The sequence below is a fragment of the Leucopleurus acutus genome (assembly GCF_964270905.1).
Source record: "Leucopleurus acutus genome assembly, chromosome: 11".
NCBI classification, from domain to species: Eukaryota; Metazoa; Chordata; class Mammalia; order Artiodactyla; family Delphinidae; genus Leucopleurus; species Leucopleurus acutus.
Window position 1 is genome coordinate 8207500 of NC_139152.1, and position 144179 is coordinate 8351678.

Below are 144179 nucleotides of genomic sequence, written 5' to 3' on the forward strand. Positions count from 1 at the left end.
CTATCTAAGAGGCTTGTGCAAGCTTCCTGATGGTAGGGACTGGTGGTGAGTAGAGCTCTTTCCTGTGTTTAAATAACAGCTTGTTAGCTGACTGACACCCGGCAAGTAATTTATCTACAGCTCAGTTTCCTCCTCTGTAAAATGGGAGTAATAGCACATACCTCAGAGTACTTAAAAACTTATCTAGAGGAATGAATTACAAATTAGCATGAGGAAAAGCTTTGGGGGTGATGAATATGTTCAAGATCTTGATTGTGCTGATAGTTCATGGTTGCATAAATCTGTCAAAATTCATCAGATTGCACACTTGAAACGTGTGCAGTTAATTATACACAAGTTTTACCTTAAGAAAACTGTTTTTAAAATACTATTTGGCATTTATAAAATATTCAATAAATATTAGCTATTACTGTGAGTAGATATCCTGGACCCTTCTTTCCAGGTTTCTAAAATTCCAGTCCCATTTGGGGCCTCTGCCATGTACCTGGGCTCTTCTGTCATCCCTTGGCCCACCCCTGAGTAAGGGTGGAGCCTGCACCGACCTAGGCAAGGAAGTGTCACCTTCTGGTCAGAGAGGAGAGTATACAATGGTGTCTTCTGCATTTTCTAAGTGTTTAAATTTTCTGTTTTGTTTCTTTCTTTTTTAAAGAAATCATTTACTTTGGAATAGATAAGACATTCTGATGTAGAAACTTAAGGGCACAAAAAGACACCTTCCACATCTCTTCTCTCAGTTCCCTCCTCAGGAGTAACTGCTATTAGTTTTGTCTAACGCCAGCTCCCTGAAAATATTGCCCAAACACCGACTGATAAGGCAAAGCTGGGTTAATTCAAACTGTGGTAAGAGAGCATGTTGCCTTGAAGGCATCTTAGTAGCGTCTGGGAGGGGAGGGCTAAGTCAGGAGATTGATGAGGCTCTGGGGTCTGGGTTAAGGCGGTGGGGGGGGTGGTCTATCAGTGTAGTGTTTGATTAAGATTGGGTAAAGATCTTGTTTTAGGATTGTGGACACAGCAAGGTGAGGGTTTCAAAAAGTCTTCAAGAATAAACAATCATTTGATAATTGACTATGGAAAAGCAGATCAGTTTAAAATGGTTTTTCTGGATGTTTCTGAAATGAACAATATGATTATTTGCAACTTTTATTTTCTGGGCAAGAGGTTCCTGGAATACTGAAGTCATATTAATGAAAATAGTGGAATGGTAAAGTCAAGTTTTATGGACAGCAAATTTTGTGGGTGTAAATGGTTCTCAGTTTCTTTCTTTTGGTTTGTGTTTATTTTTGTTTTGTTTTTTGTTTGTTTGTTTTGGCCACAGAGCATGGCATGCGGGATCTTAGTTCCCTGACCAGGGATCGAACCTGTGCCCCCTGCAGTGGAAGTGTGGCGTCTTAACCACCGGACCGCCAGGGAAGTCTGGTTCTCAGTTTCTTGGATATCTTTTCAAAAATATTCTGTGCATATTCAAACCATACATGTACAAATTTAAGAAATGTCATCTTTTACCCTCTAACAGGTGTTTCAGAAATCCAGAGACTGGGTATGAGATATTCCTTACATAATAGCTATCCAATATCATTTACTTTGTAGTTATACGTGATGTACTTTTTTCAGAGTGTGAATTTTTTTTTTTTTTGCGGTACGCGGGCCTCTCACTGTTGTGGCCTCTCCCGTTGCGGAGCACAGGCTCCGGACGCGCAGGCTCAGCGGCCATGGCTCACGGGCCTAGCTGCTCCGCGGCATGTGGGATCTTCCCAGACTGGGGCACGAACCCGTGTCCCGTGCATTGGCAGGCGGACTCTCAACCACTGCGCCACCAGGGAAGCCCCAGAGTGTGAATATTTTAATCAAAACATGACTGAATGGAATTACCGTTTGAAGTATGTATTCGAGTAGTTTATCCCCCTTCAGCAATTTATCTAACAGACAATGGTTTTGGCAAAACCAGTGGGGCACATTTTCTCTCATTCTTGGTTTCCTCTTTTCCATCACAAAACACATTACAGGACTGTGTGGCAGGGGAGAGAAATACTTACTCCATAGCACTGAAATAGGAATGCGATTGGAGAGGCCTTCACCTAGAGCCTAGTGAGGGAAGTAAACACTGAACATATAGTTATGAGTGAAATAAATATAACAAAAGATGGGAATTATGGGAGCTCAACCTAATCTTGGGGCCAAAGTAAGATTCCCAGAAGTGATTCTTGTGCTACAAACTGAAGGATAAGCAGGAAAGATATAGCTAAAGGGGTGACGAGTGGGAGGGATGTTCTAGACAGAAGAAGTAGCTTATGCCTTCTCTGGAAACGGAGGTTATTTTTCTCCATTTTCTTGTTTTCTGTGTCCAGCCGTTTGTTCTATGCATCTTGTGATCTCCTTTCTAAACACTTTGAATAGGAATGTACACAAAGAATTTTCCAGTTCAAAGTCATCATCCTGAATACATAAGACTCTATCCTGTGATGAGGTCCCTCATCAGCACAGGCCTCTCATGTTAGTGGTCCTAGGGAGAGACAGCTCTGTACTAGTTTTTAGTTTTTAGGAGATACAATGAAGATTATTTTCTGAATCTTGGATAAAGTTCAAAAACTGCCCACAATTGGCAGAAGATAGACATAACTTTTTAGAATGGAAAGTGTCTTTAGAAATCACCTAGTATGATCTCTTCAACTGAAAAATGAGGAAACAGACTCAAAGTACGGAATTCTTTGTGATATCCGAGACGAGCAGCACGGGAGACCTGAGGGCTGTGGAAACCAAACAGGTTGTAATCTCACAGAAAATCTGATGTGCTGCTGTGTCTCCCCAACAATTAGACTTCTGCAGCGTGTGGGAGGTGGAGATGATTTCAAATAAAGGATAAGATAACTAGGATCCTTTTTTTTTTTTTTTAAACCAGAAAAATTGGTTTTCTGGAGAAATTCCAGACAAATGTTCAGAGGGTCTCTTACCCTAGGGATAAGGAATTTCCTTAATTAGGTCTCAATTCTGTTCCCCGGGAAGGACTCAGCAGTTCATGTTCTCTGTGGCTATGGTTCTACCCTCTGGGAGCTCTTTCTTTGCTGATTTCCTCCTTGCCCTCATCTGAAGAGGGCATTGGACCACTGAGCAGGTTTTACATCACCTGAAGAGGTCTGAGTCCAGGAGTAATTACTCAGTCTCAAATATTCACAGATTTTTCTTTTTTTAAATTTAATTTTAATTTTTTATTGGGGTATAGTAGATTTACTCACAGATTTCTTAATCCAGGGTCATGGTTTCAAAATTTAGTCAGCCTCTTATCTTTTTATTCTTGTCAGCAGCCACATCTGTATTTCTTTCTTTCAAGACTTACCTCTTGAGACTTCTCTGGTGGTCCAGTGGTTAAGACTCCATGCTACCAATGCAGGGGGCACAGGTTCGATCCCTGGTCGGGGAACTAAGATCGTGTATGCCACGCAGTGTGGCCAAAAAAAAAAAGACTTACCTCTTAATTTAATTGTGGGTACTGTAGGCCTGAGGTTTTGGCAACTAATGGGACTACCATAAGGTCTAATTGGTCTTCATTATTCAAAAGCTTTTCCACACAGCTGTCTCTCCCAATCCCATAAGACTCCATTTTTCTGCACTCTTTCCCCTTTCACTCCTGATTGAAAAATGGCCAGTTCTTTGCTATGGCCATTTCTTGCAGTACCTATTCAAATGCTGTCAAATGCAATAACCAATACACACTACTGATATTCTATTTTCCAACTTCTTCTGGAGCTATAATATCATCAAACTCGTTATCTGACTTTATATTATTATAGACAAAATAATATCATATTTTCCCAGACTTTCAGTCTCCAGCAAGTTTCCTCATCACGTGCAGACTTGTCCTTAAGCCACAGTTACATATTTTAGGAATTTAATGAGAAAGCACCTTACTCCTAGAACTAATGAGCCAGCATTGGTTAGGTTAAGTTGTAAAGTAACCTCAAAGATGAGTGATTAAAGTAAAAGCTTCATTCCTCATTCTACATGTCCATGGAAGGGTGGACAGGGCTTCTGCTCCATGCTGTCTTTATTCTAGGACCCAAGGTGACTGAACAGCTGCTGTATTGAATTACTGCTATATGCTGTAGCAGAGGAAAGGAGAGAATAAGGTTAGTTGTGTGCACTGGCTCTTGAGGCTTCTGCCCAGAAGGGATGCATATCATATCCACCCACATTTCACTGACCAGAGCAAGTCACACGGCCATACCTAACTTCCAGGGGCTGGGGAAGTACAATCCTATCATTTGCCTAAAAGGAGAATGATCTGGAACATTTGTGACAAATTTTAAGGCTGCCTCAATATGGTAAAAACATAAGAGATTTAGAATTCGACATGAGAGCCTTAGTCCCTCTTCTCGCTAATGTTTATGTTACCACAAACAAGTCATTTAGCATATCAGTTTTGGTAACCTCGTCTATAAAAATGGAGAAAACAGTCATTAATTCAATGAATGCTTGAGAGGAGCCACTAAGACATCACATGTGAAATCATTTAGCCCAATATTAGTTTCCTTCTTTTCCTCCATTCACTGCCCAGCGATAATGTATCATACGGTTTCAGTTACATTCAGTAAAGAAAAATTTGTATGTGTTGGTTGGCTGCTGCAATGTACATGAGTAATTTTCTTCTACCCTACCATACTACAAGCTTTTTGAGAATAGGGACAATGTTTTATAGTTCTTCTGTATCTCTTACATTGCCCAGTACAGTGTTGAAAACATGATTTGGGTCACATACATATTGATTATTTTCTCCTGAAAAGTGTCCTACTTCTAGGGAACTGGGTTAACTTTCAAATGAAGCTTCCAATAAATTTCAGTTTCCTCTCCTAGCACTTGTAGCTTTTGTTTTACAGCCTTTTCCAACTGATTATTTTATTTTATACTTAAAATATCATGGGGACACAAAGGAGATATTATACTCATTTACAGTTAAAGAGTAGAAATTAGGGGAGATTTCATGAGTTCACCCCTACAGTTCACCTTTTGACACAAGCAACCTTAGAGGTTTATAATCCAAGAAACCACTGACATGATTTGGGCCGTGCTTGCTGAGGGAGAAGGAGACCAGAAAAATGGATAATGTGCTACTTATTTGCAGTGGTTTTTCTGGATCTGGCTCTCTCTAAGGACTTCCAGGAAGCCAGACCAGGGACAGAGTTTGAGTGCAGGCTCATTAATAACCCCCAGATCTAGACAAGACACTGTTGACCTGAAACAAATAGACTCTCAGATATTTCTCCACCAAAGATGGATATATTCTGGATCAGCCCAGAACTGCAATTCGGGGTCTGCAACCATGGCGAGTCAAGTGCAAGTCCCTGCACAGCAAAGGAAGGAGAACACCTTTATAGAGAGGAAAAGAAAGTTGGGAGGGCTATAGTAAACAGAGTCCATGGGTTTTCATCGGCCAAGTCCTTGCCAGGAACAAAGAGGAGTCTTTCTTCTTCCTATTGGGCTCTGCTATGGCTGTGGGGTGTGAGATCTCCCCCTTCTGGTCTCCCAACTCTATTCATTTGTGGTTTCTGATGATTAATTTTTTTTATAACCCTGTAATGATGATCTCTCAGGATCAATGTGAAGATTAAAGGGATAAAAAGTAAAAATCATCTGGCATAGTTGGTTAATATAAATGACTGTTGAGGTTGTCATTTGGCCAGTTTGATCAAGAGAGAAGATTCTTAAAAATGTTCCTTCTGATTCCTTCATATTCTGACCAAACACTACTCCAAATATTATCTTTCTCTTTTTTGTAGGAAGGGCAACTCCTTTGGAGACCAGATGCGACCTTTGTATCTTTGAGTATGTATAATCTTTTTACACAGTCCTAATCACAATCTGCCTTACACTCCAGTTGATAATTAATAATAAAAATAATAACAATCAATATTTTTTAATACTTACCAAGGACAATCAATGGGCTAAATGCATTCTATGTATTACTCACTTAATTTTCACAACACTCCTGACAGGTAGGTAGATCCCTCATTTTACAGATAAGGAAAATGAGACTTACAGAGGTTGTATTACAGGCCCAGGACCATGTAAATGGCAGAATTAGTAAGCAGCAGAGTCAGGATCCAAACCCAGGTCTCAAAGTTCATGCTCTTTTTTTTTTTTTTTTAAGTTTTTATTGGAATATAGTTGCTTTACAATGTTGTGTTGGTTTCTACTGTACAGCAAAGTGAATCAGCTATACGTATACATATATCCCCTCTTTTTTGGATTTCCTTCTCATTTAGGTCACCACAGAGCACCGAGTAGAGTTCCCTGTGCTATACAGCAGGTTCTCATTAGTTATCTATTTTATACATAGTAGTGTATACATGTCAATCCCAATCTCCCAATTCATGCCCTTAACCACAGACTTAATATATATACCTGACTTTGTTTCCTAATTATTAATTTGCTTGAAATGAATGAATATTCTTGCTCATCTTAGTACATCCATAATGCCTAGCAAAATACCTTGAACAGAGTAAAATAATTAAATCACAGGAAATATTTACTAATTCTCTAAAGGGTGTTATATTTGTGCAAAGAATTATAGATTCAGGTATATGGATTCAGGTTTTATAAGGGATGCATCTGAAAGTTATTAACATATGCCACTACAGGGAATTCCCTGGTGGTTCAGTGGTTAGGACTCAGTGTTTTCACCGTTGTGGTCCAGGTTCAATCCCTGGTCAGGGAGCTAAGATCCCGCAAGCCGCATGGCACGGCCAAAAAAAAAAAAAGAATATGTCACTACGAAATATGCCACTTTGATATAAGGATTGTTTTCAGCTGAAGGCAATTGAGAAACCACAGATGTAAGAAAAGCTCTCCACACTCTCCTTATGTCTAAAATCAGGGCATAAATGTCCCTTTGTGAAGGCATCCCACTTCCTCTCCCATACCAGGAAGAACAGAACAACTCTCAATCACTAGAGACAATAAGAGAAAGATGGCATCAAGATGGGTCTACACAAACAAATCTTACTAAAGTAACCCTTATTGGGAATTCCCTGGTGGTCCAGTAGTTAGGACTCTGCACTTTCACTGCAGAGGGACCGGGTTCAATCCCTGGTTGGAGAACTAAGATCTTGCAAATTTATTGGTGGCAGGGCCAAACCAATAAATAAATAAAGTAACCCTTATTTTCCATTGGTTTCCTCAATATATATACCTTCTTACAATTTACCGCCCCTAGAAGCCCAAATCTTTTTTTCTTTGTCTTATTTCTCTACAAATCTATTGTCCTTTGTTAAAATGGTATATAAGCTACCAGACCTAACTGCTTTTGGGGATTTTTCAATTCTTTTCTGTGAGCCCTTCCTGTCATGTGCATATGAAATAAACATTTTCTCCTGTTAATCTGTCTTTGTCAGCCTAATTTACAGGTTCCAGTTACAGAACTTAAGAGGGTAGAGAGAAGTTTTTTCTCCCCTACATATTCAAAATAAAGAAATCAGACTACCTATATGACACTCAGACAGTAAAATAATCACCTTTAGCAGGACCACCAAGCCATTAGGCTACAGAAGCCACACCCTGCCTAGGATCAATGTTGTTGCTTTCTCTACTTGGGTCATCATTACATACTGTTCTCGGTACAAAGATGAGACATACTGACCATTCATGTGATATTACAGTTAGTGGCTTCAAAAATCTAAACTTCTCTTCATCTATATGTCAACTTTGAACTTATTGGGCAAATGGTTGAATCTGTTGTAAAGTATTTATTTTTATGTAGTATTTAGAATTACTAAAGCTGAGCATACCTAGATAGCTCCTGGAAGCAATACTCTCAAATTTCCCGCTAATACTGTTGATGCCAGAATCCATGTGGGCTTGCCTTTTCATTTAGCAGCTTTGATTTATGTGCAGGTTTATGGGCAGAAAACTCATTCATGGTCAAATAATATACTTCTAACCCTAACCAGTATCTTGTAAATGTATCATGTTGGTTCAAGAAAAACAAAAGGCTCAGCATAAATTTATTACTATAAACAAAACTATCAAGGAGGGACCTCTCTGGCGGTCCAGTGGCTAAGACTCCACGCTCCTAATGCAGGGGGCCCAGCTTCGATCCCTGGTCAGGGAACTAGATGCCACATGCCACAACGGAGATCGGGAGCAGCCAAATAAACAAATAAATATTGGGGGAAAAAAAAAACTATCAAGGAATTCCCCAGCGGTCCAGTGGTTAGGACTCCGTGCTTCCACGGCCAGGGGCCCAGGTTTGATCCCTGGTCGGGGAGCTAAGATCTCACAAGCCGTGTGATGTGGCCAAAAAAGAAAAGAAAAAAAAAAAAACTACCAAAAGTGTGTACTCTAAAAAAAAAAAAAAGTGTGTATTCTATTGATAACACATCATCCTTTTGTGGGAGGTATAGCTTAACTTTAGTTAACAAGTGTCTACAGGAGACATGTTTTCTGTGTGTGTGTGGAGGTAAGTGGATTGGTGGGAGTGTGCATGGAGGGTTAGAAAGGCAGAGAGAAAGAGAAAAAAGTTAAAAAGATAGAAAAAGACAACTATAAAATTACAAGGCTTAGATAAGAAGTCATCTAAAACTGAGGTTTTTAAATCGTTTTTCTACTATACCATGAATGAGATGACATTTCCACATGCCATCCTTGCCCTGACTCATCTCTATAAGGAGACCCAGGATTATCTCTAATTCTGGCTTCCAGCATTAATTTACCCACTTAACAAAATATAAGAGTACAACCTCTATGGACAGCAATTTTGCAATAGTTACTGAAATATAAAACATGCACATATTTTGACCTAACAATTACACTTTAAGGAATTCATTTTACAGTTATGCTTGCATCTATGTGTATTGATACATGTTTAAGAATATTGTGGCTGTAAAATATTACAAGTAACAAAAATGTTTACCAATGTATCTATATTATATAACAAAGATGCCCATTCAACATAGTTACACAAGGGAATACTATGCAATTGTTAAAGAAGAATATGGCAGCTCTATGCAGCCTCTTATAGAATAACGTCTAAGGTCTATTCTTAGGCAGCAATCCTTGGAGGTACCTTTGTTTTCTTTCTTTTTCTCACCTCCCACATCCATTACGTCAGTAAATCCTATTGGCCCTAGCTTCAAAATATATCCAGTACCTGACCACTTCTCACCTCTTTCACTGTTATCACTCCACTCTACCGCAGATGCTTCCTGACTGGTCGCCATCCCTGTCTCTCATGCCTGTTCTTATCACGGCAGCCAGAGCGGTCCTGTTAAAAAATGTAAATCAGATCATATTACTCCTCTACTCAAATCCTCCCAACATTTCTCAGCCGGAGTAAAAGCTGATGTCAGGTTTTACAATCATGATTTGCTTCCTCCCTCCCTCCTCCAGTCCTCCCCTGGCACTCCCACACTTTGCACCTCTGACCTCATCTCCCTCTCCTCTCTTCCTGTCTCACTCTGGTCCAGACACACTGCGCTTGCTCTTCCTGTAGGGGAGGGAAAAGTTTCCTTGATCCTTTTGAGATTCCTGGCTGGGTCTGAAATTTAAACTGACAGATTAACAGAAGAAAAGCATACACGTTTATTTAATATAATTTTGATGTGACTAGGGAGCCTTCATACGGAAATGAAAACCTGTAGAAATGGTTAGCCCCACATTTTTTTTTTTTTTTTGCGGTACGCGGGCCTCTCACTGTTGTGGCCTCTCGCGCTGCGGAGCACAGGCTCCGGACGCGCAGGCTCAGCGGCCATGGCTCACGAGCCCAGCCACTGCGCGGCATGTGGGATCTTCCCGGAGCGGGGCTCCAACCCGCGTCCCCTGCGTCGGCAGGCGCACTCCCAACCACTGAGCCACCAGGGAAGCCAAAACCCACACACTTTTATGCTAGGTTTGATGAAGAGTGGACAGTCTAGGAGAAATCCGACAGGTCAAAGGGTATGAGGGAAATGTCGAAAACTGGGAGGAACTCAGGAAGACCTGTTTGTTCGGCCCCTTCTTGGCATCCCTGGCTTCAGAGGTAAGGATGTTCCTTTCCTCCAGGTACAGTATAGGGAGAGCGCTTCTCAAATGAGGGTTTATAACCTGTTTCAAGGGAGAAGGGCAGGAAGAAGTTCACTCTGACCTTCTTGTTTCTGCTGTTTCCTTCTTGTTTTCTGCTGACCTTCTTGTTTCCGCCTTCAGCTTAAAATATTCAATATGCCAAGATGTCGTATTTTGGAGTATCGTTCCCTGAACCGCATGGTTCCTCTAACGCACTGGCACATGATCCCTCTGCCTGGAGCAAATATACACATGGCTGCCTCTCTTCCCTTCATCTCTCTTCTTAAGTACCGTCTTCTCTGTGAGGTCTTCCCTGACAACCGTATTTAAATTCTAGCCCTATACCCAAATTCCCCCAACCCTTTTCCATTTAAAAATTTTCCTCTATTGCACTTGCCATCATTAACATTCCATAGATTTTAGATTTTATTTGTTTACTGTTCTTCTCCCCCACTAGAATGCAAGCTCCATGAAGGTAAGAATTCTTGCCTGTTTTGTCGACTGATGGACATGCATGAGAGAAAAAAGTGACTGCGTTGTAGTAGGTCCTCAAACTATTTTTTGTTGAATACTTGATATATGGAGGACTTAGATGTAGGGTATAAACTACAGAAAAGAGTTAAGGATGATTCCAACACGTCTTCGTCTTGACATCTGGGATTGCCATTTTCTAAGCTGAGGAAGTCTGAGGGAAGAACAGGTTTGCTACAATTGTTGGTGGTCTGCCATCTATGTCTCGAGAATGCAGTCAGGAAGGAAAACTCAGGCAGGGAGCTTGGATGGGGAGATCTGTTCTCCCTGACTTTGCCAACTCTGACAGTTTCTTTACTCAGATTTATAGTTGTCAGAAAGATGATTCGAAAATTAGAAATAGAGGGAAGAGGTTCCTAGGTGTTCTTTCAGTTTAGTGCTGGGCTTGGGCCTTGCATTGATTTCCTATTGACTGACTTATTTTACAACCCTGAAGAGGCAGAGGTTAACTCAAACCTGCAAATAGTTCCTGTCCAGTAGTGGAAAAGATATCCTTATTAAGGTTATGGTTCATGGTGGAATATGACATTAACCAATTTTCTATTCAACTCAGCAATCTTCTCTAACATACCTTTATTAAATTGCCTCTAAACATCCAGCTTCTTGAATGCACTTTTAACTGATTTTAGTACCTCACCGGTTCTTTCATTAATTAACAAGTTACATGAAATCTTTGACACATGTTCATTTTATTTTATTTTATTTATTTTTGGTACGTGGGCCTCTCACTGTTGTGGCCTCTCCCATTGCAGAGCACAGGCTCTGGACGCGCAGGCTCAGCGGCCATGGCTCACGGGCCCAGCAGCTCCATGGCATGTGGGATCTTCCCGGACCGGGGCACGAACCCGTGTCCCCTGCATCGGCAGGCGGACTCTCAACCACTGTGCCACCAGGGAAGCCCTTCATTTTATTTTTGTATGAGAGTTATGATTCTACCTTTTTGAAAATTACACTTGAATGGCGTTTTCACAGAACTGAAAAGCTGCCACTCAGAATGATTCCTGAGCACTTTCTCCTTGATTAGCCCAAGCATGTGATACAATAACTTCTCCAGTTGTTAGCAAACAAAGGTGTAAAGAAGTTGGCAGCTGGCTGGACTTTCGGCAGCAGAAAAGGTGTAAGATTAGTTTCTGTTTTTTGAAATACCGGTTAGCTTCTGTGTTCACTTTCTATTGCTGCTGTAACAATGTGCCACAAGCTTAGTGGTTGAAAACAACACAAATTTATTATCTTACAGTTCTGTAGATCAGAAGTCTGACGTGCATCTCACTGGGTGAAAACCAAGGTGCTATCAGGAGGCTTTTGCGGATGCGCTAGTGAAGAATCCATTTCCTTGTTTGTTCGTTTGTTTCCAGCTTCTAGAGGCTTCCTGCATTGCTCAGCATATGGTCCCCTTTCACCTTCAAAGCCAGCAATGGCAGGATGCGTCCTTCTCCCATCACATCTCTCAACCTGTCTTCTGCCTCTCCATTAACACTTTAAAGGGCTCTTATAATTACATTGGGCTCATCCAGATAATCTTGGATAATCTTCCTATGTTAAGGTCAGGTGATTAGCAACTGTCAACCAATAAAATAATGTAGGAGGCTGCAAATAAAAGTTTATTTGGGATCTTAAGAATTGCAATTCAGGAGACACAGGTTATTCTGGTAGTCCCGAAAGGATGTTCCAAGGAAGAGAAAGAGTCAGGGTTTTTTAAAGACAAAAAGTCATGAGATTGTTAAAAGTTGCCTGGTGAGAATTGTGATTGGCTCTGATGCAAGTCAGAAAATCACTGTCCTTTAGGAATCATGAGTTGTTTTAGGGTGAGGGTCCCATAAGTATCTTGAGTTTCTAGCAGGTGTTTTGGATGACCTCATCAGGTCAAAAGGTCAAATTCCATCCAGGAGGAGATGTGCATAAGTCACACTTCTTTAATGACCTCCCAGTTCCATTTTAGAGAGCTCTCTTAGCAATAGCAACCCCATTTTGATTTTCCTTTCATACAGCATTATACCATCTGCAGCTTTAATTCCCCTTTGTCATACCATAACACAGTCGTAGGCTTCATGGACGAGGACATCTTTTGGGGCCATTACCTGCTTATCATAGTTTATAAGCCGATAAAGGAGAAAACAGAGAATTTAGGAAAGTGATATATACGTCTCTCTTCTTTATTTTTTGCTTCGACATCTCCCCAGTATCTATGTAGACTGATCGCCAGTTATTTCCCTTGTTACCAAAGGCAGGTGGGCCTTCCATTAAGGGTATTTATGATGGCAAATGCCAAACATCTTTGTTCAAATGTTTATGTGTGTGCTAAGCATTTTAAATAGATCTTTTGCACTATTCTATTTTTCACACTGAAAGACATGATGTAGTTGAGCCTTGGAGTCAGACAGACCTGAATTTAAATTCTGACTCAATTACTTACAACTCCCATGAACTTTGAGCAATTTACCTGAACTTCCTAGCTTCAAATTAAGGATAAACTGTAAATTAAGGATTAACAATAGCTACCAGAAAAGGTTATGGAGAGGGCAGGAGTAGTTCCATCTTGGGCCTAGAAATTTATTTCAAAAGATTTATTTAGTATAATTCTGATGTGAAACGGGAGACTTCATAAAGAGATGAAGACTCAAAGAAACAGACCAGTATATTTTTAGGCCGGGTTTGATGAAGCTGCGACAGGCATGGAGGGATAACTAGGTTAAAGAGTACGAGGTGATTGTAGCGACTGGGCGAAATTTAGCAAGGCCTGTCTGTGAGGATTCTTCTTTGTGTCCTTTTGTCTTCAGAGATAAGGATTCTCCTTCCCTCCTAGGGCGCCTCTCACATGAGGGTTTTATGATCTGTTTTAAGGAAGAAGAGAGAGGAAAGAAGGAGATCAGACTGACTTTCCTGCTTCTGTCATTTTCTCAAATTCCTTCAGCTTAAGATACTCAATATGCCAAGATGCTATATTTTGGGGGTAGTGTGTCCTGAACACCACTATGGGTATTAGTGATGAGAAGCAAGAGGAATTCTTTTTCTTTTCTGCTTAACAACAAACGTTTATTTCTCAAGGTTCTGAAGGCTGGAAGTCCAAGATCAAGATGCCGACATACTCAGTGTCTGGTAAGACCCATCTTCCTGGTTCCTAAGACAGTGTCTTCTCACTGTGTGAGAGGTATTCTTATATCTTTTAATTCCACATATTTTTTTTCAGTTGAGAGAAGGGCAAGCACCTAGAAAATTAATTCAGTTAATCAATATTTATTGGATATCTTCTATTTGCCAGGGATTATGAAATGCCCCTCTTCTATATTCATCTTTTAGCCTTCAATTTTTTCCACTTAAAATTGAGGGGCTTGCATAATTTTAAAGGTTTTTTTGCTTTAAAAATATTAGCGTCTATGAATTTTCTTAATCTTCATTTTCTCCCAACTAGACCTAGAAGTGGCATACAGAATTGTGGTGAGATAGGGGTGGGATGTGTATGGAGGTTCACATCCACAATTGGCTAAAGTAAAGTTTGATTTTTTCCCCTACTTCCTCCCATCCACATTTGCATAAAAATGAGATCACACATGCTTACTTACTTGGTTATTTGTAAATACATGACAGTAACACCTCTCTTCCTTCACAATTCATTGCACATTGCTGGGCTTAGATGAGAAACTTGAAGAATGCTTATTCAATGTTCAGTTGATGTGCAAAATTATATTACTTTCTATTTGTTTTAGTTGCTGCCAAACAGTTGATTTCCTTCAAGTCCTGATCTTTCTTTATTCAGAAAAGTTTGCAGGGGGAGGGCTTCCATTTCTACACACCAGATAGAATGCATTTCCTTTTCACCTATTTAGGCTAATGGCTTTGCAGTGTTATGCAGAGTAAAGAAATTATTTGGCTTCTATTCAGAAGACAATTTGGTTTGAAAAAGAAAAGGCTAATTCCAGCATAATCATTAAATGAAAATGAGAAAGGTTAGCACAAATTAAAAAAAAAAACAAAAAGAAAGAAAGGTCAGTTGAAGATTTTCTAGGAATCACAAATTGTTCTGCTCTATTTAGGTTTAGATAAGCTTTTCAGTATTTCCCAAGCTGATAGAGTCTTTGACAAGGATTTCCTTCTGGGTGGAGGTTTTCCTAATACTTCACTTTGCTGTTAATAAAGCTGAATTTGTCTTTGGAAAATTGGTTAGACTTATGACCCTGGAAGTCTGGTCTGCCTTGGAGGGAGAAATGAACTTGAAAAGAATTACTGTGAAGTGAGGGATACAAGCCTTTAACATAGAAACTTAAAATAATGGCCCATAATCAATACAGCATGCTTTGTGACAGAGTATTTGTAGACTAGATTTATATCAGAAATTCAACAAAATTACACATCGTCACTACCTTATCCCCTAACATCATCTAAATGTATAACTTTTAGTAGATGTAGGGGTCCATGACCCACGGGGGGGAAAAAAATCTTTAGAGACGGAATGAAATTATATGCAATAGTAGTGATTCTGTTCCATTTCTAATGGAGGCTGAAATGGCCATGTACCCTCCAGGTACGAAATCCCATAGGCTATTGGAAAGATGAGTGCATACCCTCTGGCATCTAGATTCCTTCTCCTTGGGATATATTTAAACACTTCTTTAAACACTTCACAGTGATAATTCTCCCATAGAAACATGAATAATGTTCCTTGACCTGAATGTCATATAATCTAAAAATTGTCTATAGATAGAACTTTTTCACTGGTGCCAGGAAGTCAGCTTAGGCTCACTATATCCATTCTAAGCTTACGAAAGAGAGCTTTAAACTTCTTTGGCATGCCAAAAATGTAGGTTTGAATTAAATGACTAATGCTTTACCTAGTTTTTACCATGACTTCTCTCTGCCAGAATCTTTTCAATTCATCCTCAGCCAAAGCTGTCATCCATCCTGGCAACGTACCTTTTCACCTCCCCACACCTCATGTCTTTGCTTTTCCAGTCCTTTGGCTGCCCTCCTGTTTCTTCCTTCACATACCTGTCTGACTGGTTCCTAGAAGCTTGGCTGAGATTTTTCTCTGCCATAAATCTGGCTACCACAAATTAAGGGCCCGGTGCCCAAACACACCTCTCTCAATGAAAATCTAAATAGATCTAATATATAAACAAAGAGAATACTTCTATTTTCTTTCTAAAAATAAATCATGCCTTGGCTTTTAAAGGAGAGAATGAAGAGCAGGTTGACAGAGAAAATAACTGGTTAGAACAGAAGTTAGGAAAAGACTTGAGGTAAGAATAGTTACTCAACCACGATAATATCAGAAAAAGCAACAAACTTATTTATCCACAAGGCAGTCCCTCGCCCCATCCGTAAAGGCTAATGAGGGCAGTTATCTTTTTTCTGTGCACTGATGTAATCTAAGCCTTCAGAACCGGGGCTGCACATAGTAGGTGCTCTAGAAATATTTGCCGAATGTTCAAAGACTAAGAGAATTAAAAACTGATAAAAAATGACAAAGGCCACAGCTTCACCAAATGTTTAGCCTTCCCAAACACAGCCCCATTGTTCTATTCTCTTTATACCCCTAGCCTTCTCCCTTGTTTCTGTCGTTCTCTTTTACATACATATTTAAATCTAAGAACACACACACACACACACCCAAATCCCTGAAATAACAGACTGAAATGTGTTATTCAAAGCAAGTTATATTGGGCTGTTGCTTTTAAAGGAATGTCAACTCCTAACGGGTTTACTGTTTCTGTACAGCTTTCCCGCCTTCTCCGAGTGGAGGTGAGGGATGAGGAATGAAACAATCAACATTCTCTCTCCTTTTCCTCAATCTTTTTCTGTCCTTTTCTCTCCTTTCCTCGGCTTTATTTCCTTTTCCCGTCTGCCGTTTCTCTAGGGTTGTTGCTTGGTTTTCTCCCGCTCAGCCTGTTGGTCTCTTTGATCCTTTCTTTCTATCCCTTATTCCCAGAAGCTCCAGAAAAATACCTTCTTTTTTCCCCTTTTCCACGTCACTTCCCTCCCTTCTCCCATCTCCCTCTCCCTCTCTGTGAGAGGTGAGTTCCCCGCTAGAGGCCAGCACTTTCTCCGTTTCGTCCCTCCCACCGGCGAGCAGAACTCGGAGAGAAAGAAGGGGAAAAAAGAGGAGAAAGAGCGAGAGAGGGGAAAAAACACACAAAAAACCCCGGGGCCTAAGCGCGGAGGCCTGGCAGCAGCGTCGTCATGGCAACGGGCGCCGGCAGGAAACGAGGGACTCGCGGGAGGGAGGGGGGAGGGCGCCGAGGGGAGGGGGAGGGACGGGGGAGGGGTCCGACTGCCCCGGAAGCACCTCCCCGCCAGCCCCCTCCTCCAGCCCGGCCCGCAGCCCCCGGCCTGCAGCCCCCACCCTCTCGGCCCGGCAGGAAGTGACAGGCCCCGAGCGAGCCCCGAAGGCCTGGCGGAGCCGCGGCCGGCCCGCACCCGGAGCGGCGGGAGGGGCGGGGAGCCGCGGCCGCGCCGGGCGCCTCCCACCCCGCTCTCGGCGCCCCCGCCCCTCCAGGAAGGGGAGGAGGCGAGGGGAGCCCGCCGCGGAGGCCGAGCGAGCCCCCCGCCCAGCCCGGCGCCGGGGGACCCCGGCACGTGAGGTGGACGCCCCCCCGAGAGCGCTCGGGTGCAGAGCCAGGCGCGGAGGTAAGCGGGCGGCCGCGGGCCGGGCAGGGGCAGGACCTCCGGGGGCTTGGCTGCGCGGGGATGTTTCTTCCGCCACCTCGGGCTGTGGAACGCCCCAGGTACCTCCCCCGGCGTCTTTCCCTGCCTACCTCTGGCGCTCGCTCTGCGGTCCTTCCCTCTGCCTGTCCAGCCTCCCGCTCTTCTGTTCATTTCGCTGTGCTCACTGCTGTCCGTCCGTCACCCTAGTTGCTTCTGACCGCTCATTCTCTCATTCATTTTCCCGTCTCTGACTTTGGCTTTCCCATCCAAGCATGCTGTCTAGTTATCTCCCTGCTTTTTCTGGTCCGCTGGGTTCCTCAGCTTCCAGTTCCTCGACTTCTGTCTGTCTCCCCGCTCTCAGTAAGCACATTTCTCCGCTCACTTGGGTCGGTTCACTGCTGGCACCGCTCAGTCGACCCCCGTCCCGCGGTGTGATTGATCCCTCTTGCGAACGTCGTTCTCATCCAGGTTCTAGGTACAACAAGGACCCCTGGGGCGTCTCCTCTCCCTCTTCTTCACATGGCTTCCATTTCTTTGGCACAGCCTTCCCCGAACCACCCCCCTCCTCCCGCCCCCCTTCCTATGCCCCATCCTTCCTACGAGACAGTTTCGTGCTTGGGGAAATTGATTTCCTCCAACTCTTGGCTCGGTAGGCCGAGTACCAGGTCCACTTCAATATCCTCTTCCAGCTCCTTGCCAAAGGTCTGCTCCAACCCAACCACACACGCCCAAATGCTGCCTTTCAGGATGACCGTGGTTTAGTTACTTTGGGGACCTCTATGGGTCAGCTTCTCTTCCAGTTAAATTCTGAAAATTTAAATTCACTGTGCTTCCCAAACTTTTTGTTATCTTCACTTTCTGTATTTAATTTTACAGTCCCAACACTGATCATTAATGAATAGATTTATGTGCCTGGGATCCAGGAATCCTGGTTTTGATGACAGTTTTCCCTGATTTTATTAAAAACTTTAAGCTGGTCCCTTTCCACCTCTTTTCTGTTTCTCACTCTGAAAAATTAATAAGACTTCCATTTTGGGGGGAGATGAGGGATCGTACATTTTATTAGCATTTTCACCCATGAAGGGAATTAATGTCCCCTCCAGGGTCTCCTCCTGTCTCTGAGTCCAGTGAACTAAGTCCGGTGATCTATACAGCTGTGCCGTGCTGCCTCTAACCCTTACCCACTTTTTTTCTTCACATGCTGATAATGAGGATTCATGGGTCTGTATCTGTTTAGTGCTTTAATATTTTGGCAAAAGATGTGGGGAGAAGATAGACTAGACTTGAAGCCAGTATGATTTCTTCTGTGTACTTCTTGGGTTATATCCATGTTTGCAGTAACATTTGCTATTCCTGTGCAACTGAATTCTTGGGGAATAACGATGCAATCAGATGATATTGGGAATGGAATCATAAAAAATCTCCCCAACTTTATTTCCAAGCCCAAGCGTTTTGATTTTGTTTACTTTGTTTGTTTTGAATGCAGTCATTAAAATAGATCCACCCTAATAAAACTGTTGACACCCCTTAGCAGAAATTCTGGTTTGATGTTTACATTCCAAAACCAAATTGTGCTGTGCTGATCTGATATTTATAGCGGCTCCACGCCTCAAAAGTAGACAATATAGTATTTAGGTTTAACAGAAAAGGGGAAAAAAAAGAATGAACAAAAAACCTTATTGTCATTTAGTGCTGCTTCAAAGGCATGTTTCTTCCTACTTCTCATCTGTCTCTTTGCTTGGTTCTTAGCAATGTTTTCATGTCTTTTTGCAAATTTTAGTGTAGACCCCAGAGGGTAAATTCTGACTACTTTAGTGGACTCAAAAGTTGAATCTTATTTTCTTGAAGATTTTCATTGTTGTCTTTACTGTGTTTAATACCTGTAAGTCATTTGTTAAAATGATGTATTATACTTATTTGTGAAGCCTTCCTTGCAAACAGGGAAACTGAGGTTATAAGAAGGGAAAGTGACATGTCCAAGGTGTTACAAGTAGCCTGAGTGGGAACCAGGCAGCTCTTCGGGCGATATGGGCTGTAGGCTAGTTCTTCTGTCTCCTAGTTTTATGCCTTTCTATGATGCATTCAATGTATTGATATCTGTATCTTAAGCCCCTCCTCCATAAAATGATGACAGTGAGTACTCAAAGTGAGTGACACTGCCTTAATCATAGATTGTTTTTGGTTTGAAGAAGCATGTCCTAGTGTAAAGATTTGATACTTAACTAGGACAACTTTAACTTCAGAAAACCTCATTTCCACAATTGTAAAGTGGGGATAATTATATTTACTGTAAAGCACTGAGAGATAATGGAGCTGAAGAGCCTAGCCCAGTGAGAGGAGGCGCCTAGTGGCTTCTCAGTAAATGGTGACCATTGTTAATAAGATAATGCTGATAATGGTGTTGCACATGCGGAGAGAGATGAGATAACAGTAAATTTTAAATGGGACGATTTTAAACTATTTAAAAGTGTTATGGGGATATAAGGTGGCCTTACTATTATGAGGAACCGCCTTACATTCTGGCCATTTTATATTTAAGGGCATGAGGGAATAGGTAAAAGTTGTTTATTTTGAGACACTGCTTAGCTTTAAAAGGTGGTGTGGAGAAGTTATGGTTATAAGAGTATATTGAAGATCTGGTAGCTATTAAACTGGAGAAATCATGGTTTATGGAAGAAGAGGAAGGTTCTTAGATAACTTGAATAATGACATGAAATAGTAGTTTGAGATCAGGTGTAAATTTGAATCCTTTGCTGCTTCCATCTAGGTCTCGAGTCGGAGCGCCAGCCTCGGGCTCCCTGGACCTCCATCATGGAGACTGAGAGTGAGCAGAGCTCCAACTCCACCAATGGGAGCTCCGGCTCTGGGGGCAGTTCTCGGCCCCAGATAGCTCAGATGTCACTGTACGAACGGCAAGCAGTGCAGGTGAGGCTCAGCTCTGAGGGGCTGTGATCTGTGAGCATTGGCTTGGGGCGGGCAAGGATGCAGGAAGATAATTGCCCTTGGTTCCTTTCCAGCAAACGCGGGGAGTTGGATTAGGTGACAACTAAGGTCCCTTCCAGTTCTGAGAATCTTAGGAGTTCACAACAGTTTGAGCAAGGAGGCAGAATGAGATTCAGTCTTTAAGGTTTTTATGCCATTCAGTTCATGTTGCTAGATTCTAACTAACCATTTCTCTTTATGGATTGTCAGGTTTTTAATTTTTGGTCTTTCTTGAAAATCATCCTGAGTAATGGAAGTTAAGAACTTTTACTTAAAATATTTTAGCTACTAGAATAACTATGCACATCCTAAGACTGGTCCTAATTATTAAAAAGAATACAGTAATATCCTGAAGTTAATGTTAAAACTGAATTACCAGTATCATCTTGATAAACACCCATTAGTATTATGCTGTAGGTGTTTGAAAATGCCAGTTACTTGAAAATTTTACCTGATACAGTCTTTCATAAGTGACCGTTTACTCTATTTTTCATTGTATCCAACCCCTTAGGATTCTGTCACCTTTATTGTATCCCTAGAATATGGTCTTTTATTTTCTTCTTCTCTTTACATTAATCAACATCCCATTTATTTTCAAACCAGTTTAGTCCTAATTCTTTGTTATATCGTATATTAACAGATTCCTTTTGGGAAATAAGAGTTCATGTGAGTTACACTGCTTTACTTTTCAAGAATAGAGCACAGCAGAATTGTCTTGTCTACTTTTTAAGGACTTACTGGTTCTTGTCTGCTTGTCTACTTTTTAAGGGCTTACTGGTTCTGATATAAAAATGGACAAATCAGATGTTGACAATTTAACCAGATACCCATCTTCCTTTGTTTCCCTCCTTCCCATGTGTCCCTTTCAGAGGATCACAGTGATTTCCATAGAATAGGAGTTAGGAGTGATTCTTCTTTTTTTCCTGGCCACGCCATGCGGCTTGCGGGATGTTAGTTCCCCGACGAGGGATCGAACCCGTGCCCCTGCATTGGGAGCAAGGAGTCTTAACCACTGGACCGCCAGGCAAGTCCCAGGAGTGATTCATTCTAAGTGGATTGATCCCCACTCTTTCTTCCTAGGCTCTGCAGGCACTGCAGCGTCAGCCCAACGCGGCTCAGTATTTCCACCAGTTCATGCTCCAGCAGCAGCTCAGCAATGCCCAGCTGCACAGCCTGGCTGCCGTCCAGCAGGTGAGAGGTCAGCAGCTAGCTGGCCCAGGAGGGAGGGAACAGGCACTACAGGTGGGTCGGGGCACGCTACCTTCTCCGCTGAGCCAGGCTGGAAACAGTCTCCTCTGCCTCCTGTCCTCCTGCAGGAGGCTGAAGGGACCTTAGTGTCTGGGCTCTCAGTAAGAACTGTGGGGAAACTACCTTTTAGAGGAAGCATGGCTTTGTGCTAGACCTGTACCGTCCAGTATGGTAGCCGTTAGCCACAGGTAGCTATTGAGCACTTAAAATACAGCTAGTGCAAACGGAGGTGTGCGAAAAGATTTTGGATTTCAGAGACTTAGTGTGAAAAAAAAATTTCAGTAGTTTGTTTATGTTGGTTACATGTTGAAATGAGATCAGCTTGAATAAAGTAAATTATTAAAGTTTACTTCTCCTGTTTCTCTTCACTTTTCGAGAAATGTTCATACTAGATTATATATGTGGCTCGTATTATATTTGTATTGATTGGGCAGCACTGGGTTGGACTTAGCAGTGACTCATGACGTCACCTGACCAAAGTTTCTTGCAGCTAAAAGAAAGTGGGAGGAAGAGAGTGGGTTGCCTGCCTGCCCCGGCTGGGTCATGTGGGAGTTATTGGGTTAGCATATGTGACAACATGAGGGTAATTGGGATTGTGAAGACACTGGTCCTTGCTCCATAGTAGAGGCTTTCAGTTCTTACCTGAGATCTCTATTATATTTTGTGCCTGTGATCTATTACTGGCAGATTCAGAGCCTTTTCCTTCATTGTCTCTGCTCTTTCTTGTCTTCTTTCCCCTCTAACAGGCCACAATTGCTGCCAGTCGGCAGGCCAGCTCCCCAAACACCAGCCCTGCCCAGCAGCAGACCACCACCACCCAGGCCTCCGTGAGTACTGCCCCTCCCCTCCGAGGGGCTTTCCTCTCTGGGTCTTTGTCTCTGGGTTAAACTACTTTGTGCTGCTGGTCTGAGAGTGTTTATTGAGCCGTCAATGGTATTTACTGCCCTTACGTAGAGAATATTAGTAAAATGGAAAGTAACCAGCTTGGATCTGTATAGGCGTCTTAACGAGGAGATCTAAGAAAGGAGGAGGAAAATCCTGCGTAGGCGGTAGCAAAGCCTTGAATGAGAAGTAAGGTCGGTTCCGTTTCGTTCCTTTGCCTTCTCAACTGTTACGCTGGTGGTTAGGGACTGGTTTGGTGATACCCTCCAGTAGCCGGATGACAGTAATGGATAGCAAGGTATTATTCATTTCCTCCTGACTGTATGAAAGTGAGATACTCTGTTCTTGACCGCGTCACTCTGAATTTGTCAGTCGTGTATATTTCCTTTTACCTCTCCCCAATCCTGAGTCCTGGTTCCTTTCTGTACCACACAGATCAATCTGGCCACCACGTCGGCCGCCCAGCTCATCAGCCGATCCCAGAGTGTGAGCTCTCCCAGTGCTACCACTTTGACCCAATCTGTGCTACTGGGGAACACCACCTCCCCACCCCTCAACCAGTCCCAGGCCCAGATGTATCTACGGGTAAGCCAAAGCCACAGTCGCTGTTGCCCCAGGGGCATAAATGTCCTGTGTCTTATTGAGTGAAAGCTATTTTTTATTTTTTTGGCCATACCACGCAGCTTATGGGATGTTAGCTCCTCGACTAGGGATTGAACCCGGGCCCGCAGTAGTGAAAGCGCCGGGTCCTAACCACTGACCACCAGGGAATGCCCAGAGTGAAAGCTGTTTTATTTAATCATGGTTACCCAGATGTTTTAAGACAAGCTGATCTGCTTCTTCTGCCTTACTTAACCTCTAGAAGTGATGCTTAGTGTTTACAGGTAGCCTGCAGATTATTGAGATCCTAAGTTAGAAGATGTTCACCTTAGTATTTGAGAAATTTGTGTCAGATAATAGTCTAATCTTTAAACCTATGACTCAAGTACACGAATCCTAAGTGTTATGTCTTGGCCTGTCTGCTTACTATATATAGACACTTGCTCCACAATCCTCATTGTCTCAACTTCTTTGACGTTTGATTCTTTGTTATCAGTGTATAGTTTTATACACGTTCTAGGTTTTCTTCGGATGCTTCATCGCACGTGGAAAATAAGGGTCTCCTGGGTTGGTGTGGAAAGGGGCAGGGCTTAGCTGTTTCGTATCTTCTGTTTATTTTGTCTTGTGGTCCCTCCCTTCCGTCTCTTCTGTCTCTCTTCTTTTCCTCTTGCTCTCTTCCCTCTGCTCGTCCTCTTCCTCCTCCTTGCCAGCCACAGCTGGGAAACCTGTTGCAGGTAAACCGGACCCTGGGCCGGAATGTGCCTCTAGCCTCCCAGCTCATCCTGATGCCCAACGGGGCGGTGGCCGCGGTCCAGCAGGAGGCACCATCTGCTCAGCCTCCGGGAGTTCACGCAGATGCCGATCAGGTCAGTGGCGACCACTTGACCTGTGGACTGACGCTGGGGAGGGTGAAGGGAATGGCCTCGGACCAGGGCCCACCCTTCCACCCCATTACCACTTTTCAGAATCCTTTTTAAAAAAAAATTCTGTAGAACTTGAATACCTTACACCTTTTTAGTTCTTTGAGTTAGGAAGGGAAGTAGACTTGACTGAAAACAGCCCTGTGGATGTGGGAAGCCTTATTCTTAATACAGGACGTATGTCCTTACCCTTCTTTTAGCCCTCCATGGCTCAGTTTCATTCAGGAAGTCTTAGTTCTCTCTTCTTGCAGTACTGTCTCTGTAAGATAAGGGATGGTTGAGGGAATTCTAGTTAGACACACGTGAAGCTGACCTGGCTGAGTTACTGGCAAAACACTTGATTCCTTGTCTTTATGAGTCGCTGTAGCTCTCAACCTTCAGCAGTCTGTTTCCGCTCACTGTGTTCGCAGTAAAGTCTTCCTCACCACTGCTTCCCATGCCTTATCTCCAATGTGTGTGTGTGTGTGTGTGTGTGTGTGTACATATATAGAGAGCCTGAATGTTTTAGCTTCTTACGGGTGGGATACAAACTGGGATCTCATAGTACTCGTTTCATTCTTTTAGTTTATCAGTAGCAAGTAAATATTGCGCTCTCTCTTTTGATGTGCTCAGGTATATACTAGAAACTGGGGGATTGAAAAATGAGTCAAGTCTTCAAAGAGCTTAGAGAAGAAAGAAGTGCAAAAGTAAACAGTACCAACTTTGAGTGATGCAGGAGTTTAGGGAAGAGTTGCCTGCATTTCTTTTCAGTGACTTTTAGGAACATGAACAGATTCTTAAAGGACGGGTAGGATTTGATTTGGAGTAAGAAGAACACTGGAGGGAGAACAGTATGTGTAAAGGCCTATCTCACGTACGTGAAGATGATTTGGGGATGAGTGAATAAAGTGGAGACAGCAGGCCTGTGGCTGGAAAGGTCGTTGTTAGGGAGAAGTCTGAAAGCCAGGTAACTTCACAGGTAGCAGTGGCACTGCTGGCTTGAAAGGCAGATTGATAGGGTCAGGAAACTCCTTGAGAAAGAATCATTTAGGAACACGTGCCTGGAGAAGAAAGAGAAATAAGGGGACCTGCTAAGAAACTGCTGAGGTAATTTAGTTACAAGGTAAGGCCTTTGGTTTAGACTACAGTCATAACTGTGGAATCAGAGGATGAGGTGGAGCCTGCTTCCATAGCAATTCTTCCATTTATCCATCTATTCATCAGATATTTGTGTGTCAGTGTGTGGACGGACAGAGCAGTGGTTGAAAGTGGGAATCTGATGTTTGGGTCAGATTCCAACTCCATGACTTAGTGTGACCCCTGCAAATGGCCTAACATTTTTAGCCACAATTTCTTCATCTATTAAATAGCTGTTATAAAATACTTACCTCAGAGTGTGTTGTGAGGCCCAAGGGAGTTGATGTGTGTAAGCATTTGAAGAGTGCCTGGACACAGCATAGTGAGTGTTTTTAAGAGTTTAGCCCTCATTACGATCAGATATCAGACGTTCTTTGGCCTTGAATGTCCAAGGTCATGATTACTGGACTGATGGAGATGACACATCATCAAAGCACATTGAACAGATAATCACCTGAATAGTTTAGTGATTGCTTCATTAGAAAGTACAGTGTGCTGGGACTTCCCTGGTGGTGCAGTGGTTAAGAATCCGCCTGCCAATGCAGGGGACACAGGTTCGAGCCCTGGTCCAGGAAGATCCCACATGCCGCCAAGCAACTAAGCCCATGTGCCACAACTACTGAGCCTGCTCTCTAGAGCCCGCGAGCCACAACTACTGAGCCCATGTGCTGCAACTACTGAAGCCCGCCTGCCTAGAGCCCGTGCTCCACAGCAAGAGAAGCCACCGCAATGAGAAGCCCTCGTACCGCAACGAAGAGTAGCCCCCTGTCACCGCAGCTAGAGAAAGCCTGCACGCAGCAACGAAGACCCAACGCAGCCAAAAATAAATAGATAAATTTATATTAAAAAAAAAAGTACAGAGTGCTCTGAAAACATAGAAAGGGACTTAATTTAGCCTTGGGATGGGGGTAGAAGTCAAGAAGGCGTTCCCGAGGAGACGGCAGTTAAATGGGGGCCTGTAGAAGTTAGTCAGGGGAAGACATGGAATGAGAGTGAAGGCAGGGCCCCCCCATGTCCAGAGACCTGAGGAGGGAAGGGACTTTGTATATTTGAGGCACTAAAAGAAGACCCGTGTTCCTGGAGCCTGGCGCTGGGGGATGGAGATGGCACTGGGGAGGTGGGGGAAACTAATCTTGCAGGGCCTTGGGGACTGTGTGTAGGATTGGGGGCTCTGTGTGAAGGCCAGTGGGAAATGGCAGTGACTTGGAGACTTGAGGGTTTAAAAAATTTTTTTTTTAGTTTAAGGACTATGTTGGCTCCTCTAGAGGATAAATGGAAATGGTGTGAGTGTGAATATAGGGAGGAAAACAGTGTTGTAAGAGTTTAGGGGGAAGACGTTTGGATTAGGTGGTAGCAATGTAGATGGACAGAAATGAGTAGATTGGAGAAAAACTTCGAAGATCATTGGAAAGGGAGGCCTGACCCAGTGGATGGGGGAGTGGGGGGAGGTGCCAGAGCTGGGATCTGACATGGCCTGAGGGGCCAGGAGCGCTGTGAATGCGATGGAGAATGCCGGGAAGTGGACGCGGGGTGAAGTTCACTTGAGGATGTGCCGACCTAGCAGTGCTTGTGAGCCGCCCACGAGGAGGTCTCGGGTCAGCAGTCTGATGTACACAGTGCTCAGCTCGGAGAAGTCTGACTGAGTTGGAGATGAACAGACAGGAGTAGTGTGCGTGGAGATAATAAGAGAAGTCAAGCACCGGAAACCACTTGGGGAGCTGGTACGGATTGAGAAGAGAAAATCCTTCAAGCTGGAGCCCCGAGGTTTAGAACGAGCCCTTAGAAAATAGAGCAGCTCCAGGTGGAGTAGAGGGTGGTGGGCTGGCAGAGGGGAGGAGGCAAGAGTGACAGAGACAAGATCTGGATTGTGCGGGGTCACGAAGACAAGGGAGCCGAATGTTATGAAAGTGGAGGGGGTCCTCTGTCCAGTTCAGTGGAGAGGGCGGGAGAGCTGGACTTAGGTCTGTGGGTGGAGAGCCCTTCCGGGGGAGTCGGGGGCTGAAGCCAGAGGAGTGGTGTGACTTGAGGAATGACTGGGTGGTGGGAGTCGGTGCGGTGGTTGTAAACAATTATTAAGAGATTAGCAAGAACAGGAGAGGAGGGTGAAGCTGGGCTTGGGAATGGGGTTCCGCTTGGTGATGGCAGGGAGCCAGTAGAGGAGAGGTTGAAGCAGGAGGAGGGGATGGGACCCTCAGCCTGGAGAAGGACGGCCCTTGGAGAGGAGGAAGGAGAGGGAGAGGGGGTGGTAAGTGACGGGGGCAGGTGCAGGGGCAGGTTTGGTGGAACTGCTGAAGCATCGTGCACATCTAGTGGTTTTATTGTCTCTGCTGGAGTGAACAGTGACAGGGGAAAGAGGAAGTGGTTCTGAGGTACAAGGAGAGGAGGAAAGTTTTAAATAGCCATTATGGAAAGGAAGCCGGTTAGAAAAGGTAAGAAGTATATAAGCGCCCCAGCACCCAATCCTGATGATTCTTGTAAATCTCTCTCAAAAGCTATTGCCTCTTCTTCTTTATTACTGTTGTCTGAATTCGGGTTCTTTTTGTTTTTCGCCTGAATTACTGTACTGGTTTCCTAATTGGTCTCTTGACTTCAGCCATATCTACTTCTAATCCTCTCCCACATTGCTAACAGAATAAGTTTTTTAATAAGGAGATATATGTTGTTACTAACATTATTTTTAATTGTACCTCTGGTGTACAGAATTTGATAAATCATAATCCTTGGCTCATGGCTTCCTCTCATCAATGGTCCACTTTTTAAAAATATTTACTCAGTAAGTTTTAATCATGTAATAAGCCATCCCCAGTTCCATCCACTGCCTCCCCTTACCCATGATTCCTAGGTTCATCCTTCCCTGTGTCCCTTTTTATATAGTTTTATTGCCTTTACGTATATTTCTAAAATGTACTTTTATTATGGAACATTTCAGACATAAACAAAAATATAAAGAAATATGAATCTCCATGTACTTAACCATCCAGCGTCAGCATTTATAAACGTGGCCAATCTCTCCAGACCCCCTTCCCTTCACCTGTGGATTATTTAGAAGCAAATTCCAGATACCATATCATTTATATATATATATATATATATATATATATATATATATACATACACACACACACACACACACACACACACACACATATGTCTAATTTATATTTAAATTTATAAGGTACTTGTGTGCAGTCTTTTTGGGAATGATTTCTTAATAGCTTATTGTCAAAATCCGTCTGTATTGTTGTATGTCATTGTACTTTATTCATTTTGATTTCTATGTAATATTCCATCGTGTAAATATACTACACATCTTAATTCATCTTCTCTTCTGATTATGGCCATTCAGTTGGTTTCCAGGCTTTTATTATCATGACTAGTGCTGCTGTGACCATTCTTAACACAAGCCACCCATTGTATACGGCGAGCATTTCTCTTATGGGATTCCTGGGTTATTAGAGTGTGTGTGAATAGTGACCTTTAGGATATGATGCCAAACTGTTTTCCGAAGTGGTTGTACTGATTTATACTTTCATCAGCAGTGTTTAAAAGAATAGTTTCGACTATAGATTTGATCACGATGATTCTGATGCATATTCTTCAGTGGCTTCCTGTAATCCATTAAGTGCTCATCATTCCTTCTCTCTGTTCATACCTTGGAGCACTTACTATCTGTCAGGCACTGTGCTAGGTGCTGGGAATATACCAACAAAGAAGATGGAGAAACTGTTTCCAAAGTAAAGTTCAGGCTCTCTTTATTTTAACACACCAGGCCCTTCGAGGTCTGTCCTCTTTCTAGCCTCAACCTACCTTCCTAGCTTCATTTCTTGCCATTTCCTCTAGTTCACCCCAAACATAATGAAGTATTTATAATTTCCAAAAATGCTGTGCTCTTTCTTGGCTCAGTGGTCTTGCAGTGTTGTCACCTATGTCTTCAAACCTCTGCCTTCACTATTACCTGTTGGTTCTCAGCTCAGACATCACCTGCTTTAGGACGTCTTCGCTAATCTCCCTAGTCTGAGTTAATCTCCTCTCTGTGCTCGTGTAGCACTGTGTGCCTATCTGTGCATAGTGCAATTTGGTTTTCTTGTCTTTTTTAGTAGAAAGTACTCATTAAACGCAGGGGCTCATGTCTTTCATCTCTGCATTCCCAGTATCCAGTGTGGTACCTGAAGCATAGTAGATGTTTTGTAGATGTTGAATGAATGAATGGAGAGGAAAGGGAAAATCGGAGACATTTTGAAGGAATAAAATAACCAAACTAGATGATGGATTTGATAGTGAGTGAAGGAGCCTGAAAAATCAAATATGACTTGAGTCCCTCCCTGGGAAGGCCTTCACTGTGTACGTTTGTATAGGACGGGGTACGAGTTGAGGGGGGCTGTGGAATATCTGTAGCTGTCGTCACTGCTTCGGAATCAGTCACAGAAATCTTTGCCCTGAGTGCCCCCTGTTCCCCTTTTCTCAGTCTGTCTTTTGCTTCTTATCTTTCAGGTGCAGAACTTGGCAGTCAGGAACCAACAGGCCTCAGCCCAAGGACCCCAAATGCAAGGCTCTGCTCAGAAGGCCATTCCTCCTGGAGCCTCCCCTGTCTCCAGCCTCTCCCAGGCCTCTAGCCAGGCCCTCGCTGTGGCTCAGGCTTCCTCTGGGGCCTCAGGCCAGTCCCTCAACCTTAGTCAAGCTGGTGGAGGCAGTGGGAATAGCATCCCAGGGTCCATGGGTCCAGGTGGCCAGACACCTGGGGGCTTGGGTCAGTTGCCTTCCTCAGGAATGGGTGGTGGTGGGAGCTGTCCCAGGAAGGGCACAGGAGTGGTGCAGCCCTTGCCTGCAGCCCAGGCAGTGACTGTGAGTCAGGGCAGCCAGACAGAAGCAGAAAGTGCAGCGGCCAAGAAGGCAGAAGCAGATGGGACTGGTCAGCAGAGCGTGGGCATGAACCTGACACGGACAGCCACACCTGCTCCCAGCCAGACCCTTATTAGCTCAGGTAAGCTGTCACCTCTCATAATGTCATTGTTCTCTCGGGACTTGTTTAAAATCGTCAGAGTACATATCTTTGCCATTTTTCCTGCTTGTCTTGGTCCCGGACTAGTGGAAGGAAAGAGAATCTCATCAACCTTGATCATATTAGTCCAGGGAGACAGGACGACAGGTAACAGAGATGGATCTTGTCTGTTTCCACCAGGCAGCAGTCAGTTTACAAGTTGCCTTGTCCTCTCTTTCTTAGGTCCTGAGTTCTTCAGTTTACTCACTCGAACCATTCATTCACTTGGTTCTTTTTGAATTGCCTACTATGTTCTAGGAGGTGCTGGGACACACCTTTGAAAAACAGACTCCTCTGCTCACGGAGCTTACAGTTTAGCATAAAGGATGCGTTTAATGTTGGTTAGTTGGCCCAGTGTAGAGCAGAGACTGTATAGGTGCCTTAGAGCACTTAGGATGAGCAAATAGAGCCATGGTTTAATACAGTCAACTTGTGATCATCTGTATCAATGATAAGGATAAAAAAGAATAAATAATAACGCCAAATAGTTCTTGATTTCAGGCTGTGTATAGAGTTAGATGTGTGCACCTTACTTGGTAATGTTTATTTTTGCCTTCCTTGTTTCTAGTTCTTTAGTTGTTGCTATATTTGAATAATGTATTCACAAAATGTAACAGTTAATTATCAGTTTAATACCTAGTATTTACACACTGTAGCACTTCTGTTACCGAAGTGCTTTCATTTCACATATATCCTCTGGACGCTCTGGTAGAGTATGGAGCGGGGAGATCCCAACTCTAGTTTACAGTGGAGGAAACTGGGTAAAGTCCGAGCTCGCAGCTGCTGACTCGTAAGACATCTTCTCATAGGCGGTGACCCAAACTGATAAATGTTGGAGACCGAGGCATTCACGGGAAGATGTTGGTATCTTTACCTCTGTGGACGTTTATTATTTCAGTGACTGCTAAGTGTTTCTCATGTGTCAGGCCCTGGGCTGGGTTCTAGGGATGTAAAAATGAATGAAACATGGCCTCAGTGCTTGAGGAGCTGAGTCTAATCATGGAGAGGACGGGCCCGCCGTTGTCCTTGCTGAGTGCAAAGTAACAGAATTTAAGTAGAGCAAAAAAGTAAAAGTCAGATAAACGCAGGAAGTTACTGAGGACTGTTCACTGCTCGAGCAAGAGTGGTCTCTCCTGGAAACCTTTAAGACTGGGGTAGTTGGTAATGTCAGACTAGGAAGGAGTGTGAGCCAAGCAGCCGCCCGGGCCCCTCCAGGCTCGCCTTCCATTCGCTGTCTGGGTCCGCCTCGGAAGGGTGCTCTGGCTTCCCATTCCTGGGGCTGCTGCTGATTTTCTGCCCCCCTCACTCTTTGTCGCTTCGGGGCTGTCCCCGCAGCCACCTACACGCAGATCCAGCCCCACTCCCTGATCCAGCAGCAGCAGCAGATCCACCTGCAGCAGAAGCAGGTGGTGATCCAGCAGCAGATCGCCATCCACCACCAGCAGCAGTTCCCGCACCGCCAGGCGCAGCTGCTGCACACGGCCACCCACCTCCAGCTGGCCCAGCAGCAGCAGCAGCAGCAGCAGCAGCAGCAGGCCGCGCCCCTCCCGGCCCCCCCGCCCCCGCAGGGCCCCCCCGCCCAGCAGGCCCCGCCTTCGCAGTCCCAGCAGCCAGCCCAGACTCTGGTTGTCCAGCCCATGCTGCAGTCTTCGCCCTTGTCGCTCCCTCCTGACCCAGCCCCCAAGCCCCCCGTCCCCATCCAGTCCAAGCCACCTGTGGCCCCTGTCAAGCCTCCTCAGCTGGGGGCTGCCAAGATGTCAGCCACCCAGCAACCTCCGCCCCACATCCCCGTGCAAGTCGTAGGTACCCGGCAGCCAGGTACAGCCCAGGCCCAGGCTTTGGGGCTGGCCCAGCTGGCAGCCGCCGTGCCTGCTTCCCGGGGGATGGCAGGCACAGTGCAGCCTGGCCAGGCCCACGTGGCCTCTTCGCCACCTTCATCCCAGGCCCCTGGTGCGCTGCAGGAGGGCCCGCCCGCGTTGGCTTCGGGGATGACCCTGGCTCCTGTGCAGGGGACGGCACATGTGGTGAAGGGGGCGGCTACCGCCTCCTCGCCTGTTGTGGCCCAGGTCCCTGCCGCCTTCTACATGCAGTCTGTGCACCTGCCGGTGAGTGATGCCTGATGGCTTTGAGGGCACTATCATCCTTGAGAGGACCTGAGTTTAATTTAGGAGGGGAATAAGGAGTTAGGAAGGTTAAGATACTGGTATTGATCACTGCTTCTTTTGTAAGAGAGAGACATGTTCATGGAAGGTTAAGATCCTGGCACGCACTTCTTCCTTTTGTAAGAGGGAGACATTAGTGTAGATAATACCTGAAGTTCATACTCCTAAATTTGTCACTGAAATTCTGTGTTTTTGGATCTGTACTAAGTTATATCAAGATATAGCCTTAACCACCAAAATTGATTTTTAGAAAAACAACAGTTCGTGGTTGGGCTGTTGATGAACCCAGGGTCTCCAGGTCTACGTGAGGACCTGGAGAAAATGTTGTATTTTTTGTCTTGATGTAGAAGTTACACTTCTTGGGAATGACCAGAAATTTTACTGTACTGTGGGAAGTATACAAATTGGGGAATCTAGAACTAAGAAAATTTTCTCTGACAGTATGGGAATAATTGTGTTTTCTTGTTACCCTTCACTCATAAATCTTTTCTTTCCTGTTCTTCACTTTATAGGGCAAACCCCAGACATTGCCTGTCAAACGCAAGGCTGAGTCAGAGGAGGAGAGAGACGATATCTCCACGTTGAGTTCAATGCTTCCTGCGAAGGCGTCTCCGGTAGTAGAGAGCCCGAAGGCCATGGAGGAGAAGGGCGGTCTTGGAGGTGAGTAACTGGCTTCTGCAGTGCTGCTGGAGTACATAGAAATTAGAGGAAAGTTCTGAGTGCGCTGAAAGATCACTCTGCCTCAGTAGGCTTGGTGGAGTAGATCCAAACACGGGGAATCCAGGGTGAATGATCAAAAGGGAACATGTATTACTGTGGAAGATCAGGCTGACCTGGCTCATAGATGGATCAGCTAGGTCATCCCCTACCTGTCCCTCAATCTTGTGTTTATTTTCCAGACAAAGCTGAACCAGTGACCAGTGTGAATGCTGCTACCCCGAGCAGTGATGTAGTAGCCTTGGCTCCTGCCCCGTCAGCACCGCCTCCCACGCTGGCCATGGTGTCCAGACAGATGGGTGACTCCAAGCCCCCACAGGCCATTGTGAAGCCCCAGATTCTCACCCACATCATCGAAGGCTTCGTTATCCAGGAAGGAGCAGAACCTTTTCCGGTGAGGGCAGGGCCAGAAGGCGGGGCTTGGTCTGATTGTTGTCTTTTCAAACTCCACGAAATCAAAAGTCTCAGAACTATTTAATTATTAGCAAATGGTTCAATTCTGTTGTTTTTATGGTTAGTTGTAAAGAAGGAAGTGAAGAGAAGAAAGAATATGTAGACTAGAAAGTGAAAATGTTGGGAAGAGGAGAAGAAAAGGAAGAAAGTGACCTCTAAAGCTGTCATGTTTAGTTAGACAAATTAGGTTGTTTTATAGGGAAGAAAATTGTGGTAGAGAAGTTAAGAGAGTTTTCTGGATACCATGAGTTGCAGAACCAGGACTTAGAACACAAGTATCTTGACTCCTAGTATGTTCCCTACAATTTAGGAACGAAAAGGACAAAATAGGGAGCCCAGGTAGGAACCTGTTCTCCAGTGGCTTATCTGAAAAAAGCCAGTTAGAGGCTTTTGATTGCTATATTGAAAATGGTTTTCTCTGCATCGGACTTGGTCATTAACTCAGAAATCTGGGCAGAGACATGGTGGTGAAAAATGGTGGGGAAAGCTATAGGGAAGCAGAAAGGAATTAGGCTAACTTAACTAACCTTTTTCTGGGACAGGTGGGTTGTTCTCAGTTACTGAAAGAGTCTGAGAAGCCACTGCAGACTGGCCTCGTGACAGGGCTGAATGAGAATCAGTCGGGTGGCCTCTTAGGTGGGGACAGCCCATCTGCTGGTAAGTATTTATTTAGAGACCCATCTGGGGAAGGAGGCTGATGGAGATGTGTTTGAGGACTTAGTGTAAAATAGGAATTATCTATTTAAAGTGGGAATTACGTGAAGTCCATCCATGCTGAGAAACCAGAAGCCACATCATATAACAAAATACGTAGACTCACAGAGAAGTTGTTCCATAGGATAGAATTAAGGGGAATTTTATCAAGCTAGAGTAATCTGTTGAATTATTTACTATAAGGATATATTTTTCAAAAGACGATCTAAAATAGGCTATTTCTGGGAATTCCCTGGCGGTTCAGTGGTTAGGACGCCACGCTTCCACTGCAGGGGGCACGGGTTTGATCCCTGGTTGGGGAACTAAGATCCTGCATGTTGCAGGGTACGGCCAAAAAAAAAGGCTATATCTTAATTTCCAGTTCTCCTTATTCTAGATTCTGTACTACATGTTAAGGAGTCCTGTTCACATTTCCCCCCCTGCTTTTGGAAACTTCTGTGGGAGAGAGGTCTTATGTCTTTCCAGGCATTAAGTAATCTTTTCCTCTCTCCTGTTCAGAAATGCAGTCTTGTCTGAAATCTGAGATTATGAGTCAGGATAAAATTAGTCATTTAAAGTGGAAATCGTCTGGCTTAAGGTTAGGAAGACTGTGATGTTCTTGAGGGATAGTTCTTTACGGTTCTGGATCTTGAACTTTGTTTTAGGGAGATTCTCAATTAGGTTGAGTAGGTCTTTGGGGGGAACCCTGAGAGTAATTAGAGTCCAGCGCTGGGCCTGATGGGGGCCTGAGTGGCAGCAGAAACCGATGCAGCCCTCCTGCGCTGCCTTGTTTCCAGAGCTCGATAAGAAGGCGAACCTCCTGAAGTGCGAGTACTGTGGGAAGTACGCCCCTGCAGAGCAGTTTCGCGGCTCCAAGAGATTCTGCTCCATGACTTGCGCAAAGAGGTACTGTAGGCACCCTGCCTCACCCCCCTCCATCTAACCTTACACCCCTTCCCTAGGATCTGCTCAAGGCTCATAGTTAATGTCTCCTCTGCTTTCATTCCCTTCCCCAAATCGGCCCTTAAAATCCCAGTTCACATTTAGTGCAGGGGAGCAAGGCGGTCTTCTCTGGTAGCACTCATGACCTCCTGTACGTGCCCCGACCCATAGGTATAATGTGAGCTGTAGCCACCAATTCCGGCTGAAGAGGAAAAAAATGAAAGAGTTTCAAGAAGCCAACTATGCCCGCGTTCGTCGGCGCGGACCCCGCCGCAGCTCCTCCGACATCGCCCGTGCCAAGATCCAGGGCAAGCGTCACCGGGTGAGCTGCCGGTGCGGGGCGCACTACCTCAGAAATGGGCCTTTTTCCTTCCTCTTCCCCACGGGGCAGTTCCTTTGCCCAGCTAAAATGAGTATGAGACCAGAACTCCGGTTTTGCGTTGATTGCCTTACTCCAAATTCCAAGAGATCCTGACCTCTGTGTCTCTTCTCACCTTACTGGTTGCCTGTCTGTTAATCCTTATGCCGTGTTTGAGGAGGGAAAATCTAGGGCAGTCGTTGGTAGAAGGGGAGAACCGAGAGAGGGATACAGTTCATACTTGAAAGGCACTCGAGAGCGGACTGGTGACTTCGGGCATTTGCACGTGAAGTACAGCTTATTTCACTTGTGCTAAGATTAGTTTTTCCTCTGTGCCGGATAGTAATCCAAACCCAGGGTGGCTGGGGAAAGGAGAGGGAAACCTCATGACACTGTTACTTGTGACCTGTTTTGCGTTTTTTTCTGTAGGGTCAAGAGGACTCTAGCCGGGGTTCAGATAATTCCAGTTACGATGAAGCACTCTCTCCAACATCTCCTGGGCCTTTATCCGTGCGAGCAGGGCATGGAGAACGTGACCTGGGGAACCCCAATACAGCTCCGCCTACACCAGAATTACATGGCATCAACCCTGTGTTCCTGTCCAGTAATCCTAGCCGTTGGAGCGTAGAGGAGGTGTATGAGTTTATTGCTTCTCTACAAGGTATCGCGGGCCTGTCCACCAGGACCCAGGTCACCTATATTGCTTCATTTTCCTACAGTTTTCTTTAGGTCATCCCACAGGGGCTTTTGTAACTGGAAATGTAACGGACTTAAGCAGTAGAGGCTTAAGTGTGGTATGACGAAGGCTCTACTCTTGGTATTTATTCCGGTTTTGTCCACAGCCTGGTTTCCCAGTTTTCCTGGGTTGACTGTCCTCTGCTATGTCAGTAATTTTGCAACAGTTGATTTTCATCTATGATTCTTAACCAATAATTTTTAAAGTATTTTTTTATGTGTGATTAATTGGGATACCCACCATGGATAAAAGACTTTTCTCAGCGGAGAAGGGGATTAGGAAATAATGGGCCATTGTTGCCCTGCTCTCCTCAAGGCAGGATTATTTATAAGCTATACTTTTTTTTTAAAAAATAAATTTATTTATTTAATTTATAATTTTTGGCTGTGTTGGGTCTTCGTTGCTGTGTGCGGGCTTTCTCTAGTTGCGGCGAGCGGGGGCCGCTCCTCACTGCGGTGCACGGGCTTCTCATTGCAGCGGCTTCTCTTGTTGCGGAGCATGGGCTGCTCTAGGTGCGCGGGCTGAGTAGTTGTGGCACATGGGCTTCAGTAGTTGTGGCACACGGGCTCTAGAGCGCAGGCTCAGTAGTTGTGGCGCACAGGCTTAGTTGCTCCGTGACATGTGGGATCTTCCCGGACCAGGGCTCGAACCCGTGTCCCCTGCACTGGCAGATAAGCTATTCTTGACAAAGGGATGGCTTTCTCCAGCAGGAAAACCATCCTACCCTTCTTGGTATTTTGTCTGAATTCTGGGCCCTTAAAGATGTCAAGACGGCTCTTAACTTTGATTTTCTTGCCAGTGTCAAAGAAAACATATATATATATTGCTCCCTCCCTTTGCCCCCCTCAGGTTATCTGAATGAAGGTATCTCTCTGGTTGAACAACTTAGGTGTTTTATCTTGGCTCATTTTTAAAAAAAAAAATAGTTAATACTTCGGCTGTGTTGGGTCTTCATTGCTGCGCGTGGGCTTTCTCTAGTTGTGGCAAGCAGGGGCCGCTCCTCGCTGTGGTGCATGGGCTTCTCGTTGTGGTGGCTTCTGGTTGTGGAGCAAGGGCTCTAGGTGCGTGGGCCTCAGCGGTTGCAGCATGTGGGCTCAGCGGTTGCAGCTTGCGGGCTCTAGAGCGCAGGCTCAGTAATTGTGGCACACGGGCTTAGTTGCTTTGCGGCATGTGGGATCTTCCCGGACCAGGGATCGGACCCACGTCCCCTGCATTGGCAGGCGGATTCTTAACCACTGTGCCACCAGGGAAGTCCATGTCTTGGCTCTTTTTGTTTTTATAAATAGCCAGTTGCTCTGATTTCATTTTGCTTCCAAAGCTTGCCATGTCAGGCCACTGTATTACTGAATTTAGGACAAGTACTTTGGTGCTACCGTGTAGTTTCTCATACATATTCCCATCATTTCCTTCTAGGCTGCCAAGAGATTGCAGAGGAGTTTCGTTCCCAGGAGATTGATGGACAGGCCCTTTTATTACTTAAAGAGGAACATCTTATGAGTGCCATGAACATCAAGCTGGGCCCTGCCCTCAAGATCTGCGCCAAGATAAACGTCCTCAAGGAGACCTAAGGTGGCCCTCTTGCACAAACCAGCCTAAGGCAGACACTCCCCACTGTCCAGGTTATAACCTGGTGCCAGCAGAGACTTCACAGGGAAGACAGAGCTGTTCCAATTCTGTATGTCTTCTGTAGAGGGGATTACTGAGACAGGGAAGACAAGTGCAAGAATTGGTCGCTGGTGCTACATGGTGGCAGCTTTGACATTTCTCTGGGTTCTACTTTATTTTTTAAATCTTTACGATTCTCACCTACCCTAATCCAATCTTTATAAAAGAGGCAGTCTAGAGAACTAGGACTGCTTGGCCTTATCCCGGAGCGGAGTGTCTAGCCAGGGTCAGAATTCTCCTAGAGGAGGAATGTACAGTATGGTGAGGCAAGGAAATGGGTGGAATGTAGGTGTGCCTCAGCAGTGGGGGAGCTAGGGTTTTCTAGCTTGTGTGACACAAGTAGCAAAATCTGGCACTCCCTCTTCCCTCTGGATCGTGTGACTGTAGCTGTGGCCCAGAGTTTTGTTGTCACTCCCTTAGTATTGGATATTTTCTCCTGCATCCACGGCAGGGTCACCAGCCAGGGTAGAGACTGGGTTGGCATCATTCTGATTTGCTGCAGGGACTAAAAGTTTTGGGCACACATGTGGCTGTTGTCTTTCTTTCCGCATCCCCCTGCTCCTTTCCAGTTTATCTGTTGTCTCCTACCCCACCTTTCTTTTCCATTCCAACTCTGCTCTGTCCTATAGCTTTATAAAGCAGGAGCGCGTGGGACTGAGGTCAGGAATAGAAGTACCTGCCTTAGGCGCTATACCTTATACAACAAAAATATTAAATATTTTTTTTCCTCCTCAGTAAAAGGATGAAAATTGGTCTCAGTTGTCTGTTACTCCATCATTCCAGTGTATCTACCCTCTTCTTTCACACAAATGACTAGGCCAACGTGTTTTTCTTTTTAATCTTTTAAGTGTTTTTGTACAAAAAAATGTATACATATATTTTTTGCATTTTTAAAACACCAGAGTGTGGGGGAGGGATGCAAACAAATAACAAAAAAGATGCTTTTATAACATTATTTTCCCTGTTTAGAAAGAAGAAAAAAAATCATTCCAATAGTATTTAAAAGTCCAAAGATGAAATCATTTCATTTCCATCTCTAAAGGCTAAAAAAGGCCCCTGCCTATTGATTCCATCCTCCTGTGTCCAGTGGAGCCATGTTACTCTTCAGTGGCCCAGGCTCACTATCACACAAAGATCAGGCCAGGTTTCTGGGCACACGGCCTGAACAGAAAGGTGGAAGCATCAGAAGATTAAGACCGTCTCCCCACAGAAGTAATGTCGTGGGCAAGAAGACACGTCCCTGAGCCAGAAAAAGGGACAAGTGCTGCAGCCGCCACAGCCAGGGCGGAAGGTGGCAGAGCCCTGGATGTCCCACTTCTGCCTCCATTCCCTTTCCAGAAGACTGGGGGCAAAAAAAAAAAAAAAGTCAAAATGACATGCCTATGAAGGAAAGTGCAACATGTTTAGAAATACTGATACAGGGAATGTTTTAGGAGTAAGAAAAGTTTCGCCAGCTTTGACTGCAAGTGGGAGAAGAAAGTCATCAAGGAGATCCCACTACCAAGGTAAACAGACTTCCCTTTTCTGGAACCCCGGCAGCACAGGAGGTCAATTTCAATGTCCCTTTCCAATGGACTGGACTTCTGGATTAGGCATTTTGGCTGCAGATGGACCAATAACTTTAGACTACAATCCAGGTCCTAGCTCCAGCTATAAAGTCACTCCAATGCCAGCAAATGATGTATGGTACCTTGTAATCCTCTAATTGGGAAATTTCAAATTTTCCCATCCTAATTCCAGAGGTGGGAGAATTAAGTCTACGACATCACCAGGCTCAAACCAAATGGCAGTACTTGGACTACAACCAAGTAATCACTGCAAAATAGTTCCAAGCAGCAAGAAATTACATCCAGATTCTCATGGAGACTATACTGTAGGGTACAGAGCAACAGCATGAAAGCAATCAAACCCTGTATAAATAATGTTTCTTTGCTTTTTTTTTTTTAAATTAAAGAAATCCAGTGTCTCAAAAACTTGTGAAAATGTGTTTAAAAAAGGAAGGGTCAGGGAGCCTGCCATACCCTTTTGCTCATGATAACTCCCCTACTTGTACTTTCTGATACCAAAAGACAGTGCAACAGCCTCTGCTGTCATTGGCCCTATTATATTATCTCTGTCCTACAACTGTACCTCTCAGGAGGGAAAACAAATGGGGAACAAAGGGAAGGCATTTCTACTACTGACAAGTGGATGCAAACCAAAAGCAAACCGGAAAGCAAGAGCAATATTAAGGGTGAGATGAGAGACTGGAGCGGAGGCTGCATAAGAAACCTGGCTGAGGATGCTTTGGTTTGGGGGCTGAAGAAGCCGGACATTTAAAGTGCAATCACATCGGTAATAAATGATCATCCCTTTCTTCCGACTCCTCCCCCAGCTGGTCATCCCCCACACCACGATACGCAGCAGGCACGTTTCGGGGTTTAGATCGGCACACAAAGTCACAACCATCCTGTAGGGGGAAAGGAAAGGAAGGAAACAATCATTTGAAATCAGCAGCTTTCAGATGTTATGGTCCAAGAATGTGGCAGGAACTGGTTTTCTCCAGGGATAATGAAGAGAAAACCCCAAAGCTCCAAGGATCAGCTTAAATTGAATGTGGGGAAGAACAGACAGGTTCTAACTTGGCCTCACCCTTTCCTCACCTAGGCCCCTTAAGAGCTGTATCAGGCTCCCAAATCTCAGGAAAAGGACTGCTCTTCCAGCCAAGCCTTAACAAGGCCAGACACTAAGATGCTATGTTGCTTATCTGTACTAGGGCAACCAACTGTCTTGGTTTGCCGGGACTTTTGTGGTTTTATCACCCAATGTCCTGTGTCTCAGGAAACCCCTCAGTCTGGGCAAACTAGGATGGCTGGTCATTCAACCTTGTCTGTAGGCCACGGACTCAGCCAGCTGCCCTGTTACTTACTGCTACCAGGTTGCCAAGATCCTGCCAGAAGGCCAAGTGGGGAAACTGCTCCATTCCTTTGGCTCCCATCACCAGTCGCTGGTACAGGAACCCCCCGATGATATAGACGGCGATCAGCGATGCAAACCTATTGAGAGAGAAAGACATCTATACTCAAAAACCAAGAAATAGTAAGACTCAGAAACTAAAGATAATCTCTATATTCATTGTTACCTATTTCCTAAGCTGTGTTCCATAAAAATGAAAGGAAAAAAAAAGGGTAGTCAGTTGAATGAACAAGGGGGTTGGTAGGTCCTTAGAAAACCAATTAGAGTGTCAGTCTGAGAAAACCAAAATGATCAGAATAAAATAAGACAGAGTTTGTGACTCTGACTTAGGGCTGAGAACAGTCACCATTAGATACACAACTCCATTTCTTTAAAAGTTCGAATAATCTAATGGCAGCATATTAAAAACTGTCTAGCCCTCCAGTAGGGAAAAAACCCTACATCCAAATGCAAATATTTATTGGGGCCAAAACATTAAGTCATTTTTTTAAACTTGCACAGAGTTTAAAGAGGATTTTTACAAATTATAGTATAGCATATACATGCACACACACTATTTGTACCTATAGACCTCCAAGTAATTGTGGAGTTAAAAAAAAAAAAAAGGTTTGGACTGATAAAGGAAAACGTACTCACGTGACAAGTAAGATAGAACCCACGCTGAGGTGGGAGATCTCTGGGGAACAGGCCAGGCTGCTGTCTATCTCAAAGAGGTAGAAACAGTCTTGGACTTTGCCTCGCTCCTCAAACACAGGGTTAAAATTGTCCTGATGACAAGAGGACAGAACACAACATTTATGTTGTGTCTGACACCTGTCTGAAAAAAGCACAAACCCCCAAAACCCCCAAAACATTTGCTTTCTCCTGGTTCAAAACCTCCTCTTCCATGTATGATGGAACACGGGTGCCTATGACTCAGGGAAAAGCTGAACTTCTCGTTTTATCTCCTCGGTCCCAATTATCTTGTTCCCTCTGGACAGTCTCTCCCACCTCAGGCCAGTCCTTTCATTTCCTCTAGGCTCCTAGGCCCCAGGGTGCCTCACCGCTAGGGTGTGTCGATTGCAGGAGATCATCACCACTGCCCGACGCTGCTCCTTGCCACAGTGACTGTCATATTCATCACCCCCTTTATAGATCAGCATGATCCAATTACCTGAGGAGGAACAAGGAAAACGGAGCTTTGGGGTGCGGGAAAAGCAGAGGCAGACCTGGGCACTGTGGTAGAGTGGAAGTGAGTTCAATGAAATTGGCTGTAATTAAAATAACCCTTTCAGGATGAGCTCTGTATACCAGAAACAGCAGCTAAACCTTGCTCCTTTATAACAGCATGTGTTCCCTTATTAAGACGACTAAGAATCAGACAGTCATACAAGAATAACCTTAATTTTCCACAAAAATTAAGGCAATTGACAGTGCAAATACAATTATGATGCATACCTTAATCATGACTCATTTTCCGAATACCTGCTAACATCAAAAGGAGAGGTTCCATCCAATTACTTGGTGGCAAGGGAAAGCCTAAGATCATAAAGTCACCACAGATAAATTCAAAGTGGATGATTTTGAAGACTGAGGGGCATTTTTCCTTCTTTAGTATTTACTGTGTTCAAATTTCTTTTGCAAAGTATCATTTGATCAATAATCACATGAGGTGAATCAGGTAAGGACTGTGCTTCCAATTTTGCATATAAGAAAACAAAATCAAAAAGGTGAAATGATTTTTCAAAGTCACAGGACGAATAAATATGAGCTGGATCAAAAATCCAGTCTTCTGACCTCTAGCCCCAAACTCTTGACGTTGTTTTTTTATTATGTTATTTATAGGAGCAACAATGTGCAGTGAATAATTTATTTATCTGCTTAAGGGAGGAAAATAGACCACAGTTGCTCACATAGTCCTTTCCAGCAATATGATTTTATGATTTTTGAGAAATATTATCAACATAACTCAAGATGGTGGGGAAATTTTTGTAGACTGACTGGTTTGCAAAAAAGCTTGATCTCACTTTAAAACAAACACATAAATGTCCTGAGCCTTGGCTGTGGAGGAGCTGTGGAACTAGGTATCCTGTGGTTTGCGGGTATCTCAGATGAGCTGAACCACACATACCGTATGGTACACTGAAGAGCCTGGGAAGGTCTGAGACATACAGGATTATCAGAGGGATTCAATTAACTGATCAACAGGGAGAATCTTACTTCCATTGAAGATCTGAGTCCTGTTGAGTCTCCCTACTACTGTCTCCTTCCCATTACTTTTGTTGATCTGCACCAGGCCTGCCCCAGAGGTGTGGTTGCCAGCTTCTCGGCACACCCGGAACATGTAGATATACATGTCTGGGCCCTGGCCCACGGTGCTCTCAAAGCTGTGAGGAGAAGTGAGGAGAAGGAAGAGGACAGTTACAGCTGTCAGCCTTAGGAAGAGCAGTTTCCTTTTTAACAACAACAATGGTGCACTCAACTTATTTATCTGATGTCACGGCTAAACGTCCTAGTGAATAATATCTGTTGCATCATGAGATATCCATGACCCAGACAGAACACCCTATCTGTTGATGATGACTGATTAAAATACAGCATCCAAGACAGCTAGTATTCTAGATATTTCTAGAATAATTGCTCTAGACTATGCTAAAACATTACTACTTCCCCTTGAGTAAGGGTCTGTGTTCATGAGATACACCCTCCTTCCTTAAAGATTATCTTCAGATTTATATACCAGAAGATTCCTGACACTTACGATGACGCAGCAGGCCTAAATATGTTATTCTGATACTTCTAAATATCGAGGCATCAAATAATGCTTTTTAGTTCCTATGAGCTGGTTTATTGGATCCAGTCTTGGAAACCGCTACTCTTCTGCATAAGGTACCTGCACATGGGTGCTGAACACTGGGCTGAGCATGTGCTCTATATCATGAAGGAAAGCAAGATAGCACGGCCAAATAAGACTAATATTGCTAAAGTTCACATTAGAATCGTCTCTCAGAGGAGGTTATGATACATGTATCCCCCCTATGTTTGGGGGGGGGGGAATAAAATCAGTACTAAATACTACTAAATAAAATACTAAAATAAAATCAGTAAGAGGAGGAAGAGATACTTTAATAAAGTTAGCTCCTCAAGCCCTTTAAGATTCTTCTCATTTACCTTTTGTTAAACAGCGGCGTCAGCCTCTTCAGTAGAGCCAACTCTTTCTCTGACTCTTTATCCTTTTCTCCTACCAGGTCGCATGTTTTTTCTTCGGTCTGCCAGGATTCTCTTACTGCCACGGCCAGCAGCAGCAGCAGGCCAGTCATCCAGGAGCTGTAGAGGGGGAACATCCTTTTGGGAGAGGAAGTGCGTGTGTTAGGGAAAGAGGGAGAGGATCGGGAGAGAAGGGAAAGAAAGAAAGCATATGAATGTGTCATAAATGAATGGTATTTTTTTAACCTTTTAATCTTCCACCCACCACCTATTATTTTACACTAGCCAGTTTTCTTCATTATTATGATGTTGGGCTTTATTTTCTTGTCTCCATTTCAAGTTCTGTTTTCTCCATTATTTAATATTCAGAATTGGAACCTTAAGTCTCCAGGTTTCTCTTTTTCTTTTTAAAACTTATTTCAAAAGCTTCTTCCTAGCTGACTCCCTTCCTTGACACCACTGGTCACCTCCTTCTCGTGCCCCTTTCATGTACATTCAACAAAGAGGACAGCATTGGCCTTGGTGAAGAGTTAGTGTCTATAGGTTGTTGTTGAGATTTCTGCAAGGTGCGCACAAAAAAAGAATATCTAGACTTCTAAGCTGTATTGGGAGAAAAACACATTTTTGGTCCTAGAAACTGTCAGAAGAACCAATCAATGGCCTAGAGAATACTTAAGTGTGACCAATGAACAGTATTTTGATTATGCAGAAACTATAAGATTCTTTGGCATATGCAACAAACATTACCTTTTAATATCTCTGTGCCAACAGCACCTGTGTTAGGAAACCCATATACAGATATACATATATATATATATACACACATGCACATATATATCTATCACCTGTGTTGGGAAACTCTCTCTATATATCAATCACTTTCAGTCTAATTCATAGGTAAGTGCTTCAGAACAAACTATGGGGCTGAGAAGAGGGAAAGGAAAGAACAAAAAGAATTAAATTATGACAGCCTGGTGGAGACATCCTTGCCTCTTTACCATTTGGCAAGAAATTAGATTAAGATGTCTCATTATTTAGAGTTCAATACTGGTTCATAAATACTGCTTAAACCAGTGGCCCTCCATAAGATAATTCTCGAATTACAATTGACACTTGATAAGGGCTAGTTGGAAGTTATTAAGAAAGATGTAAAATAGAGAAAAAGACTTGAATACTTTGGGACCTAAGTCCTCATTTTAATATTCAGGAGCATCTAACAGTCTTTGTTCATATTCACCATAAGAATGATGAACAGAGAGAAACACTGCCACAGCACCTAAAACTCGACATCTACCTGTTCTGATGTCTCACCTCTGAAAAATCATTCAATCATTTAAATGATAGGAAGAACAAAATTCACTAGGTCCAAATGAGTGGTTTGAATAAGTATTCCAAAACCCACCTCAGGCTCTACAGTCATGAACCTCAAGAGTTTCTAGCTTCCAATTGCTGATAACTCTAGGAATTCATCACGTCACTTTACAATTTAGCAAATCCAATTCATCTGATGCTTGTACTGCTTTAGGAATGGCAGCGTGCGGCTGTTTCCCAAACTCATTTTCTTTTCTCTAATTCCATCTTTATACCCAGGATACACTGATTTACCCTTTCAAAAGAAATCACTTTGGTATCCATTAATGATCCCTTAGGCCATCACTACTTGTTAATTTTATAACAGTATCACCAATTTTTCTGATACAAAGATTCAATTCTTCCAAATTTTTCTCACTTATGATAAAATGCTTCCATACTACAAGTCTGGACTTCGGTTTGAATACTCAAAAAGTCCTCTAATTCTTTGTCATGCTGGTCCACTGATTCCACTGCATTTTTAGCATATAAAACTTAAAACAGGCAGAATTTAATGGGTACTAATAGGTACCTGAATAAATTTTCTCCACTCTCCTAAACAAACTTACATTTTTTTTTTGATGTCTGATCTCATTTATTTGTTACTCTTAGAACATCTCATTTTTGACTGGACTCAGACTTAGAGGTAGAAGCTCTCAGAGGACAGCCTCCGTCTCTTGGCAATCTGTTCCTGTTGTTTTTCTTTGGCCTCCTTCATTCTCTTGGCCAAGAGTTTAGCATATCCTGCAGCCTCTTCCTTATTTTCTTAGTATGCTGTTTCTTCAGAGCAATATGCTGACGTTTGTGTTGCAGAACACGTGGAGTAACAAGACGCTGAGTCTTGTGTGCTTTGGTCCTAGGTTTCCTACCCTCTTTGTTTAGGGGTTTTCTCTCACAATATACTGGCGGACATAGAGAGAGACTGAAAAGTTTGTGGATTCTGCTAGCTCTTTTGGGCCCCAGCTGACGAGGCGAAGTTGTGAGTCCAGGAATATGCTTCTCCCCTTTTTCCACTATGACCAAATTGAGAACACTCAGATTGGCATCCACAATGCAACCCCGTACAGATCTGTGCTTTCTTTCTCCAGTCCTCCTTGGTCTGTAACGGGAATGCCCCTTATTCAGTAGCGGGTAGACTCTACCATGGGTCCAGACACCTGCTTCATGGGGAAAACCTTGTTTGTTGTTCCCACCGATTCAGACCACATAACCCGTCCATTCTTCACCCAGAGCATTAGCAGCAACTTCTGTGGCCATATGCTTCTTACAAAAGGTATGAAGTTTTTGTTCATCGTCCACTTCAATGAGTTTCTGGCAGCCATTGGCTGGGAAAGAGATGTTCAACTTCATCCTGAAGTGGCCAACTGCCTCTGAGGCACCATGATAAAGAGCTAAATGAACTTACATTTGACATTCTTTTTTTAAAATTTATTTTATTTATTTATTTTTGGCTGTGTTGGGTCTTCATTACTGAGCGCGGGCTTTCTCTAGTTGCGGTGAGCGGGGGCTACTCTTTGTTGCAGTGCGTGGGCTTCTCATTGCGGTGGCTTCTCTTGTTGTGGAGCACGGGCTCTAGGCGCGTGGACTTCAGTAGTTGTGGTGCACGGGCTTAGTTGCTCTGCGGCATGTGGGATCTTCCTGGACCAGGGATCAAACACGTGTCCCCTGCATTGGCAGGTGGACTCTTAACCACTGCACCACCTGGGAAGTCCCACATTTGACATTCCGTTTCCCACATTCCACTAGGGCAACCAATACTTGGGAAGTCATCTCCCCGACTTGGTGTACTCCAAACATCAATTCATTGTAGTAATATTAATAAGGTGTTTCCATAGAATAAGTATAGCCAGCCACAAAGTCTGAGGCTCCCATAAACACATACAAAGCATCAACAGGAAACACTTAATAGAGTGCTTGCCTTTTGCTAGGCATTTAACATACATTAACCAGTTAAGCCTTACAAAAACCCTATGCAGTAAATACGACTGTCCTTATTTTACAGAGGAGAAAACTAGACACAGCTAGTGGTGTGAACCAGATAGTGCAGCTCTGAGCTCATGGTCTACACTTAACCATTCCTTTCACATTAAGTTTTCTAGAGATCAGAGTAGGCAGTCAAAGTCTTGCTTTCATTTTGACAAAGCAAGAAGGGGAAGTGACTCCTCACATGGTTCACTAAACAGGAGGCAGAATAAAGAACCCAGACCTCAAACTCCTACCTTCTCTAAATTCACTCACTGATCCACACAACTTGACCAGCTGACTAAAATAAGAGGCTCCTTTTAGTAGATTGATTAAGCATGACATTTTCTTTATATTCTTGCAGGACCCAATTTGAAATTTCAACTTTCTGTGCTTTCAATATTCTTTTATCCAGGACCATTTTCTGTAGGGATGCTCACACACAAGACTGTGTTCTTTGGCTTCAAAGTTAGTTCCTTATCTGTTAACAGTTGATGATTTCTTTTCCCAAATTAGAACAAAGACTCTCACAAAACTGCAAAAGGATGAAGGGCTGAACACCCTGCAGCCAGCATTAGTTGAGTCGAACTAGCTTTCATTTAATTATTGGTTCAAAAAGATAGGAGATAAAAAGAGATATATTCTTCTCTTTCCTGCTTAAGAGTTGGCTACGTTTGAGCTGCTTCTCTTTGATTCAGTGGCATATGCTCTAAGTGCTTTATCTAGATTATGTTCATCAATCTTCACAACCCAGAAAAGTAGATATAATTTCTCCCATTTTACAGATGAGGAAACTGATTCCTACAGAGCTTAAGTTACTTGCCTTAGGTTATACAAGTATTAAACGTGTATGAAGTTATTAGTAAGGCAACGTGAATGAGTCATGGTATAAAGCTATTTTCTGATAAATAAAGGAGTGCAAAAATGTATTCGTAAGAGTATGAAATCCAAGGGCTGGGTAGTCCCCTTTTACATCTAATTGTGCTACAATTAGATTCTCAAGATGCAAGAGTTTGTCCTAGATACTTTGGAAACAAGCGGCAGGACTTAAAGATTTTGAAAAATCCCTTTCAATTTTCTTGTTCTACAACGATAGATCCATACAGTTAAGGCTAAAAAATTCTCCTCCAATGGGATGACCAATGACTAAGTCAGGAACTGGGAAACACTTTACATCACTAGGCCTCTGTACCACTCACTTCCCCCAGACTAGCCATGACCATTTTCTGTTTTTCGGTGGAATTTCTACTTTCTTCTCTCTGGCTCATTTCTGATGGCGACGGCCCTTATCTCCTGTCTCCAGCAGCCCACACTTTCAGAAGAGCAGCCCTAACTAGCTGAACCGCCCAAGGTTGAAAAGACTTAAGAAAGCAGCTCTAGCCCAAAGGCGGAAGCTCTCTCCAAAAAGGAACGCAAATCCCTCTATTGGCGACTCTTCGTACCATACACTCATCTCCCTCAAACTTCTTCCAGGCTTCCAGACATTCGCGTCCCGTCTAGTCTCCCGACTTTGCAAATGCTTAGGGCCATACCCTCTACAAATGATGCCACCTGACCTCCCTCTACGATGCGGGCCAAAATCCCGTCTACGGGTATCCAGTAACACCTCGAACAGACTCCAGACTTAGCGACCTTCCTTTCCCTGCCTTCCAAACTCTGGTCTTGGAGATCCTTTCTCCCTCACTCCCTTGGCGACTCTGTAACTCCCCAACCTTACGCCTCCGCCTTTCTACCCTCGGGCTCCTTAGCTGGATTTTTGGGCTAGAACCCGGGCCAAGGGAGACTCAGCAATCCCGGCCCCCGTCACAGCCACGAGGGGTGAGCGCTCTCCAGCCCACTCCTCCACGCCCCTCATACTCACGTGTCACAGGCAAAGGGAGCAGCCACAGCTCAGAATCCCCGTCCGAGTACCTGCTCGCGGCTGGGAGACAGCACCAGCGAGGGGCCGGCCGCAGACCCCGGTTCCGGAGCTCGCGGCAGAGCCAGCTACCCCACGAGCTCCTCGCTGGGCTCCACTCCGGGAACCGGAAACAGGAAGTGCCGGGCGGCCGCTGGGCAACTGCTTCTCCCACTAGACCCCGCGGCATGTCACGGTAGAACCGTTTCGCTGCTTTCCCCTTCCCGGCCTCTCAGATCATCCCGGACGCTGATTGGCCAGGACCGTGGGCCTTAGGCTCCGCCCTCGCGGCATCAACTCCAATCCCTATCGAGATTTGCAAGTTTAGTTCCACCTTTGCGGGTCGCCTTTCTCCTGACTGGGGTCCCAGACTCCCACCTCCTGGCCTCTCTGCTCGGGCCCCTGTCACGCGGGGTCACGCGGGGGTCATGCGCGGTCAGGCGCCAGGCTCGCTCCCTGGTAGGTCGGACCGGAGGGCGGCGGAAGTGGAAATGCGGGGCGGGGCCAGATCCCCAGGCCGCGGCGGGAGCTGTAGTTCTCGTGCTGGTTGCTGCTTCAGAACGTCTGCCACCTGAGGGGGACGCCGGTTCGCTGTGTGCTGGCCCCGAGTCGCGTTGTCCCTGGAGGATAGTGGAGAGCGACTGGGTCGTGGTCCTCCTGGCTTTCTTACCGTCACTTTTGTTCTTTACGTCCCGTCTCCGGTTTAGCACCGTGAGGTGCGGCAGGGGTTACTATTACAGTTAGCCTTATCATCCCTCCGGCATTTTGTGTGATAAACACTCTGCAGCCACTTCTGCTGACCGAGACAAGTCAATTTTTGGTCTTTGCGCCTTTGCTAAGATCCTTTGCGGTGTCTCTCACGTGTGGCGTCTTAGCCGTGTGTGGAAGTCCTACCCGTTCGTAGAACTCGGTTCAGAGGCTCCTGTGACTCCTGGACTCGACCTTTTCAGCTGGAACCGTTCCGTCCTCCCAGTGTCCGCTGGCTGCTCGCACCTGGCTTCAGTCTGGTTTCTTACTGCTTTGATTCCTCGTTGCATTTGCGTGTGCCTCCCAACGTCTCCTCGGATGGCGACTGGATTTTGATTCCTCTTTGTGTTCACCAGAGCTAGAACAGCGTTTTGAATCGAATAATAATAGAAGCTGACACTGAGAAACCCGGCACTGTTGTACGTGTTTTAAACGAGTATCAGTTCACTTCACCTTCACAACCAGCTTACTGAGGAAGTATCTTATCCCCATTTTACAGATGAGTAAATTAAAGGCGACAGAGGCTAAGTGACTTTTTTTTTTTTTAACTTACCCTGGGCCCCACAGCTACTAAGTTATGGAGTCAGTATTCCGGCTCCATCATTTAGGGGTAAGTTAGTTATATAGGTTGGGTATACAGTCCAGAGTTCATGCTGTCGACACTGCGTTATACTGACTATAGGAAACTGTATTTGTTTATTAACTGGTACATTCAATTCAGGCTAGGTGGTATATCTGGGTTGGGTTTGGATGTGTCTTAAGTAAAAAATACGAAAATTAAAAGATGAGTTGCTTTCTAATAATAAAAGTAATTTGTCTATTGACACATACACACTACTATATATAGATTAGATAACTAATAAGAATCTACTGAATGGCACGGGGAACTCTATTCAATACTCTGTAATGACCAATATGGGAAAAGAATCTAAAAAAAGAGCGGATATACGTGTGTCTATAACTGACTCAGTTTGCTGTACAGCAGAAGCTAACACATTGTAAATCAACTATACTCCAATAAAAATATTAAGAAAGCGCTTCTAGGAGGTTCCTAAAATCAAATGTTGAGGCTGCCTCCTCTTTAGTGTGTGCAGAAAAGGGAAGGGTGTGTGAAAGCGCTAGGTATTCTGATGCTTGCTTAAATTCATGGCTTTGAAAATTGTCCCAGACCTGCTCTTCTGTCGACTCTCAGGTGGGAGCTCTGTTGGGAATGCCTTTTTTAACCTCTCAAGAGCTTTGTCCTGTGTTTTTTGTTACAGGTTTTGCTGTGGTTTCACTGTCAAATACACTCTACCTGCTCACGTTTTCTGATCTGCTTAGCAATCTTTTGATATTTGTTTGGTAGTTTCTCAGACCCATTATGCATGTATTCTATGTGCCATCTTGAACCAGATTTCAATTTTGAACTTTTATTGATGCCCTCCTTTAAAAAAATGATCATATTTAACATATTTCAAGGGCTAAATATATTTTTGTTTTTGGTAATTTTCAATTTTAATATATCAGTAAATTAAACATTTTAGAAAAATGCAAGAAGAGTACAAAGAACTCTTGTATACACTCTACCTAGATTTGCCAAGTATTTACATGTTGCCCCATTTGCTTTATTGGTCTCTCCCCCCCACATCCTCCCTACACACACACACACACACACACACACACACACACACACACACACACACACACACACTTTTATTTTGAACAATCTGAGGGTAAGTTCCCCATTACCACTAAGTACATCATTGTGTATTTCCTAATAATAAAGACATTCTTACATTACCACAGTATAATTATCAAAATTAGGAACTATAGCACTTTTTTACCCTTTCCCAACCACAGAAGCAAAGCCAGAGTCACACACTGCAATTAGTTGTCATTTTTCTTTATCTTATTTGACCTTGAAATTTGGAAAAGTACAGGTCACTTATTTTGTAGAATGTCTCTCATTTTGGTTTGGTCTGATGTTGCCTCCTGATTTAGGTATGCATTTCTTGATAGGACTAAGAGGGAAATAATGATCCTGTATCACTCAGCATCCAATCAGAAGACAGATACCACATGAGTCATTTTAAGGAAAAATTTAGTATAAAGAGTCATTTTTTAGTAAAAAATAATTACTAAAAGGGGTAAGAGAGGACTGTAAGTTACACACAAATCTTACAGAAGTAGGAACTACAAAATGCAGCTACTACCTTGAGGGCTGAAGATGGGTTAACAAGGAGGCAACTTAGAAACTTAAACGAAGTGCTACTTTTCCACCCACAGGGGAGGGGTTCAGAGCTCTGAAGAAAGGATGTGGTTCCTGCCACAGGAACATGCAGCCCACTGATGAGGTGAGAGGAAAATTGCTGGAGGCTGTGGGTCACTGGGTCACTGTTGAACTGTCAGTGGGAGCCTCTTTATGGTGGCTTCTTTGTCCTTTGGACTTGTCCCCATCATTTTTTGAGCAGTCCTTTACTTTTGGGCACATAGATGTTCCACGTGGATCTTGAACTTTTCTTACCCTAGAATCAATCATATCTCGAAGGCGGCCTGGTTCCTTTTAGCGGAGAAGGGTATTGAGAAACCAAGATCTGATTACAGTGTGTGTTTATTGCTACTTGTGTGTCCTTGCTTTGGTCCCTCTCTGCAGACAGTTAGGAAATCTATATATCTTTCCAAGAGTGGGAAATCAGCTCCCATTATATTCAACATATTTATATGTTTGTTCACACATGAGAAAACACAGGAAGTAACTTTATAACTGGTAAACCAAGCCTACTAATTAGAGTTCAATGTTTGTTTAAAGTTTTTTTTTTTTTTTGTTATTGAGGTAAAATGTATAAATCATGAAATTCACAACGCTTTTTAAAAATTATTTATTTATTTATGACTGTGTTGGGTCTTCGTTGCTGCACGCGGGCCTTCTCTAGTTGTGGCAAATGGGGGCTACTCTTCCCTGCGGTGCGCGAGTTTCTTATTGCCGTGGCTTCTCTCGTTGTGGAGCACGGGCTCCAGGCACGCAGGCCTCAGTAGTTGTGGCACATGGGCTCAGTATTTGTGGCTCATGGGCTCTAGAGTACAGGCTCAGTAGTTGTGGTGCACAGGCTTAGTTGCTCTGTGGCATGTGGGATCTTCCTGGACCAGGGCTCGAACCCGTGTCCCCTGCATTGGCAGGCAGATTCTTGGCCACTGCACCACCAGGGAAGTCCCACAACTTTTAAGTATAGAATTCAGTGAATCTTGACAAATGCATCATAACTGGAACCCCCCTCTAATCAAGACTTAGCAGATTTTCATCACCCAAGAAAATTTCCTCATGCCCTTTTCCAGTCATTCTCCTAGGCCTAGAGGCAACTATTGCTCTGAAATTTTTACCATAGATTAATTTTGTCTTTTCCAGAATTTCATATAAAATTGAATCATAAAAAAAATGAATCATATACTATGTTTGGTTTCTTTCACTCAATAAAATGTCTGTGAGGTTCTGTTGTTACATATATCAGTAGCAGGGTTTTTCTCTTTTTTTGGCTAGATAGTACTATATTGTATGAATATTTCACAACTTGTTGATCTATTCTCTTGATGGGTATTTAGGTTGTATCTATGTTTTCTTCCAAGAAGCTTTATAGTTTTAGCTTTTATGTTTGTATCTGTAATCAGTTTTTTAAAGTTTTTTAAAAATATTTATTATGTCTATTTATTTGGTTGCACTGGGTCTTAGTCGTAGCAGCTGGGCTCCTTAGTTGTGGCTCGCGGGCTTCTTAGTTGTGGCATGCGAACTGTTAGTTGCAGCATGCATGTGGGATCTAGTTCCCTGACCAGGGATCAAACCTGGGCCCCCTGCATTGGGAGCACAGAGTCTTAACCTCTGTGCCACTAGGGAAGTCCCTGTGATCAATTTTGAATTAATTTTTTTGTATTGTTGAGGTAGGGTCGAGGTCAGTTTTTTTCCCACATGGATGTATAGGTCTTCCAGTAATGTTTGTTCACTTTTCTTTCTCCCTTAAGTTGCTTTGGAACTTTGTTGAAAATCAGTCGACTATATACATGTGATTCTGTTTCTGGACTTAATTTGTTCCATTGATCTCTTTGTTTATTATTATGCCAACAACACACTGTCTTGATTCTTCTAGCTTTATAAGTCTTGAAGTAAGTTAGTGTAAATCTTCCTGTTTTTTCAAGATTGTTTTGGCATTTCCATAAATATGTTTAGAATCAACCTGTCAATTTCTGTTTAAAAAATCTTGCTGGAATTATAATTGGGATTAATGTGAATCTAAAGGTAAATTTGAGGAAAATTGACATTTTAACAATGTTGAAATTTACAGTCCATGGATAGGATACACTCTCTATTTATTTAGGTCTTATCTAATTTCTTTCAGCTATGTTTTGTTTTCAGCATAGAGGTCTTACATGTCATTTGTTACATTTATTCCCAAGTACTCACATTTTGATGCTTTTATAACTGAAAATATTGTGAAAGTTTTTTTTTACGAATGTTTGCTAGTAGTGTATAAAAATACAGTTGAGTTTTGTATTTTGACCTATATCCTGTAACCCTGCTAAATTTACTTATTTTGGCAGTTGCTTCTTTCTTTTGAACTTCTGGGCATCATGGTGTAGCTGGGACTGAATTTATTTTCTCATCTGAAACAACTGGAAAACGAAAATATATGAAACAGCAGTTTTCAGATACTGGACAACAGGCAGTACAGGACAGTGATTCCTGAGAGAAGGAAAATAAGGTGAGCCCCTGCTTATCCCTGCTTACAGTTGCCTCTGCTTACTAATTCTTGTCAAAAAGCAAGCCTCAAAAGGATCAAACTGGTACCAAGTAACTGTGCCCAATAACAAAAGCCAACAATTTTGAAAAGAGCTCAAGACAATTTGGCACCAACAGCATAAAATTCACAATGTCTGGAATCCAGCAAAAGATTATCAGGCATGCAAAGGAGGCAAATATAACCCATAACCAGGGGAAAAATCAGTCATTAGAAACTGAACCAGAAATGACAAAGATGAAAGAATTTGCAGAAAGGATGTTAGAATAGCTATTATAAATACACTTCATATGTTCAGTAGATAAGACGAACATTGAACATTATAAAGAGAAAAAGGCAAGATATTTTCAAAATAAACCAAATTATGCTTCCACAGATGAGAAATACAATATCTGAAATGATGCAATGAAAATATACTGAATGGAATCAACAGTAGACTAGAAACTACAGAAGGAAAGGTTAAATTTTTTAAAAAATTATTTATTTATTTTTGCTGCATCGGGTCTTAGTTGCGGCATGCAGGATCTTCTCTGGGTCTTACGGAATCTTTCGTTGCGGCACACGGGCTTCTCTCTAGTTGTGGCGAGTGGGCTCCAGAGTGCGTGGACTCTGTAGTTGCAGCGTGCGGGCTCTCAAGTTTTGGCACATGGGCTTAGTTGCCCCGTGACATGTGGGGTCTTAGTTCCCCGATGAGGGATTGAACCCGTGTCCCCTGCATTGGAAGGCAGATTCTTAACCACTGGACCACCAGGGAAGTCCCAGGAAAGTTAATTAACTTGAAGACATATCATTAGAAAATATCCAAAATAAACACATGAGGAAAAAAGACCCTCCCCCTCCAAAAAAACCCCCAAAAAACCCAGAACTTCAGTTACTTATGGTACAATATCAAGCAATCAAATATATTTAAAATTAAAGCTTCAGAAAGAGGACAGAAAATATATTGGCCAAAATTTTTCAGAATTTGATGAAAACTATAAATTTACAAATCAGAGATATTCAATGAATATCAAGCAGAAGAAACATGAAGACACATTATTATCAAGCTGTTGAAAAGCAGTGATAAATAGAACATCCTAAAAGCAGCCAGAGGGGAAAAAACACAGTGGCATAGTTCACATCAGAAACTATGCAAGTCAGACAAAATTAGACACCTGTAAGTACTTTTGTGGGGGAGGAGAACCCTGTCAACATACAAAAATACCTTAAAAAAAATGAAGGCAGGGGCTTCGCTGATGGCACAGTGGTTAAGAATCTGCCTGCCAATGCAGGGGACACAGGTTCAAGCCTTGGTCCGGGAAGATCCCACATGCCGCGGAGCAACTAGGCCTGTGCTCCACAACTACTGAGCCTGTGCTCTAGAGCCCGTGAGCCACAACTACTGAGCCCGTGTGCCACAACTACTGAAGCCTGCGTGCCTAGAGCCAATGCTCTGTAACAAGAGAAGCCACCATAGTGAGAAGCCCATGCACTGCAATGAAGAGTAGCCCCTGCTCACTGCAACTAGAGAAAGCCCACGTGCAGCAATGAAGACCCAACGCAGCCAAAAATAAAAATAAATAAAAATGAAGGCAAATTAAAATTTTTTTCAGATGAACAAAAGATGAGGAATTCATTGCAAACAGACCACTAAAATACATATTAAAGGAAGTTCTTCTTCCAGAAGGAAAATTATACCACATGGGAATTTAGAATTATGTAAGGAAATGAAGAAGTTTAGCAATGATAAATATGAGTATAACTATAAAACACTTTTGTTCTAATTTTAAAAGATACCTTTAAAAGATTAATGCCTGATTAAAAGAAAAATATTAACAATCTATTGTGGAATTTATAACATAGGTAGAAGTAAAATGTTTGACAATGGCCAGGGAGAGGGAGAGAAAGTATACTATTGTAAGGTGCATTTGATATACATGAAGTGGTATAATATTATTTGGAGGAAGAATGTGATTAAAGATATAATGGAGACTCTAGAGCATCCTAAAAAAGAAAAAGAAAAAAGAAAAAAAAGAAAAGGGAGTTCCCTGGTGACCTAGTGGTTAGGATTCTGGGCTTTCACTGCCATGGCCCAAGTTCAGTCCCTGGTCGGGGAACTGAGATCCCGCAAGCCACGTGGAGCAGCCAAAAAAATTAAAAAAGGAAAGAAGGAATGAAGGAAGAAGGAAAAGAGGAAACAAGGAAAGAGAAAGGTATAACTGATATACCAATAAGGGAGATAAAATGGAATCATAAAAGACATTCAATTTTATAAAAAAGATCAGGAAAATAGGGAAAAAATGAACAAAGAATAAATCAAACACAAATAGCAAGATAGTAGATATAAGGCTACCTATAATGATAATCACATGATCTAAAATGGCCTAAATACTCCAATTAAAAGGCAGAGATTATCAGATTAGATAAAAGAAAAAAGTAAGACCCAAGTATATGCTCTCTGGGAAAATAAACAAACAAAAAATAAAAGGATGGAAATAATTATACCATGCAAACACTAATCCAAAAAAAGCTAGAATGCCTATATTAATTAGACAAAGTAGATTTTAGTATATGCTCTCTGGGAAAGTATATGCTCTCTGGGAAAGTATATGCTCTCTGGGAAAATAAACAAACAAAAAATAAAAGGATGGAAATAATTATACCATGCAAACACTAATCCAAAAAAAGCTAGAATGCCTATATTAATTAGACAAAGTAGATTTTAGAGTAAGGAATATTACCATGGATAAAGAGGGACATTTCATAAAGATAAAAGAATTAGATCATCAAGAGGACACGTGTTTGTAGCTAATAACAGCTTTAAAATACGTGAAGCAAAATCTGAGAGAATTTGAGAGAAAAAGACAAATTGACAATTATAGTTGGAGATTTCAATATCCTCTTCTCATAATTAACATAGTCAGAAAATCTGCAGTGATATAGGGGACTTGAACAACACCATCAACTAACTTGACTAATTAACATTAATTCACTTGCCACCTCTTTTGTGAATAAAGTTTTACTGGAACACAGACACACATACTTGTTTATATTTATCTGTGTCTGCTTTTGTACTATAATGGCTGAGTTGAGTAGTTGTGAGAAGACCATATTGCCAGGAAAGCCTGAGATATTTACTGTGTGGCCTTTTACAGAACGTGTTTGCTCACCCCTGACTTAGATGAAAAGAACAGATTTATTGAAAGACACAAACTACTGAGGTTAGCTCAAGAAAAAATACATAACTTGAATATCTCACTATCCATTAAAGAAATTGAATTTATAGTTAAAAGCTTCCCATAAAGAAAACTTTAGGCCCAGATGGCTTCACTGGTAAATTCTACTATCTTTTGATCTTTTATTTATTATTCTTGTCTAGTTCTTTCTGTACAGTGTTGAATAGAAATGGTAAAAATAGACATTCTTGCTTTGTTCTTGGAATAAACCACACTTTGTCATGATGAATTACCTCTTTTATGTTCTTCTGGATTTGATTTGCTGATAGTTTTTTTTTTTTTTTTAAAGATTTTGATGTCTATATTTATGAGGGTTGGGGTCTGTAATTTACATACTTGTAATTTTTTCTCAGGGTCATCATGGCCTCCTAAAATAAGTTGGAGGGTGTACTTTCATTTTCTGTTTTCTGAAGGGATTGTGTTATTTATTCCTTAAAGTTTGATGTAATATGCTATTTGAAGTCATCTGAACATGAAGCTTTCTTTTTCTTTCTTTTTTTTTAAATTGAAGTATAGTTGATATACAATGTTGTGCCAGTCTCTGCTGTACAGCAAAGTGACTACAAAACAGAAGCTTTCTTTTTTTAAAATTAAATTTTTATATTATTTTTTAATTAATTTTTTTTATAGGAGTAGAGTTGATTTACACTGTTAGTTTTTGTTGTACAGCAGAGTGGGTCAGTTATACATATATCCACTCTTTTTTTAAGATTCTGTTCCCATATAGGTCATTACAGAGTATTGAATAGAGTTCCCTGTGCTATACAGTAGGTTCTTTTTAGTTATCTGTTTTATATATAGTAGTGTGTATATGTCAATGTCAATATCCCAATTTATACCCCCCCCCTTCCCCCTTGGTAAACAGAAGCTTTTTTTTTTTTGCGGTACGCGGGCCTCTCTCTGCTGTGGCCTCTCCCATTGCGGAGCACAGGCTCCAGACGCGCAGGCCCATGGCCCACGGTCCCAGCTGCTCCGCGGCATGTGGGATCTTCCTGGACCGGGGCACGAACCCGTGTCCCCAGCATCGGCAGGTGGGCTCTCAACCACTGCGCCACCAGGGAAGCCCCAGAGCTTTCTTAATGGGAAGGTGTGTACTAACAAATTCAATTTTTTGAGTGAAAAGAGAGTTATTCAAAAATTTCTTCTTGTGTCAGTTTGGTAAATTGTGTTTTCCAAGGAATTTTTCCATTTTATCTACATTGTTAAATTTATTGGTATATAGATATAATATTCTTTATTATCCTTTTAATGTCTTTAAAATCTATAGAGTTATACTCTCTTTAGTCTTGATATTCATAATTTGAGCCCTCTCTGTTTCTTGATCAGTCTTGTTAAAAGTTTATCAATCAGTAATCTTATCAAAGAACCAAATTTTGGCTTTGTTAATTTTTCTGTTGCTTGGTTTTTAAAAATTTTATTGATTTCAGATTTTAAAATTCTGATCTGCTTACTTTGGTTTTAATTTGCTCTTCTTTATCTATCTTCTTAAACTTGATTGTTTATTTAAAATCTTTCTACTTTTGTATTCATTTAAAGCTATAACATTCCCTCCAAGCCTCTGTTTTAGCTGTGTTCTACAAATTTTTCTATTGTGTTTTTATAATAATTTAGTTTGATATATTTTCTAATTTTTACCCATGTATTATTTAGAAATGTGTGTATTTTTTTTAGATGTACAAAAAGTCATCTTAATTCTTCTAAGAGAACTTAATTTTCTTTGGTTTTTTCCCCCTTTTAAATTATTTTTATTATTATATCAATGGAAAAGTCTCAGGTTAAAAATAGTGGATTTTTAACACTTCTCTCTAACATTTTAATTTTTTATATTTATTTTTTGAGATATAATTGACATATAACAATTGTATTAGGTTTGGGTGCACAGTATATGATTTGATACATATATACAATTTGAAATGATCACCACAATAAGTTTAATTAACATTCATTACCACACAGTTACAATTATTTTTTCTTGTAATGAGAACTTTTACAATTTACTCTCTTAACAACTTGTAAGTATATAATACAATATTGTTAACTATAGTCACCATGCTGTATATTACATCTGCAGGACTTCCTTGTAACTGGTAGACTGTACCTTTTGACTACCTTCACTCATTTCCCCCATGTCTACTCCCCACCTCTGGCAATCACCAACCTGTTCTCTATACCTATGAGTTCGGGTTTCTTTTTTCTTTAGATACCACATGTAAGTGAGATCATACAGTATTTGTCTTTCTTTGTCTGACTTGTTTTACTTAGCATAATGCTCTCAAGTTTCATCCATGTTGTCACAAATGGCAGGTTTCCTTTTTTAATGGCTGAATGATATTCCATTATATATATAAAATCACATTTTCTTTATCCATTCATATATCAGTGGACACTTAGGTTGTTTCCATGTGTTGGCTATTATGAATAAAGCTGCAATAAACAGGGGGGTATAGATATTTTTTTCAAGATAGTGATTTTGTCTTTTTCGGATAAATATCTAGAAGTGGAATTGCTGGATCACATGGTAGTTCAATTTTTAATTTTTGAGGTGCCTCCATACTGTTTTCCATAGTGGTTGCTCCAATTTTTGTTCCCACCGACAGTGCACAAGAGTTCCTTTTCTCCACATTCTCTCCAACGCTTCTCATTTCTTGTCTTTTTGATATTAGCCATTCTAACACATGTGAGGTGATATATCATTGTAGCTTTGATATGTACATCCCTGAGGATTATAATTTCCGAATACTTAGGGATGTTTTAATTTCTAAATATTTAAGAATTTTCTAGACTTTTTGTAATTGATTCCACTGTGGTCATAGAACATATCTGTAGTATTTCAATATATTGAAATTTATCAAAACATTATTACTCAATATATAATTTACTTGATGAACATTTCATTTACACTTGCAAGTCATGGGTATTTTGTAGTTATTTGATATTATTTTGTTGGGTAAATTTCAATTAGGTCAAGGTGGTTGATAGTATTGTTTAGATCTTTTATATTTTTAACTGATTTTTTTGTCTAATTATTTTATCAGTTACTGAGAAAGGGATGTTTATATCTACAAATGTGATTATGGCTTTGTTTATTTCTCCCTTTAATTCAGTCAGTTTTGCTTCCTATGTTTGGAAGTTTTATTCAGTATTATTAGGTGCATGCATGCTCATTTATAGTTGTGTATGCTTAATGCTGTGATTCATATAATTATGAAATGTACTTCTTCATACTTGTCAGTTTTGTCTTGTAATATAACCAATTGTGGTAGGCTGAATAATGTCCCCCTCTCCCATCCCCCAAAAGATGTCCATGTCTTAATCCCTACAATCTGTGAATATGTTACCCTATATGGCAAAAGAAACTTTGTAGATATTAAATTAATAATCTTGCAAGAGAGATTATGTTGGATTATCAAGATGGGTCCAGTGTAATCACAGTGATACTTATAAGAGGGAAGTAGTAGTGTTAAAATCAGAAAAAGGAGATGAGGCAGTGGAAACAGAGATTGGGGTAATGCCCTTTGAAGACAGAGAAAAGGGCCATAAGCTAAGGAATTTGGGCAGCCTCTAGAAGCAGAAAAAATCAAGGAAATGGATTCATTTTACACTTCTGACACACAGAACTGTGAGAGAATAAATATACATCATTTTAAGCTGCAGTATTTGTGGTAATTTATTACAGCAACAATAAGAAACTAATATATCACTCCAGGTTTCTTGTTTACTGTTGCATGGTATATCTTTTCCAATATATTCCTTAAACCTCTTTGTGTCATTATATTTAAACTGTGTGTGTTATATAGAACATATAGTTGGTTCTTGCTATTTCATTTAGTGTTACAGTCTCATTGTCATTTATTTGATGCATTTAGTCTATTTATTCATTTATTTAAAAGAGTAGTTCACTATGCACTTTGTTTGTTTTAATATTTATTTATTTACTTATTTATTTGGTTGCACTGGGTCTTAGTTGTGGCACGTGGGATCTTCGTTGCTGCCTGCAGGATCTTTGTTGCAGCATGTGGGATCTTTGTTGCAGCATGTGGAATCTTTTAGTTGTGGCATGCAGAATCTTTTAGTTGCGGCATGCAGAATCTTTAGTTGTGGCACACGGGATCTAGTTCCCTGACTCGGGATTGAACGTGGGCCCCCTGCATTGGGAATGTGGAGTCTTAACCATTGGACCACCAGGGAAGTCCCACTATGCACTTTGTTTATTTATTTACTTTTATTATTATTATTTTTTGGCTGGACCCTGCGGCTTGCAGGATCCTTGTTCCCTGACCAGGGATCAAACCTGGTGCCCCGGCAGTGAGAGCGCTGAGTTCTAACCACTGGACTGCCAGGGAATTCTCTGTTTAGAGTATTTATGATGAATTCAATTATTGATATGGTTGGCTTTAGGTCTTTCCCTTTGCTATTTGTGTATAATTTATCTTATCTATTTTGCTTTTTTTTTCTTTCTTTTAAAGAAATTAAGGGGAGGAAACAAACCGCCATCTTTTATATGTATGTAAATATTTACCATTCTTCTTGTCTTCAGTTTTGTAGATTTAAATTTTCATCTTGTGACATTTTCAGTATGAAGAAGTTTCTTTAGTATTTCTAGTAGTGCCGGACTGCTCATGACAAATTATCTGTTTTCTTTACTATGAAAATGGTTTTTGTTTTCCTCTTCATTTTGCTGGATGTTTTTACTGGATATAGAATTCTGGACTGGGAGTATTATTCCCCTCCTGACCCCTACTCCAGCTTTATTGAGATACAGTTGGCGTATAACATTGTGTAAATTTAAGGTGTACAACCTGATTATTTGATACATGTATATATTGTGAAATGATTACTACAGTAAGGTTAGTTACCACAGCCATCAGCTCACATACTTACCTTTTTTTTTGTAGTGATAACATTTAAGATTTACTCTCAGCAAATTTCAAGTATACAATACAGTATTGTTAGGTATAGCCACTATGCTGTACATTAAATTTCTAGAATTTATTCATCTTATAACTGGAAGTTTGTACCGTTTGACCAGCATCTTTCCATTTCCTCCGTGCCCTGGTCCCCAGCAACCACCGTTCTACTTTCTGTTTCTATGAGTTCAGGGTCTACCAGTGTTGTCACAAATGGCAGAATTTGCTTCTCTTTTATGGCTGAAATATATATATATATATTTATCTGTCTCACATTTACTGTATCCATTCATTAATCAATGGACACTTAGGCTATTTCCATGTCTTGGCTATTGTAAATAATGCTGCAGTAAACATGGAGGCACAGATACCTCTTTGAGATTGTGACTTTATTTCCTTCAGATACATACCCAGAAGTGGAATTGCTGTATAGTATGGTAGTTATATTTTTATTTATTTATTCATTTATTTTAAAGTCTTCTCTATTTTTAAAAATTAATTAACTAATTAATTTTTGGCTGCTTTGGGTCTTTGTTGCCGTGCATGGGCTTTCTCTAGTTGCAGCGAGCGGGGGCTACTCTTTGTTGTGATGCACGGGCTTCTCATTGTGGTGGCTTCTGTTGTTGTGGAGCATGGGCTCTAGGTGCGCAGGCTTCAGTAGTTGCAGCTCCTGGGTTCTAGAGCGCAGGCTCAGTAGTTGTGACACCCGAGCTTAGTTGTTCTGTGGCATGTGGGATCTTCCCGGACCAGGGCTCGATCCCGTGCCCCCTGCATTAACAGGCAGACTCTTAACCACTGAGCCACCAGGGAAGCCCGGTAGTTGTATTTTTAATTCTTTGAGGAACCGCCATACTGTTTCCTATGGTGCCTGCACCAACAGTGTTATTCTTTTACCTTTCTAAAAATGGCATTCCATTGTCTTTCTCCTTTTAGGTTTCTGATGAGAATTCAGCTATCATTCATGTCATTGTTCCCCTCTGTTAATGTGTTATTTTTCTCTGGCTGCTTGCAGTATTTTCTCTTTATCTTTGGTTTTCAGCAATTTTGCCATGATGTTCTTTAGGTGTGATATTCCTTATATTTATCCTGATTGGGGTTCATTGTCTCATAGCTGCAAGTTTTACACTAAATTTGGGAATTATTTGACCATTAATTCTTCAAATTCTTTTGCTGCTGTATTATATTTCTCCTGTATTTCTGGGACTTCATAAATGTAGCACTTATATTATACTACTTGATATTGTCCTACAGGTCACTGAAGCTTTGTTCACTTTTTCTTCTCTTCTTCATATTAGATAATTCCCAGCAATATATCTTCACATTCACTGACTTCTTCTTCTGTTCTTTCCAATTTGCTGTTAGTCACATTCTTTAAAAATTTTTTTAAATTAAAAATTATGGATTTATTTTCTGTTTTAGAATATTCACTTTGTTCTTTTTTATAGTTTCTACTTCTCTGCTGAGACTCTTCAAAGTTCAAAGATAGTACAAGGCATTCCTTTATACCCTTCACCCCACTCCCCCTAATGTCAACATCTTATTTATTTTTTAAAATTTGTTTAATTTTTTGGATGTGGTGGGTCTTAGTTGCTGTGCATGGGCTTCCTCTAGTTGCAGTGAGAGGGGCCTACTCTTTGTTGCAGTGCGTGGGCTTCTCATTGCAGTGGCTTCTCTTGTTGCAGAGCACAGGCTCTAGGCGTGTAGCCTTCAGTAGTTGTGGCACGTGGGCTCAGTAGTTGTGGCTCACGGGCTCTAGAGCACAGGCTCAGTAGTTGTGGCACATGGGCTTAGCTGCTCCGCGGCATGTGGGATCGTCCTGGACCAGGGCTCGAACCCGTGTCCCCTGCGCTGGCAGGCGGATTCTTAACCACTGTGCCACCAGGGAAGTCCCTAATGTCAACATCTTATATAATCACGGTACATTTGTCAAAGCCAAGAAATAAACACTGCTACATTATTATTAAATAACTCCAGGTTTTCTTGAATTTCACCAGTTTTCCATTAATTTTCTTTTTCCTGTTCCAGGATGTAACCCAGGATACCACCGTGCATTTAGTTTTCAAATTTTCTTAGTCTTCTCTGGTCTGTAATAGTTCCTCAGTATTTTCTTACTTTTTATGACCTTGATGAATTTGAAGGTACTGGTCAGATATTTACAGGTCTCAATTTGGAGTTATCTGATTATTTTTCATGTTTAGACTGAGGTTATGGGTTTTGGTGAAATATACTTTAGTGATTAGGTGCCTTTCTCATTGCATCGTGTTGGGGGTGCATGATATCAACAAGACTTATCACTGGTTGTTCACACACTTAACCCTGTTCATGGGTGAGGTTGTGTTTGCCAAGTTTTTCCACTGTAAAATTACTGTTTTCCCCATCAATACATTATTCTTTGGAAGTGAGTTGCTAAGTGTTGCCAACACTCAAGGGGAGGAGGATTAAACTGCAAACATGAGGCAGGAGTATCTCCATATATTATCTGGAATCTGTGTAAGGAAAATTTTAACTTCTCCCCCATTTATTTATTCAGTCATTAATTTATAAATCAGTACAGATTCAGAGGAGTGACATCAATGATGGCAGAGTAGGAGACTCCAGCCTCTGATCCCACAAAGAACAACAATTAGACAGCTATCTACTAACAAAAATAGCTCTGGCAGACCACGGGAGCAAAAGTGGTCTCCAAGCCTCTAGCTGTGAAGTTGCTTTACCGTGGGTCTGTAAGAAGGTCAAACATTGATGAATGGTCAGTCTGTCATGTGGCTCCCTAAAAAGAGGGAGCTGGTCTCTGGGTGTCAGGTTAGTCATGGGTACATATTTAGTGAGTGCTACCCTTCTAGGCTATACATTAGATGTGAGATTAATCCTGCCTCCCTGGGATTGATGGTTTCTTGCTGGACTTTCTGAGAGTATTTAGATATTAACCACTTAAAGACTGGATGTAGGCAAATTTGTGAAATAGATGAGTTGTGCTTTTAGTATTTCGCACTCTAGTGACTAAGATTGCCTCCTTCAACCCCATCATCTCTGTCAAAAATGTACTTTTTCTACGCTATATCTGAGCTCGGCTGATGAAATCTGTGCAAATATGTACTATTGCCAATGTACTAGAGGGTTTTTATGTGTGCCAGTGGGTTGACATGCTACTCCTCGCTGATAATATATTTTTATCCTAACAGTGGTCCTTTGCAGGTAAAGCTTTATTCTAAAGAATGATGCTAATGGTGAGAAAATAAGTTGTGGAAGGTGAATGAGAGCAGCGTGGTGCTTTGATTCTCAGCTCTTCACACCTCCTTAAAGAGCTGGCCTTGACTGAATTTAGTTTTTCTGAGAACGCATAGGTGTGGTTGAATAAACCAATGTGTGACTGTCTTTCCCATGTTTTGAATGCGATTTGCACATGAATTTCACAACAGTGGTCAATCTGGTAAGGCATTTTTACAGAGGAAAATGTACAAAAGCAGTTTATGAGGTTGATCCCCCAATTATTTTTGGCACAAATGCCTCAAAAATGAGAAAAACTTTATTATTTCTCCTTAGTAAGGTTGGGAATAGATGAGGAGGCAAGGTGTTGTTTAAAGATATAGGAGGGAGTGATGAAGGAAACCATAATTCTGTACTGTTGATGACACTGGATTGTGATGTTTACTTGTCTTTCCCTTTTGTAGTATTTTTAGGACATGGACTGTATCTTATCCACCCTTGTATCCCAAACACCTAAAATAGTGTTTGCTTGTATCAGTGAATATTCAATACTTGAATGGATAAATAAAAAAATAAGAATTTAAAAATTCTTATTCTAGTTGTTTCTATTAGCCCACGAGTTAATTAGGGGAAACTGAGCAAAAAACACGGTGTATCTGAATCCTCCCTTAACCCTACTCATGTGAGCATTCAACAGCTGGCTCTAAGAAGGCAGAGGACCAGTTGAATCTAGATATAGTCAACACTATATACATACATGTGTGGGAACAACACCCTTTATTCGGCACTAGAGACACACTGTGTACAGCACTAGTCCTGGAACCCATGCCATGAGGATACTGAGGGACAACTGTGTAATGTTCATAGAAGGAAGTAGTGGAAACAAATTTCTATCTCCTTATAATCTCTTACCTTTGGTTCTGGGGCCGAGGGGTATCTCTTGGTTATGGATATAACGGTAGTGACTCCCACTTGGTTAAGGATGTCATGATTCCGATTCCATTTGGGCCTTGGCTTGGCAACTACCGGGTGCACAGTGCATTTACTTACTCAAAGAGAAGCACAGGAGTACAGCATTCACTTAAATTCTCCCCTGAACAGATGGGATGTGGACAGCTTTCCTCTGTGTCTAGGGTTCAGTCCTCTTGTAAGGCTTTTTGCCACCTGTCATCAGAGCTGGGGCTAGTTCCTCACTATTTGTCCCCCTTAAGGATGTTACATTAGAAATAGCTTGTTTCCTAGTCAACCTGGACTCTTGTCCATTTTGATTTTTTGCTATATTATTGTACTTTATTAAATAATTTTTGGACCTTAGGTACAGGGATTAGAATTCATCAAACCATCCCTATCAGTTCATATATGCCCCTCCAAGTTCTGTTCACCTTCTCCTTCTTCCTGTATCCCCGCTTCCATTCCTCTTTCCTCCACAGGAATATACTTTGATGTTTGATACATTCCTTGAGCTTATTTGTATCCTTAAAAAATATGTAGTTTTAGTCTTCGTTTCATATTTAATTAAATGTTTTTTCTGTATATCACTGCTTTACTTTTTCCACCAGCATTATGTTTTTGAGATCTATCCACGTTGCACTATGTACTCGTAATTCATCCTTTTAGCTGTTGTACAGTCTCCATTTTATGTACCCATTCCCTTAATACAGACACCTAGTTTGTCCCCTCACTGTCACAAACAATGAGGGGATGAATGTCCTCTTACATGTCCCTATTCCCGAGTCTTCCCCATCTCAGGAAACGGCCCTACCATCCATTCAGTTGTTCAGATTCCAAACTGCGGAGCTTTCTGATACCTTTCTCTTTCCATTTACTAGTGCCTCAACACATTTTCTTATCTCTACCACCAAAGTGTATTCTAAATCTCATCACTTCTCTCCATCTCCACTTTTAACATTAGTCCAAGCCACAGTGGTTGTTCACCTAGCTTACTATGACAGCTTCTTTTGTTACTGCCCACCCCCCGAAAAAAACCCCACAGTTTTATGGAGGTACAATTGACACACAATAAACTGAATTTATTTAAAGAGTAAAATTTGTTAAATTTTGACATAATGGATATGCCCATAAAACTGTCACCACAATCAAGATAGTGAATATATCACTATATAATCCTCATGCTTTTTGTAATTCCTCCCTCTCTTTCCTTCCTGTCCCCCACCCCAGGAAAACCCTGACCTACTTTCTGTCATTAGAGATTAGATTGTATTCTAGAGTTTTACAGTACATAGAGTTTTACAGAGTCATTAAGTATGTACTCTTTTTTTTTTTTTCCTGGCTTCTTTCACTCAGCATAATTATTTTGAGATTTATCCATGTTGTCATGTGTATCAATAGTTACTCCTATTTATTGCTGATATTCTATTATATGGATGTGACACATTTATTTATCCATTCACATGTTGATGGATATTTCCAGTGTTTGGCTACTAAAAATAAAGCTGTTATGCACATTTAGATACAAATCTTTGTATGGAGATAGGTTTTCTTTTCTCTTGAGTAAAAATACTTAGAGGTGGAATGGCTGGATCATCTGGTAGATATATGTTTAACTTTTTAAGAAACTGCCAAGCTCTTTTCCAAAATGGTTGTACCGTTTTCTATTCCAACAGGTATGAGAGTTCCATTTCCTTCACATTCTCAACCATACTTGGTATAGTCAGTCGGGTTTTTTTGGCATTTTGGCAGGTATTTATTTTTCCAGGGTGAACATGCTTTCAGAAATTGACAGTAGTTGCTAGTCAGACTTCTACAAACACAAAGGATATTATTCAAGTGTCCACCAGGCTGGTTTCTCAATTTAAGCTTTGTGATCCTAGCTCAAAATGTTGTAAATTCTATTACTGTTTGAATTTGGAATACAGAATTTTGCCAGCGATAGCACTGGCATTTGAGTCAGTAGTGAAGTGAGTTTTCTCCCCAGGAGGCCAGGTGACTGACTTGAAGCAAGGGCATGCTGTCCAAGATTGTGGGCAGATCATTTGAACCTCCTCAAAGGTGAAGAGAAACAATGTAAAGAAAACAACTTCATCTTGCCAGGAGCAGTTGCCTTTTCCTTTGGTTCTCTCCTTTCTGATGACTGGATTTTCCTACTGTCCTTTTGTATCTTTCTCTTTCTTCTGGCAAAGAAACAAAATGTTCACACACTCAGGTACACTCAGTCCTTTACTTAAGTAGCTTTTCTAGATGAATTTGGAGCAGTGCCAGTGAAACTGAAGAAATACATGTTTTTCTGGACTAGTGATTAAATTTACAAAGCTTTTAAAAAATAATTGTTGAAAACATAGGTCTGTTCATTTACTTATTTTTGTTTTGTTTTGCACTGACTCTCTGGGCCAAGAACGGTACTGTGCTACAGTCTTTTAGCTAGTCTCTTTTTAATTTTAGCTAGTCTAATAGGTACTTAGTAGTATCTCATTGTGGTTTTAATTACCATTACCTTAAATATTAATTATGTTGAACATTTTTCATGTGCTTATTTATCATCCATACATTTTTCTTTGGTAAAGTATCTCTTCAAATATTTTGCCAATTTATTTGTTTTCTTGTTATTGAGTTGTCAGAGTTCTTTATATATTCTGAATACAAGTTCTTATCAGGTATATACTTTGCAAATATTTTTTTTCTCAGTCTGTGGCTTGCCTTTTCATTATCTTAACAGTGTTTTTCAAAGAACAGAAGTTGAAAATTTTTATGAAGTCAAGTTTATCAGTGTTTGTATTCTAATTTGTATTTTTTGTGTGTTGTCTAAGAACTCTTTGCCTAGTCCAAGGTCACAAAGATTGCCTTTATGTTTTTTTCTAGAAATTGTGTAGTTTTAGGTTTTGCATTTAGGTGTGTGATCTATTTTGATCTTACCTTTATGTATGGTATAAGGTATGAGTTGAGGTCATTTTTTTTTATTATTCTTAAAGATGTCTAATTATTCTAGCACCATTTATTAACATAACTACCCCTTTTTTCATTGAATTCCCTTGATACCTTTGTTGAAAATCAATTATCACATACATGTAGGTCAATTTCTGCATTTTCTCTTCAGTGCCATTTATTTATTTGTTTCACTTCTACTCTAATGTAGCTTTATACTAAGTCTTGAAATGGGGTCATATAGTTGCCCAATTTCATTTTTCTTTTTCAAAATTCTTTTAGCTGTTCTAGGTCCTATGGTTTTTCCTGTAGATTTTAGATAAATATCCTGTTCATATGTTATTTTGTACATGTATGAATATATCAGAGGGAATTGCTGGGTCAATGGGTACTTTCAAATGGGACCACCAGTTTAAAGTCCCCAGCAATGTATGAATTAAAGGGCCTATTTCTCTATACCCTCATCAAGCAAAGGTGAAGTGAACCACAGGATCCTCAAGATCATGATGACTTTTCACTCCCAGCTGTATCCTGGAAAGGTGATGGGTTTTTACTTAGGAGAAGGTCTTTCATCTTCTTCACATTAGAACATCTATAAGACAAATCTTTTCCTTGCTAGTAATGGTCTTCTCTCATAGCAAAACTTCGATGATAATAAGGTCTTTATTTCACTATTAGTACTGAGATGGGGAAGGAAATGAAGGGGAGGGGAGAAAACTCCTGTGCTGGCATACAGGAGAGAGTGTGAAAGAAATGTGATAAAAGCTAAGGAAGGAGTGATTTTCAAGGTGGAGGGAGCATTCAAAGTATAAAATGGTAAAGAGATGTAAGGTAACATAATGAGAGGAGACTATTCAATGAAATTGACAGTGTGGAGGTCATTGTTCACATCCTTCATTGGTGTGCTGGTGAAAGATGTGAAATTTCAGTGAACTGACTAATAAGTAGAAGGTAAGGAAGTGGAAACAATGAGTTTAGAAGTCTATTTTAAGAAGTTTTGTGATGGCAGGAAGGAAGGCGATGTTATCTAAAGAAAGGGTTATATGTAAGGCCAATATATTTTTACATATTGATAGGAGAGAGTAGCGCACGTTTACAGCTTGAGGTGAAAATTTCAGTTGAATGGGAGAGACTAAAAACACATGCAAGACAAATGCTTGAGGCAGTCGATGAATATGAGACCCAACGCACAACTGGAAGAAATGACCGTGGGTGGAAAGAATGCCCCCTTTTCTCAGGGAAGTGGGGAGGATGGGTGAGGATGTTGACAGGGTTTGTGTAAGGGGTAGGGAAGAAAATGTAGACTGTTCTTGTCTGGTGAATTCCATCTTCTCAGTGAGATAAAAGACAAGGTCCTAAAGCTAAGAATGAGGGAGGTAGTGAGAAGTCTGGGATCTGTGGAAGGCTGCATTTTAGAATAATCACAAAGGGAAAAGACAGACATCCGCTTAGAGACACAGCATTTGCCGGTCTGCACCAAGCACTCAGGTGAAGCAAGAGGCCACACATTTTCAGGGATTTCAGTCTGCATTATTACATGATTATTGGCAACAGCCCATGTCAGACTAGTTGTGATAACAGAGAAGTCAAATGGTAGGAATGATAAAGGGTGGGGATTTTACAGGGTGGTTTCAGGGGAGAAAAAATGTGTCAGAAAATAGAAGTCGCCAGAAGTAGACAAGAAACTTAAAGAATAGGGACCCCAAAGTAAGGAACATACGGATAGGAAAAGATTTGGGAGTAATAGTATAGAAGAAGAAATAAATAGTACTGTGAACATTTTTGTACATATATCCTATTTCTCTACAATAGATTCATAAAGGTGACATGAATCATGGGCCAAAATGTATAGCAAGTTTAAATTTTTATAGATATTACCAGATTACAAAAAGACTGAAGCAATTTTACTCCCATTAGCAATGGATGAGTTACTGGTCCTCCACCCTTCTCAGCTCCACATATTCTCAGTGTCTTAAATTTTGGCTTGTTATTATCATTAGTGTGAATGTGTGGGCTGGGGGAGTGGTGTAGGAATGGTATATCCCTGTTTTAGTTTGTGTTTTCCTAACTGCTAGTGTCTTTGGGAATCTTCTTATATTAATCTGTTATTTGTATTTCCTCTGAATTACCTGTTTATATCCCTTGGCCATTTATGCTATCATTCTTTTTTTTTTGTCTTTTTCTTATCAATCTGTAGGCACTCTTTGTATATTAGGGATAACCTTTTGTCAGTCATATGTCTTGCGATTATTTTCCTTCTATTTGTTATTTGTGTTTTTAAACATTATGGAGATCTTTTTCTTTCTATTGATGCATTTTAAGTTTTAATAAAGTCAAGCCTCTTATTTTTCCCTCATTGTGGATTCTGGTTTTCCATCCAGAATCTCCTACCTGGGATTATACATACATTTTTCCAAAATTTTTTCTAATACATTTATATAATTATTATTATTGTTATTTTGTTTTACATTTTAATCATGAATACATTTTTTTTGTTGTTCTGAGTAGAGGTCTAACTTGGAACTGAGAAGATGACTGAGTTCTGGGCCTAAGTCCTGGATCATTGTGAGGGAGGGAACAGGTTTGAGAACGCTGGTGACAAGGAGTTGAGTATGAGGTGGGCATATGGCATGTGCCTTAAAGGAGCCATTTTTAAAAACTGTAGTAGGGACTTCCCTGGTGGGCCAATGATTAAGAATCCGCCTTCCAGTGCAGGGGACGTGGGTTTTGATCCCTGGTTGCAGAACGAAGATTCCACCTGCCGTGGGGCAACTAAGCCCACGCACTGCACCGAAAGATCCCACGTGCCACAACTAAGACCTGACGCAGCCAAATAAAATAAATAAATAAATAAAATATTAAAAAAATAAAAAATTGTAGTAAAATATTTAAAACATAAAATTTACCATTTTAACTATTTTTAGCTGTACAATTCAGTGGCACTAATTATGTTCACGATGTTGTGCAACCATCTGCCACTATCTATTCAAGGAGGCATTTTTATATGATTAAGAAATAATGGTCTGGAATCAGCAAAGGGAACAGTCACACAACAACAGCAAAATGCAGACTTTCCTCTTCTCGCCACTTGTACTCCCCTTCCAACTCTGTGGGAAATTTAGCAGACTCATCATGAGAGGACATGATTTTTTAAAAAAACAGTTTAAACAGGGTTGCAGTTAAGTCAAAGAAGCGTGGGAATATTCTGCATAAAGGATCATACTACAGGGTAATCTGTTTTCGATGTCCAAGGGTTATAGTGAGCACACCAGATAGGGTTTACGGACAGGGGCAGTGAGAGGATGGTCAAACTGTGTGGGACCCAGATCAGGATGGGGACAAGGGCGTGGGCAAGTACCAAGGACAGGCATGAGCCTTTCCCATAGACTCAGACTAGATACTAATGGTATCTCATACCACGTTACTCTTCCTGCTTTTGGCCTGGTCAGCGTGTAGACGTGTTACACTGCTAACAATAGATTCTAAAAAATTGTTTGTACAAATGCACAAAGATTTATGTACAAAGAAACAATTCAAATATCTATCAATATCAAAATGATTAAATAAATAACCTCCTTTTTGCTTTCTTTTTTCTTCTGGAGAACAAACCTTTTAAAATGAGAATGTGTTTATCTTTTAACTGTGCAACTAGAAAACAGTAGTAATCAAGACAAAACGAAACCAGTCTGCACCCTCTAACCCCACTGTCAAGCTCTTATGTTGGTGAGGTAGCTTGGCCTTGACAATGTGTTAGGCTGTTCTCTGGGGCTTCTCTGAGCTCATCCCAGGCGGAGGACTAGTTTGGTTCTGTTGCTCTGGGGATGGAGGCTTAGACTGTAATTGTGCTGCTCCATTTGTGCTTTGGATTACTGCTTAACGCACCTTCTCCTTTCTCTCCCACTTTTAAATCTATTCGCAAAAGTTGCATTTTCTTTCTTTGTCCCCTCAGAACAGGTCCTGCCTGTCTTGAAAAGGGCCACATCCTTGGTCACATGGACATAGGGTCAGTGGCCTCACTGCACACATTCCAAGTTTTGTCATGGATGCTGGGACTGCTCTTAGGTTTTGGCTTGTCTTAGCTACAGTCATGTCCCAAACTGTTATATATGTGATGTCTCTCCACATATTGGCTAGAATGTGCTCTGTAGATCCCCAGTAAAGAGCTAGCGGGTTTCTTCCCCTTAGTTCTTCCTATTTTTTGCTTAAGTAATGTTCATGACTTGCAAGGTCCTGCATGACTTGTAACCAACTATTTGCATCTAAATGCTGCTGGCTGTGACAGGTATAGAATGCTCAAATGCTTTCCTGAAAATTGTTAGTTACACTGGTTCTTTGGCCATATATTTTTCCTTAGAAAATGCCTGTCCCCTCTTGAGAGCAGTGGGAACATAGTAGGAAGATCACTGATGCTGGAGTCAATAAGACCAACTTTTACTCAAATCCTTTTTCTAATAATTGCTGTGTGACTTTAGGCAAAATGCTTAATTTCTCTGAGACTACATTGAGCCATACTGTATGATTGTTCTATCCAAAATAGCCTATCTCCTAACTCTCTGCAACATCCACTTGTTTAGTTTCTTCAAAGCTCTTGTCACAGTTTGTGATTCTCTTCTTTATGTGTTACTTCTTTCAAATTATTATTTATCATGTTTTGAAGATGTGCCTGCTCACAGTATAAAATTCAAAAGTTACAAGGGATATATAGCCATGAAAAAAGAGTCTCTGTTCCACCTCTGATTACCAGCTCACCAGTTCCTTTCCCTGGAGAAAAATACTGTCGACTTCTTATGTTCTTTACCAGATATAACCTATTCATAAGCATTTATGTACACGAGTGTGCATACACACACACACAAATACACACAAGTTGTAGCATAGTATACACACTGTTCTGAACTTAACTCCCCATCCCCAATTAACAGTATATCTTGACTCTTTCTATGTTAATACTCATTAGTACTGCCTTATTCTGAATTCTATTTTATGGATTTAGCAATTTATTTAGCTAGTCTCCTATTAATGGAAGTTTAGATCATTTCCTCTCTTTTGCCTTTACAAACAATGCTACAATGACTATATTTCTACAGATGTAGTTTTGTGCTTTTTGAGTGTTTGTAGACAGGCCAAATTGCTCTACATAAATCTGCAGATTTACACTCCCACCAGCAATGATAGTTTCATTTTCCTCTACATCTTCACCAATGCAGTTTTTCATGAAATGTTTTGATATTTGCTAATAATTAAAGAGATGAAAAACGGTTTCTCATTGTGTTTTTAAAAATTAATTAATTAATTTATTTTTGGCTGCGTAGGGTCTTTGTTGCTGCGTGAGGGCTTCTCATTTCTCATTGCGGTGGCTCCTCTTGTTGCGGAGCAAGACTCTAGTTGTGCAGGCTTCAGTTGTTGTGGCTCGTGGGCTAAGAGTGCAGGCTCGGTAGTTGTGGCACACGGGCTTAGTTGCTCCACGGCATGTGGAATCTTCCTGGACCAGGGATCAAACCCATGTCCCCTGCGCTGGCAGGCAGATTCTTAACCACTGTGCCACCAGGGAAGTCCCACTTAGTGTGGTTTTAATTTGTATTCCTCTTATTAAGAATTATAGTGAGCATCTTTTCACATGCTTATTAGCCATTTGTATTTCCTTTTCTGTGAACTGACAGTTTATAGCCTTTATCCTTTTTTATAAAGAAATTGGGTGATAGATCTTTTCCTAAATAATTAGTGAGGAAAAAGTTTTTTATATACTAAATAAATGAGCCATCTATGTGTGATACAGGCTGAAAATATTTTGTCCTAGTTTGTAATTTTTCTCTTTATATCATTTGAAATACTTCATTCTCTGTTCTAAGATTAAATTAGTTAAGGGAAAGTATAAGACAACTGACCTCTAGTGAAGAGCATAATTATAGAAGCACCAGGAACTAACTGGAATTAGCATTGTTGTGTCAAAAAGGATAGAAAATTGGTGCATTTGCTAGTGAAACACTGAAATGAGCACAGTGATTACATTTATGAAGGCTCATCCAGGAGACTTTAAGAATCTGTAGTGTATAGCATTCACTGACAGACTCGGGGACTCATCAAATATCCCTAGACTCAGAACCGAGCTACTAGTGGAAAATGTTGTTGAGAGACTAGAGCAGCCTGGGAATATTCTTTAAAGATATAAAATTCCGGATAGGAGCTCACCTATGAATAATCAATTTTTGTGAGAGTGCAAAAACTTCCCCCGTGATGAGAGAGACTTCTTTTCTGTGGTCTCAAAATTTTGGTTGAAATCTAAACCTATGTTCCAAAGAGAGTCTTTAGACACACCCCATAGGACTTTCCAAACTCATCTGGGGACAGTTACCAACAGCCCACATAATGAAAAGTTCAAGACTAATTACAGAGGCAAATTCTTTGAAGGAATTTGTAGATGATGAGATTGCTGGCCTGTTTCCCCTCCTTCTGCCCAGGCCAAGTGGGGGAGGAACTGGAGGGCCCCTGTTTGCTGCAGGTGGACACAGTCTTACTCCCCAGTCTGTGTTGCTCAGCTATGGAAACTTGTAGATCCGGGGCTGACTGGAGAACAAGAGTGCTTGGAAGAATTTGACCTAAGTACCCTGTTGTGGACGGCAGAGAAACTTCTGTCTGAATGTTGCTTGGAGAGGTCTGGTGGTGGGAAGCTAGCTGAAATTGCCCCTAATGCCAGGGTAAGGAGGGGTAGATGCAGTGGATGCACATCGCAATTTCACCATTTGTTCAGTGGGTATAGGAGGAAGCAGAAGAAGGTAATGGGGTTTGAGTTGTCTACAAAGGGCTTTATTCTCAAGGGGACCCCAGAAAAAAGAGGTCCTGTGGAATGTTTCACCATAAGTTGAGAGTTAAGGTAAAGTTAAGAGGCCTTCCAGAGAGCATATCACCTGTATCAGGAAATGGTGCAGTGCAGAAATTCCTCAAGGGTGTATTTATCTGGGTGGGATCTCCTAAAACCCACAGAAGTGCCCCACAAGAGATAACTAGTATCTGGGTATCGTATCAGTCTGGGTTCAACAAGAGAAGCAGAACCAGTAGGGGATATATTTTTAAAAATTTATTGCATGGAATTGGTTCATGCCACTGTGGAGCCAACTAGGCAAGTCCAAAGCTCAAAGGGCAGGCTGTCAGGAAGGGCAGACTAAAGCTCTCCAGCAGGGGCTGGCACTGCTGTCCACAGGTGGAATTTCTTCTTTGTCAGGGAAGCTTCACCTCTGCTCTTAAGGCCTTTCAACAGATTGAACCCATCCCACCCAGATTATGATAATCTCCCTTGTTTACAGTCAACTTTTTATAGACTTTACTTACATCTAAAAAATACCTTCACAGCAACATCTAGACTAGTGTTTGATTGAATGACTAGGGACTATTGCCTGGCTGAGATGACACATCAAACGACCATCACAGGTATCCTCCACACAAAGCGAGGCCAGATAACAGAGTACCAGAAAGAGAGACTTTGCCTCTTTCTTCCAATCCCCATCTCCTGAGGCTAGAGGGATGCCTCACTTCCCCACTGTTGGTCTGTGGAAACAAGAATCAGACCTGAGACGGGGGACTTGCCTCATGGTCCAGTGGGTAAGACTCCACACTCCCAATGCAGGGGGCCCGGGTTCCATCCCTGGTAGGGCAACAAGATCCCACATGCATGCTGCAACTAAGAATCCTGCATGCCACAACTAAACATGCCGCAACGAAGATCCTGCACAACCGGGTCTCACAACTAAGACCCGGTGCAGCCAAAATTAATAAATAAATAAATATTAAGAACTGAGAGGAACGTAGGCAGAAATTTTGAATTGGTTATAAGATCGACATCTTGTTTTAGACTGTATTAAAGTTTTCAGGTATCAATTTGTATACACAGAAGTTGAGGATTGACAGAATGGTCTTATTTGGTTTTTGCACATGTATAAATTTAGGGTTTTTTTAAAAATTCAAAATTCATTTTCTCCTATCACAGTACCTTGTCCTTCGTTCCTTTTCTTTCCCCAAGTCATCCACTTTAAAAACATGCGTGATAATCTCTTGTGATTTTAATTGCCCTCTTGTGGTCAAAGTTGATGATTGCAGTGATCTAAGAGTTGCTAAAGCATTCAGTTCAAGGCCATTTCAGAGGGTACTGAGTTAAAGACCATTATTCCAGGTTTTTGTTTGTTTGTTTTGTTTTTAAATGGCCAATCATGGGTAGAATCTGTTATATCCAATCACTAGAGGAAGGAACATTTTCTTATTACCTTGATTCTAGAAAAATTCTTGCGTTGACTTTACTCAGCTACGAAGAGTTCATTTGTGGCAAATCATTCCCTTTGTCACTGTACATTTTCAAAATAGAAGTCTAGGATCATTTGATTAACAAGATTGCTTGTACACTGTGTTCAGGTCACTGCCAGTTAGAGATACTAGTCCTAGAATGACAATGAGTGAATAAGAACAAAAAACATGATTACATTAAGTAGCAAGGAAAGTGGAAGTATCAGTAAAAAGTATCAGTAGTGAAGAAAAGAACAGAAGAGGATAAAACAAAAACACATCATATTTTTAATAAAAAGATGACATTTGATTATAGAAAATGAAGCTTTCTGAAAAGTAGGAGAGAAAGAAGTAGGGTAGAATTAAGTGCTAATCTTGTTATCATTTTGGAATAGTTCATAGTCACATATACATAATTCCAGTATATGGCACAGAATCATCAGAGCCACAGACACAGTGCTAGGTCCCCAGGCCTTTTCTGTCCTTAAGGAATAAAATGTAATTTAACCCCCTACCCCATTTTGAAAGACAAAAGCCATGCTATCCATTTTTCTGTTTGTTTAAGTGCCTTTTGTGTTGAGTTATCCAAATCAGGAAATCTTTCCTTAGTGTTCTGTAGAAAACACTTGGCTGGAAATCAGGAGCTCTTTCACTATTTGGTTGATACATAGCAATGACATATTTGCAATGTCAGCTACCTTTTCTGTTCTGTGCCTCCCTCCCATACCTACATCTGGCATTCAGTGTTCCTAAAACTTATTTTCATTTAGAGTGCATTTCTTCTGAATCACTTTTTTTTTTTTTAAATATTGAGTGGAGTTCCCTGTGCTGTACAGTAGGTCCTTGTTGCTTATCTATTTTTATTATTTTATTTTATTTTATTTTATTTATTTATTTTTGGCTGTGTTGGGTCTTCGTTTCTGTGCGAGGGCTATCTCTAGTTGCGGTGAGCAGGGGCCACTCTTCATCGCAGTGCGCGGGCCTCTCACTGTCACGGCCTTCTTTTGTTGCAGAGCACAGGCTCCAGACGCGCAAGCTCAGTGTCCATGGCTCATGGGCCCAGATGCTCCGCGGCATGTGGGATCTTCCCAGACCAGGGCTCGAACCCGTGTCCCCTGCATTGGCAGGCAGATTCTCAACCACTGCGCCACCAGGGAAGCCCCCGAGTCACTTTTATACTCCATGTTCTTATATACAATATTGTGTTCTGTGTCATCATGCGCTGCTGGTAATGCAGCATTTCCTCAAAGAGGACCTCACTATTGTCTCTGAGATTGTTTGCCAAGCTGACAACCATTCAGTAGGTCTTCATGCTAACACTGTTTTGACCTTACTAGAAGATGTCAAGGGAGCGTTTCAAACAACAATCAGAATTCCAGTTCCTTTTTCAAATGACTCATTAACTAAACCATTGAGAGATTAAAGTCATTTAATGGAAAGGTCAATGGGAAAACAACCAAGTTCATACATGAACAAGGAATGACGACCGCCTGACAGCTACTGTGTAAAATACTGTGGCAGACTGTGTTTCCAAAGGTGGCTGCATGTCTTCCATCAAACATGCTCTTTAAAAACAAAGAAACAAATGCCTTTATTGGGGTATAAATGATGTACCATAAACTACACATATTTGAAGTGTACAAAATAGTGAGCCACAAGCTCTTTTGCACTGTGTCCTTGCCACATCAAGAAGTAGAGCACATTTTCCCTACTCTTCATTCTAGATTGAATATTTGTTGCACTTATCCTTTCTTTGTCTCACTATCATTTACTGAGTTTTCGTGTAGGGCAGATATCTTGTAAGTTCAGATTTCTTCAGGAACTAGGCAATTCCCTGGCCGTCCAGTGGTTAGGACTCCGGTGCTTTCACTGCCAGGGCCCAGGTTTGATCCCTAGTTGGGGAACTAAGATCCCACAAGTCGTGTGGTGAGGCCAAAACAACACAAAAAGACAGATTTCTTCAGGAACTATACTTGAGGAGTACTACCTAAGGAACTTCACCCCCAAACCCCATTCACACCTGATTTAGATGGTGAGATCCTAGAGCATCCATAATAGGATGAGATTTTCTGGGGAGAGGCTAAGTGTATTTTGTATGTGGGGGAGAGATGTGATTTTGGTTTTTTTTGTTTTTTTTTTTGCGGTACGTGGGCCTGTCGCTGTTTTGGCCTCTCCCGTTGCGGAGCTCAGGCTCCGGACACGTAGGCCCAGCGGCCATGGCTCACGGGCCTAGCCACTCCGTGGCACGTGGGATCTTCCCGGACCGGGGCACGAACCCGTGTCCTGTGCATCGGCAGGCAGACTCTCAACCACTGCGCCACGAGGGAAGCCCTGTTGTTTTTTAACTTATTGAATTTTGGGGTGGTTTGTTATGCAGCAACAGATAAATAAAATAGATGTTATCCACTGTCGGATGTATCCCAGTTTCAGGGATGTTAAGGTGTGAAGAATATGCAATTTAGAATTGATGAAATACAAAAATAGAAACATATGCAAATTACATGAATAAGTACTTTGGAGAAGAAGAAATGTTAATGGCTCATATGAAGAGATGCTCCACCTCACTAGTAATCAGAGAAGTAAAAATTAAAGCAATCAAGAAATAAGACTTTTTATTTAAAAATAGTGCAAAAGTTAGAAAGTTGGTTAAATGTTGGCAAGAATATAATGGAAATGGGAATCCTTTATGTACTATTGGAGGGAGTATAGATTGGTTGCAGCCATTTTAGAATACTTTCTTGCTGAATTCTGAAATTAAGTTTGTATATATCATTTCACCCAACAATTTCAATCCTAGCTGTATATTTGAGAGAAATTATCAAACAGCTCAATAAACTGGCATGTATCAGGATATTCAAAACATTTGTCAACAGAATTGAAAATTTCCCAAACTGAAGGTCAAAGAAAAAAAGATTAAAAAAAATAGAACAGTAAATCAACTGTACTTCAAAAAAAAGAAAATAGAACAAAATATCTGAGAACTGTGGGACAGTTACAAAAGGTGTAACATACAGGTAATGGGAATACCAGAAGGAGAAGAAAAAGAGAAAGGAATAATTGATCTGCTAAGAGATGAGGGAAAATGGAATCATAAAAAATGCTCACTTGAAATCGGAGAAGGCAATAAAAGAGTGGATGATAAAAGATAAATAACAAGGGCAATAAATAGAAAAGAGTTTAAATATTTTAGAGATTAACTATATGAAAAATCAACTTAAATGTGAATGGTCTAAATACATAAACTAAAAGACAGATGCTACTACAGAGGATAAAAAAAACAAGACCCGACTATATGTTGTCTACAACAAACCCACTTTAAGTATGAAGACACAGATAGATTAAAAGTAAAGATATGCCACGCTAACGTTATTTTTTTAAAAGCCTGAAGCAGCTATATTAATTTCAGATAAAGTACATTTCAGAGCAAGGAAAACAGTCAAGGATAAAGAGGGGCATTCCATAATGCCAAAGGGGCCAGTTCTCCCAGAAGATTGATAATTTGAATAGGTCTATATCTATTAAATAACTTGAATCAATAATTAACAATCTTTTGAAACAGAAACACCAGGCCCAAATGGTTTCACTGGTGAATTCTACCAAACATTTAAAGAAGAAATAATACCAATTCTCCACAATCTCATCCAGAAAATAGAGATAGAGGGAAGACTTCCTAACACCATAACCAGGGCAAGACATTACAGGGAAGGAAAACTACAGACTCTCTCATGAACAAAAATGCAAAAGTCCTCAACAAAATATTAGAAAATTGTATCCAACAATGTGTAAAGATAATTCTCTACATCATGAAAAGTGAAATTTATTCTAGGTATGCAAGGCTAGTTCAACATTTGAAAATCGCTGAATGTAATCCACCACATTAACAGGCTAAAGAAGAAAAATCATATGCTCATAACAATACATACAGAAAAAGCGTTTGACAAAACCTAACACCCATTTATGATAAAAATTCTCACCAAACTACAAATACAGGGGAACTTCCCCAATTTGATAAAATAAAATCACCCAAACCCCACATCCAATTATATTAATGCTGAGAGACTAGATGCTTTCCCCTAAAATTTGGAACAAGAGAGAGATGTCCCCTCTAACCACTTCTCTTCAACATTGTCCCAAAAGTTCTAGCTAATGCAACAAGAGAAGAAAAGGAAATAAAAGCTATACAGATTAGTAAGGAAGAAATAAAAGTGTCTTTGTTCACAGATTATGTGATTGTCTATGTAGAAAATTTGAAAGAATTGAACCTCAAGAGAGGTTTGGGGCAGGGTTTCCTGTCTTTTGATTTTAAAAGAATAAACAGGGGAATAACAATTTAAGAAGGAAGAAAGCCAATTAAGAGACTAAGGTTTCTAACTAGAATGACTAAATGCTTAAAACATTTCCCCAGACCAAAACAATTCTTCCAGGCTGGGCAGAGAGGTCAGTAATTTCCTTGGGGGAATTAACAGAGAAGGTTTGCATGGAGCACCTGGTAGGCTGGATCCCAGGCCCAGCCACTTGTTCTTTGTCAAATATTCCTATCCCTTTGAACAACAGGGAGGCCACAGGGTGGTGGATCTAAAACAGTCATGTAAACTAAAGACAAATGACTGCCGTGGGGTGGGATGCAATACCTTGACCCTGTATTAGATCACCAGGTAGGAAGAACCCCAGAATATTTGAGATAAATTTCCTGTAGTCTAATGGGGCTGGGGTTTAGAGTCACATTTCATTCACAGAAGACAAAGAAATGTAATATTTCATGTAGAATATACTGATTCTAAGAAAACCAACCAACCTCCCTCCCCGCCCCTCCGCCATACACACATACACACACAAACAAAATCACTATTCCCAGAATGCAATTCTGTGGACCAGTAAGGACAATTTGTGTGCTAGTTACCTTATTTTGTTGTCTTCTCACTATAAGTTTCCATGATTATTTTATTCCTCTCCTTCTCTCTTCTCTTTGCCTAACTTTTTTTTACAAAGTTTTTTTACAGTTAATAAAGCAGCAGTACTCATATTTTTTAACCTTTGCTGCCACCCTGTGGCTATCTTTCATTACTGTACATGAAAAGAGGGCATCTAAGAACTTCTGCTAAGGTATCAGATTAGGGACAAGCATAAGGGAAGCACATTAAAAAAAAAAAAAAAAATTGGCAGAACATCCGAGATGGTCTTTCACTATAATGCTCAGAATCTGAGGCATGAATCTAGTATATGCTGTATGTGTCTCTTATGTATCAGTATTTGTCCTTTAAAATCCTTTTAGTTTCTGTCTAACCTTATCTTAGTAGTCCCCCATTCCTCCTCTTAGTTCAAACTAAGATGCATAATTAATCACATTAATTGTTGACCCTAACTTGCCATTAGTGTCAATTATGGCTTTTAATGGACTCGAAAAAACACTGCATAGGAAGCTGAACCTATTTAGAGTAGGCCCATATATTAAAATTTCTTTGTAGACTTTCATTTTGGTCTAGAACTTGTTATATTAATGCAAAGCATTCTGGCTTTCTCTAAGTGTTAAAAATGAAAGAATCAGTTTTAAGAAGTAGAATATATTCACAGCCCATTTTCCACACACATTTTTCCTGAGAAATAAGGGCTACTGTAATTGTCTCCTTACCACCTGTCCCTACCACTCTAGCCCCTTTCTGCTTCTTGTTACCATCTTAAATCAAATATGATCATGCCACTATCCTGTTTTTAAAAGATTCCATTGGCTTCCTATTACTTATAGGATAAAACATAGACTTCTTTGAACACCCTTGATAAATCAGTCTCAACTGATCTGTCAAGCCTCATTTTTAATCGCTCCCATAAACACTGCGTTTTCTTTTCTTTTCTTTTCTTTTTTTTTTTGCGGTACGCAGGCCTCTCACTGTTGTGGCCTCTCCCATTGCCGAGCACAGGCTTCGGACGCGCAGGCTCAGCGGCCATGGCTCACGGGCCCAGCCGCTCCACGGCATGTGGGATCTTCCCGGACCGGGGCATGAACCCGTGTCCCCTGCATCGGCAGGCAGACTCTCAACCACTGCGCCACAAGGGAAGCCCTTACTAGTTTTAAATTAGAAACTAATCAGAATACACAAAGTGAAAAACATAATAAACACTTTTTAAACTATTGTTATCCATAAAATTATAATTCATTAATTTTTTTAGCTGAACTTGGTAATTAAGGTAATTTCATTCATTTCTAAAAATGACCTGAAAAATAAAGTACATCGGTAAGAGTGTCAACTTCTGGAAATTAAAATCTTGTATCTTTAATGTTATACCAAAAAGGACTCAAGCTCATTGTCCAGTGAAAATAATGGCTCATTTATTCCCCTGCTAAAGTTCTTTCTCTGCCACACTGCATTTTTTTTAAGGATACATGAAGGACATCTTTTAATACAGTTCACAAGCATAGAGCCATTGTAGAGGGATTAAAGAAAACAGAAAAACAAAAAAACTGGAATTCAAATCCAGGCTTTACTATTTTTTTTAAATTGTTTCTTCTGAGTTTTAAGGTAAATTAAGCAAATTTACTCATTGAACATTTCAAGTGAAACTCAATTTTTTTTTTTTTTTTTTTTTGCCTAAGGGATTATATAAACTTTCCATTGATTTTGCTGTGATTCTCTCCTTCCTTGATCCATCTGGGTAAAAATTGCCATTTATGTGTAAAGGATTAAGAATTTTATCTAATGGAAGAAGAGTTTCTGAATGTTCTAATTCAGAGCCAGTTCATTCATTTTATCTGCTCTGTAGTATTACAGGGCACAATACTACATTTTATTTAGCCATTTTAATACTCAAACTGTGGTTTCTAGTTTTTCTTAGTAACAGTACTGTAATGAACATTCTTGTGTAGTCTCCTTATTTACATATGGAATATTTCTTTATGGCAGATGCTCAGAAGTGGAATTGTTACCAGTGTATGCATATTTTAGAATACTAACAAATTGCCCTTCGATGTGTATAATCCCTTTCTGCAACCTTGCCAAATTAAAAAAAAAAGTATTTATTTATTTATTCTTTATTTTGGCTGTGCTGAGTCTTATTTGCGACACACGGGATCTTCGTTGCGGCATATGGACTCTTAGTTGTGGCATGCAGCCTTCTTAGCTGCAGTATTCGGACTTCTTAGTTGGGGCATGCGGACTCTTAGTTGCAGCATGTGGGATCTATTTCCCCAACCAGGGATCGAACCTGGGCCCCCTGCATTGGGAGCGTGGAGTCTTACCCACCAGGTCACCAGGGAAGTCCCAACCTTGCCAAATTTAATATTACCGAGCTTTAAAATTTTTCCTGATGTGATGTGTATCATGTTTTAATTTGCATGTTTCTGATTACTAATGAGGCTAGGTAACTCCTGTGTTTACCAACCACTTATATTTCCTTTAGTTGTGAACTGCTGTTTCATGTCCTTTGTCCATTTTTCTATTGATTTGTCTTATTCATGATGATTTATATCCTTTAAAAGATATAGTGTAGACAGTAATACTTTTTTTGTTGAGGTATAGTTGATTTACAATGTTGTAAAAAGCAAAGTGATTCAGTTATATATATGTACATTCTTTTTTAGTATTCTTTTCCATTATGGTTTATCATATATTGAATATAGTTCCGTGTGCTATACAGTAGGACCTTGTTGGTTATTCATTCTATATATAATAGCTTACATCTGCTAACCCCAAACTCCCACTCCATCCCTTCCCCGACCCCCTCCCCCTAAACAAGTCTGTTCTCTGTTAGACACTAATACTTTATTGTTTATTTGAATTAAAAATATCTTCTCCCAGTCTGTCTTTTGTTCATCTAAAAAAATTTTTTTTGACCCTTGTTTGTAAGTGATGATTTATCTGGGTATATATTTTTAGATTTGAAGTTATTTTCTCTCAATATTTTGAGTATATTATTTCGCTATCTTCTGGCTTCAATTATTGCTTTTGAGTGGTCTGTTCATTCTAATATATGTTCTCTGTCTTTGTTTTTGAAATTTTCACTCTGATATGCCTAGCACTGGATTTTTTATTTTTGTGTTTTTATTATGGTGAAATATATAGAATAGAAAAGTTGCCATTTCAACCATCATTTAAATGCACAGTTCAGTGGCTTTAATCATATATGCAATGTTGTATAACCATCACCACTATTTATCTCCAAAACTTTTCTGTTACTCTTAAGAGCAGCTTTGTACCTGCTAAACAATAGTTCCCCAATCTTCCACCTGCCCCCAGTCTCTGGTCTCCTCTAATCTACTTTCTGTTTCTATGAATTTTTCTATTCTAGATATTTCATGTAAGTGGAATCATACAATATTTGTCCTTTTGTTTCTGGCTTATTTCACTTAGCATAATGTTTTCAAATTTCATCCATGTTGTAGAAATGTCAGAACTTTATCTTTTTTCATAGCTGAATAATTTTCCACTGTAGGTATATACCACATTTTAGTTATCCATTCACCTGTTGATGGACATTTGATTACCACCTTATTGTGACTAATGCTGCAATGAACAATGGTGTACCAGCAACTGGTTGAGTTCCCTTTTCCAATTATTTGGAGGTGTGTCCTTAGGACCAGAATTGTTGAATCATATGATAATTTTATGTTTAACTTTTTGAGGTACCACCAAACTTTTTCACAGTGGCTGCACCATTTTACATTCCCACCAGCTGTGGGAACAAGGGTTACAATTTTCTACATCCTAGGCAACACTCGTTAATTTTTAAAACAATTATGGCCATTTTTTAGGTATGAAGTGGTATCTCATTATGGGTTTGATTTGTGTTTCCCTAATGACTAATAGCATTGAGCATCTTTCATGTACTTATATGCCATTTGTATAACTTCTTTGGAGAAATATCTATTCAAGTGCTTTGACATGTTTTAACAAGTCTTCTAGGTAATTCTGATGCACACTAAACTTTGAAAACCAAATGACTAGAAACTAATGAACTACTACCACAAATAACCTAATGATATAATTGGAACTGACTGGAGTAAAGGTGTTAGGTTTTTATTGTAAGACTATTTGATGGATCAGGGTGAACGTGTGCTGTTCAATTTTAAAGAACTTGTTTCTTGTCTTCTTAAGTAGACAAAGGCTGAGAAGAAATGGATAAACATTTGGGGAAAGGATGAGGAGAAATCAAATACAAGGAGGAAAAAGGGAAGCAAGAGCAAGAAAATACTTTTCACAAAACAAGATACGAAGAGTATTTGGGATTTAAGACCAAATGAAGATTATGAGGTAAGATATCTTTAATTGTACTTTATAGAGTAAGTATTCTTTCTCCTTGTATAGATTGGCAGGTACTGAATTCAATATTTCTTCTTAGACTTAAGCTTCTTATTCACTGGATTTTAGTTTACTTTTCAGAATAGTAAATATGTTCAAACAGTTCAGTAGTCAAATAATTTTAAATGGTATTCTCTAAGTGGTCTCCTTCCCATCCTTGAAAACTTCCACTTACTTTATACTGTTTCTGTAGGAAGGTAAATACTTTTTTAGTAGCTTTTTTTTTTTTTCTGGTGGGTATCATTCTAGTCTTAGTTTATTTAAGTGCAAAAAAAAAAAAAAAAAAGGACATGTTATTTCCTCTCCCACCCTTTTATTATAATATGAGTCCATAATATGTACCCTGTTCTTAGCTCTACTGTTTTCTCCTAACAGTATAATCCTGGGGATATTTCTTTAATGATACATAGAGTGCTTCCTCATTCTGCTTCCAGCCACATATTTTGCCATCATTTAGATGTTTCCTAACATATTCTGAATTCTTGTGACCTCTTTCATACAGTAAGCTGTCATACTCTAATCTTCCAGGATTAATTTTTGATTTATCAGCGGGGTTTAAATAAACATAAAAGTCATTTATTCTTGCAAGGTGGATCAAGTATTCTATTTCTTTCTCTTTGAATTCCTGCCATAACCACCCAATTTCCCTGAGGCACAGGGTTGCCTCTGACCGAGTCACTCAAGGTGGGGAAGGATGAGTTTGGTGATGAGGCAAATGTGAGAAAATGCAAGCATATAGGGCTTCCCTGGTGGCGCAGTGGTTGAGAGTCCGCCTGCTGATGCAGGGGACACGGGTTCGTGCCCCGGTCCGGGAAGATCTATTTTTTTTTTTTTTTTTTTTTGCGGTACGCGGGCCTCTCACTGTTGTGGCCTCTCTCGTTGCGGAGCACAGGCTCCAGATGCGCAGGCTCAGCGGCCATGGCTCACGGGCGCAGCCGCTCTGTGGCATGTGGGATCTTCCCGGACCGGGGCACGAACCCGTGTCCCCTGCATCGGCAGGCGGACTCTCAAGCACTGCTCCACCAGGGAAGACCGGACCTTATTATTTTTAAAAATAAAATATAAAACTCTATATAAACTGACCCCTGAACATCTCTATCTCACTTACTGTCATGTCTCCACATCCTTTTACAGAAAGAGTAAATCTCAATTCACAAAATTCGATGTAGTCAAGATATGTCACTCTTTAAAATTCTACCCATACCAGTAGGCTGGTGGCAAATCCATTTTCAATTATAATTAGACCTTTCCCCAGGGTAAAGAACACAATGTGAAAATTCATGGCTCAAGAGGATGCACGGGTCCAGGTTTTCCTGGTCACAAAAATAGTGTCCAAAATCTTACAATACAAATGAAAGAAAAATGAAGCAAATTATAAATGAACTCATAGAGAGTGCTTGATAATTGCAAGAATATCAGACCTTGGATGTGGTACGTCAAAACTTGAGAAGGTCACTGTGCCTGCAGTCCATCTTGGTAATAAATAGTTTGCAGTTCTTATCATGTAGTATTATAATAAGCCAAATATGTATCCTTTTCGTTTACTCTGCAGTATAATTTCTCTAAGGAAGGAATCCCATTTTATTGAATTCTGTATCATAGCATGGAATATAGTGCCTGACACACAGGAAGTAATCAGGAAGTGTTTCTGGAATGAATCTTTTTGGTCCAAGGAGACACAATGATTGATTTGCAACAAGTGTACTCTTCAAGTACATTTGCAGTCATGATTTGCAATGAACAAAGAAAAAAGGACTAGAACTAACAGATAGAATTTATTTTAATCCTGTTAATTTATTTTCTTTTGTCATACTCCTAATTTTTTAAATATTTCATGCCCTGGATGGATGCTTAATTGATACTAATTATAACATTTATTCAGCTCTGAAATATGTTTTTTTCTTGGCTTTCTTGTCTGAAGTGGGCTGGAGAGACAGCATGGTTTGAGGTTATGAGTGTGGACTTGGAAACCAGACTTCTTGGTATTGAATTCTGGTTCAGCCCTTTACTAGCTGAGTAGCTTAGGGCAAGTTACACCTCTCTGTGCCTCACTCTCCTCATTTGTTATAAGAATACCTATTTCATAGAGTTGATATATTAATACCTCTGAGGTGCTTAGAGTAGAATCTAGCACAAAGGTGATAACATTTATCTTTCAATTTTGCCTAGCCTGGAGACAGAGCTAAGGGTGCTTGAACTTCAAGTCCTTTAGAGTTCTTAGTTTATAGCATCCAGGCTTCTGTCAGACTCAACCAGATGAAGACTAGGACTCTAGGACTTTTCAGGGACCTTCTCTTCAAACTCCAGAAGCTTCTGCCCCTCCATCCATATAATGGATGATTTTAATACCTAATGCCTCTGAATACCTTCTTGAGTTTGTATCCATCCTTTGGTTCTGGCTCAAAGTTGCAGAAAAAAGATGTAACAGTCCTATTTGGGCTTTGAATCCTATATATTCTTTCTTCTAGGAAAACTCACTTCTACTTGAATCACCTCTTCAGCATTTTCAATCTGTCATCCTTTCTTGAATCTGAAACCCAAGGTTAACTGACTGATCACTTGTATTGGTCAATGGCAGATTTGGTTCTGAGGTCACGTAACTTCCAATTCAAATCAAGTCCCAATTAATTATGCTGCCTCCCAATGTTGGACATATTCAACTTTCTATTTCATATTTCCCTTTAATGTAGAAAGTCTTTCTTTGTCAAGTCAGCCTTTTATTCTCTCATAAATCCACTCTTCAGCTTTTTATTAGGGTAATCCTATAACCAAACTCACTTTACATGCTCCTAGTACATAATCCAATACTTTCTTCTTTTCCCTGCAACCTCTAAATGAAGCCTACTGTGACCACCACCTCTGTAATGTTTTTCATTTTTTGAAATCCTTTAGCCCTTGATTGCTGTGAATTTTTATCTCAGGAGTCTATTGGGAATCACATGGAAGTGTAATAAGTGTTTATTGAATAAATGAGTAAACAGTAATATGGGCTGGCCAGAGAAAAAGGTTTATTCAACAAGCCTTCAGAGATATAAAAACTCTTTTCTTCCATGGAGATCTAAGTCTGTGGAACAGGGACTCCAGCAAAGCAGTTTTCATTGATGTGGTCTTTAAGCATTTCCAGTGTCTGTGATAGTGGAAAGAATAGAAAATTAAGATGGACTTGGGTTTCCAGAACAGTGAATATTCCTTCCTTTAGATCTGGGTAGCATGGTTCCTGAGGAAATCCAATTAGTATAGTGGGAAATGAGATCCGTTACTTAAAATTATCTAATATGCAATTCTGTGAACTGTCTGAGGTATGACTATCAGGGGCCCTTTCCCAATAAATGTATTTTTCTATAATAAGTTGCACTGTGAACAGTATGATGTCTATGAGAAATATTGAGCTAGAATTTTATGGAGGAGATTTGAGGGACAAGCCAAAGGGGTTCTGACTCCATCTGGAAGGAGTATGAATTGCTTACCTTTGCTGCAAGGAGCACTGTACTCAGCAATGGCAAACTCATCTGAATAAAAACAAAAATAGTCAGGAGAAGTGAGAGGGAAAGCGAACATCTATGTTACAGGTCAGTGAAAGAATCTTTATTGTGGGAAGAATTGCATCAGAAACCTCAGCAGAATTCATTTGATGTGCTGCTTTCTGTCTTATATTTTCAAATACTTTATGTTATGCTTTCCTTTACCCTAAACTCCTGAAGGGTAAGAGTACAGATTACACTTATTTAAATTTCATATTGTTCTACAGTTGATTTTATCTGAAGAAAAGGGAACTAAATATCTTACAGGTGCTTTGTATTAGTAATAATATATTTATATCAGACTTGATAGAGACAAAATGAAGTGATGAGAGTGATTAGTGTAATGAATTGCCCCAACACATCTCTCAAATCTAAATTTCTGTGATCAGGTATTTAATTTCTGTGTGAACTTTGCTTTCACTCACCTGTCTCATAATAATCATAGACTTTCACTATGGCTGGTTTCAGATCCCTTACTGGGATGTCTTGAAGAACCGTGAAGGACAAGCTCAGGGTCTGATTTGTCACCTATAAAGCAAAAGGGAATTAAATGACTCTCCAGGGAGCTTTCCTCTCTCTTCTTTGAGTGAATTTAAGTATTCATCTATTTTGGGGAAAAACTTTTTATCAACTAACAGGGTACTTAACTTGGGCCAAAAGCTCTCAGAGTAGGTGAAAACTTCCCCAAATTGTTTCTTAAATAACTAAAACTATTCATATACTCCCATCAATGTGAGTGCATATCTCTGTTCATAGGGGGTGAATGATGCAGGCTTTTTATTGTTTGAATAGCTGTGTTTATTTTTAAGTATCAGAGATTCAGTACAGCTTCACTACTCTATCATGTAGAAATACTTGTGTCGACTCAAAACGGAATATAAAAGGTGGATCACTGCAGCCTATGTTTCATAAAATTCGTAAACTATAATATCCGTCAATGTAGGAATGAATAAACTATGCAACAACATACAACTGTAAAATCAGATTGGTTTATTGGTGCACTGGTCTTGTTGTTTTATGGTCTAAGTCCTTGCTGAGATTGATAGCATATCGCCCTTTTGTCTTTTTGATGTGCTGTTGATACAATAGTTGACTAATAATGGTTACTTCCTTATATGTGTCTTCAAAATAACTTGTGCACATAATGAGCACCTTTTGTGGAGAATTTCTTGCTTATGGGGTCCTAGAAATATTCATATCCCAATATTATAACAAGTCATTTCTTCCCATAGTCCCAGATGAAATATAAATAGAGAAGGAGAGGAGAATATTCACTGGACCTAGTGTTAGAATTCTCAAATTTTTAGCATGGAGGTGATGTCTCCAAAATGCCTTCATTCACTTCCCAGGTAGCTCATTATCCATATTTTTTTGGATAGGATGGCAGGGCTCTCACCTTATCCAGGTAAATCAAAACATGGTTGTTGCTGACTTCTGTTCGGCTCACGTGGTCAGATGTTTCAAGCTGAAGAAAATTAAGACATCACAAATGTTAATAAACAGAAGAAAACCCTGGGGAACCAGAGAAAAGAAGAATGTTTATTACCAAATTAAGCCTGAGGGTAAAATTTCTTCAAATGCTTTTTGTAAGCAAAGGCAATAATGTGGCAGAATTAAAAATGAAAGATAATTGGGATGCAGGGTTTAACTTTAATACGACACAGGACCTATGTGTAAATTGATTTATTTGAAGAAAAGGGAACTAAATGTCCTAAACTTGGAAATTACCTATATTTCAAGGTTCTATTCACATTCCATTCCTTCATGAAGGAGGTTTTTGTTTTTTTACTTTTTTTGCTTATTATAACTTGTAGCAATCTCAGTTTCCTCTGTACTTCTGTAATAGTTCTAGTTTATGTCAATCAATCTTTCTCATATTTTTTTCACTAGTTCATGTGTGTATGCTTTATCTTCTGAAGATTCTAAGCTCCATTAAAGCAGTAGCCTGCTGACAATTTTTTCCTAGTAGATGTGGCTCCTAGCAAAGTGCTGTTCATGACAAGAGATAGACCGTTGCTGTGGGTGTCCCTAAAGCGGTGGACAGGAAGGCTGCTGGAGCTGGCAAGGTCACCAGGTCTGCCCAGATAGTTCAGAAGGCTAAATGAGTATGATCCCTAATACCTGCCACCCCAGTTTGATCAATGGTGGAAGCCCAGTCTCAAAACCGTCTGAGTTGACCATTGAACTTAGTAGTGAAAGACTGGTTAATGATAACAATGTATTGTAAAACTAGAAGAAAAGGAGAATGTTTTATGGATCATTTGTTTTTCTGTGGGCGGCAGTTTTGAGTTATTAGTTTTTAAAATTAGTATTTTTATTAATACCTTAATGGAAACTTGACCAAAAATCCATCATAAAATTTTGAGACCCATTTAAACAAAGTTAAATGAGAAAACAAACAAACCAACCCCCATATAAATGTGCTAAATTATATTTCTCCTTTTGCAGACAGTAATGTCTTTGATAGAAGTTAATTTAATAGTATTTTTATATTAATGTTTTCTTAGTCTAGAGATACATAAAATATTAAATAAAATAGGGTCTCCTGGGCTTATAGTAAACCTACCATTTTCACTGTTGGTTTCAAGGGAATGAAGCCAGATACCATTTTCACGTCAGCAATCACCATGTTGGAGGCTGGACGTCTTCCAGTGTAACTAAAGATCCAGGGAAGAAAGGAATTAGGATTTTCTGTGTTATTAAATATTTTTTTTCTATGTCCGCAGTAAGCACTCAACAGCCCTGCAGAGTACCAGAAGTCTTCCTAAATTTCCTACCAAGTAGCTCAAAAAACTGGCTGTGCATTAGAATCTTCAGGGGAGCCTGTTAAAGCCACAGAGACCAGGCCTATACTCTAGACCTGATGAATCAGAATTTCATGGGTGTGAACTCTGAGGATCTGCATTTTAAGAAAGCTCTGTAAGTGATGCTTAGCTGGGCATGAGACTGCTAATCTGTCCCAGTTATTTGTTACATATACTTTGTCTTTTTTCCTGAATAGTATCCCCAACCAGGTTATAATATTCTTGAGGACAGATACAAATAGCCCTGTAGGTATTTGAATATGGCTGCTTATGTATGTATTTCCCCCAAAATTGATTATTTTATATATAATCTGAGATTTAATTATTACCAGTAGGAATTCTAACTAGAGAGTCACTACTTCCTTCTATCTGCGCTTTTCAAGAAGTCTCCACCTCTGTCCCAGATAAAGCAAGAATAATATAGGATTTCATTACAATAGAATGAAATCAGGATGAATAATTACATTAGAATAAAGTCAGGAATTCAGGTTAGAGGTTCTTTATTTATTATTGAGGGGAATTAATAAGCTGTAAATAATGAGACTAGACACTAATAGATCCTGGAGTTGGGGGATGTACAATGTAAGCCCCATCACTGAGAAATTCTGTGTCAACACGAGAACACGTTGCTTTTTCAATAAAGGTAGAACAAACATTCACTGTCACCCTGCTCTGCTTAATGCGGAGTTCCAGTAAGAAGATTTGTTGTTATACCCAGAACTGCGTGATGCAGTCAGAGATCTTACCTGACTCTCAGTGAGATTTGGAAGCTGGTGTGAACTCTGGGTCCATCACAAGTTTGGGGCAGTGTCTGCACCTCCAAAGCAAATGGGAACTCTTCCTTTCTCGGGAGAATATTGTATTTCAAAGATGTCTGTGGAACAGACAAAAATCTGTGATTTTTCCCTTGCCCAGGATTCCTCCCAACTTCCTCAACTCTTTCTTTGATTTGCCCCATCATTTGCTGTTTTAGGCCTTCTCAGTGACAATATTACTCTGGACCTTTTGTCCCCACCTGCCCCTGGAATCTCACCTGGAGGTAAACACATCCTTCTCCTGTCGTTGTCATACTGTACTCTCCGGGCACCTCTGGCAATGAAACCTGCTGTAGTAACAGGAGGTTGCTGTTGTCCACTTGGAATTTTGTGGAAAATGTCCCTGAAGATTGGATGGTCACCTGTGTAGCCTTCCCAGTCCTGGTGAAAGTGGCTGCTCCATATTTGGACAAAGCATGGAGAGCCACCACGGTGTCCTGGAAGAGACAGGTGAGGGAACCCACTTAGGCATGACAACCCTTTGAAGACCCAAAGGCCCATGTTAGCTGCCACAAAAGGGGCTTTGATTTCCTATTTCCTGTTTCCCTCACTGCTTAAATATTGAGGTTCTCATTTCAAGATTGATTGTAATCCTTAGATAGATGACAGAACCATAACCTTCACATATCTGCCTTGTACTATATGCTTTAGAAATTTATTTCTCAGAAAATCAATTCTTTTCTCTCTATAAATATATGTGAGGTATACAATGTGGAAAATATATATGAATGGGAATTATTTATTAGCATTAGCTGTTTGCCTAAGATGTCTTTCTTGATAACTGTGGTCATATCTGTCACCACCCAACCAAAGTTTAGTTTGGCTCTCACCCCAAGCTACACTCTGCTCTGCTGCTGAGGTCAGTGCCCTGAGAAAACCCAGGGTCCTTTGCAGCCATGATCAGGGTCATGCTTCGGTTTCTCCAGAGGAAATAAAAAATGAATAATTATAATTATATTCTGGATTTGTTGACATTTTTATTTGGTTCTCTCTTTTTCATCAGAAGTTTGGATCCCCCTCCAGCGGGCAGGTCATATTCTCAATTCTCATCCACATTGAACCTGGCATCCTTCAAATAATAATTTTCTAAGAAACGAATGATAACTTTTAACAAAATTATTTTCTCCATTTATATGGAAAAATAAGAGATTAAATACAGTGGAAAAAGGATGGAATGTCTTTCTGTCACATTCTGCTTCTCTTTTAGGGTGCATACGCTAACCTCTGAATTCTCTGGAGATGAAACTCCCTGCTCTGTCTATATTGATGAATTTTTTAGATATAAGATTATATAGTTAGGCTCAGGAGGTTGGATGAATAAAGATAGTTCTTTATGCTCCCAATGAACAAATGTTTGTATATTAAGAGGTGGATAGAGGAAGCATGAAATGTGTCAGCCTTAAAAGAAGCCAGTCAAAGTGGACCTAGAAATGGAGAGCTTTGCAAGGAGAGGTGATTGGTTTCTGAATAGTGTTTCTGGGAACAACTTGAAAGGACTCTTAGAACTTCCAGAAGAATGGTGGATTTTTAAATTCGTTCTGCTGTGGCCATTGTGTGTAGGGTCCTGGTGCCCCACTATTGCTTTAGGGATGTAGAGTTGTTACTGGAAATAGGAGCCTGTGATAAAAATATGGGATGGGGGTGGGGCAGAATTGACATTTTCTTTTCAGCCCTCTTTTTTTTTTTTTTTTTTTTTTTGCGGTACACGGGCCTCTCACTGTTGTGGCCTCTCCCGTTGCGGAGCACAGGCTCCAGACGCGCAGGCTCAGTGGCCATGGCTCACGGGCCCAGCCGCTCCACGGCGTGTGGGACCTTCCTGGACCGGGGCACGAACCCATGTCCCCTGCATCGGCAGGTGGACTCAACCACTGCGCCACCAGGGAAGCCCCCTCAGCCCTCTTTGACACTTTTTCTTATTTCTCACCATCCTTGAATACTAATAACATTCTTCTCATTTCAAGTTATTCTTATCTTCATTTCTTTTCTTCTTGTATGTGTTTGCATCTTGTTCAAACATTTTTCTACCTGAAGGTAAAGTAAAAGGCTCTCGCTAACCACAGACCTGGGTGGAGGAGAAGCCCCCCTGGGAGTTCTGCTGCCTTGAGATCCACTTCACGATGAGCGTGGCAGTGGTTAGGTCCTCCGAGGTCAGGGCAGGCTGGGCAGTGAGGTAAGCGAGGAGCACATAGGCTGTCATCTCCACTTCAGCAGAGGGAGCCCGGGGTTGGTACAACTGCTCCACTCGTGCCTTGGGTTTCTGAGGTCGTGTCCAGTGGACAGAATTATCTGGAGATGAGAAAAAGATTTGCAAGTGACCACATGTTCATATTTAACTTCAGGTAAAAGGACAAGGGCCAGTGCTGAAGTGCGGGTTGCCTTCCAGTGATAATCTCTTAAATCTTATCTGGCGACTTCCTGCCTACAGACAGCTGAACGAGGCTTGTCTCATCTGGGCTAAGGAGTCAGAAGCTGTGCCATCTAGGTTTTCAAATGGTTGTGGTGGTTGCGTTGGTGGAAGAGAGAAATGGCAGAGCAAGTTCTCTGACTGGTTGTGGTAATTTCCAACATCTGAGGTTATCCAGACCCTGTCTAGGGCTTGTTCAACTTTCTGTAAAGCCTGTCCTCAGAGGTTTCTTATGAGGATCACAGATCACATGAGATAATGGAGTGTACACTCATTAGATTAAAAAAAAAATAGAGTAATCCTCAAAATAGCAAAGGCTGACAGGGTGTGAAATAACGGGAACGGATTTACACTGCTGTGGGAAGAAAACAGCTCTTTGGAGAGTAATCTGATGATATCCAGCAAAGGGGAAGATGTGTTTAGCCCACTAATCAGCAGTTACGCTTTCTAAGTACAAGTTAGAGAAACTCACACACACCCTCAAGGAGATGGGTATATGATCATTGCAGCATGGTTTGCAATAGAAGTAAATAAGAAACAAGAAAAGATCCACGAGGAGAGACTCTCTAAATAAATTATGGCCTTTTTAATATATTGTAATGTATCATGCAGCAGTGAAAATGAACATACCCATACAGGAGACTCCTATCAGCCTGCCTAATGTTGAACTTAAAAAGCAAAAGGCAGACAGACAGACAAGGATCAAGCAGAAATACTCAGAAGGATGATAATTCTTATCTAAAGAGGAAAAATGTAAACATTCTGAATATTATTTAGGGATACATATGCAGTAAAAAGATAAAGAAATCCATGGAGTTTGGAATGACAAATTCAGGATAACAATTACTTTTGCAGGTAGGAATGGTACACAAGGGATTTTTCCAGCATTGGTAATATTTTGTTTCTTAAGCTGGAAGGGAAGTATTAAAGGTGTTTGCTTATTATTCTTTATGCCTTTTTGTATATATACAGTACATTGCCTCTTATCTTTGGATGTGTGACTTGAGTAAGAAATCCTTGAGTCCATAATGACATAGACAAAAGAAGAGAGGGGAAAGGGGTCCTGAGAGGTAGTCATGGGGTATTTTTGATATGGAATCCTTGATCCAGAGACTGTGGGTTGGGAGAAAGATCCCGGGTGTGCTCTCACCTTCCTTTACGGCTTCCTCATCAAGTGACTTGAGGACTTCTCTCCTCTTTTCCTGGTTACCTGCCAGGGCAAAGGCATAGGCCAGCAGTGCCTTGGTGTAGACGTGGCTGCCTCGGGATCCTTCCTTGGCTGACTTCCAGGCTGACTCCAGGCAGAACAGGGCATTGCGGACGACAGGGTGCTGGGAAGGCAGAGCGAGAAGGGAGCGAGCTGTGTGAATAGGGGGGCTAGTGCTCCCGGGTAAACACAGACCACAGCACAGAGGTCAGGAAGTTGTTGGAAAGCACTTGTCTTTCTAGCCTCATTCTTACGGATAGAGAGAACAGTATTTTTTTTTAATCTGTTAGTCTCACATTCATAAGGCAGGAATATAGGCCATATCTTTAGAATTCATTCTGCATGTGTGGTGATGGTGGTAGTGGGGTTGCTAGGGGAAAAATAGACTAGGGTCGTCACTGGGGAAGTGTAAATCTTTCTTAATGGACTGACTAAATTCTCTATTGATCTGGGAAGCACTGACATTGCATAGAAGGAATGCTGACAACTGGTTTTTAGTGGGGTGTTGTTTCAGACATCAGGTCAGCAGTTTCATTGCATCTAGAACGAGGCTTCAGCAAGGGCACCTACAGTGACAGGGAGAGGAATCTCCAGAAGGGCAATGGTGATATAGGCAGAGAGGGTCACTTCATCGTCCACTCCACCCTGTAAATATGAGAGAGAGACAGATTTGAATAATTTGAGGGACATTTATAGCGATACAAGCTTACCTCGGGAAACCAGAAAAATCTAAAATAAACAACCTAACCTTATGCCTAAAGCATAAGGTTTAGGAAGGAAAGAAATCATAAAGATCAGAGAAGAAATAAATAAAATAGAAACTTAAAAAAATAGAAAAGATCAGTGAAACTAAAAGCTGGTTCTTTGAAAAGATAAACAAAATTGATAAACCTTTACCAGGCTCATCAAGAAAAAAAAGGGAGAGGGCTCAAATCAATAAAATCAGAAATGAAAAAAGAAGTTACAACTGACACCACAGAAATACGAAGGGTCATAAGAGACTACTACCAGCAACTATAGGCCAATAAAATGGACAATCTAGAAATGGACAAATTCTTAGAAAGGTATAATCTCCCAAGACTGAACCAGGAAGGAATAGAAAATATGAACAGATCAATTACCGGTACTGAAAATGAATCAGTAATTTAAAAACTCCCAATAACTTTTGAGAATGCTCTTAATCAGCTCCTTGTATTCTGCTGTCATGGAATTTGTCCTTACCCATATACATCCCCATGAAGCAAAGTATCACAGTCACTCTAAGTTCCATCCCCTCTTTCTTGGTGCTACCCAGGTTTTATTTCCTTCTGATACCTTCCTTAAGGAATTCTTATGTTATCACTTCCTCTCCTCATCCTTGAGAACAGTGTAATGGACAAATCAACACTAGCTCTGAGAACACTTCACCTTAATGGCATTGTTGAGCAGTGACCCAGAACTCCTGAAACAGCCACTGTCCCTCTGCTTTTGGGCAAGCCAGGTGAGAGCTTCGGTAATATGTGCTTCATCAGTGAAGATATAGGTTCGAGCCTGGGCAAAACTCTTCAGTACAAAGGCTGTGAGCCTGAAGGGGAGGAAGTGATGATCACATTTACGTTGTTACAGTGGTTTTATAACCACATCACAGCAACAGGCTTCATAGGACACTTCTCACACTGACGTGAGTCATCTAACAGGAATTCTTTACTTAGAGCTCCCATTGCCTTTACTTGCTAGCTCTCGTACAGCTGACCCTTGAACGACATGGTTTGAACTGCTTGGGTTCACTTACACATGGATTTCTTTTTTTTTTTTTTTTTTTTAATAATTTATTTATTTTTGGCTGTGCTGGGTCTTCGTTTCTGTGCGAGGGCTTTCTCCAGTTGCGGCAAGCGGGGGCCACTCTTCATCGCGGTGCGCGGGCCTCTCACTGTGGCGGCCTCTCCCGTTGTGGAGCACAGGCTCCAGACTCGCAGGCTCAGTAGTTGTGGCTCACGGGCCTAGTTGCTCCGTGGCATGTGGGATCCTCCCAGACCGGGGCTCGAACCCGTGTCCCCTGCATCGGCAGGCGGACTCTCAACCACTGCGCCACCAGGGAAGCCGGATTTCTTTTTTTACTAAGTATGTACTACAATACTACATGATCCCCAGTTGGTTGAATCCGTGGATGCACAACTGGGGATACTGAGGGCCGACTGTAAAATGATATGTGAATTTGCTACTGCTGAAGGTCAGTGCCCCTAACCCCCATGTGTTTCAAGGGTCAACTGTACTAATGTTACTTATTTTTTTATTTTATTTGAGTAAGGCTTTAAATCTTTTCTTTAGCGATTTTCTTTGTAGATGGCAGAATCTTCTCATACACAGCTCTTACATGCAGTACCTTCTGACATTGCTTTGCCTTAAGGATTTTAAAATGGTGTTTCATATCACTGGCTCCATCTCATTTCTTTCCTCCTATTATTGAATTTATTAGTGATTAAGATGAATATGATCTAAAAGCATAAACTGAAGTGAACATGGTTTATCTAAAAGTTATATGATATGTTTGCTGGCCATCTCATTAAAAAAAATCATGGTTATGGGGGCTATTTTAGAAAAAAAAATAGCTATTTCAGAAAGAATACCTTGGTGTATTATGAACAGGATGAATTCTGGGGACAAATCTAACATACGTGTGTTTGAATCTCAGCTTTTTTGCTTGTTACCTTGCTAGTTTTGGTATATTTATCTAGTATAACCAACTATAGGCTTAATAATACATATCTGATAGGGTTCCTGGGAATATAATTTTGATAATATATGTAAAAGACCTGACACAATAACAGGAGCTCAAAAAACTGTCTTTCCCTTACCAGGTGTTACCCTCATTGTTGCCATGTTGCTCCCCAAAGGTGCTGTAAGAGCCGTCATAGTGCCTGTAGAGCAGCTGTCTCTGGTAACCTGGAATGGAAAGTTAATGAAGCAACATGACGGGTTGTACATTCTGTAGCCAGAGAAATAAACAAAATGCCTTGGCATCTTGTGATAGTTCCTAAATTTTGCTGCAATGTGTTAGATGGTTCTGAGTCCTAAACATTTTATTGGAGGTTGGACACTGGCTAGGTACCATGAAGTCAACTGTCATAGTATTCTTATTATTGTAACTATCATAGTATGATAAATTTACATATCATAGAATTGATAAGTAACTCAAGCCTATTGGGGATTCCAACCTATTGTTAAAATTGCACTGTGAAATTTTCACTCCCTTATTCAGTGACTCACCAGTGTTGAGGTAGCGAATGGCCTTGGACTTGATCTCTGCAGTCAGCTGCTGTGTTTTATTTAGATAATCCAGAACGTAGATGTTAGGAGCAAAGAGGACCATATTTTGTTCTCCACAGCCATAGGGCATTTGGAGGAGATTTTGTGTATTTTGCATGGCAGAGCCTAATATGTCTCCTAGGAAATGGGAGAGATGGGAAGTCATAAAGCTTATAGATTATAATCTATCAGAATCATTAAAAAGAAATGAATAATTAGCTAAGGTAAAGAAATGAGGAATTTTAGGAAGGGTGTCTTCAAGGAACAGAAGTATGATTGGAAGCAATAAATAAATCCAAAGAAGAAAGAAGTTAAAAGTGTAGCTGTTATTTTGAGAAAGTATTTATGGAAAAAATATAGTAGACATTGTCTAATATAGTACAGTAGTCCCCTAGGGCTGGAGACTCACCCAAAACTGAGAAGGAGGCTCGGGCAGACTCTTCTACCACATTTGGTGGCAGCTTCAGAGATAATTTTTCAGACACCTCGGCACCTAGAGAAAGAAACAAATCAGCCACAATGAAGATGATTTCTGCTGTATATCTTCCTGAAGAGTTCCAAGACCCAGAAGCCAGAACTATGCCTTGTACCTAAACTTCTTCTGAAAAGTTGTCCCTCTTTTAATATTCCAGTTTTAAAAAATACCTTCAACATATATGAATGGGATTCTGAGATTTCTAGAACTTTCCTTCCCCAACCTCCTTGTATGTGGAGTTGCATTCCAAAAGAAGGCTACAAACTGACAAGTACCTGTGATGTTGTGATTCTGTTGTAATCATCCTATGGCTAACACAAGATTGTTATCACAAGGTGATATATTTCATGTCCATCCCCAGCCTCCTTACACAACAGTTGTATGCAAAAAACCCACTATGTATATATAAGCAAAGGAAAAATCTTCAAAAAGTTCCTGAATTCTACCATAATGCTCGGTCTTTACTTCCATCAAATTTCACCAGATATGAAGACAGTATTTTTAATGGAACCGCTAGACATGGGGCTAGGGGTGAAGATGAACAGTATTTGACTCAGTGAAAATAAATTAACTGCTGCTGATAAGCATACATTTGCTGGCATTTTAATATTAGTGAATTACATGAAGATGAAAAAAGAAAAATGTATTTATCATTATACTGCATCCCGTCTTCATAAGATTAATAATAAAACTTTTGTCAAAGGGTACAAACTATCAGTTATGCAAGATGAATAAATTCAAGAGGTCTATTGTAAAGCATAGTGCCTACAGTTAACAATACTGTATTGTAAACCTAAACATTTGCTAATAGGATAGATCTTATATTGTAAAAATATAATAATAAGAGAGTGGGAGGAAACTTTTGGAAGTGATGGATAGGCTTATGGTATAGATCGTGGTGACAGTTTCACAGGTGTATACTTATCTCCAAACTCATTAAGTTGTATACATTAATTATGTGTGTATTATCAATTATATTAATTACTGATAGTTATGTAACTAAGTTTAATCATGTAGTTAAATACATAATATAATTATGTGTTAAATACATACATAGTTATATTAATTATGTATGTATTATTTGTATGTCAAAAACTTCTCTTCAAAAAAAACTTTGTAAGAAAACATGACATATATGGATTTGGTAGTAAGGACTAAATTCACTTAAATGTAGAAATAAGGCTAAATAATAAGGCAATTATGTTTTTAGAATACATTTTATATATTTTAAGTATTGACATGACAAAAAAGGTAATAAACAGAAATTAGTAGGTACAGAAAGGTAAGGAACACATGATGTTGATTAGACATTGGTTTGAGATGAGAACACATTGTGTTGATAAATTTCTTAGTGTACTAAATTTCTATAAATGTTTCTGTTTAGGAAATTCTCCACAAAGATAAAGCTGTATCTTTTACTGTAAGCTTCTTTAGTCCCTTCCCAATGACTGATAGGATACTAGGTATAGGATTGGCACCAAACAAATATTGACATGACAAATGGTAAAGGCTATGGCAACCTTTTCTTCTGGAAATAGCATAGTCTCATTATCCAGTGTGGTTAGCTATGCAAAACTCAGTGTTGAAGGGGCTTGAATTCAGCTACCCATGTGTGGTATTACTAAATATCCAAGGAAATATCCCCTTTGGCAGTATTCATTTTGAATCTACCCACTTTCTACCTATAACCACATCATACACTGGTCAGAAGGACAATTTGATGTTTGCACAGGTGCTTAAGAAATAAAGACTCAGAATTCCTGGGATATGGATATTCAGCTGATCAAATTACTTGGCCTCTCTAAAAACCAGTTTCCTCAGTTACAAAATGGGTTGATGGTTCTTCGGGTCTTGCTTACCTCATAGGGAAAGTGTAGGAATGGTATATATAAAATACTTTGAACTTCAAATATTATATTCTAGTCAATGTTGTTTTAATTATGATGACTGAGTCTTACCTGATGGACAAAGCAGGGAGTTGAATGTTGCTTCCTTCTCTAGTCCTTCAGGCTTTAGGTGGAAAGAAAGAAAAGTTAGAAATGAGAATGGACTGACTTTCAGGACATGTGTGTTAATAGGGGAACTACAGGTTTCTTGATGAAGAGAAGGATTGGAACTGATTTTCAGATGTATTATAGAAGCAAATTCTATAAGTATAAGTAATATGAAGGAGACAGGTTGATAGATGAGAAAGGGAGGAGAAAATTACAAAGTAACATCAAGAGAGAGAGACAGAGAAGCACACAGAGAGAGAATCATATTGTGAAATATCCCATGAATATATATATATATATATATATTTCTTTTTTCATATATCTATTTTTTAGCCCTTCTTACCTAAAAGTTGGAACCCCAGCTGGATTCACCATTGTTTTTCTTGACTCACTGTGACTTATCAAATGGGCAGGCTTACTTACTTCCACCAACAGGGGCTTGATGACTGTGTCTTTCCTTCCATGTTCAGGGACCACAGCCACCTCGGTCCCACACAGCTCGTGAGACTCCAGTGCCTCTGCACTCACTGTGAAATTCACATTCCCTGGAAAAAGGGCCAGTAGAGATGAGCACCATCTCTCTCTTCCTCCATGCCTCCAAACCCCAAGATTTATAAACGTTTAATGCTTTGTGACCTTATTTTTTTGTTTTATAAAAATATAGGAGCAGGAATGGAAGCAGCATAGACTAGAGGCTAATGATACTGGGAATCCAAGGTGGAGCCGGAGGTGAGGGAAGCGGGTATATCCTTCTAGACATCCTAGAATGAAAGACAAAGAAAAAACTTCTACCATTTGGTGGGGGGTGGGGGCGTCTTTGCCTGGATATGAGGATCCCATAGACAGACACACACAGTCGTTGAGTAGAGAACTGCCTCTAGGAGGCTGTCTCTCACCTAATGACTTTGGGGTTACTGCCCAGGACACGGTTTGCCGGCCATTCCCACAGATGCATTGAGTCTCTTGTTCCTTCTCTCCTGGGACAGCTAGGAATGCAGGAGAGGCTTCTAGGTGCACACTGACCTGAAACCACGCATGAGACAAAAAGACAAATAGACCAGAGGGAAAGGGGGCCAAAGGAAGAATGGCTTGAAATAAAGCACATTGAGGGATTGGGTAGATTTCAGGTTGCCTAATACTGAAGATAATATAAATGAAGACTGAGCATCTCATAAGTGGATCTGACATCTAAACACTAGTATTTGGGGATAATCTGCTCTTTCACGTGGTAGGAGCAGAGGAGAGGAAAAGTCATGATGGTGTATGTTTGTTGCCTGTGGAAGCTCTACTCCTTTGGCTTAAGATCTTGACCATACCCTCAGCTCTCCCAGCAGAGTGTACAACATTTATAAACAATTATGGTGAGATGCACATAAATAACTTTAAAGTTAAGTTTAATACAGTTAATCATATAAGAAAAGTTAAATATATGGGAATGTAGAGGTTGAAACCTTGGAGAGTATAAGACATGAGAATCAGCATACTGGTTTTTGTTGTTCATGTCAGAAATCTTCATGTTGCACAAACTTCCCAACTTTAAAGGGTTATGATAAGGGTCAGAACCTTGTTTTAAGTTGTCATTTGGTATTTGGAGATATCAGCAACCATAGTCATATAACATATGAGTATCTCTGACAGTGTTATCTCCTGGTGAGCCCATCTTACACACAGGAGTTTGTCAGTATTCCCAGGAATGCAGTTTTTAATTTACTTGACTGTTACCTTGTGCTCAAGTTAATAAAGAGAAGGCCTTACCCAGATGCATTTGGGAAGGTAGTTTAACACAGTGGCCTTGAGTGTGAAGGCTTCTCCGCGGATCACAGAGTAGGGCATCGTGAGATCCACAAAGAAGGGCTGGAAGGCTCGGAGAGAGGCAGTCGGAGACAGACCAAGTCCAGTGTCACTGGACAAGCAGAGGGCCCCTGCCTTCCACTCAGTGATGGTATCGGGGACTATTACTCCTACTTCAGCCACACCTGAAGAGCTGGGGAGGTGGCAATGTGCAGAACAAAAAGTAAGCAGTTAAATACAGGCACGCCTCATTTTCTTGCACTTTGCTTTATCGTGCTTTACAGATACTGTGTTTTCTTTTTTAAACAAATTAAAGGTTTGTGGCAACACTGCGTCAAGCAAGCCTATTGGTGTCATTTTTCGAACAGCATTTGCTTGCCTTATCTCTCTGTGTCACATTTTGGTAATTCTCTCAATGTTTCAGACTTTTAAATTATTATTATATTTGTTACGATGATCAGTGATCAGCAATCTATGATGTTACTATTGTAATTGTTCTGGGGTGCCATGAACTGCACCCATATAAGATGGCAAACTTAATAGATAAATGTTGTGTGTGTTCTGACTGCTCCACTGACCAGCCATTCCCCTGTTCCTCTTCCTCTTCCTGAGCTTCCCTAGTCCCTGAGACACAACAATATTGAAATTAGGCCAGTTAACAACCCTACGATGGCCTCTAAGCATTCAAGTGAAAGGAAGAATTGCACACTTCTCACTTTAAATCAAAAGCTAGAAATTATTAAGCCTTGTGGTAAAGGCATGTTGAAAGCTGAGATAGGCTGGAAGCTAGGCCTCTTGCACCAAACAATTAGCCAAGTTATGAATGCAAAGGAAAGTTCTTGAAGAAAATTAAAAGTAAACACTTGAATGATAAGATAGCATAACAGCCGCATTGCCGATATGGAGAAAATTTGAATGGTCTGGATAGAAGATCAAATCAGCCACAATATCCCCTGAAGCCAAAGCCTAATCCAGAGCAAGGCCATAACTCTCTTCAGTTCTGTGCAGGGTGAGAGAGGTGAGGAAGCTGCAGAAGAAGAGTTTGAAGCTAGCAGAGAATGGTTCATAAGGCTTAAGGAGAGACGCCATCTCTGTAACGTAAAAGCTCAAGGTGAAGTAGTAAGTGCTGATGTAGAAGCTGCAGCAAATTATTCAGAAGATAATTAGTGAAGGTGATTACACTAAATAACAGATGTTAAATGTAGATGAAACAGCCTTATATTGGAAGAAGATGCCATCTAGGACTTTCATAGCTGGAGAGGAGGAGTTAATGTCTGACTTCAAAGCTTCAAAGGACAGGCAGACTATCTAGTTAGGGGCTAATGCAGCTGGTGACTTGAAGTTGAAGCCAGTGCTCATTTATCATTCCGAAAATCTTGGGGCCCTTTAGAATTATGCTAAATCTACTCTGCCTGTGCTCTATAAATGGAACAACAAAGCCTGTATGACAGCACATCTGTTTACAACATGGTTTACTGAATATTGTAAGCCCATTGTTGAGAACTACTGCTTAGGAAAAAAGATTCCTTTCAAAATACTGCTGCTCATTGACAATGCACCTGGTCTCCCAAGAGCTCTGATGGAGATGCACAATGAGATTGATGTTGTCTTCATGCCTGCTAACACAATAGCCATTCTGAAGCCCATGGATCAAGAAGCAATCTTGACTTTCAAGTCTTATTCTTTAAGAAATACATTTTGTAAGGCTATAGCTGCCATATATGGTCATTCCTCTGATGGATCTGGGCAACGTCAATTGAAAACCTTCTGGAAAGGATTCACCATTCTAGATGCCATTAAGAACATTCTTGATTCATAGGAAGAGGTCAGAATATTAACATTAACAGGAGTTTGAAAGAGGTAGATTCCAACCCTCATGGATGACTTTGAGGGGTTAAGACTTCAGTGGAGGAAGTAACCGCAGATGTGGTGGAAACAGCAAGAGAACCAGAATTAGAAATAGAGCCTGAAGATGTGACTGAATTGCTGCAATCTCCTGTTAAAACTTGAATGGATAAGGAGTTGCTTCTTATGGATGAGCAAAGAAAGTGGTTTCTTGAGATGGAAGCAACTCCTGCGGAAGATGCTGTGAAGGTTGTTGAAATGACAAAGGATTTGGAATATTACAAAAACTTAGTTGCCAAAGCAGTGGCAGAGTTTGAGACGATTGCCTCCAATTCTGAAAGAAGTTCTACTGTGGGTAAAATGCTATCAAACACCATTGCATGTTACAGAGAAATTGTTTGTGAAAGCAAGAGTCAATTGACGTGGCACACTTCATTGCTGTCTTGTTTTAAGGAACAGCCCCATCCCAACCTTCAGCAGCCACCATCCTGATCAGTGAGCAGCCATGAACATCAAGTCAAGACCTTCCACCAGCAAAAAATTACGACTTGCTGAAGGCTTAGATGAAGGTTAGCATTTCATAGCAATAAAGTATTTTTGATTAAAGTATATACATTTTTAAAGACATAATGCTATTATACACTTAATAGACTACAGTATAGTGTAAACATAACTTTTATATGCCCTGGGAAACCAAAAAATTCATGTGACTCACTTTATTGTGATATTCGCTTTATTGGAGTGTCTGGAACGGAACCTGTAATATTTCTGAGGTATACCTGTAAATCCTTTCTAGGAAGAGTACCCCTATATAAATGATTCTATTGTCATGACTTGAATGCACTTAGTAGAAATACCAATAATGGAGAGTATAATCAAGGCTTGAAATGGGAATGTATAAGTCCCTTTTTCCAAATCTGTTTTCAATTCTAGTCTATATCAGTCTCACCTTAGACATGTAGCTGTAGTATAATCTGTTATAGACGATATAGTGATAAATATGTAGTTTTAGATTGTTATTAAATTTTTTTCTCTAAAATACTGTTCCACTGAGGGAAGTTTTATAATTTTAAATTCTACTACTACTGTGTAGAGCTGGCTTGACTGACCCTGTGCTTAACTCAGGACTGCCGAGCAATGAAGGATCTCTTATAGGTGTTAATCTGTGCAGTGCTTGGTTATATTTAGTCCTTATGCTCATTTTCTGGAAATCTTAGAATGACATTTGTGCAAAATTTCTGATACTAAATTAGATTAGTGAGACTTCATGACAGAAGTATTATACTAAACCTCTCCTGAACACAGCAATGTGTCCAAAAGATATACTTGGATATTGAAAAACTAGCTAAAAATTGAAAATTGTGAGGAATCTATATCGTTGCATCTTATATATGAAAGAAGTTACTTACTCTACTGCCACCAAATCCCAGATCCATGTCTCAGGGAAGTACTTCCGCACAGTCTCTGTGGGAGGCTCTGAAATATGTATTATATGCATAAGTTCATGACTTCTTCCCATTTCAGCTACGACTGCGGAGGAGACAGAAACAATAAATATAAAGATAAGGCTTATGAGAGGTTGTAGTAAGTGCTACAAAAGAAATAGGGTGATGAAATAGATAGGAACCAGGAGAGGACACTTGGGTATTAAGGGAAAGCTTCTTGGAGGAGGTGGCATTTTTAGATGAATTCTGAAGCATTACAGTAAGCTAGGAGTGAGCTGGGGGAAGAGAATCACAATCAGAGAACAGTGAGACCTAGAGGCAGGACGAGTCTTGGATTGCCTGTGAAAGAAACCTAGAGGCAGAAAGGAGGCTCTGCAGCTTCTGCACCTCTGCGAGAGCAAAGAAAAATCGTACCCAGACATTTTGACAGTGGCTTTGAGAAACCGTTTGTAGGAGTGAGAGAATCAAGAATTTAAAAAGTTCTTTATTCCCTAATGTGACCCTTTATTCCCAAATGTGTCAGAAGATAAGACACAAGAGACAAGATTTGTCACTGGGACAAATCTTGTCCATCTATACACTTGTTCATACATAAATTTACTACAAATCTTATTGATAAAGGATTAAAGGATATAATTTATAAATACTAATAAAAATATACAATGATCTTTATTTAAATTCCGTATAGCCATTTGATTCTCACTGAAAGATTACCTTGATTTTTGACAAACTCTTTTGTTTGTACTCAACCTATATTCAACCATGATTTGACAGAATCAGACCATAAATAAATAAATGATTGATTACTATATGATTCATCAAAGAAGTAGCCCATATCATTGACAAATGAGTGTGATTTCAATATGGATATTAGCTGATGTTTTGGGGAAGTTAAAGAGCTTCTTTTCTTGACTGGTGAGAATATAGTCCCAATTTGTGAATTTCTGTTTCTGTTTACATTATCCTATGCCTGGAAACTTTCCCTTCCCTTTTAAAACTCACGCATCTCCATTTACTAGAAGCAAATTCTATATGAATGACTTCTTGATTCCTCAATCAGAATCAATCCTTTCTTTTATTCTTCATATCTGCACCTGTCTTATAATGCTTTTTACAGCCTGCCTTGTGTTCTTTCCAGCTGCATACGTGGGAGCTGGACACAAACAGAATTTTTTTGATTTGTATCACTATGTGACCTTGAGCAAGAACCTTAATATATCTAAATCACAAGTTCTTTTTTTTAATTGAAGTACAGTTGATTTACAATGTTGTGTTAATTTCTGCTGTACAGCAAAGTGACTCAGTTATACACGTATATACATTCTTTTTTTTTTTTCTGTTTCTCTCTTTTTTTTTTCGTACATTCTTTTTTATATTCTTTTCCATTATGGTTTATCTCAGGAGATTGGATATAGTTTCCTGTGCTCTACAGTAGGACCTTGTTGTTTATCCATTTTAAATGTAATAGTGTGCATCTACCAACCCCAAACTCTCAGTCCATCCCTCCCCCACTCTTCCCTCCCCCTTGGCAACCACAAATCTGTTCTCTATGTCTGAAATCACAAGTCCTTTTTAATTAATTTCATCACATTTTATCTTTTTTAAAGAATTATTTTATTTGGTTCAATATATTAGGCAATTAATTTTTCTTAATTTCTTACCTGGAGAAGATAACAGTCTTTGAGATGACTGTATTTTATATATTTGAGGCTGTGGACATATTTTGGGTTTATGAATTTTTGAGTTGGTGAATACCTTTAAGCCCATATCCTGTAAAGGAAATCATCACCTAATCAGTACACAAATATCATAAAATATGTATATACACATACTCCTTTTCATTGAATTTAACAAACAATCCAACTAGCTTAATATTAATCTTTTTGTGTTTTTGGATTTGGAAGTTGTTTCTTTCAAACAGTGTCCCTGCCTCTTGTCACCCCAGCGTTACCTATAACTGTTACTCTAACACCCGCTCTAACACCCGTCTTTACTGTGCACTGAGGAAGCTCAGTCAGAATCCAACTTTTGAGCCTCACCACTGGCATCCTTAAACATGGGAAGCTAGCGCCATAAGCCCTGGTGCTGAGTATGTGTGGTGTAAGTACATTTCAGAGTAGCTGAGGTCATTCTCTCCTGCAAAGACTTTTTTCTTTGGAATACAAAGGCTTGCATTGTTTCACTTGATGTGTAAATATTACAGTTTTTCAGCTGTCTAATGATTCTAATCAGGTAGAACCATATGAAATTACTGATATTTGACCATTTTTAAAAAACTTTAATTGGAGTATGGTTGCTTTACAATGTTGTGTTAGCCTCCACTGCACAACAAAATGAATCAGCCATACACATACAGCTATGCCCTCCCTAATATTAAACTTTTAATGTTCACATGAGTAGAAAGGAAATTGATATACTTATAGAGATAATTTCATTCTGTTTTTAAACCTTTTTCAACAGTAATTATTTTACATGTGTAATATTTATAAATGAATGAAATGAATGAAGAAAAAAAACTTGCTTAATAATCCCAAAAGTTCCAGTCCTGGCTCTGTTGTTATTAGTAGATCTGCTACTATTAGTGACCTTGGAGAAGTCACTTGACCTCTCTATGTCCCATTACCCTCAACTATGATATGGAAGCATTAAAATAAATATTTTTTTCCATATATAATATTTTGTGAACCTTAAGAACTGACCATCAGCAATATAATGGACTTGCCTTTAGGAAGCTATACATATCTTTTTCATTTGTATTTGATACTGGGGAATACATGATCCCATTGATATAGACATTACGGTGACTGATGCAGTCTTCATTGTCTTCCTTCTGTTGATTTAAACGGTCAGGGAAACCGTTGAGGTCCTTTACTGGTAGCAGGTTATAAACCTGTACAAATGCAAAGGGCGAAAGGACAAACTTACTTGTGGCTTATTTTTCTTAAGTGCAGGGAGAAAAGAAAAGAATAATCACTACCAGACTTTCTTTGAGTGACTCCATTGCCTAGATAATTTACAGAGAAGATGATTTTGAAAACGTTTAACAATTTTAGGGAAAAAAACAATTAAAACATTCCTATCTAAGTACTCAGGATCATAATCTTCTGTTATGCAATTCAGAGGCAAACCCTAGACTCTGCTGGAATGAAATAAAACTTAATTAAGAGAAATTGAGGTTTGCTATATTTGAGACATTGTGCAACACTTCAGGATGACAGAATTAGGTAATAGTTTTGTCTCTATCTGGTGGTTAGCAACTTACTCGGTGTTTAACAAAGTAAATGGACAACATGTTCTAAACAGGCACATGGATAAGCATGTATCCTCTGTATAGGTCAGGACAGTATTTTCTTAGTATTACCCATGGGAACTAAATGCTCCATATCTTTATAAAATACATAAAACTTTAACTGTAGAATACTGAAAATGATACTTTCAAATTCACTTCAACGGGAAGAATAAGACAAACATAAAAATTCTGTAGGTGTTTTATATTTATAGGAGTTCAAAATTGTTTGATAAGAATAGATTAGCAAAGTGAGTAGCACAATGAAATGAAGCACTTTCTCAAAGGCAGCTCCTTCTTAGCATTCTCCATCTCCTCCCTCTGCTTTATTTTTCTCCAAAGCATATCACATAATTATTGTCTGTCTCACCTATTAAGTTCCATGAGTGCATGGATTTTTTTCTTTCTAGTAGTTCACTATGAGATCCCCAGAATTTAGGACACACCCAGAACACAGTAGGCACTAAATAAATATGTGTTGAATGAGTGACTTATGCTACTAGGTGCAAGTGTTTCATTAATGAAACATTATCAAAGATTGAGAGGAACCCTTGTTCTAACCCAGGTCTACTACTAGATACATGAAAGCTTCTGCTTTATTATTAACAAACTAATAGAATTTTCTGCTTTATCTATCCACTAGGATTGTTATAATTGAAAACAACTTTGAGAACTATAAAATTATGTTATACAAACATAAAACATTAATGTTAGCGTTCCACATATTCCCTCGCTTCCACTATGCACTTAATATCTCCTTTAGAAGTATTCTAATATTTTTAATTAAATACTATTGGAAGGACCAGAAAGTAAGAGATCTTTTCTTTTCTCTTGTAGGGAAGTAAAAACGTAACTTTCCCTTTATAAAATTTTGGTAGTGAAAAAAAACTTCAGTAAGAGGTTATTCCAATTGCCCTCATTGAAAATTTGAAGTAATGGGCAAACTACTATTAGGACACATTAAGTAGTTTCCCGTTGTTATACTAAGCATACCCTTTTGCTATTTTTCCTATTAACCCAGTATTTGAAAAGGTTTCATTTATTAATGTCATTTATCACATGGTAATTAATTTTTCCTAATTTTTATTAATCAGAGACAATACAGATCTTCCTTCAGAAATTGTGTTCATCTTGGGCATGCAGTGTTTCAACTGATACTATTCTTATTAAAAGAAGTTTGATATTTCACTTAGCCTGTGCAGTCTAAGTGCAGGTATATGTACCATTTCTGTTAGACTTTTTGAAATATTAAAACTAGTTTGAAAACTCCTACTATTGGTTTCATAAAGCTCTAGGATTTCAGGGATTTTGGATGGTGCATGATTTATACATTGATATTCATATGTAATATCTTCCTCACCAAAAAAAAGTGCACATGGAAGAGCTCAAAACTATTAACTCCTAGATAAATATAACTTTAATAGATGCTATCCCACTCAGGGTTTTTTCTTGCTCTGAGTCCCTGACGTGGCCCTTCCTGACCCCTGGGGCTGATGGAACTCACCGTGGCCACAGAGAGCTCGGCCTCAGGACTCATGAGCAGCACACTTTGGTCCACGGCGCGGAGGGCACAGAGGGACCGAGGGGAAGCGGTGACTTTCAGGCGGGCGTGGGAGGCTGGGAGACTCTGTGCTGGGCTGAAGTTCAAACCCACCTGTGGAATTGGGGACAAAGTCAGAAAAACAAATTTCCTGATTTACCCATGCGTTCACCAGCATTTCCTGGGTGCTCCGCAAATTCAGTGCATAATCGCTTTGTTTGACTTTGTTGATGTTTGGCACCATGTAAGCCTTGAGGCCTTTGGTTCCCTATTTTGTCACTCTGATTCTCATCAGTTGAGCTATTATAATGATATCTGTTTTTATAAGTTATTAAATTGGAGATGCTATTTTTTACCTTTGATACATAGTGAGGTGTTCATTAACTAACTGTGGGCGGAATGCAAATGGTTCTAGATGCTCTTGTATTTTTCCTTTGGCCCTTTTGTAGTCTTATAAACTTGGTTACATGTTTTCCAACATTTCATCGTAAGAGAAGGGAACAAGGTACTCTGAACTGTATCATATGGTAAGAGACAATGCATGAGAATTTTGCACTAGGAGTCAAGTGACATGGATAGCTTCTTTTTTTTTTTTCTTAAATTGGGGTATAGTTGCTTTACAATGTTGTGTTAGTTTCCGCTGTACAACAAAGTGAATCAACCATATGTATACATATATCTCCTCCCTCTTGAACCTCCCTCCCACGCCCCCCCCGCCACCCGTCCCACCCATCTAGGTCACCACAGAGCACCGAGCTGAGCTCCCTGTGCTATACAGCAGGTTCTCACCAGCTATCTGTTTTATACACGGTAGTGTTTATACGTCAATCCCAATCTCCCAGTTCATCCCACCCTCCCTTCCCCTCTCCTTGTCCACATGTTTGTTCTTTATGTCTGTGTCCCTGTTCCTGCCCTCTATTCCCAAATAGGTTTATCTGTACCATTTTTCTAGATTTCACATATATGTGTTAATATATGATATTTATTTTTCTCTTGACCTGGCTTCTTAGTGTGATCTGCCATTACCTTGCTGAAAACCTCTGGTGAATTCATTTAACCCTTTTGGCCCCAGTGCTTGCATGTAGAAAATAATTGATAGTGATAGTAACTTCTAGTTTTAAATGTTGAAAAATTTATGATATAAAACACCCACCTTGTTGGCCAGACAGTTTTCGACCTCATATTTTGCAGAGTCACCAACCACTTCCCCATCAGGTAAAATGGCATAGATGAGCAACCTAGCGACGGGAGCAATGTCTGACTCTACAGGGACTGACAGGGGAAAATGGCCTTCCACTGGAGCACAGAGAGAATGAAAGGAAGTGGTCATGGGTTAGACAGCTCAGGGCTGAAATAACACTTTTCTGCTGTACAATGTCATTGTAGGAGCCTGGTCTGGTTGATGACTCTATTAGTAGATGTAACAGATATAAGAAATAGTAGATGTAATAAATGGATGGCTATCTCTAAGAATCCTGGCTTAAAAAAAAACAACAACCTTATCATAGCCCCCCATCTTCTCTCAAAATCGCATAATGATTTCTCCCCAGTTTGAAGCTTGATTTCATCTATACAAAGTTCTGATGCTATCTAAGGATGTGGAGACATCCATTTGGCTACCATTTGATCTAGATTTTACACTAGAGAAGGGAAATAGTACTTGAAGTTGCGAGATGTAATAGTAAGAGTTTAACACATTGTATTTACCCCTATATCCTCTTTAACTTTCTATGAACCAGATATTCTATTCTTTCTTCTTAAGAGGAGTACTGAGCTCCTTTGCAACTTATTTTTTGGTGCCTACATAGAACTGTTAGAAGTTGCATCGAACTTCTCTACTATAGTGCTTCTACGTTGCTACAAAGTAGCAACAAAAGAGTAGTTCACTGATAATTTTCTTAAGGGAACTTTTAGACTCCCTTAGGATAGGTGAAACCTTCAGAGGATTATATTGTTCCACATTTGTTCCTGGGGAGAGTCCAGTTTACCTCTTCATAAAATCATAGCTCTCTTCAAAAGGGAAATATGATGTAAAGATATAAATGACTCAGCACAAGACCTAACATATAGAAGACACTCCAAAGTTTTACCTTCTCTCCATTGTCTAAAACAATTTTGAAATGTCATTTTGAGAAGGAGGTCCATGACTATTTATGGTTTGAAAATTTGGAATAAGCATAAATTATGAAACAACTAAACACTTTAAATAATCTGAACAGAATAACCTGAAAGAAAAGAAAATAAATATTTGATAAAGGGTTTAAAAAAAGAAAGAAACATTATTGCTTTCCCCTTTCAACTTCTTTATTAGGGTTAGATGAAAATTCTCTCTCTTTATTTGAAGCTATTCCTGGTATTTCTGCAGTGTAAGGTTGCAAGTGACTGAGTATGGCAGAAATGGGGAATTATGGAAATACTCACTGTCTCCCTGGTGCACGGGCAGGGGCAGTACGTGAGTCCCAGATCGGACAATGTCTCCCTTTGCCATTACCTGCAAAAAAGGAAATGAAAAGGGATTTAATTTGCCGGACAGATATCTGACCCCAAGTCTTGCTCTCTATGTGACATGCTTGTTTTATTGAGCCCCTGCTGGCAATAATTAGCCCTGAGAGAAGTCAGACTTTCAAAAGGAACATGGTTAAGAGGTCAAAGTTGCGATGCCTAAAGAGCTTCATAAATCCTTGCTCACACAGGAGTTTACAGATGAGTCAGAGTAGTGGCCTTCCTTCTCACCAGGTAATAGAACACGAGCTCCTTCAGCTCCTGCAGGGCCTGTCCATTCAGCATATAATGTGCTTGGACTGTCTGAGCTCGGCCGCAGGGCAGTTCACGAGGCAAGGGCTCAAGGTGGACAAAGCTCTTGCTTTGGGAGAATACAAGATTAGCAGTGTGATAAGCTTCTTCATACTCTTCTGACAGCCACTGGTAGCCATAGCAGGTACTATGATCCTTGTGTCTGACCTAGTGAATTAGAAAAACAATATTATCTTATAGATTATATGTCATAGAGAATCAGTGTGCTCCAGAATTGCATTCGTTTAGTATCCTACCTTAACTAGTACCTAGAAATCTGGTGCTCCACACTCAGAAGTGAGAGAGGAGGGTCCCTTATTTTGTTTATCAGTATTGCAGGCCTTTACAGGACGGAGGCTCCTTGAGTTGGTATTGATTTTTACATTTGTGAAGAGCATAAAAGGAGGCATCCTTTGCTCTGATTAGCTTGGCTTACATTTCTTTGGCTACTTTACCTATTCAGACAGAGACATTGGAGCTATGAAACCTCACTGAGGAGACTAATCCTCAGAAACGGAAGAATTGCATATCAGAGAGTAGGTGCCTCATTTATGATGGGTTTCAAATGGGTATTATGAATAAATGTAATATTGCAACCTTAGGGGTCTGAGAACACTTTCTGTAAATAGCATTGGTTCAAGAGTTGAGTTAGTGAAGTAGTTGAAGTCTATACTCAACTCTTAGTTATTTGCTCTTAATATAGAGTTGAGCCAGGATTTTAATCTAATTTATCTGATTCTGGAACCTACACTTAAAAAAATTGTGGTAAAAAACACAACATAAATTACCATCTTAACCATTTTAAAATGTACAGTTTGGTAGTGTTAAGTAATATGCAGCCCATCTCCAGAATCCTTTCATCTTGCAAAACTAAAACACTGTCCCCATTAAATACCAACTCCTCATTTCTCCTTCTTCCCAACCCCTGGCAACCACCATTCTACTTTCTATTTCTATGGCTTTGAGTGCTTTAGATACCTCATGCAAGTGGAGTCATACACGATTTGTTTTCTGTGACTGGATATTTCACTTAGCATAATGTCTTCAAGGTTCGTCCACACTGTAGCCTGTGACAGCCTTCCTTTTTAAGGCTGAATACTATTCCACTGTACATATATACCACATTCTGTTTATCTGTTCATCTGTTGATGGATATTTGGGTTGCTTCCACCTCTTGGCTACTGTGAATAGTGCTGCTATGAACAGGGCTGTGCAAGTATCCCTTTGAGATTCTGTTTTCAATTCTTTTGAAGGTATACTCAGCAGTTAGAATACTGGATCATATGGTAGTTCTCATTTGGGGGGACTGCCACGCTGCTTCCCACAGCGTTTGCACGATTCATGTCGCTACACGCGAGTGCACACGTGGAGCCCCCACTTTAGCCACAACACTATACTGCCTCCTTTTAACAAACTTTTTCAAAATTGACCTTGAATTGGTTTTTAGTTTCGCATTTTTTTTTCCTAAGACTAAACACAACTTGGAAATGCCATCACTTTTCGGTTGCAACCTTTCTTCCAAGACTTCTTCACATCATTGGTAACTTCCCTCCAAACTTACCCTGACAGTGAGGGAGGTGCCCGTGATGCTGGTGGTGTTGATGGAGAACTGCACCAGGCCGTGCTCATCAGTGGTGGCGTTGGAGTCATAGTGGGCTTCCTCTGCTGTGATGAAGATGAGTTTATTTGGTATAGGGACACCTTTTCCATCCGCTAGGCGCACCTGAAGATTAAAAGCTGCAGATCAGTTATGTGGCTAATATCCAATAGACACCAAACATTCATTTTATTACAAATATTTATTGAGTGTGTCCAATATGTCAGACATGGTTCGAGGCATTGAGGCTACAGCAGTGAACAAAACAAAGTTCCTTCTATCATAGAGCATACGGTCCAGTAAAAGAGATAGCTGCTAAATAAATGCGTAATATATACTTATTTAGTGGTAATCAGTCCTAAGACGAAAAATAGTGTAAAAGGGTAGAGAATGATGGAGATAATAGAGGTGACCTGAGAAATGTATTCTGTGGATATTTTGAAAACTCTATATATTATATATAACTTTCGGAAAGTCACAGACCACAAGAGCCATAATGAAAATTTTTAACCCATTAGTCAAATTTAATTGAGCCTCAAATACTTATTTTATGGCAGACCATTCCCTTTCTACAGATTAGTGTTCTGAGGTTTAATATTAGTAATTGCTAATATATTGTCCTGTGTGCTCCTCTAGTTTTACATATGATATCTGCTTCTTGACCTAGATTTGCAAACTTTTGGAAGGTAGGTAGATTTTATGAGGTACTTCCCATCTGAAAAATGTAAAATTGAAAAGAAGCATAGAATATTAAATAAGGGCCTAAAGTCAAATTACTGCTAATACCGAACCCAGAAGATTAGTAGCTCAGTTCAGATTTTAAAGATGGTGATTTTTTTTCTCAGTATAAACTACTTTTGGTAGAAGGAAGCACAACCAGCAGACTTGGATTAGTATTTGTAATTGATTAACAAGATCTAAGTTTGCTAATGAAATGTCAGCTGTATACCAGGATAGGTACAAAATTCTGATTCTTTCACTTTTGGTGAGAGAGTCTTATGATAATAGGATAGTTATTTAGCAGGAATAAAATCTCAAAAAAGTACAATATACTTATGAGAAATTTAAAGAAGTGAACTTTCATTTTAGGAAGTGACCAAAGTTTCTGAACATGTTTGCTGTCATAGCATAATCAAGACATTCTAAAATTTATTCCACTACTCTTTTTGTGGAGCCTGGTCCCTCTGTCTTTTACACTCTCCACAGCTGACATCTTATAATATTTCCATTAAAAACAGGATGCACAGTAATTACGCATGGAGGTACATACAACTCTCATCTCAGACTTCTGGAGTCCGAAAGCTCCATTAGCACATCTGCTTATAACAGTAAGCAGAAAAATAACAGTAGCAGATTTTTTTGTAGATCTGAGAGAAAAAATTTATATCTTTAAAATCTGGGTATACTTTATTATTATTATTATTTTTGCGGTACGCGGGCCTCTCACTGTTGTGGCCTCTCCCGTTGCGGAGCACAGGCTCCGGACGCGCAGGCTCAGCGGCCATGGCTCACGGGCCCAGCCGCTCCGTGGCATGTGGGATCTTTCCAGACCCGGGCACGAACCCGTGTCCCCTGCATCGGCAGGTGGACTCTCAACCACTGCGCCACCAGGGAAGCCCTGGGTATACTTTAAATAGCAGTATTTTACCCCTCTGTGTACTGTTTTTAAAATATACTTGCTAAAATAAAACAAATATATTTGAATAAGTATACTTGAGTAAAATAAAATATACTTGAAAAAGTAATGTATATATAATATCCATGAAAGAAACACCAGGTACAGCAGAATCTTTTATATTTCAAAATAAAAATGAAAGCCACCTACCCACCCATTTCCATACAAAGTTAATGTTAGAAGGATAATGTGATTGGCTATCAGGAATTTCGAGACGCTTTGTGAAAAAATATTATAAAAATCTGAGACTGCCTGGTAAACCCCATGGGAAAGAGATTGAGTGACATCACTCAGTGCTGTTCCCAAAACCTTCTAATTTTGATAGTGCTTTAGAATGGTTTTATAGATTTGATGTACAAATTTACAGAGGAACAAATCTATTTTATGTGGGTTTATACCTTTGATTATATTAATCAACAGATAATATTAACCAGGTATAGTTTTAGCAGAATATGTTGTACGTATTAGGTGAGAGTACAGTTTGATTTGTGAATTGAAAAATACCTCACCTGCCCAAAGAAGGGAATCCCTCGTCTAGCATCTGAGTCTACTTTCACAAATGAGAGTTTGGTTATGGTTCTTGTTATTTCAGTGGTCCCTTTTCCAGTTAATTCCACCTCTGAAAAAGAAGGAAAAAATAAGTTCACTTTTGGAAGGATGCTCTCCCTGAACTTATACTACTTCCTCCCTTTCAGTTAACTGTTTCGCAAAGGAACTAAATCCATGTCCTTTGTTCTTCCTCCCATACCCATGAGGTATACACACCTGTTCCTTCTTCTTGAATCTTGGCCTCCACTTCAATTTTCATTTCAAACTCTTGTCTCTTCATTTGGAAGATCTTGGTCTTTACTTGCTGAGAGAAGCAGCCCTGGCTGTTTAGCTAGGAGGGGACGAAATAAAATACAAAAACATAAGACTGGACAAATCAGTGGTCAGTTAATCTGGTGGCATTTTTTTTTTTTGAGGCAACATAACCTAGGAATTTTGTATCATGAGAACACAATAAATATTCTCTAGGGATTAATTATAATTACATCTCACAACAGTTTCTGGCTTATAACTGACAGGTGTATTCCTTAGTATCTGATATTCCCCAGAGTGAATGAGGTGAAGAAATGCCTTAAAACTTGGGGGGTAATCTTACTGTAGCAGGCAGCTAACTCTTCACCGAAGCCTGGCTTCCCTTCCATAGTTTACAGCTGTGGCTGGGAAGTGGCTGCCCATCTGGGCACTGTGTTTCCCAGCTCCTTGGCATCTAGGTGGGGCCATGTGACAAGCTCTTGCTCATAGAAAGAGAGAAAAACTGACACCTTTCCCAGCCCAGGTGGTTAAGATTTGTATGCTTTTTTCTCCTTCCTTTACATAATTGGATGGATACTCAAGGCGGCTTTAGGTACCAGGTACTGGAGATGGTTCAACTTCAATCATCCTGCGTGCTTGGTGCACCAAGAATACCCACAATGGACAATTACAAGAAATAATTCCTATTGTGCTAAGTCACTGATTTTTAAAAAACGACTATAGCTAGCATAGAATTCTCTTACAGATTGGTCTCTTCCTGAGTTACCACCATGTTGTAACTCACTGCTCATCAACAGTGCCTGGGCTGTTAATCCCTAGGAGTAGTTTCCCACATACCTGCTGACTGAACTTCTCACAGACAGCATGTGATTCTCCACCAAAGCAGTTAGAAGGGTTACTGTACTTTCTGCACATGTTTATAGTCGCACGTCCTGGGACAGGCTTCCCATATGTGTATCTGTCATAAGAACATTGCCAAATGGATCAAATCAGACATTGAACACCCCCATTTTCTACCTGTTTATATTTTCCCTTTAGCTATAGTATATTTTTAGACTCTGTACTTCCCTCTGATTTCTGGAGGGCTTATACAGTGTTGAGGGCAAGTAAACTAAGTAACGAACCTTCTCTTTTAGAAATTTCCAGTGCAACATGCTGGAATTTACTTCAGTCTTCTTTTACCATGTCTTTTTTTTTTTTTAATCTCTAATTTTCAGTTTCATCTTTTAAAAAATATTTTTCTTTTGCCAAAGCTACACCAGATCTTAAGAGAAAAAACCATACCAACAAAACAAAACAAAGACAAGAAATAAACGCTCTTAATTCTACCTAGGAATATAAACTATTAATATGATGGTATCTCTCCTTCCATCATCCTCTTCCTATGTGTAGCCATCTCTGTTCATATAGACTTTTACTTGTTTACTTTTTACAAAAATGGGATTGTGCCATAAATGTATCATTGATAATTGCTGTGGTTTTGAGGGTATTTGTTCCTTCCCTATTCAAAATACCCTCTATATCTATATTTGCAGGAGTACTGGTTCACCAGCTCTGTGGGATCAGGAGCTTGGTGACCTTACTCTGAGATAGTGCTGGGGCAGGGACCCAGCTGAAGGTCTTTAGGACTGGTTTCTTCACTCTGCCTGTTCTTTCTGTACTGCTACTGCTGGGCTGCTGGAGATGGGAGCAATAAGATCCTAGAAACATGAATTTTCAAGGTTGGAAAAGACTGACTGTGAGATCATGTCTACTCTCATCAGTGAAAATGGCAGTTCAGAGAAGTATGTGACATGCCTTAGGTAGACAGATGAGTTAGACGACATTTCTGTAATACGCCTATCTCTACAAATTCTGAATCTGAGCTATTTTTCCACTATGTATCCAAGGTCAAGTAAATGATCTGTTGATGATTGAGTTTACTTTACAACCTGGTAAAGGGAAAGTCACTACCCTTCAACACTATCTCATTTGTGTGTGTACATGTGTACGTGCATGCGCGAGTAGCTTTATTACTTTCAGAATCAATCCTATTAGCATAGCTTAGCTCTAGGAACAGTTGCCTGCCCCATGATAGTTATAATAACGTTGGAAAGGACATGAAAGAAAATAAGAAGGGAAATAGAAAAGCAACAGGAGAGGAAAGTTCTAGAGATGGGGATGCTCCCATGTATTTAAGGTATTTGTGCTGCACTGCTTCTAGACAAGCTAGTTAAAATATCCCAAAGGGTGAGTCTCCTTTAAATAATTCCCCTCGCCAAAGATTTTTTAAAAGTATAAACTCACAGGCCACACACTGACACATTCATCTCTTCTTCCAAGATGGTGATTATCCTTGGCACTCTTACTTGCACTTCAAACTTAGGAAGCACTGTTGATTGGAGGTAAAGGAAGTTGGTGATTGTTTTTCAACTTCTGGGGAATTGGTATTTCCAGGTTCTCATAACAATTCTCTAATCATATTTTAGGGCCCTGAAAAGGTAGCCCACTTCTCCAATATATCCACCTTTCTCTCAAATGGAGATCCTGGTTGAAGGACTATGATGGATCAATGTAACCTTAATGAATTATGGGAGACTCCACTGGACTAAGAATGTTTTACATTTTTTTTGAAGATTAAAAATTGCTACAAAAAATGCTATATGACATCCTATTCACGAATCATTGATGGTCCTCATTGGATTAGAAGTAATTGGTTCCACTCCAAGCCTAATCTCACCCGTGGGAAATAGAAAGTAATTCCAAAGAAACTCAAATTCTAGGCCCTAGAAGTTTAAATATGAAAAAACTGTTCCATGGTTTTGCATAATCCATACCAAATTCCTCCACGGTGAAGGGGTGCTCTGCCATTTCACCTGATTCCTTCTGTACCACCACCTTATAGGAGCCCTGAAAGGGCTCTGATGAGAGGGGAAAGGTCAACTGCTTGAGGCCACTCTCTACCTTGAGGTTCTGCCATTGCATGATGCGATTTCCTTTGGGGTCCTGTGGACACAGTAATTGTAATTTACAAAAGAGCCCAGAGCATGAGAGACAGTAAAGGAAATCTATGGGGACTCCTATGTTATCCACAAAGAGGTGGGGAGGGGTGGGAAAGGGAGATGACTTGGAACCATCTAGTGTTACATGAGTTTGAAGGCTTCTCCCTTAATGACAAGTTTCTGAAATATTGTAAGAATCTCTCAAATAAGAACATTTTCCCTAAGTTTATTATTTGTGTCTAATTATGGAATGTTTCACATTGCTTACCTCAATATATACTAGTGGAATCTGAAAGACAAAAGAGAGAGAAAGGAGTTTAGAATTGTTCTTAGATATTCGCAGTTCTGATTTATAAGCAAGACAGCCTTATGCAGAATAACTTTATCTGTAGTAAAACACAGAAAAGTTCCAGATTAAGTTTTACAGAACTTTTGATTAATCCATTACAAGCAATTAATAAGTAATGTTAAGTACTTACTGGGTGTGAGCAACAAATGCATACGTGCCATTCATTAGGAATGGTATTTACTGATATGACTTAAATACTTATAGTATCCCAGTGAAGAACATTCCTTTGCTGTGCTATTTTACAGATTGAGAAATCAACACTAATGGAATTATAAGTAACCATGTTCAGATCCAAATATTAAGGTGGGTCACAGAATTCTTAGGTAGTTCTAAGAATAAGGACGACTGGGAATAGCTCCTCTACTATCAACGCTTATTCATTTTTAAAACTAATATTTATTAAGTGCCTAACATGTGCTGTGTATCATTCTAGGTGCTATGAACAGAGCAATGCACAAAAGAACAACAGATCTGCTTTCATGGAGCTTACATTCTAATAGGGATGGACACATGAGAAACACAGTCATATATGAAATATATATTTTTGATATATATAGATATATATTTGAGATATGTATGTTTGACATATATATTTGAGATACATATATTTTATATATATATTTGAGATATAGATAGATTTGAGGTAGTGGTAAATGTCAAGAAATAAAAACAAAGCAGAGTTAAGCTGATAGAGTGAAGGGCTAGGTGTTTGATTTTAGATAGAGGAGTGTAAGTGGAAACCAGGAGACCAATTTCAAGGCTATTGTAATAGTCTTGTTTAGAGGTGATACTGGTCAGGACAAGGTCATAGCAATTCATGTGGTAAAACATAGTCTGGATATATTTTAAACTAACATGATTTTCTGATGAAATGGATGTGGGTGAGACGGAGGAATATGCCTTAATCCTTTGCCTGAGGAGCTAGAAGAGAAAAGTTGCTTCTTTCCCTCCCATCCCTTTCCCTTCTTCACCCCCTAGCAAAGATGGGTTTGATCAGAATCAGCAGGGAATTGCAAACTCTATGGCAAGGGAAAGAGAACACTTTTAAGAGGGGAAAAGGAAGTTGGGGGCGGAGGGGCTATGGTCAACAGAGTCCTTGGCTTTTCATTGAAAATTGCCTCTTTCTGAGATAAGAAAATGTGGTTGAGGACTAGATCTAGGAGAGAAAAATTAAGACTTTGGTTTCTTGTCTACATTAGAATTGAGAGTGTTAGTCTTGAGGAACAAACATTGATTATACTCTCCTTCCTTTATAGGAGAGGTTTTGTGTTTAGAAAAAGTTTGAATCTTTGAGAAGTCATTTAAACCTAAGTTTTTTGATGGTTTATTTATTATATAGTGTATCTTTCTAGTTTGGCTAATTGAGAATTTTCTAAAGAGTAAGTTTGTGTGACAACTGACCAAGTATCAGTACCAAGAAAGAATCAGCTACTCTCTTGACCCAGAATACTGTTTTAAATGAGGATCTTGCACTATGGCAATGCCAGAAAGTACTGCTTTCAGTACCAGATTCTTCTTCTCCCTGGTTCTCCCCCAACACCAAAAACAAACTCTCAGCCTGTTTATATAGATAATAATAATTCTAGATCGATATTAGGACACTTACCAACTCATTCAGGGGGTGAAAATTTTCATCCAACAAGACAACACGAAATTTCACTGAAACAGAAATATTTTTCATGAGTCCCAGAAACCTGAAGCCAGGCCTATGGGCTAGTAAGACAGACTATAAGGGAACCAGGATTCCTTTGACTGGGGAATACACAGGGGAGGAAGATCTTTCTTTTTTGAAGTTGTCCTGACCATAGGCCTTTTTGTACCTGTCTGCTCTGGTTTGTAGATGGGTTTGTCTGTCTGGACAAAGACCAGACTCTCTTCATTTTTAACCAACACTGTGGTCCGCTTCTTGAATTCTTGCGTTGGTCCTTTCACTTGGATAGTGAGGAACATTACCTCCTCATTGGATGGAGATCTTGGGATCTGAAATATAGGAGAGATCCTGAGAACCCGTTCATCTGCCAAGTTTCTTCCTCCAGTCCCTGTCCCACTTCTCCCTGGGAATCTTGTCCCTTTTACTTAATTTCACTCTCTCATTCTCATCAGGGAAATTTGGCATGGACAGGAATTCACAGATAGAATGACTTCTGTCATTTACAAATGGGAAGACAGAACACAGGATGGAGGAAATTACATCAGTGAGAGAGGTCATAAATGATACTCACATCTCCTTATAGATCAGCCAATACAGGTTTTTAAAAAATGTTTTTGCTTTATTTATTTATTCATTTAAAAATTTTTATTTTATGTTGGAGTAGAGTTGATTAACAATGTTGTGTTAGTTTCGGGTGTATAGCGAGGTGATTCAGTTATACACATACATGTATCTATTCTTTTTCAAATCCTTTTCCCATTGAGGTTATTACAGGATATTGAGCAGAGTTCCCTGTGCTATACAGTAGGTCCTTGTTGGTTATCTATTTTAAATATAGCCGTGTGTATGTGTTGATCCCAAACTCAATCTATCCTCCTCCCCACCCTTCCCCAGATAACCATGTTTGTCTCCAAGTCTGTGAGTCTGTTTCTGTTTTGTAAATAAGTTCATTTGTATCCATTTGTTTTTAGATTCTGGATATAAGCAATATCATATGATATTTGTCTTTCTCTGTCTGACTTCACTTAGTATGATAATCTCCAGGTCCATCCAGGTTGCTGCAAATCAGCTAATACAGTTTTTTTTTCTTTCATAATTGAGATGTTTTATTGGTTGTTTTGAGGATCAGTACACAGACATTTCAATTTGTACACAATTCTTAACATACATACCAAAAATCTAAAAAATCATGTAGTTGTGATTCTTTTCTGAACAGTTATTCCAGTGACCTTCCAGCTTAAAATTTGGAGGCAAATTTTCCTTGACAGGCTATCAAGTACCAATACCTTCAAATATTGATATGCTGTTACATCGTAGGTCCCACTAATTCACAATTTAATATCATATACACTACATACCCAAACTATCAATCGTTCACAGCACATTAACAAAGTTACTAGAAGAACTGGACTACCACGACCAAAGATGTTACAGAGTGCACAAAATTCTGACCAGGAGAGCCAAGATCAAGGGGTGAGTGGTTTGCTTTAGGAAATGATTCTACCAAAAACAACATGGGAAGAGAAGTAATTTAAAGTGTTCAAGGCATTAAATGCACAACTGACTCCAAACTGCCATTTAGTATGCTTTGTATTATAGGATATAAAATATTGCCCATCTATGGAATGTTAAGCTGGCACCCAAGACAATGCCTGCCACATTCAATATCCCACTATTTTCTGGTTGTACCAAAAAATAAACAAGCAGCAAATGATTTCACCTCTTAAAAAAAAGCATTTACACTTAAAAAATGGGATGAGGTAGGATTCCCTCCTTTTTAAAAATGTTTCTAAAGCTACTAAAAAACTTGCATTTACAAAATAGTTGATAAAAATATTCCTCTGTATTGTACAAGAAGGGAGACAGGAACCACTGATAGGACCAAGTGTGTGATATTCATTAGACTTGGCTTCTTTCTCTCCTGCTTCATCAGAGGCTGGGCTCTCCTCGTTTTCAGTTTCTCCGTTTTCTGCAGGTGAGTCTTCTTTAGTCTCTTGGTTAGCCACTTCGGCCTGTTTTCCCTTTGCTCCCCTTTTCCTTTTTGTTTGCACGTTTTTGTCTGAAGATTTATCCTTTCCTGCCGCTTTTTTGGCTTCGTTTCCACTTTTTCAGGAGCCGGTTTCGCTGACAGCCTTGTCAGCCTCCTCTTGGGCTCCTCCTTCGCCGCCCCATCGGCGGAGCTGACCTTCCTCTTGGCCATGGTGGCGGCGGGGCAGGCACGTGCCGGGGGCCTGCGAGCCGCGCACGCCGAGAGCCTTGGCGAAGCTGGGTTGCCTGGCCACTGCCGGTCCTCCTGCCGCCCGAGCTCGCTAATACAGTTTTGATTCACTTATACACTGAACTTTACCAAACTGATGTTATGTGGTAAAAGAGCATGGTAGAAGCATCTCTTAAGGCTATGAGAAGGGAAACTGCAACATATTATTGGCTGTACGCTGTAAGGATTCTATATATGGGCAACTCTGAAGAGCTATTGGATAGTCACTCATGGTAATTTCTACAAGTTCACTCTTAGAAAGAGTATGGCGTGGTATGTTCCTGTCAGCCCACTACTGGGGCTTATGTTAAACACTGGCCTAGTTTTCTTTGTTAGTATTTTTTCCATTTTAATTTTCAGGAGAACTCATATTTTCCCTTTGTCTAGTGCATACTGCTTTTCTTTTTTTTCTGGTTAATAGGAATTTTCTCTAATCATTAAGTTGATTTTAATATCTCTATAAATATTGGTCTACTATTATTTATATTGGAAATTCATGCATTGCTTCTTAATTTCTACACTTAGTCGCTACATTTAGATTCCTCCCTGAAGTCCATGCCAGCCTCTCAAAGTCTTATCTTGGCTGAATTCTGGTTGCCTATGTTCCCAACCGATAGAAACAAGTATTTTAAGTCAAACAGCCATACTCACAGTGAAGGAGACACAGTGGAATAAGTCTTTCTTTGCCACCACATCAGTAAAGAGGCTTCTGTTCTCTCTGAGGGACTCCAAGGAGGCGCTTACGGTCACCGTCTCATTCAGGTGACTCAGAAGGAGGCAGCCCTTCTCAGGGGTTCCAGTGTGGAGCAGGGAGGGGACCAGCACCATGTAGTGCCTGGGGATGGGGGAATCCAGTTAGAGGAGAGTGTAGGAGGCGAGGCATTATTACCAGCAGCACTATCTTCCGCCATAATTCTTGTTACTATCGTTAGTTCTATGCCAAGAGAAGACATGTTGATAAGCATGAAATTGATCTCTGCCGTTGGAGGGCATGCATGGGAGTTACTCCCCTTTCCATCGTCAGTGCCATGTCAGTGAACATTTTACTTGAAGTGAGGCTTTAAGAGGTTAACATTTGCAGGTATACCTCACTTTAAGGAACCCAAATATCAATCTGTAAGCATCTGAATTCAAATAAAAATATGCTAATTATATATATTTATGCTGTAAATCTATTTTACATTAGGGTTGCTGTAAAAAGCAAGCAAGTTCTCATGTGGAACACTACAGAAACCAATCCACTTACAGAACTTTTATTTATTTATATATATATATAAAACAAGCCTGTAAAAATGGAATGGCAAGTTCTTGCTTTCCACTCTGAGGCTTAAAGAGAGTCCTTAAAGTCTCAGCGTGTTAAGCAACTAATGAAATCTTAGTGTGTTACCTAACCCTGGATGTTTGCTTATTAAATATTTGCCTTTCAACTCAGGGTAGACAAAAATGGTCTACTCAAGAATGATCTTCTAGAGATTGAATTTGGGGTCCTCATGAACAGAACAGAAACTTTCTCAATACTCTCATATATAATTTTATTGACACTTGAGTTTTCAAACATTTTTGCTCACAGAATTCCTATTTTTAGACACTATGCCCTCCTTACATGTATTCAAGTAAACATCTATTTTTTTATCACAAGTTTAAACAATAGTAAAATATATTATTTTTGATGAAATTTTAAATTAAAACTTACATTACTTTTTTGTACATCTCCCATCGAATCTTAAATATCATAGTGATAAGATATCCAGTATGATCTATTTAAAAAATACATCAAAATGTTCTTTTTGTAATGATCAGAAATTTAGCATCTTTCCCCCTTTTCCTCTGTGAACTTTCATGCCATTTACCACACAGAAGTTTGTCCTAACATTTCTATGCTTCAAAATATTTTATGGATCACTCTTCCTTCTTTGTTTATATATATATATATGTGTGTGTATATACATATATATATATATGTATATACACACATGCATATATATATACACATATATATGAAATATTATATGTGGGTATATAAATTTAACTTTAACTCTTCTTTTAAATTTAATGTGACCTTAAAGCTGTAAATGTTAAACATTTTCTTCTGGATTGAATTGTTTTCAAAAGTCTTACTAGTATACAACTGATCAAAACAAAATAAATATATTACAAATTATGATTCATATTTATTATATATAAAATCAAAATACTTTTGAAGTACATCTTTAATGAAAATAATGAGTTCTTATATATCCATGGATGGATATTCCTTATTGCAAGAATTAAATAAGGTCTAACATTAACTCTGTTGCTGTTTTTCGTTTGTGTAGATATAAGTACCATGAAAAATTGTTCACTTAAAAGTAAATAAATGACAGATGAAACAATTATATCATTTTTACCAGTTCTTGTAACTCCTTCTGCATTACATGCCAAAGATCACCCAGTGCCCTATTATCAAGAATTGCTTCTAATTGTTTATCAGCTGGTATTTCCCTTAGATCTTCCTTCAATTTTGTTGAAACAAAGAATTCGTCGCCACAAGATCTGCAAAAGGATTTTTTCTCCTGTCATTAGAGTCCTTTGCTTTCTCAACATCAACATCGGTATTTCAAATTGCTCCTTTATTTGGCACCCTAGGGATTTTTATACTCCAGAACAGTGTTCTACAGTAACATCTGATTGAGGGAGGTTTGTCTTTCTCTTTTAAAGTGAAAGATAGGAAATTAAGACAGGGGAGGTAAGAAAGGATAAATAGCATGGTCTCAAGCAGATCAATATGAATGTGAGGATCTGAAAACTGATTCCTTTAAAAGAATCACTTTCCAATGCCCTTTAGAAAGTCTTTGTATATCTCCAGAGAATTTAGAGATTCAGAGATTCAGAGATCCAGAGAGTTGGAGAAAAATGGTTAAGAATAAGTGAAGACTGAATAAACCAGATTTGTAAAATCTCATAATTGGAAGACACCTTAAAGATAAGAAGGTGACAGTTCCATAGGGAAGACGAATGAATGATAAGGAGGATTTGAAATAAAGGAAAGGACTCTTCAAGTTTATGCTCTATGTGAAACTCACGGTATTCCAGAGACTGAGGCATCTGTAGGCAGGAAGACCAGAAGAAGGAGAGTAAGACTTGGATGGAGGAGTTTGTTCTTCTTCTCCCCCATGCTGCAGGGAGAAGGGACCAGAGGAGACCAGACTGTATTGTGCCTTTCTCCCTGCAATTGGTCTGGTCCCAAACATTCCTCAGAGCAACTAGGCTTTATGCTGTTCTCTGTGTAAACAGGAAGTTCCACCCACACAAGGTGTCTAAACAAAGTAGAGGTCTTTGAACATTCTCTGAAAGGGTCATTGCTCTCAGGGACTTAATTACAGTCAAGGTTAATTCCTGGTGGGCTAAATAGGATTCCTGGAGGGATAAAATCCACATTCCCATTAGTGCTCACTTTCCCTGGGTTTTACCGTAAAGCAGCTAATCGGCTTTTCAACCCCTTCTCTCTCTTATTCCCTCCTTTCCACTTCCCCATAGTGCCTTGTATGGCTTTCCTCACATTTCTTGCATGAATAGCTGGCAGGGGAAGCTATAATTTAAGCAACACAAGACAGGCTCAAAATAGGTATTTCACTACAAGTCAGTCTGCCTGCAAGTCCTCCATCAGATATGTCTACCTCAAATGTTGAAGCAGTTTCAGAATTCAGCAGTCCTCTATGCAAAAGACATTGGGTTAAAAGAATAGCTTTTTGAGCTTGGGGTTTTTACTGGATTGCAGATAAAGAGCTAGGTTGTGGAAGAATGATGATAGAAATATTTTCCTGTATTAAGGAAGTGAAAAGATGAAAGGAGAAGTAGCAGGACCTCAGAAACAAGCTTTGATTTACTGTGCCTAACAAAGATACCAATTGCCTTTATCATCTACTATACAAACACATTTTGTTACTGCCTTCTAAATGTGCAACTCCCCTTCAATCTTTAATCATGTTAACTGTTTTATTCATCCATCCATCTGTCCATCCATCCACCCATCCATTCATCCATTCATTCATCCAACTGTTTGATTGTTTTGTAAGTGTTTATTGAGCCTAGTTGGTCTAGGAATCATACAAAATCATGGAGATGGATGATCAAATATGAAGAAACAGATTGCACATTCTTGCAGGTGTAAAAGCAGACAAATAAGCAATAAAAATACAGTAGCCAGACATTATTATTGGAGAAGTTCAGGATGCTCTGGAAGCACTGAACAGGAACACACAGTGCAAACCTGGGCCTTGGAAAGGAAATCTAAGGTAAAGCAAAATGTAAATCAAGTTCTAGAGTGTGGATGGTGGTTAGCCAGAGGGAAGTAGGAGATAAAAAGTGCATTCTAAGCACATAAGGAATGACATAAACAAAGGCACAGGAGGTAAAAACCATCATGAAATGTTTGGTAAAATGAAAAGTGTTTGGTATGAAGAAAATGCCCGTATACTTAGAAAAGTGGTGAAGCAAGCTTGCTTCAAATTAAAAAGGAACCTGTTGGTACTACTAGGGTATTTGGGGAGTAATCAGTGAAGTGACTTCCCCAGATTTGTTTCTTGGAAAGATCACATTTACTGAAATTTGGAAGACTGATTGGAAGGAGGCAATCCAGGAGGCAGGGTAGGAGTTGCACAATTATATGGGTGAGAAATGATGATATTTTGAGCTAGGGTGTTCATAATGAGATTGGATAGAGGTTGACAGATTTATATCATATTTAAGTGGTAAAATTATAGTACACAGTGAATACATGAATGTGATGGGTAAAGGAGAATGTGCTTTTCAGTTTTCCTGGTTGGTCACTGAGTGACTTGCGTTGCCTTTAACTGGTTGAGTGAAACACAGGAAACAGGGTGGGAAGGAGAACAGAGGGCTGAGGGTTGGGAAGAGAAAGAGTCTAGTTTTAGAAAGCGCTTGTGGGATAGTCCAGTAATAATATTCGTAGGGAGTTTAACATTTGCATCTAGAGCTTAAGGCAGTGTGATCTAATAAAAATATAAGGTGAGCCTCCTATGTAATTTTACATTTTCCAGTAGCCACATTGAAAAACAAAAAGAAACAGATTAAATTAATTTTAATAATATAATTTACTTACCTCAATATTGCCAAAACATTATCATTTCAACATTTAATCAATATAAAAATTGTTAATGAGATACTTTAAATTCTTTTTTCATACTAAGTCTTTGAAATCTGGTGTGAATTCTACACTTACAACACATATTAATTTAGACTAGCCACATTTCAAAAGCTCAATAGCCCATGTGGCTACTGGTTATCAGATTAGACATAGCAGGTTTAAAGCAATGTTTTTCAAATTATGGGTCACCATCTATAGTGAGTTGTAATGTCATGATCAGTGAGTCATGACCAAGAGTTTTAAAAATGTAATAGAGGGCTTCCCTGGTGGCGCAGTGGTTGAGAGTCTGCCTGCCGATGCAGGGGACACGGGTTCGTGCCCCGGTCTGGGAAGATCCCACGTGCCGCAGAGCAGCTGGGCCCGTGAGCCATGGCCGCTGAGCCTGCGTGTCCAGAGCCTGTGCTCCGCAACGGGAGAGGCCACGGCAGTGAGAGGCCCGCGTAAAGCAAAAAAAAAAAAAAAAAAAAAAAAAAAGTAATAGAACACAATAAAATAGAAAACACAGTGTACCAAACAGAGTAAGTGAAACTATTGATTTTGGAAATATTCGTTTCAATGTTGTGCAGCAGAAACTTTGGTTGTGTCCTATTACCCCTTCTCCAATTCTGTCTTTAATACTAGAACACCTGAGTTTTCTCCGGGCACAAACTGCCTCACTGAAAACTTTCATTTCCTAGCCTTCTCCTTTAAGGCTGGGCATGGTATACGGCTAAATTCTGGTGATTGACATGTGAGTGAAAGTGATGTATGCAACTTTCAGTTCATGATTTAAAAAGGAAGGGCTAGGTTCTGTGCCTCCCTTTGCTTCCTACCACTGGCTGGAATGTGGACGTGTGGGCGGTTGTCCCATCTTCCATTGTAGGTAATAAGATGGAAGCCATGTGTCAAGGGAGGCAGAACAACAAGCAAGACATAGACTGAAGAGGGAGGAGATATGGGGATGTATGTATACGTAGAGCTGATTCACTTTGTTATACAGCAGCACCTAACACACCATTGTAAATCAACTATACTCCAACAAAGATGTTAAAAAAAAAAAAAGAAAAAAGGAGGCATAGACTGAATCCCTGAATCATCCAAAGGCCATTTTAGCTTGGACTTTCATGTAAGAGAAAAACACTTTCTCTTATTTAAAAGCCTTTGCATTTTGAGATATCTTTGTTCAAGCAGTAAAACTTGTATCCTAACTAATATAATTTCTCTTTCTTTATTACTATCTCTATCATCTCTATCTTTAACTATGAGTGTCCTGAGTCACAATGTAAAGGTTACATTGTGAAAATGTGACTTCAGTGTTACATTGCAAACTGTCTCATGAAAATATACAAAATTCTTATTGTAGGTTAAAGTTAAAGCAATCTGAACACCACCAGTTTACTGAGATCTGGCCTATTTGTACAGATTAGAGATTTATCAGCTTATAGGGAGAGCTGATGCCATGGAAATAGATAATATGGGATGAAAATAGAAAATAGTCCAGGACAGAGCTAGGCAAGGGCCCAAATGTAACCCGAATGGCTAGACAGAGAGAGAGAAACACAGGAGAGTGTGGGATCTCTGAGTCCCAAAGAAGGGACATTTTAAGAAAATGGTCAAGAGAAGGTTTTTACTAGTCAGAGTGATTGGGGCTTTATGCCAACACATCAATGTTAATAGCATACAAAATTAAAAAAAATCATTTCAAAAGTTTGCATCATTTTATAATACATTGATTCAAAACATAACAGAAATTAAATGGATTTTAAGAAACTAGAAATAACTAAACACTTATTTGCAAGGTTAATTACTTAAAGAAATAATTAATAGCATTCATTTGGTGCCTTATCAAAAATTACAAAGAGCATCTGTAAAGATTATTGCTGAATCCCTGGCTATTCGTGTCAAATGCCACTCACTGTGAAATCAAATAATAGATCGAATGATCTTTTTTTTTTTTTTTTTTGCTGAATTGAGGGACAAGAAGAATATGGGGACCTAGCTTTAAGGGTCTGTGTGGAGCAGAGCCTGACTGCAGCTCAAGGGGGAGTGAGAGGGAGGTTTCTGAGTTTATGTGAAGGGAAAGAGAATGATAGGGCAGTACTCAGCAGAGATGTCGGGCTGAGAGGGAGGTTTCTTTAAGAGGAGAGAGACTTGAACAAGTTTAAATGAACTGCTGCTTCTGTAAATGCTGACGATCAAATAAAAGGGAGAGGTTGAACACTGTGAGTGAGAAGTGATAGTCCCGAGAGAGAACTTTGAGGTTGCGTGAGGTGGACGCATTAAGTAAGTGGATGGCGGAATTATCCTCAGGAGAAGCGACACCACTTCAGTATAATGGCAGATAAAGAGGAACGTTTTATCTAAAATGCTCCCTTCACGAAGACAGAGCTTTCTCTTCTTGGGAAGACAGAAAATGAGCTTGAGGGGGGAAAAAATGACTGGATCAGTTGTCAGGGTACCTGAGCCCTAGTTCTGACTCATTATAAGGTCCTGGGTAACTCATTTAACTGCTCTGAGCCTCAGCTTCCTCACAGATAAATATGGGGTTAATAATATCTGTCCTGTCAGCTCCAAGGGGTACTTTTATACAAGATGCTATATGGAACCGTTTTTAAAACTGTGAACCTTACTGTACCTGTCAGAATTAATATTTATATTTTGAATCTTAATGACTGAGAAAGAGGTCTAGTTCACCTGTCTGCTGTGGGCTTTGATGTAGGGCAGCATCCAAATAAAGAAAGTTAGGCTACCTGAATACCAAGTCCTTGACAGAAATGACGGCACACAACTTGGACAAGTTCTGCACAGTTTCGAGGCATTTAGCAAAGAGGTAAAGGGTTAAGAGAAAAAAGAAGGTAAGGGAAAGAAGGAAGGCAGTTTATGGTAAAGAAGGTAAGGGAGCAAAATGCAGGAAAAAGCCATTAAAATAGAACAAGGAGAATCATTTGGGAATTGAGAAAAAAGATTAGGAGGTATTGGGCCTTAACAAAAATAAACAGAAAAAAATGTTTCCCCTGTATTGCTGTAGTGCTTGCTGGGGACTGAATGTAGTTTCTCTAATGGCACCACTGGTTACACATACGCTACCCGTAGTTCCTAATAAGTGATAATGAAGGACATTTCAGCTGGTTACATATTAACCACTTTCAAAAATCAGAAAGCTCAGTTACTGGAATACCACATTCGCTCTATCAGACAGTATACTTGCTTTACCTTTCCGTAAATATCTAGGGCAAACTTGGAGTTAGGGCAACGTGTATCTACAGAGATGTTCTCAAAGATCAGAGTGTTTCTCATTTATGCTATCTCAATGCTCCTTTCTAATTTTTAATGAGAAAAAATATTTGAATGTACAAAGATAAAAAGCATAACAAATCCTCAGATCATTTCTAAACAATGTACTTGCCATAGTTTCTCAAAATTATCAAAATTTTAGTGTGTTATCTTTTAAATTGTTCTTTATCTTGTTTTGTTTTTTAAATTTATTTTAATTTATTATTTTTTAAGATTGATCTGATGACTCTCAAGCTTTATTTATCTATTTTGGCCATGCTGTGCAGCATGCAGGATCTTAGTTCCCTTAGTTCCCCTGAGCAGGGATTGAACCTGTGCCCCCTACAATGGAAGCGTGGTCTTAACCACTGGACCGCCAGGGAAGTCCCTAGCACGTTATCTTTTAAATTAAACTCCACTTGTTCCTTTAAGTTTCTAAAGAGTACTGATATTCACAAATCTAATCTTTTTTACTAGACGCTACATTGTGATGCAGAGGAATTAGTGCCCGAATTAAAACAATTTATTACAAACAATAGAGTTCAATGTCTGTCCTTACATATACATACTTTGGGGCATGTAGAAGTATTTTCGTATGATGAACCTGTGCTGTAAATTTGCTATGTAAAAGAGTATACACATTTAAAACTTTTATAGTACTGTTACATCCCCTTTCTGAAATGAATCTGCCAGAAATAGAGACACAGACATAGAGAACAAACATATGGGCACCAAGGGGGGAAAGGGGGAGTGGGATGAATTGGGAGCTTGAGATTGACATATCTACACTAATATGTATAAAATAGGTAACTAATGAAAACCTGCTGTATAGCACAGGGAACTCTACTTAATGCTCTGTGGTGACTTAAATGAGAAGGAAATCCAAAAAGGAGGGGATATATGTATACATAGAGCTGATTCACTTTGCAGTACAGCAGAAACTACCACAACATTGTAAAGCAACTATACCCCAATAAACAAATAACTCTGCCAATTATCTTCTACCAGCAATGTCTACAACTGCATTTTTCCCATGCCTTTAAAAAATTTCCCAATCTGATAGGGAGGGGTGCGTGACATATATTTTTCTTTTTCAAGTTTATGATTACTAGTGATGTATTATATCACTGTTACTTGTAGGAACTCTGTTGCTTGTATTTTAACTTTGTCTTGGGGTTTTATTTTCTGATTAGGAAGGCCTTTTGTACCCCCAAATTGTAAAACTATGCTACATGTTTTTCCTAATTTAAATATTTGTGCTTCATATTTTTATCTCTAACCCTATACAGTTTATTTTTGAATATGAGACTAGGTAGGGAATATGTTTCAGGGTGAGTTTTCCTTTGGTGAATGGAAAATGTGTGTGTGAGTGTGTGTGTGCGTGCACACACGCATAGGGTTGTTTCATGACTCTTTACTTTATGAACCCACTTTGTTCTCTGTGACTCTCATGTTCACTCTGGAACTTTTCAGTGTCAGAACTTTTGTTTTAGAGAGTTATATTTAGTCTGGGAGCGAACAATAGAATCAGATTTTAATAGGAAAAGATAAAATTATTTGTCAAGTTTTATTTAATTACTTAGATGATAATGATGATATGGACAACAACAGTAATGATAGCTCGTAATTACATAGTGCTTACAATTTATATGACTGTGCTGAGTAATGTTCTAAGAGCTTTAGATGCTCTAATTTATTTGATTTTTGTTATGCCCAAATGTTATTGAATCACAGGTTCTTAAAATAACACACAATTTCTAGTAATATAAAATTTTGTAAGAAAAATTATGGAATATATTTTGTAAGATACTATTAAAGCTGTTAAGTTTTAAATGGTATTGCTTTTTAAATTTATGTGTTTTCATAGCAAGTTATAAACACACAATCTCCTATTACTTCATTTGAAATAATCAAATATAATATGAGGTAAAATTGTTATTTATGAAGCAAAGTGTATGAAATCAGGGAGTGTGATACCTCTAGCTTTGTTCTTTTTTCTCGGGATTGCTCTAGCTAGTCTGGGTCTTTTGTGGTTCCATATAAATTTTAGAATTTTTTGTGTTCTATTTCTGTGAAAAATGTTCTTGTGATTTTGATAAGGATTGCACTGGATCTGCAGGTTGCTTTAGATAATATTGACATTTTAACAATATTAATTCTTCCAATCCACGAACATGGAATATCTTTGCATTTCTTTGTATCTTCTTTAATTTCTTTTATCAAAGTCATATAATTTTCAGTTTACAGGTCTTTCACCTCCTTGATTTAATTTATTACTAGGTATTTTATTCTTTTTGTTGCAGTTGTAAATGGGATTGTTTTCTTAGCTTTCTGGCTCATTTCTGCTAGCTCATTGTTATCATGTAGATATGCAACGAATTTTTGTATGTTGATTTTATACTCTGCAACTTTACTGTATTTATTATTTCTAATAGCTTTTTTTGGTGGAATCTTCAGGATTTTCTGTATATAAAATCATGTCATCCTTAAATAGTGATAGTTTTATTCTTCCTTTCCAATTTGGATGCCTTTATTTCTTTTTCTTGCCTAATTGCTCTGGCTAGGACTTCCAGTACTATGTTCCATAAGAGTGGCAAGGAGTCTTATAGTGTTCAAGGAGCAGGGTGTGATCAGCTGGTGGGCATTCTTCTGATTGGCTGGTGGTGATGTAATTGGGAGTCAACATCATCAACCTTCTGGTTCCAATCAGTCTGGAGTCTACGTGCTTTGTGGGCAGCACACAGTTAACTTCTTTCACCTGGTGGGGGTTTCAGTATCTGCAAAACAGCTCAAAGGACATGGCTCAGAATATCATCTATAGTCCTTGAGGAAGAACTGAAAGTTCTTGACTTTGTTTAATGGCTAAAGTATTATTATTTTGTCTTGCTTGACTGTTTTCCTTTCTGCATTTTCTTATTTCTCTGATTAGATTTATTCTTTTTTTTTTTTTTTTCTGCGGTACGTGGGCCTCTCACTGTTGTGGCCTCTCCCATTGCGGAGCATAGGCTCCGGACGCGCAGGCTCAGCGGCCATGGCTCACGGGCCCAGCCGCTCCCCGGCAAGTGGGATCTTCCCAGACCGGGACACGAACCCGTGTCCCCTGCATCAGCAGGCGGACTCTCAACCACTGCGCCACCAGGGAAGCCCCTAGATTTATTCTTTGACTAAAGTTTTTCTACAGACAAAAGGCAGGTAGAAGACATGGGTGTGGGTCTATTCTGGGAAGGCCTCATAGGGTCCTGCTCAGTTACATGAATTGAATGAGTTAAAGAATGTGCAAGTTCTTGGTAAACGTAAAGCGCTACATAATGTTGATGTGAACTCCTTTTGTTGTAGGTGGCAATTTACAGAGAAGGCGGACTTTCCATAGAAGTGGGTGCCTAAAAGTCATGACTGTACCTTGATCATGTCTATCTGACCACAGTGTATCAGAGCAGGGGTGGATGCCTGACCCAAACAGGGCTATATGGATTCTCCATCTTGAAATTTGAATTTGGACCAAAAGATGACTGTTCTGGCCTTGCTGATCTAATGTAAGGATATTAGAAACCTAGGAAGCTTTAGGGCAGCTGTCTTCTATTGGGTTGGCCAAAGAGTTCATTTCTTTTTTTTCTGTAAGATGGCTCTAGTAGTGCTTAGTTATCTTTAACTTCATTCGAAACAATTTTGTTAGATTATATTGTGACAGCTGTCATATCAGCGTGCATTTAAACAAAAACATCAAAATTGGTGAATTTTTGTGTAGCCATTTTAATATTGAAGATGGAAAAAAAGCAACATTTTTGGCATATTATGCTTTATTGTTTCAAGAAAGGTAAAAATGCAACTGAAACACAAAAAAAGATTTGTGCAGTGTTTCATGATTCAGTCTTGTTAGGTTTTATGTCTAGAAATTTCTCTGTTCTAGATTGTCCAATTTTTTGGTTTATAATTGCTCATAATGTCTTATAATCTTTTTTATTTGTGAGAATAATTGTAATATCTTCTCTTTGATTTCTGATTGTGTGAATACTCTTTTTTTCTTAGACTAGTTAAGGGTTTGTCAATTTTATCTTTTCAAAAACACAACTCTTAGTTTCATTGATTTTTTTTTTTTTTAACATCTTTATTGGGGTATAATTGCTTTACAATGGTGTGTTAGTTTCTGCTTTATAACAAAGTGAATCAGTCATACATAAACATATGTTCCCATATGTCTTCCCTGTTGCGTCTCCCTCCCTCCCACCCTCCCTATCCCACCGTTTCATTGATTTTTAAAATTGTTTTTCTTTTCTCTATTTCGGTTATTCCTTCTCTAATTTTTATGATATTCTTCTGCTAATTATGGGTTCAGTTTGTTCTTCATTTTCTGGTTCCTTGAAGTGTAAAGCTAGATTGTTTATTTGATGACTTTCTTCTTTTATATCATAGGCATTTATTCCCATAAATTTCTCTCTTAGTATGGCTATTGCGGCATCCCTTAAGTTTTGGTATGTTGCATTTCATTTTTGTCTTGAGATAGTTTTTAATTTCCCTTGGATTTCTTTTTTGACCCAATAGTTGTTAAAAAGTGTGTAGTTGGGACTTCCCTGGTGGCACAGTGGTTAAGAATCCACCTGCTAATGCAGGGGACACAGGTTCGAGCCCTGGTCCGGGAAGATGCCACATGCTGCGGAGCAACTAAGCCCGTGTGCCACAACTGCTGAGCCTGCGTGCTCTAACTACTGAAGCCCGCAAGCCTAGAGCTCATGCTCTGCAACAAGAGAAGCCACTGCAGTGAGAAGCCTGCAAGCCTAGAGCCCATGCTCTGCAACAAGAGAAGCCACTGCAGTGAGAAGCCTGCTCACCATAACAAAGAGTAGCCCCTGCTCGCTACCACCAGAGAAAGCCCGTACGCAGCAACACAGACCCAACGCAGCCAAAAAATAAATAAATAAATAAAATTTATTTTAAAAAGTGTGTTGTTTTATTTCCATATATTTGTGAATTTTCCCACTTTCTTTCTATTATTGATTTTTTGTTTCATTCCATTGTGATTGGAAAAGGTACTTCTTAAATTTGTTGAGTTGTTTTGCAACCTAGTAAGAGATCTATCCTCTATCTTTGAGAATGTGCCATGTGCACCTGAGAGGAATGAGTTGCACAGTATTTTTTTTTTTGCCCCGAGCACCCATGGCAGTTTTATATATTTATTTAAATTTTTATTTTATATTGGAGTATAGTTGATTAACATGTTGTGTTAGTTTCAGGTGTACAGCAAAGAGATTCAGTTATACATATGCATTCATCTTCTGCATGTGTCTTTTAGGCCCAATTAGTCTATGGCGTTGCTCAATTCTGCTGTTTCCCTGTTGATTTTCTATCTGGATGATCTGTCCATTGTAGGGGGTGGAGTATTGAATTATCCTGTTATTATTGTATTGCTGTCTGTTTCTCTGTTTAGTTTTCTCAATGTTTGCTTTATGTACTTAGGTTCTCTGATGTTGGGTGCACATGTATTTTAATCATTATATCTTACTGTGAATTGACGATCATCATTTTATAATGACCTTCTTTGTCTCTTAAGACAGTTTTTAGCTTAAAATCTATTTTGTCTGATATATAACCACCTCTGCGGTTGTTTTTGTTGTTTTTTTTTTTGCGGTACGCGGGCCTCTCACTGTTGTGGCCTCTCCCGTTGCGGAGCACAGGCTCCGGACGCGCAGGCTCAGCGGCCATGGCTCACGGGCCCAGCCGCTGCGCAGCATGTGGGATCTTCCCGGACCGGGGCACGAACCTGTGTCCCCTGCATCGGCAGGCGGACTCTCAACCACTGCGCCACCAGGGAAGCCCACCTCTGCGGTTTTTGATTAGTATTTGCATGAAACTTCTTTGTCCACCCCTTAACTTTTAGCCTTTGTATGTCCTTAAATCTAAAGTGAGTCTTTTGTAGACAGTATACAGTTGGGTTTTGTTTTTTAATCCTTTCAACCACTCTATTACTTTTGACTGAAGAGTTTAGTCCATTTACATATAGAGTAGTTACTGATAGGTAAGGACTTACTACTGCCATTTTGTTTATTCTTGTCTATTTTGTATTTCTCTTGTTCCTCTCTTGTTGTCTTTCTTTGTGGTTTGATGATTTTTTGTGATGGAATACTTTGATTCATTTCTCTTTATCTTTTTATATACCTACTGTAATGTTTTTGTTTTTGTTGTTACTGTGAGGCTTGCATTAAATGTTTTATAGGTGTAGCAGTCTGTTTTAAGATAATTAACAACTTAACTGCAATCACGTAGTCTACACTTCAATCCCACTTACATGTTATGTAATTCATGTCAGATTTTACTTTTTTCTATATTGTGTTTCCATTAAGAAATCTGTGGTTATAGCTATTCCGCTACAATAGTTATGCTTTTAATGTATATACTAGCATTAAAAGTGATTTATGTGCCACCATTACAGTATTACAATATTCTCTATTTGTCTTTATACATACCTTTAGTGATGAAATTTGTACTTTCATATGTTTTTATGTTGCTGTTGAGCACCTTTGTGTTTCAACTTGTAGAACTGCCTTTAGTAGTATAGTGGATCTAGTGATGATGAACTCCCTCAGGTTTTTTTTTTTTTTTTTTTTCCCCCAGTCTGGGAAAGTCTTTATTTCTCCTTTATTCTTAAATGACAGTTTTGCTAGGTAAAGTATTCTTGGCATTTTTTTTTCCTTCAATACTTTGAATATGTCACCCTCCTCTCTACTGGTCTTCAAGGTTTCTGCTGAGAAATATGACGATAGTCTTATGGGTACCCCCAGGTATGTGGCAAGTTGCTTTTTCCTTGCTGCTTTCAAGATTCACTCTTTGTCTTTGACTTTTGATGATTTAATTATAATGTGTGTCTATGTAGACCTCTTTGAATTCAACCTATTGGGAATTTGGGGGTTTCATGAATCTGGATGTTCTTTTATCTCCCTAGATTGGGGTAATTTTCTGTTATTATTTCTTAAATGCCCCTTTATCTTTCTCTTCTCCTGGAACTCTCATCATGTGTATATTGTTTTACTTCAGGAGATGCCATAACTCACATAGGCTTCCTTCACTCTTTTCTATTCTTTTTCTCTTTTTGTTCCTCTAACTAGGTAATTTCAAATGACTTGTCTTTGAGTTTGCTGATTCTTTCTTTTGCTTGATTGATTTTACCTTTGAAAGTCTCTTGAATTTTCAGTTCAGTCATTGTATTCTTCAACTCCACGATTTTTGTTTGGTTCTTTTTTAATCGTTTCTGTTTCTTTATTGAGTTTCTTATTTTGTTCATGTTTTGTTTTCCTAATTTCATTTAGATATCTATCCATGTTCTTTTGTAGCTAATTGAGTTTGTTTAAGAAGATTATTTCAAATTCTTTGTCAAGCAATTCATGAATTTCCTTTTTTTTTTTTTTTTTTTTGGTACGCGGGCCTCTCACTGTTGTGGCCTCTCCCGCTGCGGAGCACAGGCTCCGGACGCGCAGGCTCAGCAGCCATGGCTCACGGGCCCAGCCGCTCCGCGGCATGTGGGATCTTCCCGGACTGGGGCACAAACCCGTGTCCCCTGCATCGGCAGGCGGACTCTCAACCACTGCGCCACCAGGGAAGCCCCATGAATTTCCATTTTTTAAGGATTGGTTACTGGACCTTTATTTGTTTCCTTTAGTAGTGTCATGTTTGTCTGATTCTTTGTGATCCTTGAAGACTTGAATTTGTGTCTCTGCATTTGAATGAGCAGTCACCTCTTCCAGTCTTTACAGACTAGTTTTAGCAGGTGAAGACCTTCTCCTACCTGGTTCCTGGACTGATGGGACTATCACTGAGGTCATGGTCAAGTGGGCTGGAGGCAGGTCTCAGGGATGCTTTGGATCTTCAGTTGACTCCAGGGTCACCAGACCTGTTACCATGGGGCACAGATAGATGTTGCTCCTCCAGAGTCCCTGGATGGA

The 144179-nt window shown here is 40.0% G+C and overlaps 3 protein-coding genes, 1 long non-coding RNA gene and 2 pseudogenes across 7 annotated transcripts; 2 read left to right on the plus strand and 4 right to left on the minus strand.

The window, feature by feature from the left end:
* The first annotated feature begins 16950 nt into the window (after nt 1-16950).
* On the plus strand, nt 16951-38878 carry PHC1 (polyhomeotic homolog 1). The gene is made up of 15 exons (XM_082849840.1): nt 16951-17178; nt 19964-20121; nt 21259-21369; nt 22173-22253; nt 22744-22893; nt 23619-23774; nt 29436-29925; nt 31318-32087; nt 32657-32804; nt 33044-33255; nt 33857-33971; nt 34805-34913; nt 35121-35271; nt 35737-35968; nt 37457-38878. The coding sequence occupies exons 2-15, from the start codon at nt 20008-20010 to the stop codon at nt 37609-37611; spliced, it is 2994 nt and encodes a 997-aa protein (XP_082705966.1). The 5' UTR covers nt 16951-17178; nt 19964-20007; the 3' UTR covers nt 37612-38878.
* On the minus strand, nt 38877-49463 carry M6PR (mannose-6-phosphate receptor, cation dependent). Of its 2 annotated transcripts, XM_082849842.1 has the most exons (7): nt 49023-49463; nt 43814-43987; nt 42863-43029; nt 41707-41816; nt 41300-41430; nt 40617-40743; nt 38877-40157 (listed from the first exon to the last, which is right to left on the minus strand). In XM_082849842.1, the coding sequence occupies exons 2-7, from the start codon at nt 43984-43986 to the stop codon at nt 40035-40037; spliced, it is 831 nt and encodes a 276-aa protein (XP_082705968.1). In that variant the 5' UTR covers nt 43987; nt 49023-49463; the 3' UTR covers nt 38877-40034. The 2 variants fall into 2 exon arrangements, with proteins under 2 accessions (XP_082705968.1, XP_082705967.1); XM_082849841.1 differs by lacking the exon at nt 49023-49463 and having other exon boundaries at nt 43814-44939.
* Nucleotides 44932-47013, minus strand: LOC309968555 (small ribosomal subunit protein eS6-like; annotated as a pseudogene). Its single transcript has one exon. The product of its transcript is annotated as a small ribosomal subunit protein eS6-like (transcript).
* A 138-nt stretch (nt 49464-49601) lies between the features above and the next one.
* Nucleotides 49602-54891, plus strand: LOC309968557. The gene is made up of 3 exons (XR_014326582.1): nt 49602-50224; nt 52071-52138; nt 54372-54891. It is a non-coding gene; the product is annotated as an uncharacterized lncRNA (long non-coding RNA).
* Nucleotides 54892-90320: 35429 nt separating this feature from the next.
* LOC309968552 (alpha-2-macroglobulin-like) lies at nt 90321-131095 on the minus strand. The gene is made up of 36 exons (XM_082849839.1): nt 130913-131095; nt 128502-128685; nt 125763-125922; nt 125549-125601; nt 123862-123882; nt 123429-123597; nt 122899-122983; nt 121450-121570; nt 120577-120691; nt 120321-120430; nt 118101-118262; nt 116480-116707; nt 116168-116237; nt 114900-115042; nt 113711-113860; nt 111643-111810; nt 110582-110690; nt 108885-109005; nt 105595-105823; nt 104736-104862; nt 104263-104384; nt 103804-103855; nt 101780-101863; nt 101332-101508; nt 100920-101007; nt 99493-99649; nt 98656-98730; nt 98029-98209; nt 96537-96760; nt 94693-94911; nt 94406-94533; nt 93422-93512; nt 92252-92320; nt 91281-91383; nt 90802-90843; nt 90321-90461 (listed from the first exon to the last, which is right to left on the minus strand). The coding sequence occupies exons 1-36, from the start codon at nt 131002-131004 to the stop codon at nt 90445-90447; spliced, it is 4446 nt and encodes a 1481-aa protein (XP_082705965.1). The 5' UTR covers nt 131005-131095; the 3' UTR covers nt 90321-90444.
* Nucleotides 125929-128495, minus strand: LOC309968556 (non-histone chromosomal protein HMG-14-like; annotated as a pseudogene). Its single transcript has one exon. The product of its transcript is annotated as a non-histone chromosomal protein HMG-14-like (transcript).
* Nucleotides 131096-144179: the final 13084 nt, after the last annotated feature.

Coding starts and splice junctions, on each gene's coding strand:
- PHC1 (XM_082849840.1), top strand. CDS start 20,008: ATGGAGACTGAGAGTGAGCAGAGCTCCAACTCCACCAATGGGAGCTCC. Junction 32,088..32,656: donor TGCAGTCTGTGCACCTGCCG/GTGAGTGATGCC, acceptor TTCACTTTATAG/GGCAAACCCCAGACATTGCC. Junction 34,914..35,120: donor TCCATGACTTGCGCAAAGAG/GTACTGTAGGCA, acceptor CCCGACCCATAG/GTATAATGTGAGCTGTAGCC.
- M6PR (XM_082849841.1), bottom strand. CDS start 44,073: ATGACACATTCATATGCTTTCTTTCTTTCCCTTCTCTCCCGATCCTCT. Junction 41,817..42,862: donor GACTCAGATCTTCAATGGAA/GTAAGATTCTCC, acceptor GTTCCTCCTCAG/GTAATTGGATCATGCTGATC. Junction 40,744..41,299: donor GGTTCTATCTTACTTGTCAC/GTGAGTACGTTT, acceptor CTCTCTCAATAG/GTTTGCATCGCTGATCGCCG.
- LOC309968552 (XM_082849839.1), bottom strand. CDS start 131,004: ATGGGGGAGAAGAAGAACAAACTCCTCCATCCAAGTCTTACTCTCCTT. Junction 94,912..96,536: donor GGGGCTTCTCCTCCACCCAG/GTCTGTGGTTAG, acceptor TGTCTCTTCCAG/GACACCGTGGTGGCTCTCCA. Junction 91,384..92,251: donor TTTTGATTTACCTGGATAAG/GTGAGAGCCCTG, acceptor TTTGCTTTATAG/GTGACAAATCAGACCCTGAG.